This window comes from Ictalurus punctatus, chromosome 20 (assembly GCF_001660625.3).
Source record: "Ictalurus punctatus breed USDA103 chromosome 20, Coco_2.0, whole genome shotgun sequence".
NCBI classification, from domain to species: Eukaryota; Metazoa; Chordata; class Actinopteri; order Siluriformes; family Ictaluridae; genus Ictalurus; species Ictalurus punctatus.
The window spans coordinates 2,268,933-2,413,111 of NC_030435.2; the positions used below are offsets into that span (position 1 = coordinate 2,268,933).

A 144,179-nucleotide genomic window follows, 5' to 3' on the forward strand; every position below is an offset into this window, starting at 1 on the left:
ATTCACGCGTCTTCTTTTACTGTCCACCTCGAACGCGGATCCTCACAAATATTTTCGCGTCGTCTATTAAAAAAGATGCCGCGTTTTCACACGCCGTCCTCCGTGTCCACGTCTGCCGTCTCCCCCGACTGATTTAACTCTGCGTCCGTTACGCAGTAAAAACCCTTTAAAAGCTTTAAATTTGAAAACGTACCGATTGTAAACACACACTTAAATAAATAAATAAATGAATGAATATGAGTTTCAAGACAAATCCTCATCTGTAAACGCGTTTCTTTTTTTTTTCTACGTGAAATACGTCGGGTTCTGTGCGTGATAAAATCACAGGATAAGCAAAAGACCTGACGGTTTAAAAGAATTAGGCGATGTTAGCATCCGGTTCGACATATTTGTGAAATATTTAAAAAAATAAATATATATACCGTACCGTGCGATAGTCTTAAGCACATGCCAAGAAACGCTGTAGAGTGAAGATGCCCTAATACATAATGAAAGCACGAGTCGTGTCTTCTTAGAGAACACGCAGCGTGAAGGTTGGACGGAGGGGCGTTAGTCGTCCGCCATCTTGTTTGGTTTTGAGTCGAATGGGTCACGTGACTGGGTCACGTGACTGAAAACGCATCATTGTTTTCGAAAACGTCCGTTTTCTCGGTCCACGCTACAACGAAAAGGCCGTTTCCGAATTTAGAGAGCATTTACGGAGAGCCCCGGTGTTCGCCGGACAAAAACGCCGTTCCGGTGCGGCGAATGGTCGGGAAAAAGATGCGTTTACGAATTTATTCGGATCGATTTGCACGCAGCCTCTGAGTCAGCGACTCTGTCCGAAGGCTACATCGGTGATCTAGCTTGTACCTACACTGATTGGTCATTCTGTCCAATCAGGACAATTGCCATGAGAGAGCGAGAGAGAGAGAGAGAGAGAGAGAGAGAGAGAGAGAGAGAGAGAGAGAGATTATCTTATTCAAGCATTTCTGCCCATTCCCTGGAAGGGTGCCAATAATTCTGGAGTTGACTGTAAACCCACACGAAAGCACAATGCCAGAGAAACAAAATCAATAAGAGAGAAAATTGTGTTTCATCTTTATAAATGCGCGTGTGTGTTTGTGTGTGTGTGTGTGAGTGTCTGAGAACAGGGAGAAGGCTGTAATTACAGGGTGTGTGTGTGTGTGTGTGTGTGTGTGTGTGTGTGTGTGTGTGTTACCGCCTACACCATCCATGTTGTACAAAGGACAGAACAGATCTGGCAAACAGACCCACAGACCCAGACTGCCTTCTTCTGGCACCAGAACCAGAACAGGACAAGGAGCCAGTTTATAATTCGGTACTTTGATGAATCATTTCCGGCCAGATGACCGGTCCATGATACGACAGACATCCAAATCTGCAGCTTGTTCCATGTATTTCATATCTCTGCTGCTTCGTGACGGACAAAATGGCCGCTAACAAACCAGCCCCTCGTTCGGCCGGGACGAACCTCGGCATGTTGCAGCAGCAGCATCGCGCTTACGTGGCATTTAACTGGAATCTTGGTGCGTAGCCACGAATCCGCTGCACTCTGTTCGTCGTTCTTTCCCGTCGCTGCTCGTTCGTCTGCTCATTGTACAGCTGAGCTCCAGAAGGTCGTTGCTCAATCCGCAATCTGGGGTTCGCGCCCGGTGGCGTTCAGCGCACCTCCAGGGAGTGATTACTTTTCTCCTCCTAAACGCAACTCATGTTATCAAGTGTACACCGATGCCAAGAAAATGGACGCATCTAATTGAGTATTTTGTAAAAAAAAAACAAACAAAAAAACAACAACAACAAAACAACAACAACAACAAAAGAACGTCATTATTAATGAGATTGAGAAATGGAGTTTCTATTCATTATTATTGACTATGTATATATGGTGCATTTATTTAATGCACATTCATTTCCCCAAATTTCCCATGTTCCCAGATGAACCCGCTCCAAATAATAATAATAAAACACTCGTGTGTGTGTGTGTGTGTGTGTGTGTGTGTGTGGCCAGATGTGTTTCTCCAGTTCAGCAGTTTATTCAATCAGCGTTCATTTGATCAAATAGCCGGCTTTCATTATTCGAGTATTTTCCCTTCATAGCGAGACCTAAAGTTCGTGGTTTTTGCTCTCAGGGTCGCTGATTGCACGATAAAACCAAGAACGCGCTCGACAATCGGCTGTGATTTTCTTTTCCTTCATAAACGAGAAGAAGAATGATCTCCTGCTGTTCGGATAAGGAAATTAAAATAGCGAAGAAAAGGCTCGTTTCTCCAATAAAACGACTTACGCGGAGATAAATATCCCAACGTTTCGTCAGCTCGCTCCGAGGCCTGAAATAGCAGAAACTGTTTTATTTTACATTCCCTTAATAAAAGCACAGATGGGATGGAAACATGCTGCGTTTGATTTACTGTACGCTCGCGCGCGCTCGATGTACGTTACTGCGGAGTGATGGAGAAGGACCAGGAGGAAAGTAGATCGGACACGCTCTGATCTCAGACCTGATGTGGTTTATTCTCTCGAGTCAGAAGGTGAAGGGTGAATTACAGTGCTCCTGCAGCACACTTTTGGGTCGTCGTGCTGCTACAGAAGTATATTCTGTTCAAAGCTATCACAAAATGAATGCATTCTAGGTTTAGACACATTTAAATGAGCATTTTAACTTGACTTATTTGGGTCTTTCGTTGGTGCTGGAACTTGTATTTTATACGTGTTTTCACTATGTGACTCCACCTGTGATGAACAGGTTCTGGGAAAGTACGGTTCTGTAATCAATGGACGCATGTGGCACTAAGCAGCTTTAATATCATCCCATCACCCATCATTAAGCATCTTTCATATCACCCAAACACAAAGCATTAAACCCCTCCACCTTCAGAGCATTAAGCAGCTTTAACTTTATCCAATCACCGATCATTAAACTCCTTAAAAAATCTTCATCCATCCACTCCGGCTTCCGCATCATTCGGTCACGGTGGACTATATGCGCTCTACGTCATCCGATCAAAAGAACACCAAAAACGTTCACTTTGATCCGATCACACAGCACAACGTTTTCAACTTCATCCGATCCAATCACAGAGTAGAAAGTGGCTGTAATATTATCCGATCACAAAGGACTGCAAGGTTACAACTTTGTCCGATTACAGAGCACCACAATATTAGACTCCACCCAATCACACAGCACTAGGTGCCCTTAATATCATCCAATCACAGAGCACTAGGTGCCCTTAATATCATCTAATCTCAGAGCACTAGGTGCCCTTAATATCCTCCAATCACACAGCACTATGTGCCCTTAATATCATCCAATCACAGAGCACCACAATATTAGACTCCACCCAATCACACAGCACTAGGTGCCCTTAATATCATCCAATCACAGAGCACTAGGTGCCCTTAATATCATCCAATCACACAGCACTAGGTGCCCTTAATATCATCCAATCACAGAGCACCACAATATTAGACTCCACCCAATCACACAGCACTAGGTGCCCTTAATATCATCCAATCACAGAGCACCACAATATTAGACTCCACCCAATCACAGAGCACTAGGTGCCCTTAATATCATCCAATCACACAGCACTAGGTGCCCTTAATATCATCCAATCACAGAGCACCACAATATTAGACTCCACCCAATCACACAGCACTAGGTGCCCTTAATATCATCCAATCACAGAGCACTAGGTGCCCTTAATATCATCCAATCACAGAGCACCACAATATTAGACTCCACCCAATCACAGAGCACTAGGTGCCCTTAATATCATCCAATCACAGAGCACTAGGTGGCCTTAATATCATCCAATCACACAGCACTAGGTGCCCTTAATATCATCCAATCACAGAGCACTGCGCACATTTACATGATGTTCAGTAATGAAGCAAGCGAGGTGATTATTGGAAATGTTTATAAACATTGTTACGAACAAGTAGTTGGTAATGATTCTCTTTCATCACAATACACGCTTGGTGGTCTGAAGTTAGCTAGCTTGCTAACCCTGGCTTGGTGTTAATTAGAAATGTACATAGACGAACGTACTGTAGACTGTTTACTAGTCAAATACAGAGACGTCAGCTTGGCCTGTCCGGTTATGCTTACACACTGATTTGTGTGTTTGTAAATATCTGCGCTGAATGACCGATGCTGTTTTCACCTGGCTAAAAATAAACAATCCAATTAATAGATAAATAAAAGCAGAGCGCTGAATATTATATAGAAGGCATTGGGAGGAGACCGGATCAGACCCCATGGCTGTGAGCTTTATTTGCAGCAACGTCCTGAAAGTTTAATAAGCCTGTGCAAAGATCGAGACCACCTGCGATATTACACTAATAACTGAGATGCCACTGAGTCCATAAGCCGATCAATATTAACGCTGAAGTGTGCGCTCTCTCGTCCAGATCCACGTCCACGTCCAGATCACACGGACGTCAATAAAGGCCTTCTGGAAACATCCCGACGCGGGTTTATGAAAGATTCATCGCGCCGTTTGTAAGCGATGGGATGTTTAGTCACCTGTGGAATGACGACGTTTCCGTCCACGTCGAACGATCGTGAATAAATCATCATCCTGTCTAATTCAGATCACGGCAGTGTCGAGCGGATTCGGATTACTTCCGTTCTTTCGCCCGGCCTGAAGGGATCCTGAATAAGATATTAACATGTGTCGCATGGTGATGAGCAGGAATAATGAAATGTTTTTTTTTTTTATTATTATTAAGTTCAGAGGTGATACGTGGACGCCATTTCAACACGCTGTATCGGCATGCGCTGCATTTTTCAAATCCGATCACAATCTTTCCCACGAGTTACAGGATCGGATCCAATTCGTTGTTCTTTGGGGGGGTTTTCCGTCCGATATCCGAGCCATACGGACCCGATACCGAGCCTTTGTATCGGATCCGTGCCGTCTCTATGTTTCGTACGTAAAGATTACTGTAATAAAAGACTACAGTAGAACAAACATAAGAGTATTAAACCTATTTCTAGACATCTGCTTTACTAATTTCAAGCTTGAGTGGTTCTACTGACTGATAATTACAGTAGTACGCTTCTCACAAAGCAAAACGATCCGCCACTAGAATGAGACGCGTTACTAATCACGGGCTTGATATCAGTGAAGGTCTGGAAGTAGGTTTAAGAGCGGCAGTGTATGCGTTCTATTGTAATCTCGTAGTGAGAAATATTACATAACTTCCACTCTATTCGAGACCGTTTTTTTTTTTTTTTTGTAATGTAACTTATCTTTCAAGACATATGAGTCCGGCGAAGTTGCCATATCAAGGAAGCAAACGCTTCGAAGTTCTTTGCGAACACTTTGAAGTAGGTGGAAGCTTTCTCACAAAGCTAACGTGACACCTAATTCCTGCATCCTTCTATTAGATTTCAGCGCAGTTACACCATCCTGAACTTAACGAGGCTTTTTTGCATTTCAAAGCAATCGCCATGTGGCGAGATTAGCCTACGTGATTGTTTGCTAACCGGCTAATCGGGTTTGGCATCCGTCCACCTTCCCACCCGGCTCACGGCACAGACGTGCATGTGATGGAGGACAGGGCGGGGGTTTGATGTGGAGGGTGCTATACGATTAGCATCAGCAACATGGCCATCCTAACAAAATGCTTCATATTGGGCAGAATAACACGCTGAGCGTCTAGCGTGATCTTTAATTTTAGATGAATTTGGTAATTCCATCATCGAGCTGGGGATTGAACAGACTAGTCCAGTCGTGCACTTATTAGTCACGTTGTTGGGATTTCCGTCAGTCGGGGCAACGGATAAAAAAAAAACAGTGCGGCAGACGGTAAAGAAATCGACTAAATCTTCTTTTTCTTCTTTTATTAAACGTATTTCTATCATTCTTTCTTATTTCCCGCATTCATTTGTCTTGTTTTGTTTTTGTTTTTTTGCTTTATTGGACCGTTTACACTTCGATATCACTTTGAAGTACGCAAGTTATTTCATTCATCTCGGACACTCCCACAGGGATCGCTTCTGTACTTATTTTCGTCGTCTTTTAAAACGAAATAAAATCACTGCGGCGCAGCGAACTAGCGCTTTTCGGAGCCGCGGGTCGCACATCACTATCCGGTCCCGGTCCCACTCGGCTAGTTCGTAGTGGCCCGAAGAAGCTGGTTCCTTTAAAGCTAAATAAAACCCGAAGTGTACCAGAGTGAATGCGCTCGTGACCAGCGCCGAGTGACGGCGCGTTTTACCGAGCCGCGGGTTGCACATCGCAATCCCGATCCCACTCGGCTAGTTCAGAGACAACGGGAAGATCTAGATCTGTTTTGTTTTTCAGGATTCTACCGAGGCTGGAATTGAACATGGCGTTAAAATCTCTGAGACGCTCTACATTTTAAGAATCGCATTAAATCGTACGATTTAATTTGATCGTTTTACACATTTACCGCAACGATTTATTTACTTTTGTCACGAACGCTGTAGCCAAAAATAGCTAGAAATTGTGGTTGTTAATTAGCGGCGCAAATAAAACAGCCTAAAAATAGTCCTATCCCGAAACAGCCATGTCTTAAAACTATTTTAAAAAGACGACTAGTTTACTTTTTTTTTTTTTTTAATTCGCGTCCTACTAGTAAATTTGTCGAAATAATTGATTATTTGTCCTGATTTTGGTGCATTTCTCGCGCTAGCTTTTTTTCTTCTTCACATGGATAACAGATATAGGATAATATTGTTATCTACCATCTCTTTTGGTGTTGTTTTTGAAGTGTTTGGCTCTCGAAGGACGTTATACAGCTGATAAATGTGTCTTATCCGTTATTTCGAAAGCCCGAGACGTGTATCATGGTGTAGGTATCGCTGTAGATCACAGACTCCCGACTGACCGGAGGAATTCAGTCAGCGATGAGATCATCTGTCTGCAACTTTCACGCGAGTTTCAAAGCTTTAATTCGAGAGCTCCAGGGGACGACTTGTTAACCCGGGACACAATTTGATGTTTTCGCATCCCTCCGAGCGGCCCGGAGAATTTTTATTCCTCTGTAAATCTGATCAAAGATGGGATAATTTGCAGACAAGAGAGGAAACTTTACAACTTTCCATTCTGGTGGTGTCGCTCAAATGTTCAGGGGGTTCACGTCCCACAAGGAAGACGTGACAGTACTACAAAAACTGTACTGATATTCCATCCATCCATCCATCCATCTTCTATACCGCTTTATCCTTTTCAGGGTCACCGGGAACCTGGAGTCTATCCCAGGGAGCATCGGGCACAAGGCGGGGTGCACCCTGGACAGGGTGCCGATCCATTCACACACACACTCACACACCCGTTCATACACTACGGACAATTTGGACACGCCGATCATCCTACCCCGACCATGTTTTATTCCTTTTACAATGTTTCACCTATTAAAGAACCAGATGTCGTAGTCGTTATCCATTTCTAGTTACATTTAATGTTCTCGAACGTCCACGGAACAAGTTATCACTCACATCACAGCAGAACGACGTTCCTTCACCGGCCTCACTCGTTTTCTTTGACCTTTTCGTGCTGTTTGATTTTTTTTTCTTTTTCCTTTTAGCTGCCACAAAGAAACGTTAACCGACGAAATGCTCAGGCTGCTCGGTAGGTTCTAAATGCTACTTGTCTTCTGTGCATTTATGTGCTTCAAAATTAAATATCCATATAACTTGTCTGTTAAGATGAAAAAGCTATAAACACAAAGCGTCTTGTCACCGTTATCTCTGGTTATGGTTTACCTGCTGTGAAAACACAGCCAAAAACCATGTTTATTACGTCGTCCTGTAATATTTCTGTACTCTAAGCCAATCTCTGTTGGAAATGAGGTTCAAAGCGAGGAAGCAAGAAAGAAATATCGCTACGTGTTTTAAAGGTACGCTTTGTCTAACAGTGTAATGCACTTATGTGGATAACAATGGATGAAAGCCAGCGTGACACGGTTACAGTCATCTAATTTGCATAAACTTATTCGCCACTCTAAACTTCCATGCATTGTTCTCGGCGGAGGAAACTTTCAAACACGTGTGGAAAATAGTCTGAGAAGCCCGGGTGGAAACGGAACGTCGTGTAAGTTCAGACAGGAGCACGAGCGCGGAGCCGATCCTTCGGATCCGTCGCATACCACGGCGCTGTTAAATTCTCCGTTCTGATTGGTCAGGGAGCGTCGATTAACTTTCTAACAGGTTTACGTCCGCGCGTTCACTCAGAGACGTCGTTATGTCTAGAAAGTAGATGATTCTCCGGGTGGATACTCGTGTCTCAATATCCAGGCTTGTACTACCCCCCACCCCACACACACACACACCACCCTCCACCCCACCCCGAATCTAATATAGCCGCCGGATCAGTCGTCACGGTTCCAGACGAGGTTAATCTCGTCATTAGATCACCGTCATCGGCCAGCCGCCGTCCTTCAGAATGACAGGTGAAACATTAACACGTGGAAATTTATTCATCACGAGATAAAATCGCAGGTGAAACATTAACGCGTCACAACCAAACCGAAGCCAGACCCTTATTTAACGCAGATTCATACAGATGCTAGGTTTGGAAACACGTAGAACGAGCTAGCGCGATAAAAAAAAACGACGGATGTTTTTAAACGCATCGTGACGTCCGTACGATTAAAAAATACACGTTTAACATTCGTACGTTGTCTTCAGGGGTTCCAGTTTGACATTTTGATTAGGATAGAGAAAAGGCCGGTGAGGGATGAACCGTTTATAGCTGCTACGTGATAACAGGAACGACGTTAAATGTAGCTACAAATGGATAAAAAGTATGACATGGTGGGGTTTTTTTTTTTTTTTTAATAAACAAGACAAGGTAATATTTGTGCAATTGCTGTGATAGGAAAAGAATCCACGAACAGGTTGGAACAGGAAGTTTACTTCATCTCATCACCGTGAAGCTGATTCTCTTCCTCCTGTATAACGACACATTGAAGCGGAGTGTTTAACTCCTTACTGACCCGGGCCCTGAGGCGTGATCTTTACGCCTGCGCTTCCTCTAACCTCACGTCTTTTTCTCCTCAGCTTGTTTATTTTAATCACCGGCGTTTGAATGTTTAATACTCTGATTGCTTTGACGCTGAAGCTACTCGTGATTAAAGGAAGTCAGTCAGTTTTTGTTTCTCTTTACGGCGCGAATGGACACCCATCAGAAACACTTTCACGCCTTCGGTGGCACGCCGCTTTATACGCTCGCCTTTTACGTGTCATCGCAAACTGTTTATTTACTAATGAACGGCAAGTTCTGACAAGACGTTCTTCCTCGTCATACGCGGCCTGCTGTCGGGAGGAAAGCGCCGCCGCATCCAGACACTTCTGATGAGAGGAAATTAAACGTTGACGCAGCTTCACAGGTTCAACGGGGAGGGTAAACACAGAGAGAGTGGAAATAAGCAGATCTTTCATCTGGATAATTAATCTCTCGTTTATTTCTCAAAGCGTGCTTGAGTTTTACCTGGAAAATAAATAAATAAATAAATAAACACTTGACGTGTAAATTCTTGTTCCTCTGCAGTGTATTTTCCTTTCATAGATAACAGACCAAAAAAACATAACACCATCACATATGATCGCATGTGTAAAAAAAATATAATAATAAAAATCGTGCAAAGGTGCACACAGACGTGAAAATATATTGATCACGTGATAAAATCGCAGGTGAAACTTTAACACGTGAAAATATATTGATCACGTGATAAAATCACAGGTGAAACTTTAACACGTGGAAATATATTGATCACGTGATAAAATCACAGGTGAAACTTTAACACGTGAAAATATATTGATCACGTGATAAAATCACAGGTGAAACTTTAACACGTCAACATATATTGATCACGTGATAAAATCGCAGGTGAAACTAACACGTGAAAATATATTGATCACGTGATAAAATCACAGGTGAACCTTTAACACGTGAAAATACATTGGTCACGTGATAAAATCGCAGGTGAAGCATTAACACATGAAAATATATTGATCACGTGATAAAATCACAGGTGAAGCATTAACACGTGAAAATATATTGATCACGTGATAAAATCACAGGTGAAGCATTAACACGTGAAAATACATTGGTCACGTGATAAAATCGCAGGTGAAGCATTAACACATGAAAATATATTGATCACGTGATAAAATCACAGGTGAAGCATTAACACGTGAAAATATATTGATCACGTGATAAAATCACAGGTGAAGCATTAACACGTGAAAATATATTGGTCACGTGATAAAATCGCAGGTGAACCTTTAACACGTGAAAATACATTGGTCACGTGATAAAATCGCAGGTGAAGCATTAACACATGAAAATATATTGATCACGTGATAAAATCACAGGTGAAGCATTAACACGTGAAAATATATTGATCACGTGATAAAATCGCGGGTGAACCTTTAACACGTGAAAATATATTGATCACGTGATAAAATCGCAGGTGAAACTAACACGTGAAAATATATTGATCACGTGATAAAATCACAGGTGAACCTTTAACACGTGAAAATACATTGGTCACGTGATAAAATCGCAGGTGAAGCATTAACACATGAAAATATATTGATCACGTGATAAAATCGCAGGTGAAACTAACGTGAAAATATATTGCTCACGTGATAAAATCACAGGTTTTTCCCAACATGATCCGTTTTTTCCCAACATGATCCGTGACCCTAAGGCGTTAAGGTTAGGAAAACGTGAAAATCATGCGACACAATCACGTGTGAAAATTAAACGAATCATGTGATATCATCACATGTGGACTAAGACTAAAACAGACACGTGAATCATTCACGTGTGAACTTTTCTATAACAGTTACCGGTAACACACGACGATGGCGCACGTCCATTTTCAAAACGGAAACCAGCTTTCGCGCCACTAAACCCGTGTTAGCACGGGCACTCGATCTGGGTGTCAGCGTTCTCGTTATTATCGCTCCGAGTCGATCCGTCCTGTCGCCGCCAACCCAACGCTGTGACGTGTTTTCAAACACTATCTGTCGCTCGCCGGGCCGCACAGGCCATGTCTGTCAGCTGGCTGACACAGGACGTTTGTCAGAATAATAAGGATGACGTTTATTTGCCTTTCCCCAGGCAAGGTGAGGCGCAGAAAGATCATTAGAGCTCGGGCCACGTCTGGCAGCCTGCCGACGATCTCTGAATATTCCATGAGGAAAAAAGTCACGCTGATGCTGATCATGCTCACGGTGCGTCCTAGAAACCGGTGGTTTCTCTACTCGTCGTTTTTTCCCCACTACAACTGGAAAGAGAAACGTTTCCTGCTAGTTTTTGTTTTTACACCATCTAAAAATTCAAGCGCAGATGTGTTAATGGAGCTGGGGAAATGTCCGAAAAACGCATCTCGTTTGCGTAACCGTAATACATCATCACACCAAAGATCCGTCGAATACTCGGGTTCTGATTGGTCAGAAGGTGTTGCTTAATTTTCCAAAAGTAGCGTAGCTGCAAATCACAGGATTGTATTAATACGCCTGTTCTAATGTGTTAATGTTTCTATGGTAACGGCTCATTCACCGGGACTTACGTCCGACACGCTACGTAATCCAAGCCTAATAATAACATTTTTCATTCGTGTTTTTTGTTTTTTTTTTTCATGTTATTTAACAAAGAACAGTGTACATTTATGGAAGGAGTCTCCAGTGTCAGGGGTTTTTCCACCACAGGAAAGTCTTCAGGATAGAATAGTCTCTGCTTTTGTGGTAAATCTTACTCTTTTCTTTTTTTTTTTGGGCTAATCACCTCTTGAGAGTGAGGAAAAAAACAACTTAAAATGTAACTATAAATGTATAAAAACTATGTCATTCTTTACTGAATACATTTTTTTTAATCATGGACAAATTGCTGTGGTAATAGAGGAATACAACACACGCTGTTATTGGCAAAACAATCAACTTCAGTGTGATAACAGATGATTTTCCTACAACAGCATACACTGGGTGAGCGCCCTCTGCTGGCCGCACTAACTCCACTTCCAGGCGACCTTAGTTTTCCACCATCCGGGTACTAGCCAGGCTCAACCCTGCTTATCTTCAGTGGTCAATCTGTGGAAAAGTGAAATTGTTTTTAAAAATCCAGATTCGTTCATTCATGCCCAATTGACTCAGAGCTGACTCGATTGTTAGCATTCCAGCGTTTGGTTCATTATCCTGATCGGCCATCTCATTAGCGCTAATTGACTCCAAATGTGAGCTTGAGGTTCGCCAGTCTGCTACCAAACCTCCTGTTCATTTTTTTTTTTTCCCCAGGTCTTTTTCGTTCCTCAGGTTCCCCTTTTTGCCAACTTTCAACACGGAAAAAAAAAAAATAACCTCCTTTCAGCAAGAAATGAAGAAAAAAAATAAATCCCAACCCGAATTCAATACACCAATTAATACAAAAGGAAGGACGGAAAGGTGGTGATGTCCCGCGAGGTCCCGGGCGCTTCCGTGTCGGTTTCTCGAGCGAGGTCCACCGGTTCGAGCAAGTTCAGCTCATTTCCAATTAGCTGTGAAAGTTCCCCTGATTAAAACGAGCCCCTCAGTCCCCAAACCCCTCATTATCCCAGCCCTCATGTTTTTACACCTTCCTCACCAGCAATTAGCTCTCAGATATGTCGTTGACTTTTAATTACCGCGGTCACGACGGTGCGGATCAGTGATGAGTGTGAAGGGCATGAAGTGCCTTTGGGGTGAAAGGTCGCGTGAGCAAGTGGAAGGATGGACATCAGAGGAGATTTGGATGTCTGCGCTCACACTCGGCTGCTTTGTAGCGTTCCTGACCCGAAGGGGACGTTCAATAGAGTTACCTAAGGAAATGGGGCACATCGTGCACATTCTTACGAGATAAGGAGTCAAAATCCCATAACTTTTCCCGTGACTTTAATAGGAACCCCCGAGAACGAAGGACAAAGATAAGCAGACTTTGTAGCTGTTCGCACGATTCGGACGCATAACGCGAGCGCGCTGCGGTTCGACGTCACGAAAAACGTTCGAGAAACTGCCAATAAAATAAATGCCTCTTTACAGAAAAACGTCCCCATAGCAACCGTTATGTTGTAGGATTTTCTTTCAAATTAAATTGTTTGCAAACGCCGCGATATTCCGAGGACCGTGAAATTTTTTTAAATTACAGAGGATTTTCCGCAGATCCGGGCCGGGACACGTCACGTGACATCATCACGACGCGCGTTCAGCCGAAGCCGCCTTCGATTCACCTGCGTCGAACACGGGTACAGGTAAAAGGTCTCCTTTACCAACAAACACAGCTGCGAAAGGCCGTGCGAAACAACATCGTGCAATCGAAATTTCAACAATTCAAGTAGTTTTCTGCAAAAAAAAAAAAATTTGAATCCTTTCATTATTCAAACTTTAATGAGTCTTTATTGATCGCATATACATATGTACAGATCTTTCTCTAGGAAGTTGGGGTCAGAGCGCAGGGTCAGCCATGATACAGCGCCCCCTGGAGCAGAGAGGGTTCAGGGCCTTGCTCAAGGGCCCAGCAGTGGCAGCTTGGCAGTGCTGGGGCTTGAACCCCCGACCTTCTGATCAGTAACCCAGGGTTATTCAAATTTTATTAATATTCAAATTTTATGAATTTTCACGTCCGTACGAATCGTGGTAGAGGAAATCAGCGTTTATTCTTGTCCTGGTGAATTTGGACAGGCCCAAGGTCGCTCACTCATATTAGAAAATACCTGATTAAAAAAAAAAATCAAACTAAAAACATGAAAAAACATAAACGATGATGGAATTTAAAAGCAGGGTGTTTTGACGTTCAATTTTGGGGCGCATTTATTTGACCGTTATCAAGCAGATTTTCTTTAGTTGCCGGGACTCCGAGGCCAAACCCTCATTTCATTTTTAATAAAGCGGTTTTCTTGCCCGATACCACATTTCCACCAGGCCAGGAGAATCAAATAAAGCTGCGCTGTTGTGTGTGGGATCTCTTATTCCTGTGGATTATTTGAACAAACAGTGCCTACTTTCCGTCTACGGCCGAGTGTTCGGAAGAATCGTCTGATTTATTTATTGTCTGTCAACACGACCCTTGTGCTCCTGCTTGAGGTTTGCGTTTCCTGTCACGACAGAGGAGTCTAATTCAATAAAAGTCTGAAAATCACAAGAAGAAGATGCTGCATATTCCAGCCAGAGTCCACACACTTTATGGCAGTTAGGAGGTTGACAAGGCTGGAGGTGTCTTTGTGTGGGTTCGGGATTCGGTTCTGGCCTCTAGGTATCTACGGACCCTTCAGAAACTGTTAGGGAAGGAATTTTTTTTTATGCTATACACCAAAGACGTTTGAGTTTGAGATCAAAAGATGGATATGAGTTGAGAGAGTTTGAGGCAGTGGTTAAGATGTCGGGCTATTGACTGGCATGTCATGGGTTCAAACCCCAGAACCACCAAGCTGCCACTGTTGGGCCCTTGAGCAAGGCCCTTAACCCCCAACTACTCACATGAATTAAATGTGAATAAGGGCGTCTGCCAAAATGCTGTAAAAACGTAAAATTTTTAGATCTAGCTCGTGAGAAGATCCATTCTTTCCCCACACGCTGGCCTTTCCATCACATCTTGGCTCCAGAACATTTGTGGCTCTTCTGTGTATTCTTACTGTTGATGAATACTTTCCATCAAGTAGTTTGGCCTCTATATTTCTGCTCTCTTTTTCATCCTCTTTACTACTCCAGCTGTTCTATAAGGTACTTATGAAACGGATTGCAAGGCTACAGCATTAAACACGCAACATTTATTTAAAAGGACGCACTTGAAGACACCTTTTCCCTTGGGATTGTAGCTGTGACAACTACAGCAGGACCAAAAACGAAATAAAGTGAGCGTATTCTGTGAAGCGTCGTCACGCTCGTATATGGCGTGGTCCGTATTCTACAGCCACGGTGCAACTCAAGGTCCCGGGAGATGGCGTAACTTTTATATCACTGAAGTAAATTCTATATTTCGAAACGCGAGACCTTCAGGAGGACGAGGACGACGAGGAGGAGGATGAGGAAAGGATCGGGTTCTGTCATCGGCAGTAAGAAACTCTTTACCTGCTGTTCAACCTCCTACTCGAACCCCCCATGCAGGCAGACACAGAGACATAATCTGTATAAAATGTCATCAGATTGCGTCCTTGGCTGGCTCTGCGCTGCACCGAGCCCGTCTAATCACCGGCGTGTAAATTAGGAACGACAGCGTGTGCATATTGAAGTGGGATTAGCTTCCCTGGCTGTGTGGAAAGTGTGTTCCAGTGTGTGAAATGTCATCGTGATGACTGCGAGGCAGGATTTACGCGACCTCGGCAGGGTGGCATTTAAGCCTTTGTTGGGTTTTTTTTCGTCTTTTTCTGCACCGAATTATAACCGGCGGTGGGGTGGACGCTGAATCCAGGCTGATAACCTCGAGCTGGGTATCAGGACGGAGTCGAGGCAATAATATCCCTCTGCCTTATCTGTTCTGCAGGTGTCCTTGCTACACACACTCTTATCCCTACAAATACGATGTGCCATATAAGTGTGTGTGTGTGTGTGAAGATTGGCACATTTCTCTTGCGGTATAATTTGTAATTGTCTAGGGCATCTCGATCACCGGATCATGCCGGACAGCCTCGCACCTGGACATCGGGGTCTAATCTACCCGACTTAACATAAACCTGCGTTTGTTTAAAGATCGGGTTTGGTTTCGTTTTCTAAACAAGTCGTATGAATTCTGGATTCGGATTGGTCAGAAGGTATTGATTATTACCGTTGCTATAGGAACCGCTCGTTCACAGAGAGGAAATGTGTGTAATCGTTGAAACGTTGATGGAGATGTTTATTTAGCATTTATGGGAGGAGTCTCCGGTTGTCAGCGCCTCGAGGGATCGGCTTTGAATCGTTTTTCATATACGGATTACGTTGTCAAGTTCGGATCACTTTCAAGTAGCGAATCGGAAGAATCCGATCCAAAACAAATCCATAAATTGCGACAAATATAGTCTAGTCACTGAACCAGGATAAAAGTAACGGCACCCTATAAAAGGACTGCGAGGTTAGTTTGTATCTATGGTAGCTGGTGCGCTGCGGTGGCTGAGCTGCATTACTGGAAGATCTCACCTTTCCGCCATTTTGTTTCTTTTCATCTCTGTACATTTGGAGTTGTGTGGGCGTGGCTACATGTACATCGGCTTTGACGCGAACGTGAGCGGTAATTCAAGTGAAAATCAGCGTTATCGTATTATAGCATAATCAACAGTTAAATAAATATAGGGTTAAAGTTCATTGTAGTCCATGCTTTGTTTTCTTACACGGGGTGCCAATATTTCTAGCAGAGACAGTCCTGTTTGCTGTTTAATTCTCTGTGAGATTTACTGAGGAACTGGGTGTTAGCATATATCTATGTTGAGCAGATTTTGTGTGGGTTATTGTTAGCTACGTTAGCCCGTAAGCCACGTGTTCAACAGGACGTTGCATCATCCAAATTTCCTGAAGATGGCAGGAAGAAGAAAAGCATGCTCTCATTTCTTTTTTCGATCTTTTCATTTTCTTGATGAAGTGATATTAACTCATGTACAACCTTGCTAGAACATCGTTAGCCAAATTATAGATTAAAAGTACATTTATTCATTAGGAAAAAAAAAAATCCCTATTTTAACTAGAATGTCCTAAGCATTCTCATTCTGTTAGCATGGATGCTAGTTAACCCCATTTTTATGCATTTCCTAATTCTATGCTAAAAAAAAAAAAAAAAAACCTCAGCCCTGTTACTCATTAAACAACAAAATGCACTTGCAAATGAAATGAGATCGTTGCCCGAGATGGATTAACACATTTCCCCCCAGGTTTTCACAGATTCAATATTGATGATAAATGAGAGAAAATAAAGTTTAAGCGTTCCAAGAGCTAAATGGCAGCCCAAATTATAGAAGCACCATCTATGACTTTCCTACTCGAGATTCAGGTCTTTGCTCTTCTGCTAAGTACTCCATCTTCCCAAAGTATCTTTCCACAGATATTAGCCAGCCAGATTTATGGGCGACGTTTTTGCTAGCGGAATACAAAAGCCCAGATGCTAACATCGTTCATATTGCGGGGACAGATACACCCATTTTTGAGTGTGTGGGCCACAAAAACGCAGAAAGCCATCGTTCTGAAGCCGTCAACTTTTCAAGTGGAGAGTTTTCAAGGGCGGGTTTCCGAAGGAGACGTATACTTTTATACTCTCGGGGACTTTTATGGCTGCGAGCTGCTTTGTAAGGCGATAAGCAGGAAAATTAGTCCTACAGTTTCTCAGAATCTCAACAACATGCCAGCATGGCCTCACTGCCATGCCAGAGAATTCTTATTGAAGCTTCGCTGCGCTTTAAAAGAAGCAGTTTAGGGTGAGAAGTTTTGCTTGTTTGGTAGCTCAGAGATTAAGACGTCGGACTCTTCGTCGGAAGGTCCTGAGCTCGAATCCCAGTGGTAGCTTGGCCCCACCGCTGGGCCCTTGAGCAAGGCCCTTAACCCTCATATGCTCAGTTGTATAAATGAGATATAAGTCGGTCTGGATAAGGGCGTCTCTCATTTGCTGTAGAGGTAAATGTATACCAGTACACCAGTTTAACGTCCCATAAAAAAGTTTACAATTTTTCATGAAATCCTTTCATAAAATAGGATCCAGTCAATATTTTAAGTTTAAATATGCAAATCAATGTAAATCCCTCCTGTAAAACCCCACCTTCAAACCTTTGGCCACGCCCCTTTTATTGTTCTTAGTTTGGTGCAGAATAGTTTCAGGATCCGACGTCCTAACTCCGGGCTGCAGAGCGTCTGATGCACCTTTCTGGCCGCCAGCTTCAGAATCTTGTAAGCTCTGTGCACCGGCGTCTTGTAAGGAAAACATTTGCTCCAAGAAGTTCAAGATATAGTCGCTAAGCGAAACCAAAAGAATCAATCTTTAAGCTATTAAACTGCTATTTTGTCTGAAGTGATTAACAGAGAGTAAATGAGGAGATTCTTTTCGCAATACAGAGAAGAGAAGTCTACAGGAGGGAGGAGTTTACGCTTTATTATTATTATTATTATTATTATTATTATTATTATTATTATTATTATTTTACGTTTAACTTTGAGAGAGAAAAAAACAGAGACCGGTGAAGGAATTGATGGTTCTAGCTGCTATAATGTAAGTAACGAACTTGTTTCATGGACGTAACTATAAACAGATCAAATGTACAATGTGTTGCTCTTCAATAAATACATCAAAATTACTCCGTGGACAAAACAATAACTCTGCTCCATCGCGCCGCCCTGTCCTGCCATTTTTATTTCAGTTTGCTATAACAGAATGACCTTGAGTTTTTTATTCCTTACATGTTTTTCAATACATCGACTATATTCTGGATATTTCCTCTTGAAGTCTGTCTGATGTAGACGTTAGGAGGGAAAAGCTGTGGCATTATAGCGACAGTAGAATATTTCAGAAATGTTTATTCTTATACTTGGCTCTATATACCGTAATTGTGTGTTTGGATCAAATAAAATAAAATAAAAAATAAAAAAAAAAGTGGATTGCAATATCAATTGTTCCTCCTATGCGTGGGATCTGCAGCGGGCGCGGCTTTGTAGTAAAGGCTTCTATTACCGAGCGCTGAGATGTGCGAGTGCATTACAAGTGGGAATGAGAAATTGCTGACAAAAAAACTGGGGCGGCTCAGGAAAGCCTTTCATAAATAAAATGAAAAGGGGTTGTGAGGTGTTTGCAAGCTTATCTCTGTGTGTGCGCGTGTGTGTGTGGGGGTGTGTGGTGCCTTTGGAATTAGACAATCAGAAGTACAGAAAATCCTCAGTACCTAAACATCCACCTTTCAAAAAAAAAAAAACACACACACACACAAAAACACACTAATACACAATTACACACAGATATCTCTTTTTTTCCGCCGTCCGCATTCCCACACTGCGTTAAACACTTTAAACACGGAAGCTGGGCTTTCCTCATACAATCTTCAATTAAATATCTGAGAGGAAAGCCGGACAAAGCTAACATGCTATGCTAACACGCCTGTCCGGCACATTTCTAACACTCAGTGATCATTTGGGATGTTTTTTTTGTTTTGTTTTTTTGTTTTTTTCAGCACTGCACGTTCCTAGCCGTGATTCCCTTCATCCTTTTCATAACAATGACTCGATCTTTAAGTTCACGCGCATTACCGCGGTTGTTTATTTTCCTGCTGCGGTGTTTTTTTTTTCTTCGTTGGTTTTCATTAGCTCTGTTTACACTTCCTAGTTCTTGCTGCCTTACTAACTTCTCCTAGAACGACAAGAAGTCGAAGCGTGAGAGCCTTCGCAGCATTGATCATCGATATGTTGGTTTTCTTTGAGGAGATGATTATTTAGTATGGAATTTAAGGGAAGGAGTCTCCAGTTTCAGGAGTTGTTTTTTTTTTTTTTTTTTTGCTCTTATTAAGCTAAAAAAAAAGAGATGCTACGACTGAAAAGGTGTTATCGACTGTTTATACTGTAGGCGCGAGAACATAAGTAAATAACAGGAACTAACGTATTTACATTTAACATTAAACGTAGCCGGAAATGGTTAAAAAGTACGACCCGTTATTCTTTAATCGTTAAAAATACACAAGTGTCGACAAGTTGCTGGAGTATTAGCAGTAAAACACGTGCTGTGGTTGCAAAATAATCAACGTTTTGGGTAGTAACAGTTTATATTCCTTTTTTAATGGAAAGTGTTTTGATATGCAAATGACCGTGACAATCCAATGAATATGCAAATCAGCCCGTGATGTCATCTAGCTGCTTTTTGATCATGCATTAGCTACTTTCCCCTGAAAAGTATTTTAGCACTGGTCTGGTCACCTTTTTTTTTTTTTTTCCCCCCAACACACACACACACACACACACACACACATAGAGAGAAAGATAAAATACGATGTTGACTAACACACTGCCGGCTGTGGTGTAATCATAATAATTACAGAGCCACAAGAGGTTGTGCACTGTACCCTAGATAACATATGGTGTCGTTTCAACAGACCCTGCTACCTATCAAACACACCCTCACACGCACTCACACGCACTCGATCCGGGGCTCACACACACACACACACACGAACAGTTCTACATAATGGGTTTTTTCCCTCCTGTAGCTCGGCTGCAGTGCCGGAGCTCATGTTTGGCTGTAAACATAGACCGTGCATATGCAATAAAGTCATCTTATTACCCTCCGCACAAATCCATGACTTAATTAATTAAGTCACTCCTCTGTGTCCTCTCTCTCTCTCTCTCTCTCTCTCTCTCTCACACACACACACTCAATTCCTAGCTTAATTAATTGCAGCAACTCCCTCTTGGCGCACCTGCGGGCTCGACTGCATCATCTTCGTACGGAGAACTCGACTTCGCTCACGACTTCTCCGAGACGCCCAACAGTAGATCGAGTTCTGTCAGCTCTTCCCCGTTAAAATCGAGCGTACCGTGTATGAAAATCTCGTTTAACTGATATTCGACAGTCTATTTATCATTAAATAAAACATGCGTGCTGGTTTTCCTTAAGGAGATGTCGATTTATTTATGTATGATTTATGGAAGGAGTCTCCAGTTTCAGCGCTACAGTTTTGCAAACGGGAAAGTCTACGAGACAGACGAGTTTATCGTAACATGGCAAATGCTAAAAATATGTCATGCCGGTCAGGGTTCTGAGGTTCCTGTGGTTCTTAAAAACACATGTTCTTATACCCTTAGGGGAGGGTGCAGGAGAAAAGCGCTCGCCGTATTGGCGAGAGATCGCGAGATCGAATCCTGATGATGTCGCGGCTATCCCTGGCTGGAAGTCAAGAGGGTAAACTTGACCGTGTTGTCTGGGTGGGCGGGGCTTACTCTGTCTCTCCGGCCAATCACAGCGACACTGGGTGATTGTACTCGTCTGAGAGCTCGTGTATGCAGAAGAGGGTGGATAGCACGTTCCTCCTTCCTCTCTTTTAACCCCAGACAGTTGATAAATCTTTTCCACTAAGCGTGGAAATCTTGTAAATCTCGTGTTTACCCATTCTGAGTGCCAAACTAAAAACACAACATTGTTGTTGTTTTTCTTTCTTTCCTATGTCTCTTGAACAACAGGAGGATTTTTAACAAACGGTTTCAAGAAGCTCAGCATTGAACTCCAAGCCGACAGCCCTGTAAAAAAAAACAAAACCTTTTCATTACTTCTCAAGAAGACGGAGAGAAAAAAAAAAAAAAAAAAAGGACCTCGGATAAAACCTGGCACAGCAGCCCACAATTATTGGTGCGCTTGTTTGATTAGCCAATCCAGCACCCTGCAGCGATCTTGCAAATCTCTGATGCCTAAACATCCGAACGTGTTCGCACGGATTATTCTGACTGACGCTTTTTATATAAAAGTGTTGATTTCCCTGAAGTCTGCAGAGGCATCACGCGGAGCTTTAATTACCTCCGGCTGTATTTTATCAGTTTTATTTCCGATCAGTCTTGATCCAGGCGCTCTTTGGTTCGACGCTCGGCTGATTAGGAGAGCAGGCGAGGAGGACGGCAACACTTTTAATGAGCGGCCTTGAGCGCGAGAATGATTTAGCGGGTGTTAAATTTTTAAAAAAGTGAAACGCCGGCTAGCTTGAGCCTGTCATGCAACACGGTTGCTTCCCTTCATTTATTAATGTGTCTCGTTGTCGGACGGCTGCGATGAATTCTCGTCGAGGAGAGCCTTCGATACAGAATAGTCATTACCGAGCAGCACTACAACGTACTGCGTGGGAACCGTTTGCAGACTCCGGTGTTTCTTTTTCCCCCGTGCATTATCAGCTTCACGGTGTAATCTTGAGGCGAGTTTGGAAAGATCTGTGTGATATTTATCCAGGGGGAGAAACAAATCATAAAATACAGACACGGCCAAAAGAACAAACGGTAAATCTATATCTTGTATATGAGACACCATTCATCCATCCATCCATTTCCTGTACCGCTTATCCTACACAGGGTTGCGGCAAGCCTGGAGCCTTTCCCATGGGACTTGGGCATAAGGCAGGTCTTAATGGGCACTCCTTCGCTCCTCAAAAGTGGCCACTTGTAGCACAATCACAGAAATGTCTCGCAAAAAGAGAATTGTTCACCACCCAACACAGGCAGAAGGAACATCAAGCCTCATTTATCTTCGCTTAATCTTTTAGTAAAGTGGTGTGTGAATGTTTTCAGGCAAAAATTCGGCCATATTTTTATTATTATTTTTAAAAACAGCTGATCTAGTCACAGCTACTCCACAAAATGTAGGGCTCCCAGACAGCTGAAAACAACAAAACAGTGAAAGCACTACACTAATAATAATAATAATAAGGAGAAGAAGAAGAAGAATAGTAATCCAATAATGCGGCTCAGCCACTGCAGCGAGTCAGCTACAGTATACACACCGTTACTTACTCTTCCTCCTTTTATTTTGTCGTTATTTTTTTTTCCAGGGTGCCAATACTTTTATCCTAATTGAATGGCTAGTCTTATTTCTCCTACTCTACGGCTTTGTTTTGGACTCGCGTTCTTTCAGCTCATTAATAATGACTTCACGGAATGTTCAATAAGTCAGGGTGTGTAATGGGCATGCTGTAAAGACTGTAAGCAGTTTCGACTTTCATTTCATAAATAAATAACCGGCAAATTGAGGAATAAAACAACTCGGGACATGACGGCAGAGAAAGATAATCAACTCTAATTGATTAGTTTCCTTTAAAAGCACACCACGGAGCGTTTCATTCCTTACGTATGGTCTTTTAAATTGGGAACTGGTCTAAACTTTTGCCTATGCGTTCCATATACATATTATATATATATATATATTATATAATACGGAAATGAAACATGGAATATAGAAGTAAAAATCTGCTCCTTTCTCTCGTTCCACTTTATACCAAAGAGGAAGTTTATTGATTGAACGCTCAGATAAATGTGCCTCATCATCTAACACACAACTGCACTTTGCAGTAAGGGCTACCAGACTCATGATTGGAGGATTTTGAGTGAAGACTTGCCTGGAAAGCCTCGTGATCTCAGCCTGATTGCACTTTTGTGTGCCTGGGTCTGATTTACCCACACGCCATTTCATTCTGGACTATTTTTTTAGCTTTATTTCATCTACCCGGGCCCCTTGCTCCTCTCTTATTATGGCTGTTATTCATCTAGGAATTGATTTTCCTCCACGCTCACTGTAATACTTTATTGGCTAAACATTTAATGCTGTAGGATTCACATTCAATCGAGCTTGTAACAGCATGCTGATTGTAGTTTTAAGGATTGCATGCTGTATGTGGGCGATATTGATTCAGTTGCATGGGAGAAAAGACGGTGTCACGAATACGTGCTCGTAAGAAGAAGACGCCACAGAGGCACGTAGCCAGCTGAGCAGTAAAGTGAGTTAAATTGGGGGGGGGTAAAAACTTTAGATGTAAAAACTGGACTGTGATATTATTGGTATGTACGATACACACAGCAGTTAGCATAATGTTATCTCGCTTACTATCCAACACGGCTAATTTCAGTATGTACGGTACACACAGCAGTTAGCATAACGTTATCTCGCTTACTATAAAACACAGCTAATATTAGTATGTACGGTACACACAGCAGTTAGCATAACGTCGTCTGGCTTACTATAAAACACAGCTAATATTAGTATGTACGGTACACACAGCAGTTAGCATAACGTCGTCTGGCTTACTATAAAACACAGCTAATATTAGTATGTACGGTACACACAGCAGTTAGCATAACGTCGTCTCGCTTACTATAAAACACAGCTAATATTAGTATGTACGGTACACACAGCAGTTAGCATAACGTCGTCTCGCTTACTATAAAACACAGCTAATATTAGTATGTACGGTACACACAGCAGTTAGCATAACGTTGTCTCGCTTACTATAAAACACAGCTAATATTAGTATGTACGGTACACACAGCAGTTAGCATAACGTCGTCTCGCTTACTATAAAACACAGCTAATATTAGTATGTACGGTACACACAGCAGTTAGCATAACGTTATCTCGCTTACTATAAAACACAGCTAATTTCAGTATGTACGGTACACACAGCAGTTAGCATAACGTTGTCTCGCTTACTATAAAACACAGCTAATATTAGTATGTACGGTACACACAGCAGTTAGCATAACGTCGTCTCGCTTACTATAAAACACAGCTAATATTAGTATGTACGGTACACACAGCAGTTAGCATAACGTTATCTCGCTTACTATAAAACACAGCTAATATTAGTATGTACGGTACACACAGCAGTTAGCATAACGTTATCTCGCTTACTATAAAACACAGCTAATATTAGTATGTACGGTACACACAGCAGTTAGCATAACGTCGTCTCGCTTACTATAAAACACAGCTAATATTAGTATGTACGGTACACACAGCAGTTAGCATAACGTCGTCTCGCTTACTATAAAACACAGCTAATATTAGTATGTACGGTACACACAGCAGTTAGCATAACGTCGTCTCGCTTACTATAAAACACAGCTAATATTAGTATGTACGGTACACACAGCAGTTAGCATAACGTTATCTCGCTTACTATAAAACACAGCTAATATTAGTATGTACGGTACACACAGCAGTTAGCATAGCGTTAGCTTGCTTCGGGTGATTATAGTATTTACACACAGCGGTTAGCGTAATGTTTTTGTATAATGTAATTATAACATAATTATATAATTATGTAAATCCTGTGATTAAAACTGTAGTTATGTTCGAGGTTTGAATTTTGATCTGCGCAGCTACGTGTGCATAAGTCTGATAACGATTACATCCCTCTAATTTTTTTTCTAAATAACATTTTAGCTTGTCTTTTTAAATATCTGCAAAATGTGAAATATTTGGACAAGAAATGTCACTCCGAGGAGTGGGAGCGTCGCCTCGCTCTCACTCCATTCATCCTTTTGTTTTTGCTTCAGCTCCATTCGAGTGAAAAAGGACTTTTTGTTCATCAGCGGCGCTGATTGAATCACGTTCAGCTCCAATAAGCAGAGCGCGTGATGGAGGGACGGCTCGAGAGGAGCTAAGGAGAAATGGGTTAAGTGCTGTGGGTTTAATGGAAGACGTTGCGAGAGATATCCTCCACGGTGCTGCTTTGATGCTGTGTATTTTTCAGCAGCCTAAATTTTAGCTTTACAGTGCGCTGCCTTTGCCCGCGAACGCACGCTTCGATGCGAGCCCTCTCTCAGCGGCGCGCCCCATTTCTGGGCTTCTCTAATAAGCCGTCGTTTTTAAGAGGCCTTCGATCATTATTAGGTGCCTAAAAAAAGACCTGCACCCAATAGTGTCTCAGAGGAGGGTTTTTTCTCAAAATGAGTATTTGCTTTCAAGCCCCGAAAGCTTCGCATGCAAACCAAGGTCTCTATCTGGATAAAGGAGTCGAGCTGTCAGGCAGGTACAAGAAAGAGAGCAAGCTGTGTTCACCAAACCATTAAATTGCGAGGACTGCGGAATAGCGCCGGAGCCTCCTGGCATGATGGGCAACATTTTTTTGCGGGAACAAAGGCTGGCTTCTCGTCCCTTAACAGATACCTCGGACCAATCGAGCGGCGCATAAAGCGCACTCTACCGCAGACATATCAAATGTCGCAATTATAATAAGGACCATTCATCAAACCAACAGCGGCTTTCCAGAAATGCTAGGGACGCACCGTTCACCGTACAACTCGGTGACCTTCATTAGCATGGCAGCTCCCGTACTCCACACTGACAATAGAGAGGAGCTAATTGCGGCAAACTTCTCAAGAAACAACATGTTTCGGAATCAGGGACGTCTCTGACACTTTGGTAACTAAACTTTTTTAATGAACCCGACACAGCTGAATTCACCTGCACTTTGCATCTGATATTATGCAGTTATAATAACATGTTTATCCTGTAGCGCTGAAAGCATTTGTGATGCACGCGGTTCAAAGGCAAAATTTCCGCCGCTAATTCCCTGTCCTTTCAAACGTCTCTCTGTGTGTTAATGCTGTTCGCGTGGGCTCAAAACGTCAGCTCAGATGAAACGGCGGTACGTCCCCAGTGTGCTCTGCACACACCCACACGGCCTTACCTGCTCCTCCTCGGTGAGGATGGGAGGTCCACCTGTCATTTCCGTGTCGACACTCGATCCCCAGACTCCTCCTGCGGCTTCATTATGCTTCCTCCTCCCTGCCTCTTTTGCATATCTATCGTCTCTTTCGTTCTCGCTTCTGCTTTTTGTCGAACGGGATTGAGCGAGAGGTCAACATCGCATTTCCTTTTTGTTATTTCAGCTCTTCGTATTACACTGCCTACCATTCCGAAGCTGACGTTTGTCAAGCACGTGTATAATCTCTGGACATCTTTAAGAATCGAAGTGATCCGCCCTCTCAGATCGACCGTCAGTCGGTAATGATGCAGAAATCAGTAAATAAGACTTTTTTTAATCACTGGGACCGCTCGTGTAATAACCGGGGACGTTCATTCCACCCTATGGGCACAAGTAAAGAGACGAGTCTTGCTTGTCGTTGTGTCTTGAAGGGTTCCGGGTCAAGTACTGTAAGGTCCAGCTATACGGACCATCCTGCGATCCATCCATCCGACTATCTTCCATACTGAAGCTGTGGAATCTGTTTTAGCAGAGGGTACAGATGAGGAGGTGAGAGAGCTTCGAAGACTAAATATAAATGTATATATGGGATATAAATCCCACTGCACCACTGTCAGCAGGTGGAATAGCATTGTGGGTAATGGAAGAAACTGTCAACCAAAGACAATAGAGAGACATGAAAGCCCATGAAACTGAACTTTAAAACTCACAATTTATTATTATTATTATTATTTTTAAATAACATTAAATATAAAGATTACTGTAAGTGGGAATCTTTCCTTCAAGTCTCATGACGCGCATTTCCGAGAATATGTAGCAGCTCAGCTTTGTTCCGATTTAGCTTTAGGTCACGAGATGGTCTCCAGGATGAGATGTCTGGTAGACATGCTGAGATCTGAGCGACGTGAGTGTCTGATGGTGGAAAGCAGAAGATGATTTAGGTGCCGTGCACACAGCATCGGTAGGAGAAGTTGACCCGTTCATTAGAAAACGGGTTCAGAGAAAAAAAGAAGTGAAGAGGGCTGAACACTGAGCCTTGAGGGACATCGGTGGGTAATCTGCATGGAGCTGATGTGGAGGATGTACATGAGCATTTATTCAGGTATGAGGAAAAACTACTACCATGGTGAGCCAGTGATTCCAAGGATATGATGGTGTTGTATGGTATATTTCCTACAGTATATATATATAACGTTTATATTTGCATCTAAGTATAGGATATTAAATGAAACAAATATTCAGTTGAGAGGGGAACAAAGAGAGAGAGTGAGAGAGAGCGAGAGAGAGAGAGAGCTTTTAAATTTCCATTGCTTTAATCCCTGCCTCACAATAGCTCCGTGAGAGAGTGTGTATAAGACGAAGTGCATATCATGGTGTGATATTCATAAAACAGGGTTGAGCGGTCACACGCTCACTCAAACATAATCAAATACTAGTGTATCGTCATTTGAAACGATGCTCCGTTCCTTTCTCAGTTCATTTATCTCTTTCTGTTTTGATCCATCATGTCCCCGTATGCTTAATGCGGTAGACACTATTGAGACACTATTGAGAAAACCGGGAAGTGTGAACGTGACGCGTGAAAATGATGATAATAACGTGAATCGGCAGCGCAGAAAACCAAGCAAAGTGTGCAAAACCCGACTCCGAATACGAGGAACTTTCCCCGTGTACATATTTGCCATACGTGCCATACGAAACAAATCAAAAAGTGAAATCATTAGAAACCTGAGGGTTTTTTTTTTTTTTATTCAAGTACATAAAACGTTGCAAATATCATTTTACGTATTTATTTTTCCCACGTTTATTTATAGATAGGAATGATAGAAAGGAATGCTCGCACGGTAGCGTTGTATCATGTAAGCGTTAGCGTTTAGCATTAGTGATTATCTTAATGAGGGGGAAAAAAACAATAACGCAATATCTGAATTAAATTTAGTTTTGCATATCAATCCAGTCGGATGCAATTAACCCCTGACACCCATGTTCGTCTTATGTAACGCCGAGTGGGCGTGTAAGGAGAATCGGCTTTTCACTAAGATCAAAAAGCAAATGGAATGCATTAGTTTGGCGTCTACTTTTCACTCTATGAGATTCACCCTAATGGCTAATTAGAGGCCGCTATGCTTCCGTGCGTGCTGGGTTACCACAGTACCACAGGGACATTGGCGAGAATAGCAGGTTGGTGCTGCCCCCCGTGCTCCAGCTCCTCAGCAGGCTCACTTCTTTCCTCTGCAGCTGTGAGAACCAGAGGTGAGCTAACACACTCCTTCTACACCTCCTGCTAGTGCGAGGAGTTCGCGAACACGTGCCCGGTCCCTGACCGTGCACGACAGGAGGCTCGGAGGTAAAATATAGAACTCGAGTTGCACTCATGAAAAGGCTGTGAAAACTGACATGTGGCCTTGATCCTAATCAGACGTTAGTCGAGACGGTTTAGCTGGCAGTTTGTAAAGCATTGGTAATGTTTCGAATATACTTTTCTTCACTGTACGATGATTGTTCTTGTTCTTGTACAATGCGTTTTATCTGATAATAGTAACGAGATGAAGAACCTTTCAAGACGGAGGTTCTTTGGGGTAAAGTCTGGATTGAAAAGTCGCACCACATGAGGCTAGAGATGAACTATTAGCTTTGGTTGAATTATCCAAACTGAGACGGTAATATGGACACTTTTGTCATCATTCATTGTGACCTTCCTTTAACCTTTCTGACCCTCGAAAGATGTATCTCTTCGAAAACACCATCCTGACTGGGCTGAAAAGTGTTTCCCGTCATTTGGTAGACGCCTGATTTTCATATGATTCGCTCTCCAACATGGAAGCTGTTTGATTCAGATGTTTGTTGGTGCTATTTGTCTTTGGTCAGCTTCACAACTGAACAATGTCTTTGCAGAGCTTAGAAAAAAAAACACGATCATCAATATAAGCTTTCGTTTTCGGCATCCACGTTAGATTATTGTTCTAACAGTCGTGAGAAACAAACAGAGAATGGTATGAAGAAGCGAAAAGCCAGGCTGGGTGCTCATTTCTTTCTTGCCCAGACTATAGATTCATACAGCCAATCAGTGACAGTCGTGCCAGGTGATTACATAGACTCTGGTCTGAGCTCTGGCTAGGTCATTCAAAAACACTGATATTCTTTTAGCTAAGCTGTTCCTACGTTGATTTGGATGTATGCTTTGGGTGATTGTTTTTATCTTCAGCTTACCAGCTGAATGTGACTGGTATTTGTAGCTATGTTCATGATTCATGATCCCCTGCATCTTGATAAACGCACCAGTTCTGGCTGAAGAAAAGCAACCCTAAAGCATGACGCTTCCACCACCATGCTTCACCATGGGTATGGTGTTCTGTTGGTGTTCTTTTTTGTTGTTGTTGTTGTTGCATCAAACACACCTTTTGGAATTGGTCTCATCAGACCATGAGACGTTTTGCCACATGGATTAGGGGTGATTTAGTTGAGCTTGGATGTGTTTTTGTGAGAAAGCGCTTCCGCGTCTAGCCGCCCTACTCCATCGCCCGGACATGTGAAGAACACGAGAGATCGTTGTCACGTGCAGAGAGTAATCAGTTCTCTTGGCCGCCTCCCTGGTAAGTTTTTGTCTTGGCCTTTTTGTCAATTCTGGAGGGACGTCCTGTTCTCTGTGATGTCAACGTGGTGCTTCATTTTCTCCACTGATATATCTAACGTTTTGGAAATTCTTTTATCTTGATCAAGTCTCTTCAACAAGTGAGATACCGTACATGCTTTGTAAGCTCTCTGCGGACTTCAGGGGCCGGATGAAACTGGAGCGACGGAGTCTTATTGGATCCCCTTCCAAGCCCTTTGTCACCCCATCAAAGCCCTGACCAAGCGCGTGTTCGACTTTTGTTTATAAATGAAAACGGCATTAACGAACTCGATCGGAATTTTATTTCGCTTACGTTTTATAATGACCCTGTGAGCGCGTCGATCAAAACAAGAGACGCGAGAAGATAAAATGCTAACACGCCGCAGAAACTAATGGAACGATGCTAACAACGGTTGAAAGTGAGTAGATATCAATTAGCGTTAAGTGGTTGAGGTCCCTGCGAGCGGTCATTCATCATTAGCCAGATTAATTTCATTAGCACAAAACCTTCCAATCATAGCAGTCGACTTACAAGGATGAGGAAACTGTTATCATTTTAATCACCATGTTCCATTATCCTAGAGCAAATTAGCTGTAGTATTGCGTGCTCATGCCAGAGCTCATGCCTGACGGCTGGATGTGAACCCGCAGGAACGAGGTCCATCCCTGTTTGTGTTGCATCTCCACTGCCCTCTCTAGCCTTTTGAGGCTAATTAAAGTGAAAAGCAGATTTACGGGTGTGCTCACTCCTGTCGTTTTCACTCCGCAGCCTGACCTGCGACTTTCACCTTGAGGGATCGCTGCCTGTTAGTCACGGCTCTCGAGGCGATGAACTCCCGGGCTAACCTTCACTCCCACTCGCCTGCTTCTCTCCCAGGTAAAAAAGAAACTTTCCTCTTATACAGGTTGACCTGAAGAGCATGTGATCCAGTCGACAACACAAAGCGTGTTAAAAAAAGCCAATTAAAGCAGACACGGTGCTCCAGAAAAACATCAGAACGAGCCGGTTAACATAAACATGTGATTTGACTTACAGCCGGAACTACTTTCAGAGCCGCTGTCGTAGAAAATTAATCAACAGTGCTGTGGTATAATAAAGATAATATTCTGGACAAAAAAAAAATGTATGATCCGTTGCTTTTGTTTCTCTCTTCTTCTTCTCTTTAATTCTGTTCTTTGAGCTGTGATGGACCAGACTGAACTCCTCCTGCTGTGAACATGCTTCAGTGTCTCAGATCCAGCACGTGTTTGCATCTCTGTGTGTGTGTGTGTGTGTGTGTGTGTGCACGCATAATGACTCCATGGTGTGTTAACCTTAAAGAAGAATCTATGTGGGTGTAGGTGTGAAGGAACAGTTCTTCAACTCCGACGGTCTTTCACACTTTATCGCACATCTGCGTTTACATCTGCGTCCAGCGCCCTGACTTTAATAACTCACTGAAGCGAGAGAGAGAAGACAAAAAAAACCCTGCATGCTAAAGGCAGGGACAGTACAATTTTATCATCTTCTTTGGAAAAATTGCATCTATTTGTAGGACGTCGAGTCGAACAGATGCGTCACCTGCGGCCTGCCTCCGAAAGATCAGCGAACCGACCGCAATAACTGCGAAGATTAGCACAAGCTGCGTGCAAGCTGTAAACATCTCTGGAGACAAAAACGCGTTTCGGGCGATACAGACTCCTTTACACGCCTCGTTAATAATCTCTAAGTGTCATTTTGTTGGGGTTTTTTTTTTATTTTCTTTCTTTCTTTCTTTTCTTTTTTTATTTGTTTATTTGTTTGTTTTTAATTGTAGCGTTGCAGTGTAACCTGATGGACAATGAGAGGAATTCGTGTAAAAGTGAAAAAGAGTAGCAGAAATGTAAGAACTGAAACGACGACTGACCAACGAGGATCCGTTTTATTTATTTATTTATTTATTTATTTATTTATTTATTTCCCCAAATTCCATTTGAGGGCTCCCCGCCCAAAAAAAAAAAAAAAAAAAAACGTCTTTACAACTAACACATTATGTCATATCTATATTTATAACCTGTATTTTCGCTCTATTAGTGCATTTAATACTCTAATTAATAACCGAATGCTTTATTTTTGTCTAATTCCTCGACTCCTCGGTGTGCTTAACTCTTTTTATCTTTACGGCCTTTAAGAATTTGCTTACTCTCGTTTATTAAGAAGTATTGATCTATTTTTTGACTTACCACTAGCCTACTAGGTTGCGATGTTATAATGTTATTATGACAGTTGTACACTGTGCTTTACTATTTTAAATAACGCTTTCGCTGTGCCGTCTGTTTTCTTTCTGTATCAGTAGTGTTATTGTGGAGAACTCATGAATGGTTAGCCCAGCAGCAGGCTCAAACACCCCTCCTACAGAGTCACGATACTCCACACACAGAAACCCGACAGTGTCCCGAGTCACCTTAGAACGGTCTCGCGGCAATAAAACACTTCACTGATTGCAAATGTCTGATAAGTCGATTAGAACGTCGGTGTCCTAGACGGCGACGACGGGGGTCGCCCGAAGACGTGACGTCTCCGCGCTTTCGTGTTGACCGCCAAGACCGTCTCGTGCTCCGGTACTGCAGGTGGCGCTATTGAAATCTCACGGCTGTTCCGACGACTTCAGGTCGTGGATTGCTGCCCCTCAAAGTCGTCCATCTTGGTATTCACGCCTCACACCCGGTGTTCCCGGGATAGGCAGACCGTTCCCCGGATAAGCACTTACTGAACAGGAATGAATGATTAATGAATTATTTAAATAACTACATTCAAAGTGCAACCGATTCTTACTCGTAGAAATAACCTGGACAAATACTTGTGCTTTTCCAAGATGTAATCATTTATAACGAAGCCGGAAGCAGATTTAACCATGTTGATCCTGGACAGGTCTGTAAACGCAATCAATCCGTATAAAACCTTGAACTCTTTGAACAGACAGCGTTACCTTATGAATCAAGTACGTATGATTATTTTTATTCCATTACAAACAGAACCAGATCTCTTATAAATAAGTGTGAGCCGAATTTTGCGTCTATATTGTTGGATAATAGTGTTTTTGAACGATCTCAATGGCCTATCGTGTATCTAACAATGTTAGCGATGCTAATAACGCTAATACTGGAGCTTTTTAAAAGCTCGAAATCTCCTGAAAGAAAAACAGGACAGTGATGTCAGTCTTGTCACACATTTTGTGTGTTTATAGTGTTACAACTTGAGTTTTCAAGCAGCTGATTGGCCTGTTGTGTATGTTACGATGCTAACAATGCTAATAGCGGAGCTTAAAAGTCATAACTGTTCATTTTTTTTCCACAGGGAAAAAATAAATAAATAAAAACAGGACAGCGATGGCACTCTTGACCATTCTCATGAATCATCGCAAGCTTTTGTGTGAACGCGATGAGAGTCACGACAGTCCTTGCTAATGCTAAATTCTAGTTAGCATGCTAAGGAGTAAAAAAAAATCTTCATCGGTTTTAAAATCGGCTAGCCAGTCCTGCTCAGTATTGACAAATCTCACCTAATGCTCCTTTCATTTCTCCGTTAATCGGCTAGTCGACATCTGTAAAATAAGCTCTGGGTAGATTTTCATTTAAAGTCGACGGCGCTAAAGGCGAAGAAGCAGACGAGTCACTCCCTCTCCGAATCAATCCAAATTTGGCAGCTTTCATTATGAACTGCTCGATCGTGATGTTTTACTGCGACTACAAACACTGTAACAGATTGTCAGATTTAATGTAAGTACTTTATTGCGAAATTTGTCTTGGCAATTAGGCTTTCGACTCCGTGCCAAGCGGGATTATCTTTGCCAAGCGTAAATGGGAAATTATGTACAATATCGCTCGTTCATCATCATAAAACCATAACATGTCAAAGATGTTCTGAGAACGGGGCGGCTCGGTTCTGGAATCGACGAACTCCGTCGCTTGCTTTTATTCCTCCTCCGTCGGGAAAAAAAAAAAAAAAAAAAACGCCAAACGACCAACAAACAAGCAAACAAGAGTCACCGGAGATCGATTCGGTGAAAAGTTCGTCGAGTTACTCCGGGAGTCGTTCTCATGCATCGTCTGAAACTCGAGATTAAGGAAGAGAAAAAGAGATAAAGCCGTCCTGGCGTATTCATCACCGCCTTCAAACGGAGACGCCGCACTAATTAAACATCTGCGCGGGTCACGCAGCTCATCTGCCAGCAACAACACGAGCACGCGGTGACATTTGGATACGATATGAGGAGCCTATTTTAAGAAGGCTGCTTAAGAGAAACCAAAAAGCGTCTGGGTGACATCACACGATTCGAGTTAAAGCGAACAAAACGTAGATTTATTTCACTGATCTAATTTTAAACAATCATCATTCAGGCCGTTCCCGTTCCTTTATTATTCCTCTCCGCCCTTCATTTTTCTCCTCTGTCCGCTTTTCCCTTCAAGTAGAACAAAATGGGCCTAATCTTGAGCTTTAATCCGACTGCTTTTCAGACCCTCACTGAGCACCGAAATACTGAACACACGACATTATTATTTTTCGTTTTTTTTTTTTTTACAAACGATACTCTGTGTGTTTGGGTTATTTTTTCCCCCTCAGGAGAGGGTCTCCTCGTCACCTTTTCGTGCTCTTCTCGGGTGCACGCTTTTCTTCGGCGCCAGCATGTGATATTTCCGTACTGCTTAAACGCCTGCTGTGATCTCGGAGCGTGTCTTCTTTTCAAGTCGACGCCTCGAAGTGCTGCTACCGCTGCGTCGGAAATGGCAGGGTTCAAAAATATAACGTGGAATGCAAAACAAAAAAGCCAGTGGAGGATCTCACGAGGACGGCGAGTGCCTCCATCTTTTTTTTTTTTCCTTCTTCTTGAATTCTAATCTGTTTTAAAAAGACGCTCGATATTATATTGCGAAATCACATTACGAGCAAACGTGGCGTGTCGTACCGGTAGGATTCGGCTTTTCTTTTCCAGGTGCCCCGTTTCATTCCGTCCTTCTTGCCGGAGCCGTGCGGCGTGCCACTTATTTTCAGATGTTAATGTATGCATTATAAAGAGTCTCTGCGTGCGTTTGAAGCATGCAGGGGTTACACACACACACACACACTCGCACACACACCGACTGTTTGAAGTGAGCACACTCCTCCTCGTCTATATTCTATTTATACACAGGAATATATTAACAACATATCACAATATAGTCAATTTCCATACGGGTTACAACTATGAATTATGGATTACAGCATAAGGGATTCTTGTTTTCACTTCATTCCTTCACAGTATACCTGTGTTGGCCTGAAAATGAAAAGAAAATTGCAAAAACAAACAAACAAACAAACAAAAAAATCATTATAGTTGTGGGTATTTTGAAGGCTGGGGGCTTTCGGGGAGGTTCGAGAGGTCTCTTAAGGTGAAGCGGAGCTTAAATTCAGGTGAAAAGAATGAGCCGGATTTATCTCGATCTCTAATAATGCAGGATGTTACTCGATGTCACAACGAAAGAAAAAAGGCCAGAGAAAGGTATAACCCCGCCCCTAACATTTAACATTGTGCTTGTAATTTGACATTTTATTTGAATTTTTTTTTTTAAATCAGAATCGAGTCGTGCGAATTGTTTCCGAAACATTGTTTAAACACGCACACGTAAAAGGATCACTCAAAATGCATCTTCGATATTGCTATTAAGCTGCCCTCAGATTCAGGCTAACGGAAAAGCGTTAGCGGTATAGTGTGTGCGCTAGCTGTGCGCTAGCCGTAGTGCTAGACCTAGCTTCCCAATTAGGTTAAACACATTTGGTACGTCTTATGCTTCGACAGGCCAAGCTACTGCAGAGACAATTTTCTTACAATGATAACTTCTACTGAGAAAGCTAGCTGAATAGTTAGACGCTCTAAACTGAGCACCGCTAGCTAGAAAGACGATGTCGCGCTAACGTTGTGTTACTTTATGGCTTACTCGAGATTTGTCATCTGTATCTGTCATCTGTGTTGTCGTTCGATTGTTTCTAAACTGGTTTAAAGGAACCTTTGTGGGGGGGGGGGGGGATCAAACGTAAACGGGTGTAGCCGATTAGCCGTTAGCGTTTGGTGTTTGACAGGGGTTTGTACTGGTAGTAGCTACGTCACATCACTACAACTACATCGCCTAACTAATTAACATAAAAATATATGTTCATATTTTAATTCACTGAATTGCCGCAGCTAACATCTTAAAAATATCGTACACATATCTTAATTTAAAGTCCCCGTGAAGTGCCTTGAAACGCGCCGCGTTATTCGATGTGTTGACGTCATTTCCACTGAAACATATCGATCGACTCCGCCCCATTTTTTTTTTAATAGCCAATAGCGTTTAGCATACCTCACAGCCAGGAAACATACAACTATCGGGGGGCGGGACGCTTCAGATTCTAACAGAGCATTTGATTAGACAGAAAATCTGATGAGAAGAAGATGAAGTGCAGGACGATGTCATCGAAACTGTACATTGATCATCCAAATGCGAATTTTGTCATTGTTTTGGAGCGCACTCGCGTATAGGTGACCGTGAGGCGGACGTATATTCGTACGGAAAGCCACGAAACGCCCATTTTGAATTCATGGCGATTTTAAGGGGACGACTTTTCTACGTACAGCTGCTTTAATTTCGATTCGTGTTTATCGGAAAATGAATCCAAAGTGCACGTTGCGTTAGCTGATCACCATGTTGGCTTTCGTTTATCTTCTCTGTTAGGATTGGACTCTTTCTTGTTGTCTAGACGGCGAAAGAATAAACTTAAGTACCTCCACAGCTAAACCAGACAAGCGTGTATAAGGCTTGTATTGTGCACTGGGAGAAAGAAAGTGAGAGAGAGAGAGACAGAAAGAGAGAAATAAAAGCCAAACAAGCAAGTTGTTTGTTCAGTTCTTTATGCTGTACCTCTTTGTGATTTATGTTTCTGGATATATGGGGTGAGAAAAAAGAAAGAAAGAAAAAAAAGCTGCAGCTGCAGCCAGAGTGGCTCGGTGCCGGAGCTGAATTCGGCAATCAGGCACTGTCAGAGTCTTCATGCTCGGCAGGAGGTTTCGTCAGAGACAGGAAGAGCTGCTGCTTAACGTGTCTGCAGAGGAGCGACGAACCGCTTTCGCGCCCAAATCTCTGTCACAGGTTGTGCTGCTTCCTGTGAACAAATTGAGAAGTCACAGGGACAGAATTATAAAGACACTTCAGTCGTGGGAACGATACGCGATCTTCAGATCTAGCCCGAAAAAGCTAAGAGGCGAATATCCGGAGGGCATATTTTATCCGTATCGTCACCAAAATACGGCGGCGAGTTAGCGGTTGAGAAAGGCACGCTGACCTGCCGGTTCTGCCTTTGGGGTTTGGTTTTTGTCTTGCGGAAGAAACTGCAGACTTTCTGGTGTTTAGAGGACTTACCTACGCCGCTAAAAAGTCAAGCGAAACTTAAGGGGGGGAGAAAAAAACAACAAAAACAAAAAAAAAACATTTCTAATTTGACTCCAAAGGTTTTAAAGTGTAAAACTGCCGTCCAAATACTTATGGACCGGACGGTATGTTCACTACCGGAAACCTTTCAGGCATTCGTACAGATCACGCCGGTATACTGTAATACCTTACACTGCATGAAATAAGTGTGTAGTAATGCTCATGTAAGAACACTGTAGATTAGGGAGGACTTTTAAGTTTCTCCTTAAGGTCCAAATTAAAGTTCGCGAGAAAACATCGTCTTAGCTTAAAGTGGAAAATAGTGTTGTTTACCGTATGCTGGAAAGTTATTTTTATTACACATGTCTGAAAACCAAGCACTTTCCCGTTTGACAGGTAATCTAACCTCGATCTAAGTATATAAGATGTCACAGAGTTAAACAATGCATCCACCTACATTAATGATCAACATCAAGCCACCATATGTTTCCGGGGGTGGCGGGGGATCCTTTTTAGATCCTCGTTAGATGTTTATTTCGATGATTTAAATAAAACGTTTTTGCTTTCATGCTTAAGTGACTGACCGGATTTATAATTGTTGTAAGGAATGAAAAACAAAACTGTATGATTGTTGGGGGGGAAAAAAAAGTGCTGGGATTTGAAAAATCAAACGACAAATATATAATAAATAATCGGTACCGTGCGGTACGTTTATATATATCGGATATATTTTTAACCTGGCGTGTAATATCTAAAAATGTGTGAATTAGAGATAACGTGATGTTTTTGGAGGGCCGATTTATAACCCGTACAAAATAACAATATCAAAACAAAAGTAAAACCTGAGGTAGTGTGGAGGATATGATTTTCCGTGGTATTAGCGGCATCACAAAATGTTCCGCTAAACACGTAGGCTAGCTAGACGGACAGCTACCTCTCTACGGTGACGACCTGTGCGGATATCCGCCATTCGCATTTCAGATGATTAGCCTCATGTCGGTGGTTCTTAAGGTCAGCCACGTAGTAGAGTCTGAAGAAAGATGGAAAAATCGACAAAAAGTCCTTCATTCGCGGTTAGCTCGTTCTTGCTAACCTCTGTCAGAACCGCACTGTGCAGCTCATAAATATTTATTTGACCTCAGTGCAGTTCAGAGACTGAATTCAAAGCTCGACTTAAATACAAAATAAGCTAAATTTCAAAAAAAATGGCCGATTCATCACACGCCCGAGTAAATGCAGTGCCTGCAACCCCGTCTGCTAAAGAAATGCTAAGTCATCCCTCTGGATGGTGGAGAGAAATAAAAATGGAAACGTATTCATCTGAACTGCCTCGTGCTCTCGCGCACACTCCCATGCTCGGTGAGCTCTAAATCCGCTACACAGCGATACGGACTCCCCCATGCAGGGAGGAGAAGAGCGAGGCCTCGCCGAGTCTGCGGTGTGTTATTGAAACGCGGCCGGCGCTCGCTCAAAGTCACGAGGCCCTAAATCTCCTCAGCGCCAGGTCACGCAGGGCGAGAACACGGAGAGCGCGAGAGCACTCGACTGAGTCAGCACGGCCGGAGTGTGCAGGGGAGTCGCGGACAGATTTATTAAATTAATACAACACTCAGCAGATTACAACCCCAGGGAAGGAGGAGTTGATATTTATTTCATTCTTACATGTTTATTATTTGACGGAAAAGATGTAGGAGATTAGGAGGGCAGAACGGAGACAACATTTCGAAGGAATTGTTTGTTTGTTGTTGGGGTTTTTTTTTTGTTGAGAATTTACTCATTAGCATTCGTTATTAATTTTGCAGGAAGCAAATGAAATGAATCGCTACTGTTATTCCCGTGCAGATCTTTTAATACTAATAGGAGCGGGCGTGGCTATTGTACATGTCAGTCTCAACGAAGGAGACGTGGCCTCTGTGCCAGGCAGACTCAGAAATGAAATGGGCGTGGTCTGAATGAAGTAGGTGTGGCCTTTGTACTTTTCAGTCTAAGTGAAGAAGGTTTTTGTACAAGTCAGTCTCAGTGACAGAGGCGTGGCCTCTGTGTCTGTTAATGAAGGAGGTGTGGCCTTTGTACATGTCCATACCAGTGAAGGAGGTGTAGCCCTTTTATATATCAGTCTCGGTGAAGGAGGCGTGGCTTTTGTCAGTTTTAGTGAAGATGGAGTGGCCTTTGTACTTGCCAGTCTCAGTGACTTGAGGCGTGGCCTCTGTGGCAGTCAATCTGAGCGAAAAAGGTGTGGCCTCAGTGCATGTCAGTCACAGTGAAGGAGGTGTTGCCCTTGTACTCATCAGTCACGGTGTAGGAGGTGTGACCTTTGTACTTGTCTGTCTTATAGAAGGTGATGTAACCTCTGTGCCAGTCAGTCTCAGTGAAGTGGGTGTGGACTTTGCACTTCTAGTCTCAGTGAAGGACGAGTGGCCTTTGTAAATGCCAGTCTCAGTGACGTGGGTGTTGTCTTTGTACTTTTCAGTCCAGGTGAACTAGGTATGGTATTTATACAAGTCAGTCTCCATAGCCGAAGTGTGGCCTTTGTACTCGTCGGTCTCGGTAAAGAAGACCTGGCGTCTGTCCGTCAAACAGCTCTAAATTACATCACACCAAACTGTAGGTGACTTTAAATGTTTTAAATATCGTTGTATATGACATTGTATGGTTGACCGCGTATTGAAAGGTGCACCGTATCGTCGTGGGGAGAGACCTGTAGCGTAAAACACATGATAAAAGTAGTTTACAAAACTGCAGTCTCGCTAGAACATCACGAGGAACCACAGAAGCATTGTCACGATAAACAGGGCACCATTAATAACTGTTAACTGTACGAATTGCAATGTAGATCATCATAAGCACCATCATATGAAAGCATCTATAGTTTATTGCGCTCATATATTCTGCAGCATTACATCTAATGCATGTATAACTCAACATCATTAAACATGAAAAATATAAAGAAAGCAAGCGGCCCCGAGTACGAAACATGAAATAAGGCTTCTAATTCATTCCTGCCCCAGCCTCTACAGTCCACAGTCATTAATGATAATTGAAGGGAACGCTTTTTAGCTTCTCATTCCATTTGTAGGGGGGGAGAAAAAGCCACATGATACTGTATGAGGGCTGAGGAATTTACCAAACCAAAGCGTTTCATTTTTCCCCCAACACGTCAAGCTTAGAACTTTAAATACATCCTTATGCTCTCAGAAGTCAAATGTGTGACCTTGCGATCTCAGCCCTCCTCACACACGCTTTCTTTCTTGAGCTGTAAGTGCATCGACACACTCGGGAACTTGCGTTATGAAAATTACAGTTGGTTAAAATTAGGGTCGGGGGCAGGGTTAGTGGTGAGAACTGAGTGAAGTGAAGTGCATGAAAACCAACAAAATGTCTGTTGTTTCATTTAGACCGGGGGTTGTGGACCAACTAGTGGACCATGGTCCTGATAGCAAGTACTTAAAAAACTACTGTATCAGACCCGATTCATCCATCCATCCATTTTCTGTACCGCTTATCCTACACAGGGATGCGCTGAGCATGGAGGACTATCCCAGAGGACTTGGAGCACAAGGACGGGGTGCCAACACTCGCACGCATTCACACACTGCGGACAATTTGGAAATGCCGATAAGCTTACGATGAGCGTCTTTGGCATGTGGGAGGAAACCGGATAACCCAGAGGAAACCCCCGAAGCACGGGGAGAACATGCGAGCTCCGTGCACACAGGGCGGAGCCAGGAATACAACCCCCAAGACCGGAGGTGTGAATCAAACATTCTAACTACTAAACATTTATTTAGATGAGGGCAACTAATCAGACCATTTATGTTTACATTTATGGCACTGGGCAGACGACCTTATCGAGACCGACTTACGTTTATGTCATTTATACAACTGAGCATTTGAGGGTTAAGGGCCTTGCTCAAGGGCCCAACAGCAGTGGCTTGGCAGTGCTGGGGGATGACCTCCTGACCTTCTGGTCAGTAACACAGCGCCTATAACCACTGAGCCACAACTGCTCCTTTTCCTTTTTCCTTGCCTTTCCTGGTTTGTTTAGCAAGGCGACATGTTTCACATCTCATCTGTTCAGAGTCCATGGCGCTAGTCAAAAGCGGTAAGCGTCACTACGGCGCGAATCGTAACAACTTCGAATCGTCTTGAACAAATCCAGCCCGCTTTAGAAGGTCACTGTGTTGACCATTCGGCCATGACACATGCTTAAATAGAAGAAATTTTATGTAACTGAAACTTTCACAAACATCTCGAGTTTTGTGTGAGATCGCGTTGGTATGTCGGTTGGTATAAACGACGGTGGGGATATAAAGTTGAAGATCTGAAGATTTTCGGACCGCTCGGTCTTCGTTTGAACCCCCAAGTGTAAACGAGAACCCGAAGACCTCTCTGGACATGCTGACCAATTAGTATCTCCGATTATGAACTGAAAGCTCAGACCGTCCGAGTCCTAAAGACTCGGATCCTTCCGCCAACGGCGTTTAAGCATTCGCAGGATCTCTCTACGACACGAGCATATCTGATCCGTCCTCGTTCCGACTGATCTTGTCTAAACCACATCACAGGCTTGCGCATGTAAAACATCTGGATCTTTGTGGTGTACGTTTCCGTTCGTGTTTCTTTTTACGTCAGCCGTCGTAATACAGAGCGTGCTCTACAAGCTTACCGAATGTACACAGTTTTTCCTTTCTTTCTTTCTTCCTTTCTTTCTTTTTAAAAAGATACATGACTGGAGTTCCACCCAGAGTTTTCTAACACAAGAGAGGCAGCAACTCCGACTCAGTTTCTCTGATCCTTTCCAATCCTGGAGCGCTCTGATCACAGTGCGCTCTTTATATTAATAAAAATAGCTTTTCTTCTTCTTTTTGTGGTCTGTTTCATCCAAAAACAATCTTGGGATTTGTACTAATATCCTTCCAGTCACTAACACGCGACTTTGGCTACTGATCTTACATTTACATCGTCCACACCAATAATTGTACCTCTTTCATCAGATAACATTTCATCATACCATGAACTTTCGGTGCATTTTAACAGGGTTTAAGCTCAGCACTATTGTAGCACAGCTAATGATGTGCTGTACCCCCCCCCCCCACCCCCCCGGCTTAGTGTAACTCCGTGAATTTAAAGTGGTATTGTTGTTTTCAGCCATTAATCATAGCTAAGCGCTTGCATTACTTCTGTTCATACATATACATATATTTGACCTCGATACGCCAACTTAATGAATTCGCGATTGCATTCGAATCCAAGAACGGACGAACTCTTCTATTTTTTTCGCACGTTGCCCTGCATAACTTCTCTATCTTCGGTGCTCATCCCAAGACTATTATTATCGATATGCTCACCACTGTTTGTCTTTACTCTTCTACACCTGTACTGTAATGATTTATAATCCGACATTATTATCCAGTATCACCCCGAAGACGATGGGTTCCCTTTCGAGTCTGGTTCCTTTCAAAGTATCTTGTCTTGCCTCGTCTCGGAGAGTTTTCCCTCACCAATGTCTCCACCGGCTTGCTCATTAGGGATTTACGCCTCCATCTGAATTTCTATCGAGCCGATTATTCTACAAATGAATTGAATTCTAACACGACACACGTGATAAATTTGACAGCGGTTTCGGATTTACTTCTCGGCTTGTGAGGCACTTTTTTTTTTTCCTTCTTCTTCCCTTTACAAATGTCACCTTGCTATATGAAGCCATTTGTAAATGACTTGAAATGCATAAATAAATAAACGAATCAGTCGGGTTGCCCTTCATATCATACTGTGTGCCGGTTGATATTTGCCCGCGCAAATATTTTCCAACATACCGATGACCGCCTAGTTGTTTTAGCACTTGGATATAGGCCACTCGAAGCTGACCCGGGAGCAAGCAAATATACAAGATAAATCTGATTCTAAAAATGAGTGCTGAGCCTGCGCCATTACACCTCCAACAAATTATCCGACAAAATCAGACTTCCTGAAATATAATCGATAGCCTCCGCCGTGTGGCCTTCAGACCCCCAGCCTCTCTTACATCCATGACATTAAGCATTCAAAACACAACAGCGTGGTCCATATATCCGTCTGCTTAACCTTTTCCTTCTCGGCCTCTACGTGAAGAGGGGACGTGAAGATGGAGACACGGACGCAAAGCCTAAGGAGGTAAAGCGTCTCCAATTAAAATGGATCACAAAATCAATCCACCCTTCTCAGTCTGCACAAGGAGAATGGATTAAGTAGACCTATAGAGAGCTGAACCGAGGGGATTTCTGCCATGCAATAGACATGCAAAAACAATGAGGTGATAAAACGCTTAAATGCTTCCAATCGATGTCCATTATGGTTTTAGAATTTGTAGGCCATGGGGGAATTCATGAAGCGTAACCATTTTATTTGAAAGAAAGCCTTTTACGTCACTTTAAAGGTACGTAAAGCGCACGGTTGTTACAATGCATCTCGATGCTTTCAAAAAAAAAAACACAACGAGATCAAATATTGCGTTTTTTTGTTTTGTTTTGGTTGTTGTTGCAAACTTCAGTTTGTTAAACTGTTCCCGTCTCTCGCGTAAACATCTCACAGTTGGTCTGATGTCATTCATGCTGCATACGTCGCAAGGCGTGTTCTCTGCTTCCACTGACTCCGCCCTGTACACTATATCATCAATATCATCACTGTCAACAATGCTAAACATCTGTATTTTAATACACAAGCTTATTTATTTTTACTTACCTAATTGTTCGGAACAACATTCATACCTGATTGGTCGGAAGGTTTTTTTGGTTGTCGTTTTTTTTTTTTTTTGTTTTTTTTTGGAACGAGTCTCCAGTGACAGTGCTTTTCTGATCCTGAAAATTGCACTAGAAGAAATGTGACCCAGAAGGGTTTCTCATGGGATGTTTGTTTGGACGACAGTTCGAGTTTTCTAAACAGGAAATGGTTCTACAGGGCTCCGTTCAAAGCTTCCAACAGAGGAACAGATTAATATACAATATACAAGAGTGTAGGGGGAAAAGAAGATAGAAGATATAGAAGAGCTGGGAACTTGAGTAAACAGGAAGTAGGAGTACTATGAGTGCTAGAGGAAAAGAGGTATCAAGCTCCTGTCCTTGACAACCTTTTCACAAAACCCCACACAGTATAAAGCACTTACTGAAAAGAAACAAAAGAATAAACCGTTTATTTATCTGCCATTGCTTTCCTCTTGCCGCAGACTCCTTCGGGATGATGAGAAAGGATGTCAGCTTTGCACGCTAGTATCGCGAGCGTTCTCGCACTGCGACAGAATTGCACTCAATGTTCTACCTCAATTACCGCTCATTTATACTCGCTGGATAATTTGTGTCGGTGTCAATTTGATGTCTTGAATAGAAAATTCCCAAATTTGTTGGACCTCCGGAAACTAGAACTAGAGGAGAACTAGAGGAAGTCATTAACAAGAGTCATTAACCGGTCCGTGAGTACCATGAAATATGTACTTCGCAATACTCGAGACAAAGAAGGAGATATGTAGATGAGAGGTTTAAGGTATCAATGCAAATGGACATGCAAACATTGACCAGAGGACCAGAAAATAGGAAGTTAGAGTTAAGGAAACCAGGTCAAGTCAAAATGATGCCGTGCTGCAGGGTGTTATGCTAAAACGGTCTGCTTTCTGAGAAACGGTCGTGGAAGAGTTAATGCACGGCTGCAGATGGACTGCTGCTGAGGGCCTGATGCTAAATGCGCTGTGGCAGTCCGGAGTTTCACCAGGGCGTCTCCGCTCCTCCATCCACCCCATGGTGAAAGCAGCGAGCGCAGACCAGGGCTGCCCACCAGCTCTCATTACGAGACTGCAAATCATTATGGATCTCCTCTCGGTCCACGCGGTTCTTCTGAACCTCTGGCGGATCACGACTGTGCACAATCATTAGCAGATGACAAACCACATTACGCAGACCTCAGTGCTGGACTTGAGTGGATCTGACAAGTCCTCTTTTGGATCAAAGGCTCAATAAGGCACACTCTTGTTGGATAAACACACAAACGTGCACAGAGTCAGGCCTGGATGCACACACTTGAACTCCCTTCTCTGGACACAGGGTTTGATTTATTCGCTGTTTATTTCTAAACCCATGGTCCTTCAGAGAAAATCGGAGGAAACAATAAATATCGGGGTGAGTTCCCGGTTAAATATGCTTCATGCTGTCGGAATGAACATTCGGAATGATCGTTTTTCATGTGGCTCTCGTTTTTCTGCTCTTTATTAGTTCGCGTTGTCGTTCTTTTCCCCATCTGGTGAGCTCCGACATCATGGTTCTACCCTGACTGCCAAAAGCCCTCCACCCAATATCAGGTTTTAATTACATTCTTTGGTCGAGGCCATTAGCTTCACTTTGCACTTTAGTCTAAGACTTATGTTCCCACTAATTTAAAGGTCCATGGGACATTCATATCCTTTCAAACAGAGTGTGCATCACGCCTCGACTTTCATGTGGAGGAACGTGCATGTGTGTGTATTTGACAAAGGCACTTAGCTACTATTAATGTCTCCACCGCTAAGCCTCGCTGAGGTTTTTAAATGGGCTGTCAGGCAATGATGGTCGCTTTGAACTCGCCATCAGGGTTGTGCTGCCAGACCAAGAAGCAGCGTAGGATAAAGCCGCGGTGCCTCTCTGCGGTCTTAAAAACGCAGCTGGGGCGATTGCTCTCCATTTTTGTGAGGCTGATGATTCTGCACCGCCTCCAGAGTAAAGTGCACCAAGCGCCAGGGTAATGAAGTGTGCTTCTATTGTCTGGAAGTAGGGCAGTGGCACAATGTGCGCTAGACACACACTTGCACGCCATCGATAGAGTGAGCTATTATCCTCCAGCCAGGTAATGCACACTTCACACTAAGAGACTCCACAAAGCTTTCTTGCAGAAGAAACGGGGGGGAAAAAATCTAATAGCCCGGATTCAGACAACCCTGTTGTTGGAAAAAAGAGCTGCCTGAGATTCTGTAAAGTGTTTTTAAGTACTCAGTCAACATAGCGTAACAATTGCAAAAGAGCAGGAATAGAGGACGTGTATGAAGTCACAAACAGTTAAAGTTAGGGTGACAGGCAAGGTTGGCTTTTTTTAATGACTTTGTTTGTTGAAAAATAAAAAATGAAAATGGTCTTGATCGACTTTTGCGTTTCTTGATGGGGTCAGTGTCACTAACTTAGCAACTGACTTAGCAACTGACTTAGTGTCAATTAAAATTAGTGTCAGTGTCAAGTGAGAAATCTCGCCACTTTTGAGCAGATGTTTGTGACTGTCCTACACTCGATAAGGCTCTCTGGCTCACATCATAGCTGCTGGTTATATGAGTTGAGACAGCAATTGCCTCACCACCGGTGTGTAGTCTGATTTTCATCTACAATTGGTCAACATCCAATCACTGATCACCATTATTCCCAACATCCAATCACTGATCACCGTTGTTCCAAACATCCAATCACTGATCACCGTTGTTCCCAACATCCAATCACTGATCACCGTTGTTCCCAACATCCAATCACTGATCACCATTGTTCCCAACATCCAATCACTGATCACCATTGTTCCCAACATCCAATCACTGATCACACTATTGTTCCCAAGGACCAAGAACTGATCAGCATTGTTCCCAAACACCAATCACAGATCACCATTGTTCCCAAACACCAATCACTGATCACCATTGTTCCCAAACACCAATCACAGATCACCATTGTTCCCAAACACCAATCACAGATCACCATTGTTCCCAAACACCAATCACTGATCACCATTGTTCCCAAACACCAATCACTGATCACCATTGTTCCCAACATCCAATCACTGATCACACTATTGTTCCCAAGGACCAAGAACTGATCAGCATTGTTCCCAAACACCAATCACTGATCACCATTGTTCCCAAACACCAATCACTGATCACCATTGTTCCCAAACACCAATCACAGATCACCATTGTTCCCAAACACCAATCACAGATCACCATTGTTCCCAAACACCAATCACTGATCACCATTGTTCCCAAACACCAATCACTGATCACCATTGTTCCCAACATCCAATCACTGATCACACTATTGTTCCCAAGAACCAAGAACTGATCAGCATTGTTCCCAAACACCAAGAACTGATCACCATTGTTCCCAAACACCAATAACTGATCACCATTGTTCCTAAGGACCAAGAAATGATCACCACTGTTCCCAAACACCAATCACTGATCACTATTGTTCCCAAACGCCAAGAACTAATCACCATTGTTCCCAACAACCAATCAGTGATTACCATTGTTCCCAAACACCAATCACTGATCATCATTGTTCCCAAGGACCAAGAACAAGAACTAATCACCATTGTTCCCAATGACATATCACTAATCACCATTGTTCCCAACAACCAGTCACTGATCACAATTCTTACAGACTAGTCACTGTTTGCCATCGTTCCCAACAACCGATCACTGAAACACCACACATGCAGTTCTTTATTCTTCATTTGAGCGCTTTTCTTGGTAATATTTACAGTAATAAAAGAGAGTTACTCCACAAATAACCATTTTGTTCTATGACTTCATTTTGTTTGCGAACGATATTGTTGCTATTCGAAGCAAGAATAGAACGTTGTAGCGCGTAACCAAAACATTGACCAGTGACTTGGTGGCGTTTTGTCAAGGACGTGAGGACAATCAGACTACGGGACTTGAGGTAGTTTCCCTTAATGCACTTTATTAGCTAGCTAGCTCGCCATACATTATTATATATATCATGTTAGCCACCATGTTCTAGCCTAGTTTGTTCGATTCCGGGCCAGTCCAAACATAGGACTGGACTAGCTAATGAACTGATCATTTCTCCACCCCTTCACCCATTAACTGCACTCATCCCATGACTGTATGTGCGTATGCCCTTCAGTGTAAAATCCCTATGCGGTCTTATGAGTGATTAGACCTTCTCTTCACCGTGCAGTAGTATTTGTACTAGTATCTCCCTTCATTGACCGTATCGGCTCGGCAGATCCGTGTGTCATGTTTCTTTATTAAGTGTAGTGGGTGACTCAAACAGTTGTGCCCTTTCTTTTCTTTTCTGTTCTTGTGCTGCTCCCTCCAACCTCCACTGACCCAGCTTGTCTCTGTCTTGCAGCAAGACATCGACCCCATTGTTCGTTCTCCTATATATTTTGCCACAGTGCTCATATGTTGCGCTTTAATGACCTTAGCTTCTTCCTCGAAGATAGTTACCGGCAATTCAACCTCTGGCCTTTTGAGACATTGTTTCTCCTCCTTATCTGCCATTTCATTCCCTTCCACCCCCACATGAGCTGAAGCACACATGGAAAGGAAAGTATGTGCTCATGTTTCTAAGACTAAATAGACTCTGGCAACGTTCCAGCATGGGGTTTTGTCTAAATATTGATTGTCCTGACTGGGATGTAACCGAATATGAATACATTATCCAGATTGAACAGAATGTGTTTTAAACTGATACAAATACCATTCTCTGCTCTGTTCTTTTGCCAGAACATTTCAAATGCCATCGTGTTAAAACTAGATGTGCGCATCGGGACTGGGATCCCGTGAGATGCAACAAAACGCGGGTGAGACGAACAAAGACAAATGTCGTTCGATGCATTTACAGTGTTTATTTATTCAGCCTTAGTAACGGCCTGGTCAGGGTCGTGATGGATATAAAATATTTTGTTTATATTTGTTAGAAAGTATCCCACGTAGGCCACACCCACTCCATATTCATATTCAAAAACAGATACTTTTAATGACTTGGACCGCAGGGTCCATCTTCTATACCGCTTATCCTTTTCAGGGTCACGGGGAAACCTGGAGCCTATCCCACGGAGCATGGGGTACAAGGCGGGGTACACCCTGGACAGGGAGCCGATCCATCGCAGGGCACAATCACACACACACTCATTCATACACTATGGACACTTTAGACACGCTGATCCGCCTACTATGCACGTCTTTGGTTTGGGGGAGGAAACCGGAGTACCCGGAGGAAACCCCCGCAGCACGGGGAGAACATGCAAACTCCGCACACACAGGGCCACGGTGGGAATCGAACCCCCGACCCTGGAGGTGTGAGGCGAACGTGCTAACCACTAAGCCACCGTGTGTACCAGAGGAGACTCGGCTGCCCCTGCTGAGTTTCCCAACCTGCCAGGAGTATTTGTTTGTCAGTCTTGGCTTGTTAACAGCCAAGTGTTTGTTTTTTTTCTTCTTCTAAAGTGCGTTGTATTGAAAAGGCATTATTAAAGCTCCTGCTGGAAATGTCACGAGCGTTAACGTGGCGAGGTAGTTATCCGTATGACAAAACATGTAGTAATGTAGACTCGCCAGTCATCTGAGAGAAATAAGGAAAGCGAGAAGTCACCCAGGAAACAATAACTCAAGCTTTTCCTGCTACCTTTCTCTCACTTTTCTGCTTTCTTCTAGCATTTGAGCGGATCATAGAGCCTTCTCCTCTTGCTAACTCAAATCGATATCGAAATCGATTTCACTGCACTTCAGAGTCCTTTGTAACATTTGCCCGGGCATCTGTAAATGTCATCGACGTGTCTTTCGATTCTTGTGTTTGTTACAGCAAAAAATAATAAAATACATGTACGAGCGCCATTGTAGTGTTTCTGTTCAGTTGCATCATCTCGTCATTCTGAGTTCACCCTGATAGAAAGCGTGAAGCACCTTCGCAGCTCCAAAAAAGCTCCAGCGTCAATTCTAACGAATACAACATCGGGGAGGTTTAAGTCCAGCACATTCCTCTTGTGGTGGATCTACAGGAGTACACGCCGCAACGCCCGAGCCTCAACACGCTCAGAGGAGAACACTAAGCACGATAAGCCACGAGCAAGTCTAGCGTCCGTATCCGTGCCGCGACCTTAAGGGCCGCTCCGTTGCTTTATTAGCTGTACGAAACGTATTAAACGAGACCTCAGATGCCCAAGAGACCGAGCTAACACAAGTACAGACTTAAGGAATGGAACTTACCCTGAAGGCCTTGCAGTCTGATGCAATACACTTTTCAAAGCAGCAAGAGAATGATGGATGGGGTGTAAACATGAGAAGTAAAAATACTTCATTTAAAAAAACGCAGCACGGGATTTATGCGAGTGGATACAAGACATGACGACCGACATGTCGTCTAAACTTTATTACTTTGTTAAAAAGGAAGTACGGATGAGCCAAACCAGGACTTTCAGTGGTACCGGAACTACTCATACTGAAACACTAATGACAATACACGAAAAAGTGAGCTCCGGTTAGCGGAATGCGCCGGACATTTTCAACATCAGTCTCGTGATCAAACTATCACGCTTTCACACGTTTTTTCTCATTCTGGTTCTAGCGGCACAGCAGAACTGCCACCGTTTTCTTTTCTTTTCTCTTTTTTTTGGTCAAAGCATAGCTTTCATAACTTGTTTTTTTTTTGTTGTTGTTGTTGTTTTTTTTGTTTTTTTAAAGTGCTCCGTGACATCAAGAGCTTATTATTTATTTATTTTTAATCTCGAGTCGCAGGTTTGCCCGAAGGTGCGGGTTGTGCGAGCGAAGGAAAAGCGAACACGGAAGACAAAGTGCTGGTGAAAAAAAATAAAAAGTGGCTCGTTAGTAAACGTTTTTACGAAATGTAAAAAAAAAATATATATATATATATATATATATCTTGTTAGTGTGCGAAAAGAAGAGATTCACGAGACGTCTGATGGAAAATATTTTTGCTAACAATATTTCTAGCTAGGATCGATAGTTAGCTAATACTACCTAGCTAGGACTGTTTGGGTTTTTTTTTTTTATATAGCAAAATGCACTCTGGACAAAAAATAAAAAATAAAAACAACTGCCGAGTGTGTAAAAGCGACTTTGAAAAACGCATAAAAACGCCGAGGTTTACGAGGCTCAATGAGACGGGCTTTAATCGCTCAGTTGAACATATAAATCAGATAAATGATCATAACTACAATTAAAAGAAAAGCCACAATAAGCTCTCGGAGCTGCTGTCTGTCCATCCTGATGGATGACCGCTATGAGCCGAACCCCGGAATATAAACAGGAGCACTCTGACCAATCAGAGGACGGTTTACTCACATGTGACTCACATAAACACAATTTGGTACGCTTTAAAATGTTGCCTTGTGAAAGCGAACCGAGCTTTTAAGTTCAATTTAAGTCCTTGTTTGGGAACAAAGCACAGAGATAAAGGTCCTTAAGGAAAACGCCTTAAAGTTACACCATTACTTCAGAGGTGACACTGGAGACTCCTTCCACGTACGTTACATTTCGCAAATTAAGACGAAAGCTACAGTATCGAACTGTGAAACACCATCCATCCATCCATCCATCCATCTTCTATACCGCTTATCCTTTACAGGGTCACGGGGAACCTGGAGACTATCCCAGGGAGCTTGGGGTACAAGGCGGGGTACACCCTGGACAGGGTGCCGATCCATCACAGGGTACACTCACATACACACTCACACACCCGTTCATACGCTACGAACACTTTGGACACGCCGATCAGCCTACCGTGCATGTGTTTGGGCTGGAGGAGGAAATCCATCGTCATTGAATTCATCTAAAGGTGATTTAAAGACAACTCTGATACGTTTTCTTTACATCATCGCCATTCGGTAATTAACAACAGACCTACTCCAGATTCTGAATCAAGTAGGTCACGTATTGATTCGAAGCAGCTAAACTGAATCGTGTTGTACCGTTGCAGATTCAGCTGTATCGTGGAATATCGGATCATTTCCTTAAGAACCGTATCGTGTGGAACTAATTGTTCCCGTCTTCTAAAATGGATCTTTTTTTATTGCTTAGCGGTTCATATTTAATACCTCAGGAGACACGTGTTTCATTTAAGTATCAGATTTTGTGAAGGATGCCTTCGTTTAGATTAAAAAACAGACACACGATGAGATATAACTGTTGATGTAGAGCACTGAAATGATCGGGGTAATAATTATAACAGTAACTCATACCATCACTTAGAGTTATATCTCCGCTGCACGTCTTGCATGAGAAATGTTTAAGCCGATATTAAGAGCTCTGTCTTGTGCAGATAAACTTGAGAATCATTATCTTGGCAGCACACTGTGTCACTTCTCTCCTGATATCTCTGCAGAAACTCAAGAAGACCACACGTGTGAAAGATTACTCTGGATTTCGCTCCAGGATACTGGGTGGTGGTGGTTGGGGGTGGGGGGATGGGGGGGTCTCCTTTTCCTTTCTATCTGATCTTATTTGCACTGTAGAAGAAATTATATATATATATATATATATATATATATATATATATATATATATATATATATATATATATATATATATATATATATATATAAAAGACTTTAGCCCTTTTTTTCAATAAGGGCTTGGATCTTTTTCTTTCTGAGCCTCGGGCTTAGTTCGGGGTTGCCAGACTGAAAAGAGGAAATGCTTTGAATTATACACAAGGCGTGTACGTGTCTGATGGCCTCCATGCCACATTTAACCCCTATCAACTTTATGTCCCATCAACTATGCCAATAAAGTCCTGGTTGCCTCGGACCGCAGGGTAATAAACAGCAGAATGTTTGTAAGACCTATACTGCCCCCTGGTGTCTGTTTCTTTTACTGTAGTGTAAATATGTTTACCTCTGCAAAGAACAGAAGATATTTTAGACGCTTTAATTATATCCTATTGCATGTATCTTTTTCTCTGTCTGTTAATTAATATCCCATGTAATAAGAAGGAGGAGGAGGAGGAGCTTAACAGTTACTATATAATTATGTTATAACAACAACAACAACAATAATAATAACAATAACAAAACCAATAACAACAACAACAACAACAATAGTAATAATAATAATAATAATAATGAATATAGTTGTAATTATATAAATTTATTGTCTAAACATTTACATTAGCATTCTAAACATTATTATTATTATTATTATTATTATTATTATTATTATTATTATTAGAGGCTATGCCATTTGTTATCTTGGTCTCTGTCTTGTTATTAGCTTGTTGTGTAACAATAATAATAATAATAATAATAATAATAATAATAATAATAATAATAATAATGAAAGTAGTTGTCTTAATTTTATTAGTCTATAATGCTAAATTGCTTTAATTAGCATTTTATCAATGAGAGACATTATTATTATTATTATTATTATTATTATTATTATTATTATTATTATTATTATATTAGAGGCTCTGCCATTTTTTTCTTTGGCTCTGTCTTGTCATTGTTACTGTTGTGTAGTAATAAGAATAAGAATAAGAATAAGAATAATGAAAGTAGTTGTTTTAATTTTATTAATCTATATTTAATGCTTAAATGCATTTTATGGATGAGAGACATTATTAGTAGTAGTAGTATTGACGTTGTTTTGTTGTTGTTGTTATTGTTGTTATTATTCTTGTGATTATTATTATTATCCTCACCCAGCTCTCTCGTTACTCACTATCACTAATCTCACAGTATGTGTACCCGGAAGTTAAGCTGTACATCCTGCTCGAGTATTATTTGCAGATCTACTCCCTGCGTCCCTGTACGTAAAAACGCGTCAGAACGAGGCTACGCAGATACCCCGCATACTTCCGCACTAGTTTAGTGTGCATCAATAGTACGCACTGTCATGTCGTCGCGTACTACCTAGTACGCTAGTAATCGTTTTCCTTTACAGCTCCGGTGGCGAAAAGAAAAGCAACAGAAACTCTCGCTATCAACTTGGCACTGTGAGGGTTCTGGAAGTTGTGGATATGGAGTTGGACCCGGACAGAACCTGACAGCGGTGTAAACTTCTACACAGAGTTTAGGAAGATACTGAAGTGTCAGAATGACTCATGTGACTTCTGAGTTGGAGTTGCAAACGCTAGCAGCGGTAAAGTTACTGTTTCAACCTTATTTAGCCGGCTAGCTAGCTGCTTAGCTAACAAACATCCTACTTAGCAGCTTAGTCGTGTTTTATTAATTATTAAACAACAACCGCTGAATAATAAACATGCAGCAATAAGTTGTTTGGCGAAATAATTTTGCAGGAAGGTAATTTAGGCTCTGTTTGTGCAGATATGTGTAGGAGTGTATGTTTACTAAGAGTATGGCGTTGCAGGGGGCGTGGCCAAATGGGTGGCACGGGGTGGCAGCTGCCTCCCGCCCCCGCCCCCGAATTGATCAAATTATCCACTGAGATCAAATATGCAGATTATAATCGCGTGCAACCCATGTTTATTAAATAATCATTGTATTATTAGAGGCATTTTGATCGAATTGCATTAATGTCATAATGCAGTTATTTATTTTACACCAAGTGATAAGTAAGTGCAAAAGTTTACACCCCCTATGCTTTCCGGGTCGGGGGAAAAAGAAAGATGATGTACCTCCGCTCATTCAGTTATCGAATTGTAAAATGAGAAATGAAATGGGGACGTATCCCAAAACAAGACAATAAACCAACGTATAAGATCTAAAAAGTACAGAAAGAATGCCGTCCAACTGCCTGTTAGTCTAAAGACATGAGTCTGTGATGATGTTAGTAAGATAAACGATGGGCAAATATTTATATCACATTCAGAAAGGAAGATGGAAACTTTTTAATATCTGATATCGTTTTAGGGTTTGTTTGTTTGTTTTTGCTATTAATATAACATACACTATCTGACCATTTTGTTAATAACACCAAAGGAACATTTGTGACAATCAACACTCCAAATGTCACGTTGTTGATTGCATCGATGCATCTTTTGTAAACATGCCTACTCGCATCTCACAGCGGTGACGCACACGTTCCCAGAAGCAAGATTTTCCAGTTTGCGCACTGCTGATGAGTAATCCTGATCGAGCTGGAAGTAGATTTTTGAAGAATTATTACAGGGCTGTTAGATTATTTTTGTTTGGATAGATTGCTCTAACTCATTAGACTCCAAAGCTAGCAGGAAAGCACATAATACGTCCCGAAGAATGCCGATACAAACATACGATCATCTACATGGGTGACATGAACGTTATCAAATGCTAGATATATTAATGTTAGCTAGCACTATTTGCAAATTGTACAGTTACTAAGTATTATTCGCAGAAAGTTTACGATTGCTAAGCACTACTCGTAGAGTTTACAGTAGCTAGATTTATAGATGCTCAGCCCTATTTGTAAAGTTTTACACTCACTAAGCTCTTTGTAAAGTTTGCTGGTGCAGAATGTATTAGGTGATACGCATTATTCATAAAGTTTCCAGTCATTATAAGCATTATTTGTCAAATTTACTCACTAAGTTTTGTACTCAGTAAGTCTTATTCTAAAATTGTTAAATTGTTGTTAAACGTTATTCGTAAAGTTTACGGTCGCTAAATTTTGTAGTCAGTATTATTCACACAGTTTACAGTTGTTAAACACCGTAAAGTTTACGGTCGCAAAATTTTGTATTCAGTAAGTATTATTCACACAGTTTACGGTCAGTAAATTTTGTAGTCGGTAGGTATTATTCACACAGTTTACAGTTGTTAAACACTTTGTAAAGTTTACGGTCAGTAAATTTTGTAGTCGGTAGGTATTATTCACACAGTTTGCAGTTGTTAAACACTTTGTAAAGTTTACGGTCAGTAAATTTTGTAGTCGGTAAATATTATTCACACAGTTTACAGTTGTTAAACACTTTGTAAAGTTTACGGTCAGTAAATTTTGTAGTCGGTAAGTATTATTCACACAGTTTACTGTTGTTAAACACCGTAAAGTTTACGGTCAGTAAATTTTGTATTCAGTAAGTATTATTGGCAAAGTTTACAGTTGTTAAACACTTTGTAAAGTTTACGGTCAGTAAATTTTGTAGTCGGTAGGTATTATTCACACAGTTTACAGTTGTTAAACACTTTGTAAAGTTTACGGTCAGTAAATTTTGTAGTCGGTAGGTATTATTCACACAGTTTACTGTTGTTAAACACCGTAAAGTTTACGGTCAGTAAATTTTGTATTCAGTAAGTATTATTGGCAAAGTTTACAGTTGTTAAACACTTTGTAAAGTTTACGGTCACTAAATTTTGTATTCAGTAAGTATTATTGGCAAAGTTTACAGTTGTTAAACACTTTGTAAAGTTTACTGTCAGTAAATTTTGTATTCAGTAAGTATTATTGGCAAAGTTTACAGTTGTTAAACACTTTGTAAAGTTTACTGTCAGTAAATTTTGTATTCAGTAAGTATTATTGGCAAAGTTTACAGTTGTTAAACACTTTGTAAAGTTTACGGTCAGTAAATTTTGTATTCAGTAAGTATTATTGGCAAAGTTTACAGTTGTTAAACACTTTGTAAAGTTTACGGTCACTAAATTTTGTAGTCGGTAGGTATTATTCACACAGTTTACAGTTGTTAAACACTTTGTAAAGTTTACGGTCAGTAAATTTTGTAGTCGGTAGGTATTATTCACACAGTTTACTGTTGTTAAACACCGTAAAGTTTACGGTCAGTAAATTTTGTATTCAGTAAGTATTATTGGCAAAGTTTACAGTTGTTAAACACTTTGTAAAGTTTACGGTCACTAAATTTTGTATTCAGTAAGTATTATTGGCAAAGTTTACAGTTGTTAAACACTTTGTAAAGTTTACTGTCAGTAAATTTTGTATTCAGTAAGTATTATTGGCAAAGTTTACAGTTGTTAAACACTTTGTAAAGTTTACGGTCAGTAAATTTTGTATTCAGTAAGTATTATTCTCACAGTTTACAGTTGTTAAGCACTTTGTAAAGTTTACAGTCACTCAATGTTGTAGTCAGTATTTTATTCGGAAAGTTTGCGCTCACTGAGCACTATTCGTAAAGTTTACTGTTGCTGAATTTACGGTTGGTAAGCATTATTTCTTGCATCTGGACCTCAGACACCATCAAAGTTTGAAAACCGTGAGATTAAAGAATTACCTTTAGATGCAGACAATAAATTCTTAATTATTGATGAATAAATAAATAATCGTAAGTGTTTGTAATCAACTGGAGCTTTGTGTTTGTGGACAGTGTAACTACTGCTTCCCAGCTGAGGTCCTGGCAGAGGTCAGAGAGGTCACGTCAGCATTTCCTGACCTGCACTTGTACGTGGATTATTACTGTAAGTACTTTTTATTACACAACAAAGCCCCAAACTGTTTTTTTTTTTTAATTCTTCTTATACCATATATTTTATACTATTTTTTTAAACGTATCGAAGAACAACACCGGTTGCATTGTATGTGGCAATTATCCGATTATTACATGCTTGTACACATACTTAACATTTCTGATGTTTTATCACATGTATGCAAATTTTATTTATTTATTTATTTTATTTTATTTTTTTTTTTACAGATTACCCCAACAATGATAGGAAGAAGCTGGTCCACTTGCGTGGCACCATCCCCATGCTTTACGAAGGTAACCTCATAGTCCGTCACACCAATTATTCAGAGATTAAACACAAAGCAGTACAGAAATTCGTGTGTGTTGGCCCCTAAGGTGCACAGTACAACATCCCAGTGTGCGTCTGGATCCACGAGACACACCCCCAGAACCCGCCACGCTGCCTGGTGTGCCCGTTACGCAGCATGGTGATCAACAGCAGGAGCAGCAGCGTGGACGCCCAGGGTCACGTCCTCCTGCACTGCCTCAGCAACTGGAAGCAGGTGAGCCAGGCCTTTATTCTGACGCCTCGGGAGCAGAGGGGTTACGTTTACATTTTCAACATAACCAAATGAATACCGCTAAAAGTTCTTCTGAAAAAAGTGAAGCGGTCAAGCAGCATGAAAAGTAGATGGTGTGGAATTACTGTGTGAAGGACTGGATACTGTTGTAAGTCTGTGATTTGATTCACAGGGTTGGTCCAACCTGTCCATCGTCCTGGAGGAGATGGTCGCTGCGTTCCAGCGTGAGCCGCCTCTTTTCTCCAGATCTCCAAATCTCGCCTCTAGCGCCAAGCAGCGTTCGCTCGTGGAGCAGCGCGATCTTCACAGACCTGATCAGACCCCCGGGAGGTCAGTGGAACAAACACGAGCTCGAAAAGCAGATGTTTCTATTAATGTGTCTGTGGTTCATTCAGCGGTGTCTGTGGTATTATTAAAGTAATGATTTGGGTGAGGCGTCCATTCCATACACTACGATCGATCGCGCCGTACGCCCTTGCGGCCAGAAATGCTCGCTTTTGCTGCGGCTTTTTTGCGATTTGCGGCGAGTTTAGTGTTTTTGTTGTTGTTTTTTGCACAAAACTGGCACGGAATAGTTTCGCCCGCTCTTTCGCAGTGACGTTTGCTGGTATAAATGAGACCTTTCAGCCATACTCACGTGAATCGAAGAGGGTCTTGGCTGAATGTGCTTTGTGACAACGTCACATGACGCATCATGGCCCGAATCTGCAGAAATTTTGAGAATTTGCGTTCATTTCTGCGATCGTGAAATCCCCGGGACTGATTTGTTCTTCTTATCCGTTCACGAAACCCCAGAGCTCGACGTTACGACTGTAAAAACAGCATTTTGTCATGAATCTTAATTACCGAAAGTTCTCATATCATCTCATGTTTCTTTCCGCAGTGGGAACTCCGTACACAGGAAGTTCTCTCACCCTGAAATGTCCTCATCGGCTCTGACCCAGTCAGCAAACAGCTGTAAGATCTCACTATGCCGTATGGTCTCCTCTAGATTATACTTAATAACAGCTCTGTTCTCTGACTTGTGAGACGTTCTTTTATTGGTTTCCGGCATCCCGTATCCGTGTGGTGGCGTTCTCATTTTGTGTGTAATGTGATCCTAGCTCAGAGTGTGAAGGGGAGTCAGTCTCAGGACGGCGTAGGCGAGCTGAGCGGTGTGAAGAGGTCGTACACACAGGAGCTGCTGGATTTCGGGATTTCGTTCGGAACACCGAACCTCCGGAGAAACCCGACTAACCCATTCATCACTGGTAAAAAACAAAAACAAAACACAGCTCTATTTTCCAGCCTAGTAGACTATAAGCTTGCGTTAATGAGTAAGTGAATTTCAGAGTTAAATATAACGATTCTACAACGATTTACTCCTAAGGAGGAAGAACTAGGATCACGGCAGTAGCTTCTTATGATTTTTATTTTTTCTTCTCCTTCTGTGTAATTTCAGCCCCAAATATGAACGCCTCCGATCCAGATGACATCAGCAACCTGTTTAAAAGCCTTCAGCTGGAACGAATAAACACGCACCAACTTTACAAAGACAAGGGTACGAAGCGGATTCGGCTCTCTTTACACCGTTCCGTTTAAGTTACATTATCGGAGGAATTCATGGATAAACGAACAACCTCTTGTTCCCTTCCAGACATTCCGCAGGCGTGGAGGCGGAGTCAGGGGCACGAGGAGGGATCTTCGGCCCAGCCGAGGTCACTCGATGACGGACACAGAGTCTTAGTGAGCCACCTGCCCGTGGGCGTCTCTCCTCAGAGGATGAAGAACAAACTGACCATTTACTTTCAGAGGAAGCAGAACAGAGGCGGCGAGGTACTGGCTGTCACGTACCCTTCAGCTCAGCCGGACCAGGCGGTGATCACCTTCAGGAACTACAGAGGTAAAAACAAACGCACTGTTCCTGTGAGTTTTAGTGAGTCACTCAGAAGCGAACAATAGAGAACAATAGTAATAATAATAATAATAATAATAATAATAATAATAATCAGTAAAACTGCTTAGTCAATAAAAACCTCATTGTAATTAACATCAAAGAAATCATTAATAGAATAATAATAATAAGAAGAAGAAGAAGAAAAGGAAGTCTGTTCCATTTATTTAGCTCCTAGTTGTTGTTCAGTAAAATGTTTACAGATGTTGAAGACACAAACAGTTGCTGTTGTATGTAAATTTTCCCGAACGTCTGACGCAGACGCAGCGCATGTCCTGAAAGAGCCGAGCAGGATTATCACAGTGGACGAACATCAAATTCTGATCCAGCTCCAGAACTTCAGTAGCTCACGAGTAAGTGGAAGTAAAATGACATCAAACCTTCTCGAATTCTCCCCCGTGTTCCCTTCTAACCCCGAGCTCTTCCCCTGCAGGTCCCCGTCCCTAAGGGCATCCAGGGCGAGAAAGCCGAGATGTTCAGCATCATCCTGAGTCAGGAGGGCTGCTCTTTCACCCCCGCAGATGTGCTGGAGGCGGTTCAGGCGTGCCGAGACATCCCGTCTGCTCTCAAATACCTCTCTCACGACTGCCCCATCTGCCAGGAGCAGGTGTCCTTCAGCAAGGTCAGAGAACACTGCACCTTTTCTTCTCCACATCTGGTCTAAATCTGTTCTCGAAGGAAGCTCAGACTCAGCGCAGATCAGTCTTTCTCCTGCTTTAATCCACCTGATTCGACTTTATTCAGTTTCAAACAGTCGAGTGGTTTTGCTCATTCTCGGCACAGGCTATGATCATGATCGAACACCTCTCAGGAAGGTCGGCGCTTATGAAACCTGAGCGATCACTCACGCCCGCCGTCCGTCGTGACCGAGCGAGGCCTTTAAATAGATCGTTCCACACTCGTGGAACGTTATAGCTGGAAATCGGTCCATTTGAAAAGAAAAAAATAATAATAATGCACAAGACAAGTTTGCTTTTTATTATAGCTAAAAGGTAATAAATGTCTACCTGACCCAAATTATTTTCCATAATCAAACAGTGAAAAGGTACATCATATTAATTATTTTTAAATAAACAATTTTGCAGCTTTATATTACAAGTCCAGTCTCATTGTGTTCCCCAAAATGGCCGCCTATATAACGTTCCGATGCTCAGCTAGAGCCACACAGCACGAGTTTCATTAATGCTTATAGGTTACAGAAAGTCTCACTGGGTCCTAAACCACATCGGGAGTCTGTGATGTCACTGAAGAACGGGTGTGGTTCAACACAATTAACGCTAATTCCTAATCAGCTTTTGAATCGGATGAAGCTAAGGAGTGGGGAAACACCGAACCCGGTCATGTTAATACAGTAGCAAATGGTCTTCTCACAGTGAAACACAGTGGTTAAAATCCTCCATCACCATAAATCCTGAACGAAAGTGCCTTCCTCAGATGATCACCATGACGCACTGCTCGTGTACGTTCTGCGAAAGCTGCTTCAAGGCCTACTTCTCGTCCGTCATCAAAGAGAAGAGCATCGAGCACGCGGTGTGTCCGCTGTGTAACGAGCCGGACGTGCGCGCGGCAGGACGCAGGGAGGAGTCCATGGAGTACTTCAACCTTCTCGACACGCAGGTCAGACTCACGCCACGCCACGCCACGTCAGCGTCGTCGATAATCGCTCAGACTATCATTCACTGCTCATCACGTGCATCCGATAAACGATCTACTGTCATATTCATCATGGAGCAGTAAAGGGTTAATTTTTCACATTTTAAAAGAATTATTCTCAACACGCGTGTTTAATATCAGCACTTCCCGTTCTGCACACGTAGATCAGGCACTATCTGGACACGCAGACGCATGAGCTGTTTCAGAGGAAGCTGAGGGACCGGGCTCTGCAGGAGATGCCTAACTTCCGCTGGTGTGCTCATGTAAGACCTCACGTGTATTTCCTATACGTATATATATTCGACATATTTATCTAGAAGAGAGTACAATAAATCTAACGCGTACCGTCCTGGTTGTACCGCTTTATTAGTATTCTTGGCTGTTAGAAAGGATAGCCGTGTATTTTGGTGACGCGTGACTCTCTCCGTTCTCCGCAGTGTTCTTTCGGACTTCTTCACGAAGCGGACAGACTGAGGATGGACTGCCCCAGCTGCCAGAAGAGCACGTGCTTTAAGTGCAAAAGCCCTGTATGTAAAGTTAGTTCTTAAAAACAAAACAACAACGATCTTTTCGAAAGTCGAGTGAGTTGTTTTCTCTGCCGTCTCCTTTCTGTCGTCAGTGGGCTTCCCAGCACGAAGGACTTTCCTGCGAGAAGTTTAAGGAGTGGCTGCGGCTCAACAGCCCCGAGTTCCAAAACTCGCGTCTGGAGCTCCTCCTCAGCCGGAACAAGATAGGTCCGATACGCCGAAACCCCGATGACGTTCCAGTCACTCTGCATCACTCGGATCAACTATTTTATAACGTGTTAACGTGCCTTATCTATAAACACAGCGTATTTTCAGTAGTTTGTGTTTTTGTTTCTTGTTTTGCAGACTGCCCGAAATGCAAGTTCCGGTTCTTTCTGTCTAAAGGCGGCTGTTTACATTTTAAGTGCACTCAATGCCAGCACGAGTTCTGCGGAGGCTGCAGTCGGCCGTTCAGGATAGGCGCGGTGAGTCTCTCTCGCTCTCCGTCGTGTCCTGACTTTATTTCCGTACCCCGATGTTCCACTTCACCCCGACATTTCCTTAAAGCACACCTATTGTGGTTTTGATACCTGCCTAATTTTGTTTTGAAGCACTCGTACAATATATTTACACGCATCCGAGGTCAAAAAACACTCTAACGTGCCCCCTCTCTCTCTCTCTGGACCGTGCAGGCGTGTGATTTCTCCGCTGAATGTGCCGCTAAGGGTTTACACGCCCATCACCCCAGGGACTGTCTGTACCACCTCCGAGACTGGAGTGTAGCCAGACTGCGCAGTCTATTGCTGGTGAGACTCCTCTCTCTCAGAATCAGTGACGCGATACGTTCCGATAATTATGAACGATTAGCGATTTCACAGTAACCACAACGTGACGAACCTGTCGGTTGTTTCCATAAACGTCGCTTCGTGTTTTTGTTCTTTTGGGTTGTTGTTGTTTTTTTTTTTTGCACGCCTCCTGCCGACTTCCTCCGCTCGATTCGGCGGTTTCATTCCCCTCCATCTTTCTTTGCAGCACCACGGCGTGTCCCATCCGTTCGTGTCCAGACGGAAAGACGACGACGGGAAAAAGGCTTCGAAAGGTATCCCTGCTGAGTACTTCAAAGCTTCTATAAGATCAGAGGAGTGTTCAGGGGGAAAAAATATCAAATTGATACGAGAGATTATCTTATAGCTAAAACGAGGGTTATTTTAAAAAAAAGTTAAATATCAGAAACTAAACACATCGGAGCATTTGGCAAGAATTCTGATTGTATAAGTTGAGTTAGGATTAATTGTATACTAATATGATTATCCCTTTAGACTAGACTTTTTCCTTTTGCTCAGACTGTGTGGGACGGTCGAGCGACGCCGTCTTTGAGATCGGGCAGAGAGAGCGAGACGTTCATGCACGTTTTTACCCACGATTAGCCCCGCCTATTTTACACGAAAAAAGGGGCGGACAGATTCCGAAAGCGTTGTGTGTACGCCACGTGTGTGAACGTAGTTCTGTCTGCCGTAGGTGTGTGCGGAGTAATGGAGCACAAAGAGACCGGCAGCGCGAAAGAAGATCCGTGCGGGCGTCCGACTTTCCACGACTATAACGGCTACTGCACGTAAGACACACCTTCACTTCCTGTTCAAGTCCGTACTTCTTTATTCCGCTTCCCGATTTTAACCTACACTCAGGAAATCGTTCTCGTCGTTCGGCGTTCTGTTCCAATCGTGACCGACTGCCGCTTATACTACAGCGATTTGCCAAGAACGACACTTTTCTGTTGATTAATGTACACAAAGTCGTACTTTTTATCAGTTTATTGTTACATCACTGTAGCGGAACATCCACAGACGAGTTCGTTTTCCGTTATCGCTTACGTCGTGGCAGCTATAAACGCCCCTGTTACTATAGAAACGTACGTAGGCTGTGTTCTATATTACGTTCTAGAACTACTGTCAAACACTTTCTGACCAATCAGAATCGAGAATCCGACAGCACCGTGTGTATAAACTGTTATAAAAATCTACACCGCTAAAAGAATCGTCTCCTGTTTATGGCTCTTTGCTCAAGGCTTCATTATAAGGAGTGTCTGGTGGAGCTGATTAACCAGAACCGCCTCGATCCGGCGGTGCTGCTCGAGGGACCCGAACTGCGTGCCGAACTGGACCGCTGGAAGATCCCCGTCCCGGAGAAACAACCCCTGGAGTCAGACAAGACGTACAAGGAGCGCCTCAGACAGGTCAGACAGGGAGATACGGTGATGGACTCATAAATCCCAGTAAACACACAACAAAGGCAACCGAGGAACATTTCAAAGCTGATTCATGATTTTTGGCACCGAGTGTCGTTTGATCGTCTCTGGCAACCCGTGTGATTACAAAAATGATTAATTAGAGTTATTATTAAAGTATCTCTCGTTTTATCAGATGTTGATCCAGAGGGTGGGTTTGACCGCAAGCGTCGCTTCGATGTCAAACCCGGCTGCTCCACCCACACCTTCGCCTTCTCCAACCTCCCCGCCGCTCGCCGCCGCTCCCTGGTACTCGGTGCTGAACCCGGGCAGAACCAAAGCCGAAGACTCGCAACTGCTGCTGCTGCTCAACGATTGAGGAGAGACTTTAAAATCGTTCTCGCACGCCGAGGAAGATCCGATCGATCTCCGGCGTGTATCCACTGTGCCCTGAGGTTTTATCGCTACCAGAGTAGCACACCTGATCCATTCAGCAGGTACACTCCTGAACGTGGCTTATAGTTTCCAGCTTTTTATTCTTTTCTTTTTTTTTGGTTCTCAGTGCAGTTATGCAAAATGAAGTCTGTAAGTATTTACACTCATGTTGGGTTTTGGCGCTGTATCACAGCACAGTGTTCATTAAGCACTTTATACTCGAGGAGGAAGATCTCTCTCCCTCTCTCTCTCTCTCCATTCGCTCAAGCTTCACGTTCATCCGCGTGATCATTTTATACGGTACACACAATTTTTTTGGGAGCTAGTGGCTGCAACCTGTCCGTGTTTTATAATTTGTATTTAATTATTATTAATGTTTGAATAATTTATTGCGTTTTTAATGGTTTTGAATTGTAGTCACGTTTTTTTTTTTTTTTTCTAATAACAGGAACTAAGTCTACAAGACGAACCAATCGCTTTCGAACGTGTTTTTTTTTTTTTTTTTCTCACTACAGGTACAACAAAAAATTGACTCTGAAAAGTTAAATGATCTTCTTTTGGTTCATTCGAAGAAATAGTTGTTTTTTTTTCCCCCCGTTTATTTATTTCATTTGGAAGGAGTCTCCAGTGTCGGCGTACCTTTTCCGGTGTAATTAGGACAGAGGAGTTTACGCTTTTTCTCGTTGCCTTGTCAACTTCAAGAGAGAGAAAAAGAAAGAGGCCGGTGAACGAAACGACGGGTTTGTGACGCACGTTCCACGACGTTGAACGCGACTATAAACGGATCAAAAGTACGGCGCATCATTCGACGATAAAAATTGTCATCGTTGCTCTGAAAGCATAAAAGACTTTGTAACGTGCGCTTACACGAAAACGATGGACTTCAGGAAAAGGAAAAACCCGTAACCCCGCTCGATCACGTCGATTGTTTTCCTCCAACAGCACAGCACCGAGTTTTATGAAAATATTTCGCATGCATTAGTGTTAGCATACAGAGCCAAAACAAATGCTAACAGACTGCACTGAATTTTACCCGAGCTTACGTCCTCACGTGTGTGTTTTATTTACGTTTTTTTTAATATACATATTAGAAGTGTGAGACTCGTCTAAACTGTGCACACCGCACTAAAACACTGACCATGTCCCAGTGTCTCCTCGTTCTTCTGTTTCTCCTCTGTGCATTCATTTCAAAATAGTTCCATGTGAATAACCGTCACGTTTCTGATTTACAGAGCACAGGAATGCAGGTTTTATTGATCGTGACGTGAGCATTAAACACAGAGGGGACGTTGTGAATAACTGGGATAATAAAATATTTTTCTATCATGTCTTTGTTGGAGTTTTCAGTGTATAGTATACAGCATTTATAACATGGTAGAACAAACATATAATCATGTGAAAGGTCGAAAACACTAGGTTTTTAAGACTGAACGTAAAAACAGCATGAATACACGACACGGCATAAACTCGTCATTGTTTAGTCTCTAAAGGGGCGTCGTCCCGGACAGCAGGAAACGCCTGGAGCTCTTTAATGACTCTCTCGGCGATGGTCTGGTTATTCGCTGCGACGATTCTCCTGGACATCAGGTCCATGGGTCCACCTGCACGTTAAACACACGCCGGCATGAGCACCGCGGTCTGATTTATAGCGCAAGCATGAAACCATCAGGTTCGTCATCTTCTCTCACCCTCTAAGTCCAGGAGAACTCCTCCTGCCTCCTCCACGATGACCGCGGCGGCCGCCACGTCCCAGCAGTGAATCCCGATCTCGTAATACGCCTCCACGCGCCCGGCCGCCACCAGGCACATGTTCAACGCAGCAGAACCCAAACCACGCATCCTGTGAGCGGTGAGACAGATGAGAGTGGTGAGACAGAGTGGAGCGGTGAGACAGATGAGAGCGGTGAGACAGATGAGAGTGGTGAGACAGATGAGAGTGGTGAGACAGAGTGGAGCGGTGAGACAGATGAGAGCGGTGAGACAGATGAGAGTGGTGAGACAGAGTGGAGCGGTGAGACAGATGAGAGTGGTGAGACAGAGTGGAGCGGTGAGACAGATGAGAGTGGTGAGACAGAGTGGAGCGGTGAGACAGATGAGAGTGGTGAGACAGAGTGGAGCGGTGAGACAGATGAGAGTGGTGAGACAGAGTGGAGCGGTGAGACAGAGTGGAGCGGTGAGACAGAGTGGAGCGGTGAGACAGATGAGAGCGGTGAGACAGATGAGAGCGGTGAGACAGAGTGGAGCGGTGAGACAGATGAGAGTGGTGAGACAGAGTGGAGCGGTGAGACAGGGGAGCGGTGACACATGAGAGGTGAGACAGAGGGGAGCAGTGAGACAGATGAGAGTGGTGAGAGATTGGAGCGGTGAGACAGATGAGAGTGGTGAGACAGGGGAGCGGTGAGACATGAGAGTGGTGAGACAGAGGGGAGCAGTGAGACAGATGAGAGTGGTGAGACAGAGGGGAGCGGAGAGAGACAGATGAGAGTGGTGAGACAGATGAGAGTGGTGAGACAGATGAGAGTGGTGAGACAGATGAGAGCGGTGAGACACAGAGGGGAGTGGTGAGACAGATGAGAGTGGTGAGACACAGAGGGGAGTGGTGAGACAGATGAGAGTGGTGAGACCGTGGAGTGGTGAGACAGAGTGGAGCGGTGAGACAGATGAGAGTGGTGAGACAGATGAGAGCGGTGAGACAGGGGAGCGGAGAGAGACAGATGAGAGTGGTGAGACACAGAGGGGAGCAGTGAGACAGATGAGAGTGGTGAGACAGATGAGAGTGGTGAGACACAGAGGGGAGTGGTGAGACAGATGAGAGTGGTGAGACACAGAGGGGAGTGGTGAGACAGATGAGAGTGGTGAGACACAGAGGGGAGTGGTGAGACAGAGGGGAGCGGTGAGACAGATGAGACTGGCTCCTGTCTTTTCTTTTTCCAAAATTGTAACGTGGCCTTGGGTAAGACAAAGCTTACTAGTGAGGTCCTCTCTCTTTAGCTCTCGCTCTCTCTCTCTCTCTCTCTGTGTGTGTGTGTGAGAGCGTGTGTGTGTGTGTGAGAGCGTGTGTGTGTACGTACCCGTGCACCGGCAGACAGAGGATCTTCCTCATGTTGGAGAAGATCTTGTCGACGACGTCAGGGTCTCGGTCGGAGCCGAACTCCGTGGCGATCATGGACTGATTAATCTCTGAAACGGGATTTAGACAGATCGGGGTCAAAGTGTCCAAAACATCTGTTATGTTACACTGTGAAAATGAAAGGATGCTGCTGCTGATGATGATGATGAAGAACTGAAGCGTGGTGAAGTGTGGAACCTTTCTGATGGGAGACTTGTAGAGGTTCTCCGTTACAGAACGCTCCTTTCCCCCTGCGGGCCGTGTACATCTTATCCTCTATACAGCTGTACACCACGCCAAACTCTAACTGCAGCACACACACACGCACGCACGCACACACACACTGCGTTACAGCAGAAAGGAAGAAGAAGAAGAGTGTAGGCTAAAGGAAGTGGCGTGACGTCTCTCACCGTCTTCTCGACTGCAAACCCGATACACACCGCCACGAACGGATACCTGGATCAAAGCGTTTAAGAGCGAGAATTAACGCTGATCATTATCCTCTACAGATATCTACACACCCGCTGCGTGTGTTCCAGATCATTTACAATCCAGTCCTAACACTGAGCACCGCAACATCGCATCTTATCCTGTTTGTTTGTTTGTTTGTTTGTTTGTTAGCTGTTTTTAAGGCGTGTCCGGGATTTTAACCTCACTTAGATGACGAACTGACCCGTGTACGAAGTTAGTGGTGCCGTCCACAGGGTCGACGATCCAGGTGGGATTTTCAGACAGGACGCAGGGCTGACCATCAGCTACTGACTCCTCTCCGATAAAACTGACACACACACACACACACACACACACACACACGCGAAGAAAAAGGATTTAAAATGTGCCGTTTTTACCAAATTCTTCATTTTACAGTTATTTTCATTTTTTACTCTTTTTTTTTTATTATTATTATTATTTATTCTATCACTCTTTCTTTCAGCAGGCAACACGATCTCGAACAGGAAATCGATTTTATTCTAAATCATTATAAAATGATGAGTTTATTGCTAACTTCAGCAAAGGACAATACAAAAACCAGTAAAAAAAAAACGCTGCAAATGGACCGTAAAATAAACGGAATAAATAATAAATGACTGAAAAGAAATGTTTAATAATAATTCATTCAATAAGCGAGTAAATAAATGATTAGGCAAATACGTACGCATTTAAATGAACGAGTGAGGCAGTAAACGGACCGATAAAATGAGTATTTGTTTCGGTACAGAGTCGGTGTGAGACTGCTGCTGGGTGGGATTGGATTGGATTGGATTGGATTGGATTTGATATATTTATTTATTTATGATACCTGTGTGTAGGAAACTTCTCCTTGACTGAAGTGATAATGAGCTGCTCCACTTTCTGGTCGGTTTTAGTCACCAGGTCCACCGACGTGCTTTTACACATCACCTTCCGCTCAGTCTGCAGCGCCTCGCGTACCACCTGTAACACACACCGACACACCGTTACCGTGACGATGAGGAGGAGGAGGAGGAGGAGAAAGTGAGCAGATACTGTGAAGAAAAACATACCGAGAGAGAGAGAGAGAGAGAAAGCGAGAGAGGGTGAGGGAGAGAGAGAGAAAGCGAGAGAGGGTGAGGGAGAGAGAGAGAAAGCGAGAGAGGGTGAGGGAGAGAGAGAGAAAGCGAGAGAGGGTGAGGGAGAGAGAGAGAGAGGGTGAGGGAGAGAGAAAGCGAGAGAGGGTGAAGGAGAGAAAGCGAGAGAGGGTGAAGGGGAGAGAGAGAGAAAGCGAGAGAGGGTGAGAGAGCGAGAGAGGGTGAGGGAGAGAGAGAGAAAGCGAGAGGGTGAGGGAGAGAGAAAGCGAGAGAGGGTGAAGGAGAGAAAGCGAGAGAGTGAGTGTGAGAGAGTGAGCAAGAGTGTGAGAAAAAGAGAGAGTGAGTGAGCAAGAGAGTGAGCGAGTGTGTGTGAGAGAGAGAGAAAGAGACAGTGTGAGTGAGTGTGAGAGAGAGAAAGAGTGAGTGTGAGAGAGTGAGCAAGAGTGTGAGAAAAAGAAAGAGTGAGTGAGCAAGAGAGTGAGCGAGTGTGTGTGAGAGAGAGAAAGAGACAGTGTGAGTGAGTGTGAGAGAGAGAAAGAGTGAGTGTGAGAGAGTGAGCGAGAGTGTGTGAGAGAAAGAGTGTGAGCGAGTGTGAGAAGGAGAGAGAGTGAGTGTGAAAGAGAGAGTGTGAGAGTGAGCAAGAGAGTGTGTGAAAGAGAGAGAGAGAGAAAGAGAAAGAGAAGGACAGACCTCGCCTGCTTTTCTGGCCACAGCCACAGCGTGGTCCATGGCTTCCTGCCAGAGATCAGGCATCTCTCCTGGATGTAAATTCTCTGTGGGAGAGCGGCGCTGAAACACTCGGCAGAGCAGAAATAATAATCAACCTGCTGGAAAACAGAAACCTGTCTATCAGCAGCTGAAGAAATCACAGCGTCCGTAACGTCCTGACGGCCGCTTTAAAGAAAACACAAGATCGTAATCAGCTCTGAATCACTGGAGATTTCTGTAATCTCACATCACTGTATTTCTCTCTTCTCCACGACTCTCACCCGGCTCCGCAAACCTTCCACACGACATCCTGATCAAATAAAACCCCCCGTTCAGTGCCAGACTCCAACACAAAGCCTCGGCTTCATTTATTCATTTATTTATGTCAAACTTTTTGTGTTTGTTCGTTTTGGGTTTTTTTTTTTTCTTTTCCTTTTTCTATTTAAATAACCGAAGATTATTTTTAAAAAGCAAAATCATGCTTTTAACTGTTGACTTTCATTTTCCAGGTCAGGAATATTGCTATATTTTGTTTCAACAAATGAAACCTTCTATCTTGTTGATCTAGTTTGATCCTTTTCATAGTTTTATCATATTTCCACACATGGACAATCCATTTACTTATTATTATTATTATTATTATTATTATTATTATTATTTTATTTTAAGTCTAAATCCATATGACGTCATTGTAAGTAATAATAAAAAAAGAAAACCTAAAGAATAATTTATGCATGAAAGGATGAACAGACTTAAGTCACCTCTAATGAACCTTAATAACAGCTGAATTAATATTAATTAACACTTAAAGGCTCAGTTCTTTCATTTCCCCCCTCATAATGCACTTTTATACAGGAAGAAGGAAACTATTTCTCATTTTAGACATAAATGTTGAATATATTTACTCCAGAATGCTCAGGAAATCTGATCGGATATACAGAGGAACAAATGACACTCAAGCTACTGTTTATATTCATTTTCTATCCTGGAAATAGAATTAAACGATTAGTAATGCAGGTTGTCAGAGACTTCGGTAACACGACATGATAATACTGTCCAGAATGAACAAAAATATATATAATAATGATAATAATAATAATAATAATAATAATAATAATAATAACTAGAAAGACAAGACTGGAAAAAAACCAGCTAACCGACCAGGAAGTGATGCTCCGCGCTCTTCTTCGACGGTGAAATGAAAGCCCGCCCCGCAGCACGCCAGCGCTCACCGCTATCTAGCGGATAAGTGCGGTACTACAACACGTCATTTTTTTTCTTTCCATCCATCTTCTATACCTCTTATCCTTTTCAGGGTCACGGGGAAGCCTGGAGCCTATCCCAGGGAGCATCGGGCACATGGCGGGGTACACCCTGGACAGGGTGCCGATCCATCGCAGGGCACACAATCACATACACACTCACACACCCGTTCATACACTACGGACACTTTGGACACGCCAATCAGCCTACCATGCGTGTCTTTGGACTGGGGGAGGAAACCGGAGTACCCGGAGGAAACCCCCGCAGCACGGGGAGAAAGTGCTAACCACTAAGCCAGCATATTTTTACCCACATATTAAAAGCCCTCAGATTGAGGCTGAAACTCTGCACTTTGAGCTCATATTCATTTAATTTCATCTCCAATATAACGTAACAGACAGCTAAAAATAACACTAACTCTGTCAATGTCCAAATTTATATCCAATTACCAGTTTATGGATCTGAATGTATATGCAAAAGTCATGAAAGACACAAGGAAACATGATTGGGTTTTTTTAATATGGCTTTGATATTTTTATTTCCCTGTTATGTTCGCACCTGGAACCAACATTCTGCCCATTATTACGTGGTGAAAATGGCACCGCGGTGAACCGCACGTCCACTGGAAGTCAAACAGCCGAGCAACTGATGAAATGCTGCGACCTGGTAAACCGCTACATAAAAGCTTTAATCGGAAAATCAATCACCGTGATATGAACGTGTAATACTGGTACATGTTTACTTATAGGTTGGAACAGCGAGAGGAAATACTCCAAATACTGAATCTGGCACTAACACACTGTCGCACGTTAGTACTTCCTGGTCGTGTAATACTGCTACCTCGTTAGCGATATTAAATGTAACGAAATGTAAATGTGTATATCGTTGGATCTGCGTATGCGTCGTTAAACGAACAAACCGAACGGAGCGAGCGTCCGGCACAAACGTGTGTAAACAGCGCGCGACGTTAAACCGTTAAACGTTAGACTACCGGATCAGATTTATGAATTATCGCTTAAATTATCGCTCCCACGTCTCGAAGGGAAAACGTCACGCCGGATTGTCCGCTCCCTTCGAAACTCATTCCCTTTTCCGAAACAGAAAATACACTTCTGTACACGATCGCTGTGATATAATTAAACAAGTGTAGTGGGAAGGTATGAGAAAATACAGACGAAGCATAAATATGGGTTAAACACGTCAAAACGAGTCACAAACACAGTCCTATAAAACGTGTCGAGCGTAAAAAAAATAACAAACAAACATGAAAAATCGAATGAAACTGTACCCCTTTTCAGTTTCCTCCTCCTGTAAACGTAGTCGATGTGTAGCCAAGGTAAGTTCGGCGTTTATTTTACTGGAGCTATGAGGGTAATACGTCCAAGAGTACACGCGTGTCCGGATCTTCATACTTACTTTCTTTGAACGATGAGAGTGTACACCCGTCGGGAAGTTTTATCGTGCTAACGTCTAGACTTTCTGATGCAATTCTGTCCTCAAACTTTAAAAGGCGGAGCTTCGAGGAATGAACGATTACAAAATGGCCGCCGGTTTCCGGAATTCAGCTACACGGTGAATTTTTGCTTACGGATATATGTCACATCGTGCCCTAATAGCAACAGCAACTCTGTGCCATGACTCAGCATCTGGATAAGGTTTTTACGCAGAGATTGGGATCATTAGCTACATTAGCCTTTAGCCTTTACTTTAGCTAAATAGCATTTAGGTATTTAGTAAAACCACAAACCAAACATATCTTTGCTGACGGACTACATTTACGGCAAGGAGGAAACTTATATATATATAACTTGCATATCTCTTTCTTTAAGGTCTGGATACATTAAGCAATTTTTTTTCGTAGCAACAATGACACAAATTCATATTTAATCCGGAGAACTCGGAGATCTGTAGTAATAGTAATCTGTAAGATGATCGTAATTGGTCTTTGGCACTCAGTTGTGAAGATATTTTCGTGTGGATTGTCATGATGTCTTAGTGTATGCAGACCTTACTCACAACCCAAAAGTGCTAGAATTGCTAACAACGAATAGAAGCTTGTCAGCATGATGCGTATGAGATTGTCGTCGTAGCTGCAGCCGAACGGACACTTCAAAAACAAAAAGAACAATCAAACAAAACAACAACACAAGGACATGTTCTTGTGTATCAGACTGTCTAGTTCGTCGTAGCTTTCAGAAGAAGGCGGGGTTGGTGTGTTCGATGACGCAGCGCTTGCAGTGGCGCTTGACGAAGCGCAGCGCGTCGAGTGACACGTCGCAGTCCTGCACGTTAAGCAGCTGCAGGTCGAAACAGTTGGCCGCCACTACCTGCAGTCCACGGCCCGTGATGCTCTCGCACGCCTTCAGGCTCAGGCGCTTCAGATTGAAGCAGTTGAGCGCGAGTACCTCCAGCCCGGCGTCCGACACCAGCGGGCACTTGCCGATGTCCAGGCTCTTGAGCTTGGGACAGCTCTTAGCCAGGTGCTCGATGCCGTGGTCCGTAAGGCCTTCGCAGCCTCGGGCATTCAGATAACGTAGCCTGGAGCAGTACTTAGCGATGTAGCGCACGCCTACGTCGGTGATGCGGCCGCAGTGCGCTATGCTCAGGTAGCGCAGGTGAACGTCCAGCTTGGCGATCTCGCGCAGCCCGAAGTCGCTGATGAAGCGGCAGTCGCTAACGCTGAGCTCGCGCACCGCCGGGCAGTAGATGACGAGGAAGCGCAGACCCTCGTCGGTCAGGCGTACGCAGCGGCGAAGGTACAGGTGCGTGAGCTGCGTGCAGTGAGCCGCGATGATGTGCAGACCCTCGTCCTCCAGCGCAAAGCAATCGCTCATGTCCAGGTAGCGGATGGAGATCTGCTGGCCGTGCAGAGGAGAGAGTTTGATGGACGCTTCCCGCGTCAGACTGATGCACGTCACCTTCGAGCATCCTGCACATGAGGAACGAGACAGAAAAACGAACGGATCGTTAGCTCATGAGAGATTTAATTGGCCTCATGTTGGTGATTGCTGCTTTAACACGGACTGAATTGAAACAAAGCAGCGTATTAGACAGGTACAGGGGGAAAAGTTGTCCCTGGATGCCGTGGTTCCAAGTCTGGCTTGTCCGTGGTCTCTGTTTCGTCCATACGTGCCTTTTGTTTATGTTTTGCAGCTTTCTCTACCTCTTTCTTGTCACTAGCTTGTTACCCAACTGTGTTCACCTGTTCTGTGTTTATCCCTCAAATAGTCTGTCCACGCCTACCCTGCTGTTCCTGTTTCCTTGCAACGTCACATCCTGCGTTTTTATATTTTTACGTTCCAAGCCTTGTTTTCGTCTGGGTTTTTTTTTTTGTTTTTTGCTTTCCGACTTGGTTTTACGAATTCCAGTTTATTGTTGTCTACGAATGTGTTACGTATGTACTACAGCTATTGTTATCATCTTCGCCCCTAATAACGCGCGCGTTCCTAAATTGTACAAGGTACCAAATTTACCAAATCTACAAGGAGCGCTTCGGCGAAAACATTCTAATGACGCAAATAACCATTATAGATCGAGAGCATGCTGCTAGTACTATCTCATTATGATTCGTTGATAGTCGTCGTAACGGTTTATCGGAGCAGCTGAACGCAATACTTCACCCTGCTCACAGACGTCCTGTGTCAGACGAGGTTCGTTAGGAAGGACACGACGATAGATCCCACCTCTTTTGCAGTCTGGGTTCGTTCAGGGTTGAATTAGCTTTCACGGTCAGGTCAGAATATTCCAGATGTTTCTGTTTGAATCGCTCCTTACACAAATCACTGCAGGCTATTGTTGGAAAGCCACAATGGAATACGGGCGTTCGGAGACTGCAGCCACCTCTGCATGGTTTCAGTTGAGAACACCGTAAGAAATCTGTCTGCAGAGACAGGTTCAGTCAGGAATCGATTATACGGAGTCCACCAAAGGGTTAACTTAGTGTTAAAAAAATTTGCTGGAAACGTTGAAGAGAAACATCTGAAAGGAGTTATTTATTTATTTATTTATTTATTGGTAGGTTAGGATGGAGAAGGGTGAGGGAGGGGGCGCGGCTCTCAGAATGCATTATGCAGTTATTATTCAACAGGGGGCGCCATGCTCTATTAATTCTCTGAGAGAGCGTTAAATTGTGGAAATGACGCCACTTGTTCCTCACACTCAGACAGGAAGTGCAGGAAGTCTGAAATAAAACAAACACCAGGAAAGGGTTTGACCGTGGAGGAAGATTTTGTGAATTTCTGACTGGACAGGGATTATAAAATTCCATCTTTCGAGTCATCAGATATTGTTTCAAGATCTGCAAATGAAAGGATTTATCTGAACCGTGGCGGTAACAAAACATGATAAATAAGAAGAGATAAAGATGACAGTTGTTCTGCTGCATACTGCAGGAAAAAAAAAGCGGAAGCAACTCCGTCTAGATTTCATTTCTCCTCATCATTAAATCATTCATGTGAGAAACGTTATTTCACTTAATGAGCAGAGCAGACGATCCCAAAGCACCTCGAGGTCAGAGGTTTATTTTCCTCTCGGAGAATACAGCATGCTGGACAGAAAGCTATTAATATATTTCCCAGGTCCGAGAGGAAGTCACGGATATTTCAGAATAATCTATCAGTGAGGAAGACCGCTGCAACCATCGTACATGATGAGGAGTAAATGGAGCAGGAACAGTGATCCGTTTTAAACTCGAGTCAGATTCTGTTTGGGTTCTGAGTGCTTGGCTCGGGATGTGTTTGGGTCACGATGAATTTCGTAAAGTGTTTAGTTCGGAATCTGATAAAGTTTTTTTTTCGACCGGATAGTGTTTGATTTGGGCCATATTTGAGCCAGACAGCTTTTGATCTGTGCTGTGTATGGGCCAGGTTATATTTTAATCTGGTTATATTTGGGACAAGTAGTATTTGATTTGGACCAGACAATATTTGGTTCAGTCCAAATTTGGATCAGATTATATATTATTCCGACCATATTCGGGCCAGGTGATGTTTAATTCAACCCATATTTGGCCGGGTAGTATTTGCTTCAGGTCATATTTGGGTTCGATAGTATTTCAGTCAGACCATATTTGGGCCAGGTAGTATTTGATTTGGTGAATATTTGGCCAAGTACTATTTGGTTCAGGCCAAATTTGGGACAGATAGTATTTGATTCGAGCCGTATTTGGGCCAGGTAGTATTAGATTCGAGCCATATTTGGACCAGGTAGTATTTGATTCTAGCCGTATTTGGGCCAGGTAGTATTTGATTCTAGCCGTATTTGGACCAGGTAGTATTAGATTCGAGCCATATTTGGACCAGGTAGTATTTGATTCTAGCCGTATTTGGGCCAGGTAGTATTAGATTCGAGCCATATTTGGACCAGGTAGTATTTGATTCTAGCCGTATTTGGGCCAGGTAGTATTAGATTCTAGCCGTATTTGGACCAGGTAGTATTTGATTCTAGCCGTATTTGGACCAGGTAGTATTTGATTCAAGCCGTATTTGGGCCAGGCAGTATTAGATTCGAGCCGTATTTGGGCCAGGCAGTATTAGATTCGAGCCGTATTTGGGCCAGGCAGCATTACATTCGAGCCGTATTTGGGCCAGGCAGCATTACATTCGAGCCGTATTTGGGCCAGGCAGTATTAGATTCAAGCCGTATTTGGACCAGGTAGTATTTGATTCAAGCCGTATTTGGGCCAGGGAGTATTTGATTCTAGCCGTATTTGGGCCAGGTAGTATTTGATTCAAGCTGTATTTGGACCAGGTAGTATTTGATTCTAGCCGTATTTGGGCCAGGTAGTATTAGATTCTAGCCGTATTTGGACCAGGTAGTATTTGATTCTAGCCGTATTTGGGCCAGGTAGTATTTGATTCAAGCCGTATTTGGGCCACGTAGTATTAGATTCAAGCCATAATTGGTCCAGGTAGTATTTGATTCGAGCTATATTTGGGCCAGGTAGTATTTGATTCTAGCCGTATTTGGACCAGGTAGTATTAGATTCGAGCCGTATTTGGACCAGGTAGTATTAGATTCGAGCCATATTTGGACCAGGTAGTATTTGATTCTAGCCGTATTTGGACCAGGTAGTATTTGATTCAAGCCGTATTTGGACCAGGTAGTATTTGATTTGGTGAATATTTGGCCAAGTACTATTTGGTTCAGGCCAAATTTGGGACAGATAGTATTTGATTCGAGCCGTATTTGGGCCAGGTAGTATTAGATTCGAGCCGTATTTGGACCAGGTAGTATTTGATTCTAGCCGTATTTGGGCCAGGTAGTATTAGATTCGAGCCGTATTTGGACCAGGTAGTATTAGATTCGAGCCATATTTGGACCAGGTAGTATTTGATTCTAGCCGTATTTGGACCAGGTAGTATTTGATTCAAGCCGTATTTGGACCAGGTAGTATTTGATTCTAGCCGTATTTGGACCAGGTAGTATTTGATTCTAGCCGTATTTGGGCCAGGTAGTATTAGATTCTAGCCGTATTTGGACCAGGTAGTATTTGATTCTAGCCGTATTTGGACCAGGTAGTATTTGATTCAAGCCGTATTTGGGCCAGGCAGTATTAGATTCGAGCCGTATTTGGGCCAGGTAGTATTTGATTCAAGCCGTATTTGGACCAGGTAGTATTTGATTCAAGCCGTATTTGGACCAGGTAGTATTTGATTCAAGCCGTATTTGGACCAGGTAGTATTTGATTCAAGCCGTATTTGGGCCAGGGAGTATTTGATTCTAGCCGTATTTGGGCCAGGTAGTATTTGATTCAAGCCGTATTTGGACCAGGTAGTATTTGATTCTAGCCGTATTTGGGCCAGGTAGTATTAGATTCTAGCCGTATTTGGACCAGGTAGTATTTGATTCTAGCCGTATTTGGGCCAGGCAGCATTACATTCGAGCCTTATTTGGGCCAGGTAGTATTTGATTCTAGCCGTATTTGGGCCAGGCAGTATTAGATTCGAGCCGTATTTGGGCCAGGCAGCATTACATTCGAGCCTTATTTGGGCCAGGTAGTATTTGATTCAAGCCGTATTTGGACCAGGTAGTATTTGATTCAAGCCGTATTTGGACCAGGTAGTATTTGATTCAAGCCGTATTTGGACCAGGTAGTATTTGATTCAAGCCGTATTTGGGCCAGGGAGTATTTGATTCTAGCCGTATTTGGGCCAGGTAGTATTTGATTCAAGCCGTATTTGGACCAGGTAGTATTTGATTCTAGCCGTATTTGGGCCAGGTAGTATTAGATTCTAGCCGTATTTGGACCAGGTAGTATTTGATTCTAGCCGTATTTGGGCCAGGTAGTATTTGATTCAAGCCGTATTTGGGCCACGTAGTATTAGATTCAAGCCATAATTGGTCCAGGTAGTATTTGATTCGAGCTATATTTGGGCCAGGTAGTATTTGATTCTAGCCGTATTTGGGCCAGGTAGTATTAGATTCGAGCCGTATTTGGACCAGGTAGTATTAGATTCGAGCCATATTTGGACCAGGTAGTATTTGATTCGAGCCATATTTGGGCCAGGGAGTATTTGATGCAGTTAAAATTTGACTAAATTTTGAGGGAATTTTTCGTCAAAAGACAACCCCGTGTGAAGTATCTTGTGTTGAAACTGCATTTGAGTGAGGATATTATTATTACCATTATTCGGTCAGTGTTTAGGCCCGACTGTGTTTGGGCCTCTGTATTTGGGCCGGGTTATGCTTTCTGTTGAAGTATTATGTGCCTCTGACTCACACAGACATTCCAGTAAGTATATACACAGGGTTGTGCAGGTCAGTAAGTTTCTAAAATATTACAGATTTTTGCATTCCAGGCTTTTCAGCTTCAAGGAACTTGGAGAAAAAAATAAACCTGGTTAATAAATGTTATTCTCTTTAATTACATGAATTCATGTGAGGATTAAACTTACAAACATAGCCTTCTATCATTTCAGGCAGCTACAGCAGACATGTTTTGGTTGTTTTGTTCTGTCTCTGTGGGAAACTGATTATCCACATACCCTGCTTTTTCCTTGTGTAAGTAACTTTCCTTTAAGTTTTCACTCAAAGACATCTGTAAATCCCCAAACTCTTAGAACATGTAATTTCTTGCCACAGAAAGACATCAAGGACTATAGACACATTAAATGAGTCCCATGAGCGTGTGTGATGTGTTTTTGATGGATACAGTCACTCCTACAAATGCAGACACAGTGGTTAACATTAGCGAAGACTAAGAACCTAGCAGTTTATTTTCATTTCAAGGACCAAGGAAGCTTATTTCAAAAGTAATAAAAGGACAACAAAACAATTAAATATTGTATATGACACTAAGACACAAAAAATCAAGACGACAAACCTTATATCGTATTTACCTGAGACATCCAGGTGCTCCAGGTTAGGGCATCGTGAGACGACCTCGAACACAGCCTCATTGGACACGTTGTAGCAGCCAGCCAGATCGAGGCGCCGCAGCTCGGGACAGCACTGCGCCACCGTGTAAAGGCCGCGGTCGGTAAGTCTGCGACAGCCATTCAACACCACCATCTCCACGGTTAAACATACGTTGGGTGTGTCCTGACATAGACGGCGCGTAAGCACCCGCAACGCCCGGTCCACATGTGCCACATCACCCGTCAGACGCACTGTCCTCCAGAGCCGTGGGTCCCATGCCAGGTTATACCATCGGCGGCATACCCGGGCACAACGACACAGCTGGTTGGTGGGCAGATGGGCGAAGATCTGCAGAAAGGCGTGGTCAGGCAGCATGTCGATGGGTGCCCCCTGATGTTGCTCTTTGGACTGGCACATTCCACGCTGAGGGTAAGTGAGACCAACAGTCTCAGGAGCGAAGGACAATGAGGAGCCATTGAAGAGGGCAGGTGAAGAGCGAGGAAGGATGAGAGCAGGACTGGGTGTACTCAGAGTGCGCATGCTCACGTCCGAGTCTGAGGAGAGAGATAAAGGAAGGGGAAGAGGTTAATAGGGAGTAAGACAGATACAGTCTATTATGATCATGGAGACAGCTACTTGCTTGAAAGACTTGGATGCACCAAGGTGCATGCACCGCTCAAAACACTATGGGTGAAAAGGTAACCTTAAGGACATTAAGAACCAATGCACCTCAAGTACTCAGAAAGGCAAAGCAACCTGATCACTTCAGATTCTAAAGATAAATACCATATGTGGCAGGGTATCAGGCCATCACTGACTACAATACAACATGTGACTGTGACAGTAATGCTTTTGATGCTCTTTGATGAATGACTTCTGACATTGGGTTTCAAAGCACAGAACAAGAAGCCTGGAAGGAAGACCCCCTTCCCCTATTTCCAATGATCGGGGACTTCATGGCAGACATTAAAATAACTCTGGAGTTCTTGCAAAGGTAATGAGTCTTTATTGATCACATAAAGACTCAGCGAAATTCTTTTGTTCGCATATCCCAGCATGTCAGGAAGTTGGGGTCAGAGCACATGATGCAAGCACCCCTGGAGCAGAGAGGATCTTAACCCTTGCTCAAGGGCCCAACAGTGGCAGCTTGGCAGTAGCTGGGAAATCCCCAGATGCTGGGGCCTGAACCCCTGACCTTCTGATCAGTAACCCAGAGCCTGGAAGTGCTGGGGCCTGAACCCCTGACCTTCTGATCAGTAACCCAGAGCCTGGAAGTGCTGGGGTTTGAACCCTTGCCCTTCTGATCAGTAACCCAGAGCCTTAACCACCAAGCCACCACTGGATAACAGGTCTCAAAAAAAGCCAAATATTATCAAATATAATCTGTGGCACAAAAGAAAAGTATTCATCCTCTCATCCAGAGATCGCTAGTTTGAATCACGATGATGCCACAGCCATCCATGGTCGGGAACCCAAGAAAGCAAAATTGCCTGTGCTCTCGGGGAGGGCACACTCTCGCCCCCCATCGATCACGGCAACGCTAGCCAATCATGGGCGTCTGTGAGATCATGCATGCGGGTAGCGGGTTGATAGCGCTTTCCTGTGAGTGTGTTATGCTGCCCCCGAATGTCATCGATGCCCCCCAGTCGTCTGGCTTCACAGGAAGCACGCGATAGCCTTCGCCCTTCCTGATTGGTAGCTGTCATGTCATAGGGGACAGATGGGTGGGAATTTAGGGAGAAAATTAGCCAGCGTGACTGGCCATTTATTAAAACATGTTTCAATTACATCTACAAAAGGTTCCTTGCGGGTTGTCCGGACCTTCTGTTGACTGTTGTTTCTACATTTACTTTACTTTAAAGAACAGGTCAGACCACAAAATCGTGACATGGGTAATGACAACGGCTGAGAACATCATCCTGGCCTCTTTCCACTTCATCGATGACGTTCAGCACAGACACTGCAACCGTAAGGAGGTGTTTGTAGGACAGCAAACAGCGTTGAGGACGACCTTTTCCACACCTCTGACAGAAATTGTACTCTTCTGCCATTTGGCAGAAGGTCCTGGAGCATCTGGTGCATTTGTGTAACATCTTCTTCCTTCAGGCTGTCAGACTCCTCAACACCCAGTTACTCCCCAAAACACAAGGCTTAAATACCATCGTGATGGAGTAAAAGAGTAGGGTCATGAGTTCCAACCCTCTGAAATTCATTATGTACAAGAGACAAGTTGTTGAAATAATTCAAGCCAATGTTGGCTCTTGTCTTCTTGAGTCATTTCCTCAGTAAATCTATTAGCTGTCTTCGCCACCTACTTGCTGGTCTTTGTCGTGTACTAATGGCTTAGACTTCAGGAAATGCCGGCAGTTCACTGTGGGCTTTTACGGAAGCCATACACACCAACATTAATCTCCAAAGACAGGCGCTACATTTCCTGAGCCTGCCTGGCATGTCCACTCCATTCAAGTCTCCCAAGTTGGACACACTGACCCTGGCTTTACCTGCTTTTATTTTTTTTTTTAAACTCCCACAGTACACACTACTTTCCAGTGTATGGTGGGAATGAAAACTTTCGATACTTAAACTCTGTCATACACGCCATCTCAAGTCAAAAAGGGAAGGACCAAGGACTGTTTTTCTTAAATCTGCACGTAATCTGAGACTAACAATAGACACACTTGTTATTTACCAAAGGAAAACGATATGATATGTCGACATGATGAAGCTTTCTGTAAGGACATATTTATCTAACATTTATGGAAGGAGTCTCCAGTGCCAGTAAGATTGAATGAAGAAAAAAAATTGCGTAATCTTGGAGGGACTCATGAGTGATCACAGGACCTAACTTTTTTTTGTTCTGCGGACTGTGTTGAATTATAAACAGATAAATTGTCCTTCTTTAATCAAATAAATGCAATGGTTGGCAAATTGCTGTGGAATAAGAGGAGTAAAACGTGCTGTTTGAGGAAAATAACCCACTTTGTTGTGGTTTAAACCAGCTCGTTGTTGATTATTTTCTTAGAACAGCACGCAGTTTGTCCTATTTTCTCTCACTCTCTCTCTCTCTCTCTCTCTCTCTCTCTCTCTCTTGCTTATTTATTGCTTAATAAATTAAGTAAGCGGTGTGCGTGTAGAATTAAAAAAAATCCCAGTTCTAAAGAATGTAGTCTTGAATAGTTGATGACTAATGAATTAAAAACAGTTCTCGGTAGCGGACTCGGACTTTTCCCTGATACTTTACTTGTAGCTGGATCTTTCCATGCACATAGCCACAATATTGTTCTCTGCGGCAGATGTTTTTTTTTGTTTGTTTGGGTTTTTTTTTTTTTTTTTGTCCCCGACAGTCATAATAATAAAAGCGGAAAGCATTCGGATTTAGAGAGGAAGCTTGTTTTGTCCCAACAAGCAGTGTTTCCCATCATGTGGCACGCTGGCATGTTGGTGGCTGGGTTTCCAGTTCAGTGCCACCGAGCGTCCCCATATGGAAACCACATCGCCATAAAAACAGCAGTCATGCTAGGCAAGCCCACTCTGGTAGACTGTTTAATGCATTTTAAACAGGCCCAGAGATAAGAAACAAGACCCTCAAGTCTAAATGTAAAAGCCAGAACACGACAAGAAATGTTAAAGACATAAAGATATACACGCATAAAGCCTTAGTGGTCGTCAAAAAAAAAAAGGAATGAACCCATATAACATATCCAGTAGTTTCGAGTGTACGGCAGCACGGCGCGGTAATTCTACAAGGTGTGTATTGTAGTCAGTGTGTGGGACGACATGCTGTGAATACTGTCTGCGGCTGGCGGATGAAGCGTAACCCGGTCACGCTTTCGATGCCACCACTGCTGATGCTGGAGGAGAGTGGATGTGGTGGCCGTCGCTTCAGCCTCACACGCTACACGGTACCACTCTTTCTGTAAGCACGACCAGGCCGCAGCTTCTAAAGGAACTCCTGAAATGCAATTACTGGGAGGTTTTTTGACCCCAAGGGAGCGTGCAGTCGCCTTTATTTTCAGCATGCTAGTCCACCCTGGCGTCTTGGAAACAATAACAAGTTCAAAACAAAACAAGGCTGGAGAATCAAAGCGTAACATTATAGGGAATATATAGTCGGGAAGACATTGTGAAATTGTTGCCTGGAACCCCTCTTAGGGCAAAAAAAGCACCGTGTTGGGGGTACTCACTAAAGGACGACCTCGTTGAATAAATGCTGAGAAGAATAAAGAAGGACTGTCAATTAAGATTCTACTAATCCCCTTTTCGGTAGCCCAAACATCCTCAAGACTACTGTTGGGCCCCTAATGACCGTCAATACACGGAGAGTTCTGACCTGTTAACACAAGTTTCCTACCGAGAGCTTCGATTTACAGGAAATGACCAGCATGTCTCATTTGAGCATCTGGATAGCACTTGAAGTCATCTTAAACTTGTGGGGGGTTTTTTTATCAGGAGAAGCTGAACGACATGGTGGAAAATATGAGTTTGCGTTGAATATGTAACAGGCAAGTGTTACTGCATCATAAAGCCTACCGCGTTCCATATGTCTCAAATGCTGGTTACGCAACACCAGTGTGTATGGTTGGTGGTGTGGCTAATTTATAATTTGCATATGCAGTAGAATCTGGATTTATTTATTTATTTATAGAGGGTGGGGGGGGGGGTGTTTTTCTAATGTTCATGGTGCCATTGTAGCAGGTTTGTAGTCTGAAGGGATTCAGCTGACAAATAATAATAATTATAATTTTTTAAAAAAACAATCGGGAATGCCTGGTCTAAGAGAATGATCAAGGTTTAATGACTTTTACGAGCAAAGCCGGTAGCTGAGACGATTAAAGGTGCTTTCGCATCGTTTGTCTCACGATTAAACGAATAAAAGAACGAGCAATGTTGGCGTGTAGGGCTGAAAACGTCCTCGTAAACCTCGTGGAAAAAAAAATACAGTAGCGGAAAAAGATTAGCAGACCTTTACAAGGTTCTTGTAGAAATCACAAAAATGACCTGAGCCCAGAGAACACGGGAGGCGATGCTCAATAAATGACTAGAGAATTCCATAAATAGCTAGTTTCAAACATTCTGCGTGTTCAAACATGTTTTAAACATGTACATATAAACACGTACAGTTCTACGCCGCTGTCCTTCGGTTCCAGTTATCAGCTCGCCTCTACAAAAAAATAAATAAATAAATAAAAAATGCTACAATCCAGAATACAAATGTTTGATTCATTTCTCGTAGTTGAGTCGATTCAGAGTCAAATCACTTCATCACTCTGCTAGAGTCTGACTCTGGTCTCAGAAAGCAGCCTTAAAATAACTACTAGCTCAGCTCACTTTTGAGGTCACAACTGGATTCCTACAAGAACAACCTGAACTTTTTTTCAAAACTAAACTATACGTCTAACAAACACTGGTGATCTTAAACAGGAAAGAAAGAAAGAAAGAAAGAAAGAAAGAAAAAGAACAGTCCAGTCTAAAGACTTCTCATTAAGCTTCTGGTCCTCGTCTGAGTCTGTCTGCAGTTGCATTATGGGTTGTAAATTAGTATTCCAGACAGGTACGATGAAGAAATCAGACTCGCCACCCGTCTTCGGATCCCACTCGGCCCGAGCGTTAACCCTCTCCATCCGAGTGCAGGGTGGAGAAAGGAAACATTTTTGTTAAAAACTTCTCATCACCCGATCCTTTTCGAGGCGTAAACTTACGATAAGCTGTAGCGGCGCACTTAATCCATCGTGCACAAATGAAGTTTCACATTCCTAGCTCTACACAGCTCGGGCGAAATCCTGTGTGATGTCATTTTGGCTCGGCTCACTGGAGCGACCTCTTCGCTGTCTGGCTTTCAACAGAATAGCAGCACAGCGGGGGAAAATAAAGCTGAGTTATCCCTACTGCCGTGGTATTATTTATTACTACATTCTCCCAAAACTATCATTACAAGGTGTTCTTATAGATGTCATGCTATTTTTTCCTTCTCCATCTCGTGCTACCACCTCATGCAAACATCCATTAATGAATCGAACTGCTTCATGTATCCTGCAATTTTAAAATGGACTGCACCAGGCATTTGCCAATCGTTGGTTGTACAATATAGATCATGAAATTCAACGCACACAGTGTTCATAACGTGGACCGTGTATAATGTCGTTAAACCGGCAGTATTTCTTTTATTTCTTTTTATCCCGCAGCAATTTGCCTACATTTACATTTAATCATGTGCAACATCCTTTTAAACTTATGTTCTAGCAGCTATAAACTGTCACACCTTCTGTCCAATCAGATTTGAGAATTCAGCAGCGCTGTGGTATAAACATTAACAGTCCATAATTGTAGATTTGAAATAATACGAGGCGTCCATCAGGCGTCCATCACGAGCTCACGGTTCAGCTTCATAAAATCAGTAAAGACAGTTAAGCCTCTATGTCGGGGATTTCCCATCTCATATAAGAAAGAAGGATTTTGGGGTGTTATAGGATTTACCACACAGAAGATTGTTATCCTATTTAATACACTCTCCCATACATTCTTTGGGATTAAAACAATCCAGATCTAGAAAAAAAAAAATCACTGAGTTCAATTTCCTGAGTATGAACTAGTTCTACTGTATATCTTTAAGCTTTGCCTATTAGTGTGTATTTACTGCTATGATTAGTAGTACTAATGATTTTAGTGATTCTTGACTTCGTTTAACTCATCTAAATAAGAATTTACCATAAAATAGCGTAAATATTCAGTATTTATGAAACGAGAAACTTCAGGCTTCATTGCGTGTTCTTGGTCATTGCATGCTATTGTTCATTGTGTGTTCTTGGTCATTGTGTGCCCTTGGTCACTGTGTGTTCTTGGTCATTGCGTGTTCTTGGTCATCGGGTGTTCTTGGCCATTGCGTGTTCCTGGTCATTGTGTGTTCTTGGTCATTGCGTGTTCTTGGTCATTGCGTGTTCTTGGTCATTGCGTGTTCCTGGTCATTGTGTGTTCTTGGTCATCGCGTGTTCTTGATCATTGTGTGTTCTTGGTCATTGTGTGCCCTTGGTCATTGTGTGTTCTTGGTCATCGCATGTTCTTGGTCATCGCGTGTTCTTGGTCATTGTGTGTTCTTGGTCATTGCATGTTCTTGGTCATCGCCATCGCGTGTTCTTGGTCATCGGGTGTTCTTGGTCATTGCGTGTTCTTGGTCATCGCGTGTTCTTGGTCATCGCGTGTTCTTGGTCATTGTGTGTTCCTGGTCATCGCATGTTCTTGAGTATTGCGTGTTCTTGGTCATCGCATGTTCTTCGTCATCGCATGTTCTTGGTTATTGCGTGTTCTTGGTCATTGTGTGTTTTTGGTCATTGTGTGTTCTTGGTCATTGCGTGTTCCTGGTCATTGTGTGTTCTTGGTCATCGCATGTTCTTGAGTATTGTGTGTTCTTGGTCATTGCATGCTATTGTTCATTCCATGTTCTTGTTCATTGCATGTCCTTGGTCATCGCATGTTCTTGGTCATTGCATGTTCTAGGTCATCGCATGCTATTGTTCATTGCATGTTCTCGGTCATCGCATGTTCTCGGTCATTGCATGCTATTGTTCATTGTGTGTCCTTGTTTCTTGTTTCTCACCTTCCTGGTCACCTTCTTATGGTTCTCTCCAGTTTTTAAAGCCTTTGTGCATTTGTATCCATGTTTCTCCTACGTCTGTGTTGTGAGTTGTCACTACGAAACATGGACTTTAGACCCTTCAGAGTCAGTTGAGGAAAACTGCTCGCCTCTTCCAACATCTTCAGCACCTTCCATTTGAGATGGTTGAGGCGGCAGCAATCCTGCTAGTGTTGCTGCTTGCTAACTGACATCGCTGCAGCTGGAGCATAACCTGACTCAGCATTTTCTGTTCAACGATATGATTATGATTATAAATATTTATATCTTTTTAAACTCTAGGCCATTTAGTGGAAGATTACAGCACCTTAGTGGAAGACTACCGTCACAGTTTACTGAAATTTGTCTCGTCTGTGATTAGATGAATCATGCGCGATCTAATCAAGGCGGTGAGCTTACAATGTTCATAAAAGTCCGTTTTGATTTAAGGTTGTCTTGAAATACAGTTCAAATATATCTCGTAGTATATACTCAGCCTTTATATCGCTATATATGGTCTAGCTGATATTCAGTACAGGCCTAGCATGAATTGATGAAAATTAGAGTGAGCCATTCCAGCTCCTTTGTCATTAAGATAAGTGATGAAACCGAGGTCGTACTGATGACTCCTTCACATGGCAGGAGGGAATGCGTGGAATGCCATTTAGCCATTTAGCCTGTTTCATCCAGTGCTCCTCCAGCAGCTATGCAGACAAAGCCTGCAATTACCAAACCATCTCCTGCCAACGACATTGATGTAATGCAGATTCATCATCTTTACTACAGAAATACAGGAAAATGCACAGCACATTTTAAGTAGTTTCATCTCTGGAGAGTTTCTGGGATAATTGCTCTGAAATACGCACGTCGGTGCTTATCTTTAACTTGGACTCTTGAAGGCAATCTGAGCAGAAAATCACTCTTTTGAAGGACGCAAGTGAGAGCCCATAGTAAGTCTCCACGTTTTAGCCGACCACTGAATGCAGGTGAAATAGAGGTCGTAGCAATTAGCTTAGCAATTATAACTAAATTTTAGTTAAAACTTCTCAAGCAGTAGCTGTAAACTAAACTTAAATCAAGCAAGCTAGCAAAACTTTGCTAAACTCTTTGTGTAAATAAAACAGTAACCAAAATCACTAACAAGCTAGGTAATTTGAACACCAGTACCTACATTTGATAGCAAGCTAGCCAACACTATATCGAACTGCAAACTTGATGATGTCCCCACTAGCTGTTCTTTATTTGTACTTTGTCATCTTAATGTACCGCCTAGCAAAAAACACTGGTTTTATCCACATAATATAATAGTTTATCAACATTAGCAACTTATTTAACTTAACTCCTACATTAGCTGCTTCCAAGCTAGCTAAACATGGGCAAACTATTTACTGTGTAATTAGAAATTGTAGAGAACGTTGTTAGCAAGCTGGTTAAAGTTAACTGAAATGTATTATTATGTGATTAACACCAGTACCTACATTTGCTAGCAAGCTAACGATAGCTATCATTATCTATTATAATATGTAGTCTAAATTAGTACCAAGTTTGCTAGCAAGATGTGTAATGTTACCTGAATCATTCTATTGAGTGTTTAACACCAGTAGCCAAGTTTGCTAGCAAGCTAACTAAAATTATACATTCTATTGTGTAACCTATACTAGTACCCACGTTTGCTAGCAAGTTAGCTAGCATTATGTATTAACTTGTGTAATCCAATTTGTAGCCAGATTTGCTAGCAAACTAGCTAACATGACCTATTACAATGCGTAATCTAAACCAGTAGCTAAGTTTGCTAACATGTTAGCAAACATTATGTTCTACTGTGTAAGACTAATTAGTAGCCAAGTAGCAGCTAGCAAGTTGGCTAAACAGTACATTAATCCCATCATTAGCCCTTTTTTTTAAAATGTAAAAACACTAATAATGATGTTATATGATTAATTTTGTCATTATCAATTGATCAGAATTATTTGATGCGCCGTCCTGGTCGATTTTAAAGATGTCTGTCACTCGTTAAAATCAGGAAAGACGAAACGCTCCGATATCAATCATCCTTTTTTTTTTCAACTTAAATAAGCAGGATGCGTGTCATGAAGACACTCTCCCGTTCTGACCCCGGCTGTGACCTCTGGCGGTAGACAGAAACCCGATCTCCCTCTGAGACCTGAAGAACTTGTCACATTTCACTGCGAGGGGCCAAAGCACAAGACCTCTGCATTCTGATGAACTCAAATTCAATGTCGTGTCGCTGGGCAGTCGAGGAATTCAGTAGGAACCAAACGCTACCGTGCGTGGAAAAAGTAAAGCTGACACAAAAACGATGGACTCTGAGGTGAAAGTTTTGCATATGGAGCTGTTGACAGACCTGCTTGGGGCTGACAAACACGCTAGTCCTGCACTGTTTTGCCCCGTGTGGCTTCCAGAAGCGCATCTTGCTTTGATTAAAATACCTTCAGTGCTTCTCATGCAAAAGTCTTCGAGCTGGGCGGCTGCTCGCGTTAATGCGCTTGGGAGCAGCTGCGCTCGACCAGCCGTCAGCGGGACCACATGGACAAATCGCTCACAGACATCTTATGCTCTGACAACGCCAGCCATACAAACACTCGCTGTGTCAGATGTGTTTACGGCAGAGCTGTGTTAAGTACTCAAAAATGTAAAAGTCAATCATCATGCAAGGGAATGCATCAAAACAAATCAAGAGCTCTCTATATTCTCTAGCAACACAGCAGTAAATCTCTGGAGGTACAGTAGCTAGGTTGTTGTTCTCCAAGTGGAAAAAAAAAAAAAAACCCAGAAGGAATAGTTTGTATGAACATTGAACATACCGCTGCCGCTAACAGTAAATGAAACCAATTGTGGCTAGTTCACGTTGTGGAAAAGTCACGCTAACTTTTACCGTGTGTTGATCATTAGCTACGTTATCGTTTCTGGGTAAACAGAATGAATCGAACAAGGGAAAGTTTTGATTTAACGTTGTCATCAATTAGCTATCATTCGAACAAGCAAAGATAGCTAACAAATTCTTGCTAGCTAGCAAGTCACAAACACCAATTTTAACTAGCACCAACTTAAAAAATAGTGCTTGCGATTATCCTTAGCTTCAGTATCATCTCTGCTCAAACAGGATGAATCTAATCACAGACATCAGCTAACAAGGTCTTGATTTAAGGTTGTCTTCAAACAGTGGGAGCTCTTCCAGCAAGCTAACAAGCTAACTTAACAATTATCGTGTGCTAGCAAGTGACAAACACTTTTTTGACTAGCACCAAGACTCTAAACTTGACTAAACACATACTTCTCTGTCCAGTAGTCTTTAAATATGACATTTTTTACCACAGACATTTCTTCTTGCTTTAATTACCAGTACTATGACATAACTGATGTTTTGAAAAAGTCATGCTAACTTATAGCCTGTGACTATCATCCGCTCCAGTATCAATTCTGGTCAAACAAGATGAATCTAATCAGGGAACGTAAGCTAACGAGGATAAAGTTTTGATTTAAGGTTCTCTTCAAATAGTGTTAGCGCTTCTAACAAGGTAAGATAGCTTGCCAGCTAATTGTCGCTAGCTACTTTCTGATTAGCGCCATGGACTACTCAAGAAAAACACATACTTCTTTCTCTAGTCATCTTTAAACGTTCTGTTTTTAAAATCAACTTTGTATTTTAACTGAAAGCATTATAGCTAGTTCATGTTATGGAAACCCTTACCCTAACCCTAACCCTAACCCTAAGTCCTGCTAACTTAAAGCTTGCGACTAGTATTAGCTAGAGTATCGTTTCTGGTCAAACTCTGCATGACGTATCAGGTGTCAAAGCGATCAGGGCTACAAAGCAGAGTGGAACGGTATAGGAAGAAAAGCGAGTAGAAAAGCAAGCACTCGTTAGTTTGTTAGTTTTCTTTTCTATCGGAGTTTGCTCATTACAGCATACTCAAAGGTCTGAATTCCCTCCCCTGCCTAATCCTTGAAGTTTCCGTGTTCTAGCTAATTATGGCAACAAAAAAAAAAAGGTTAACAGTGGTGTCACTATAAATGTCAGAGTTCCCCTGACTCTTCAATGACTCATTCCTTCGAGACCAGGATTCGTTTTATTAAATCAAGAACATCATAAAGGAAATATTCAAACATCTGGTCCATAAACTAGGGCTTTGCCACAGTAAAGGAGGCAAAAGAAAGGGGTTTCCATGTCCCTACCCGGCCTGCTTTGCCCCTCTCTCTCTCTCTCTCTCTGTCTCTCTCTCTGTCTCTCTCTCTCCCCCCTCCGTCGGGTTCGGGGGAGCATCGCTGGTGATGTATAAAGCAGAAAGGATCTGGAGAAACAGTCTGAAGCCTGATCACTCAGCGTGTCCCGATCTGAGCCTCTGTGCACTCAAACTATTATTAATCTAACACATATTAAGAATTTTTTTTTTTGCTTTTAAAAATAAAAAAAAAATGGAAGGGAGAAAAAACGTGGAGCTCATGTGGTTTTAATATTCATTCCACCACTGGTAAGTATTGCAATAATAACACGAAGTCTCTCGACAAGTGTCTAATAAGTAAAACATCCAGGACATCGATGTTCAAGCTACTCTTGGGACTCAGCTATTAAGCTAAACACAAAGAGTTGATTTTTGTAGAAGTGTTACGCACTGACCCTATCTCCTATCTGCGTCTGTATTCAAAATGGGCGTGGATTCTTTTCTGGCTTTTACAGTTCCTCAGTCTCAGCTACATCGCTCCGGTTCATAATTGGTCTCAACTAGAGACGCGCATGGGACCTTTTATTTTTTTTTAATTACCATCAATCCAAATAATGTATTCGTATTCAGTTAGATTCACAATTTGCATGCTAATCTATCCACTTCTGTTAACTCTTCCCTAAACCAACCCGACCACGAAGCTCAATATTCAAAGCCCTGTAAAGAGCAAACTGGACAATGCTAGAGTGTCAGCCCAAAGACTGAGAGCTCTCAGGTTTCCTGTGATCTTAAATTCAACATGGTTAAAAGCTACGATTTACACGCTAACCGATCCCCCCCGCCCCTCTCTCTGGAACACATGGGTGTCTGTGAACTTAAATAGTCCTTCTCTGGTTTCATTGAATTCCATGGAAAGTCCACCAACTAGCTATGCCTTGTTGGTCACTCTTTAGCTGTGATTTCAATGATCGCTCGACTTGTAAAAAGTGATCCTCTGCTGCGTTTCATGTCACAACTGCGTAAATTAATCTGACAACAAAGATAACGAGCGGCTCGTGATGCAGCGCAGGGCAGCGGCGGCGTCCTCGAGGAACACGATTACGTCACAGGATCCGTTTGGGCACAATGGAACAAGCTGCCCACTGACTTCCTGTTCTGTCCTGTCTGTTCCACCGTACAGGAAACCGCCGCAGAGACAAAGGTGCTCATGTTGACCACAGGAGTGTCCACGTGTTCTGGGTTTTCTGTTCCAAGGGAACTCATACACTCTTGGAGAACCCCTTAAACGTTCCATGTAGATCCTGAACCATATACTGCTTTCAAAGAAGGTTCCAAATATCCTTCCGACATTGAAGGATACGCGGTATAGAAAATGGATGGTGTCTACCACCGACATGAGACTTGTTCGACTAGTGAAAATGTACTGTATGTTTTTACGCCCTATCGTTCCCATGACTACTCATTATTCCTCTGGTCTGGTTTCGGATTAGGTGTGTGGAACCGTTTCTTATAACTTCCTTTGACATTCGCATGGACTCTTACAAAATCCAGCTGTATCAACCTTGCCCGTTTGAATCCATCAGAATATTCAAGAGATCGGGCTGATATAAGTGGACACTTGTGCGGTCGGTTGCTTCTTTCGACAGCTGTGTGTTCCTGCATCCTTACTTCATCCGCAAGAACGCCGAACAAAATATCTGGAGTCGATTCCAGATGTGGCGTTTGCTTGCGTTTGCTGCTGAAGTCTGCTGCTGTCATCTGTCAACACAGGACCCTAAGAAGTGTAAATGGCAGCAAAAGGGTGCATTCTTCAGAAGTAGGAATGCGATGGTGAGATCATTGATTGCAAAACGACCACAGAAGCACACAGAAGACCACAGTAGTCGGATGACGGAAGAATAATTTCAATCAAGAACAAAAGAAAAATCGGGTGAACAAATCCGAAACACTCAGCAGGATGTGGCGTAGATGTACCAAAGAGAAAATACACCGGCATGACTTCAAGAGGGTTTACCACAAGCTAATAAGTTCAAGGCCAGTGACTTCGTTGGATACGGGTGTGGGATATGCGAACTAAACGTACCGCTCGGAGCTAATTTAAACACATCCCGTCTTTACGTCATACAAAAAGTTGTCCAGGGTCTAACAGCTGTGTTCTTATGGTAACGGTTGCTCACTATTTCGCTCAATTTGTGGAAAAAAAATCCTTACATCCTATCGTTTATGTCTGATAAACAAGAGAGTGAAGAAGGGAAACACTTTTTAAACTACCCCAGCTATGCTAGCTAAGTTAAAGAGTTTTAGCTTTTAGTTTATCAACGAAACATTTGCAACAGTTAAAAATCATTATCCGTTAAAGTCTCCAAATGGCGTTCGAGACGTGATTTGATTGTATTTATTTTAGAAGCTCGGTGTGTCTAGACTGATCTACGCAGCAGCCAATAGCATTCAAGATACGATACATAAGCGTGGAATCCCAAGGCTAAATATGTGGAGGATTTCTCACAACCTCCTTCATCACGCCTGCTGGAGATATTTTAAGCATTTTAAGCACTTGTTTTTAGCATTTTCCACGTAGCGTTTCCATTTCTAGCGTACATCCAGATACTTCTATGAAATTACATTCACGACACAAAGCTGATATATTCTTTGGAAGTTATACACCAGATCCAGTAAACTGCTCGAGGGTAGAGCTCATGTGGTGCGTCGGGCGCATCTGAAATCTGGCCGAGTTCTCGGACAAAGTCTTACAGACAGCTGAGATTAAGATTAACCACTACCAGAGTGATGGAAAGAGGAAAGTATGGATGGAAAAGAAGGAACCCGCTCACGATCCAAAGCAAACCACCTCATCTGTGGAACACGGACATGTAGCGCTGCCAGTGAAACCAGATCATTGGGTTTTATTGATGAGGTGACTAGAGATGACAGCAGCAGGATGAATTCTGAACTGAACAGAAGCACGTGAACGACTAAGATCCAAGGAAGCGCTTCAGAACTAGACGGCACATCGTCGTGGAACAGGGGAACGACTCAAACATAAAAGATAATCTGGAATTTCAGAACCAAAACATGACGAGCTCATTGCAGGAAGCAGATTAGAAATGTAGGGTTGTTGTCATTTTGCCAAGCTAGCATAACATCGATTAGTTAGCGGAGAGCATTCTTATCTAGCTAGCTAACGACTTACTGAAACTCTGCTATTTTACGATTGGATATTTTAGTATTACGTATTGTTTTTAGCGAGCTAATGCAACTATCATCAAAAAAAAATCGCATTTGTAGCATTTCAACTAACTTAGCATTTCAAATGTCATCTTCTAGCTATTAATGATTGTTGCATAAGCAATCGGAATCCTTTAAGCCTTGAGAAGAGGTTTGCGGAAGTCCCGATCATAAAAGAATTTCAGCAGAATTTGAGCAACTCTGCGATCAAAGATGGCCGAATGTGAGCGCTGCGACGACGGGCATCTAAAACGTCACCGATAGAAACGACTCGTCATCATCATCATCGTACGACTATCGTACCAGACTCTATCGTGAACTCCGTCTGATTTTCTGCACATTCCTTCGGCTTTCTTCTCATGCAGCGTGACGCTGAATGACCTTACTATTAAGACCGTACAGCGTAAAAGGAACGTAAATGCGATCCTAATGGACCGGTATTCCAAACAAGAACTATTCTTTTCCATTAAGAATCGCTTCATTGCTTGTAGTACCTGCTTTTGTAGCTCCAGAACCAAGTGCTAAATCATTGTCAACTTAAATAACAAGAATTGTTAGAAAAAAAAATGAATAAATGAAGGAAAAATGAAAGCACCAACCACACCAAGGACAGAATCCTGACCACACAGCTACTGTACTACACTTTCCAAACCCAAATACTCATGAGCCTCAGGGTCTGATAAATTCTTTAGAAAGCCCATGTTTAGGCTGAATGAATGAATGGATGGATGGATGGCTGGACGGATGGATGGATTCCAGAAGAAGTGCATGCTGGGAAATAGTTTCTCCATCCCCACTACATCCCTCATCCAGGCTGATTTGATCTAACTAGGCCTCTTTTTTTTCCAAAGCAGTTATATCATGTGGATTCTCTCGTTTGTTTTTTTTTGTTTTTGTTTAGTTTTTTTACAAGGTGTCACATCATATTAGGTGTGTTGACATTTAAATGATTTGGTATTCATCCGATACATTTTTGTTAAATAGGACTGAATGAGTCACTCCACTGAAAAGCTGTGATTATTTTCCGGCTCGGGATTCTCACACTCGCTCACTTTATGTAAAAGTGTTCCGAATCGTACTTTTCCATGGCAGATTTAACGATGACAGACTTCGGCCCTACACAAAAGGCAAAACTGCCAGAGAGGCCGCACTAAACAGCTCAAGAAAAATGACAAACTTATCAACTATAACCAAATATATATATATATATATATATATATATATATATATATATATATATATATATATATATATATATATATATATTGCTATGTTCCAAGATTCCACTGAGTCTTTTTCCTAAAAAGTTCCAGGAACAATATGTACTTCAGAACTTACTCATTGTACCGTGCGTCCCAAGTGTTTTGGTTTTTTTTTTTCTTTCCAAAAGCAAACGTTGCTTTCTGACTAAATCTGGCTTGCTATAGTAGTGCATCTTCACTATACACTTTTTTTTTTTGTAAAGGATTTATAATGGCTAGATTTTTTTAAAATAAATAAATAAATATCATTATACATTGGTATATGGGTATTATATACTGGTCTCTCTGGTAAGTGTATGTAGCTAGTACAGTTAATCTGCTTTCATAATCTACCAACAAAGAACCACAACAACAACAACAACAACAACAATAAAGGCTGTACATTTTGGCTAACATTGTTTAATGGGTCTAAGTAAAAAATTCTGGATAGTGCACATCCTCAAGCAACAACGGTACTGGTCCTTACACACCTACAAGTGACATACTACAAGCAACACAAAAGCGTTTTTGCTTGCCAGTGTGAACGTAGCGTAAGAATTAATGAAGGTAGCTAAAACTATTGCTAGGTGATCAAAGATGTTCTTGATCCAGCCAATCCAGAAGCCTTGAGGAATCCACATTCCAGTCCAGACATTATCTCGCACTCACTCACCTGCCTACAGAACTCACCTGTTTCCTGTTAACCCTCGTTTACTTCCATAGTATTTAAACCGGTTCACTCGTCGCTAATCTTTTTTTATTATTATTATTATTTCTGGGTGTAATTCTGGGCACTGGTTGTGCTTGATGTGCTTCCTGAGTTTTAAATTCTTCTTTAAGTGCTCTTTGTTTTGCATTTGATTGACCTGATTTGCCTGGTTTTTGTGTTGTTTTGGCATTTTAACGAATGCGCTCCCTGTCCAGGGTGTACCCCGCCTTGTGCCTGATGCCCCCTGGGATAGGCTCCAGGTTCCCCATGACCTTGAAAAGGATAAGCGGTATAGAAGATGGATGAATGCACTTGCACTTCGATCCATCTCTCTCCACCTCATTACACCAATATAGTTTTTACCATGCCCTCCCTGTTACCTTTTATTTCTTTTTCTTTTTTTTTGTCAGATGACCCCTTTAAAACCAGAGGCTTGAAGCAAATTTTTCTGAGATATTGTGGTTTCCTTTTCAAACCTACTAAACGTAGTGGGAGAGGGTGTTTATAAGCCGTTCGGGGTTTTTCGTACCCACGTGCACCATCTATACGTCACAGCTGTCATCACTGCTATGTAGACGCAAGTTAGGTACTTGATGGTGTTCTGGCTAGCTGAACAAACGAGAGTCTATACGTCGTTTAAAATAAACATCGTAGTCGTCTGCTTTTCGTCTCTACCGATCGGGCTGCAAGTGGCCACTTGTGTGACGTCGATGTTGCACGCTTCTCAGGGGTGAAGGGAATGTTTCAAAAATGAGAAACTTGGGTTACATCTCGTCAATATGTCTCGTGACGCAATGTGAGAGCGTTAATGTTAACAGGTGATTCGCTCCGCTGGTGTTTCAAGACCTTCTCACCCCCGCTGTAGCTATTTATCGGTCTCTTCCTTCCACCTGTTTCCTCCAGGAAGCATCAACAATTTGTTGGCATGTTACGCTAGGACAGGACTGCTTTTTACCTGAAACCACACCACTGGAGGGTGTCCAAAGTGTTTGGGTAAACAAGCCAATAGGGTTTGAAGTCACTGAAACACCAACACTTTAACGTTAAATGTTTCCCTTCGAAAATATCGTGGTTTCCTCCTGCGTCTGGACGGCGTCCAACACCCGTGGGACACGGACTGAACAGCAGTGCAAAGGAAATCTCCTCGTATGAGGGATAGCCGTCATACTTCTATCGTGAAACCCGTACGGCTCAGCTGTAATTGATAAAACACCGTAGCTCTCGGAAAACAAGACCCAGGAGACCCCAAAAAAGAAATCTCAAAAGAAAACATTAGCAGGAATTTGAGTACAGCTCGGTTTTATTCGTGGGGATCATTTAAGGGGTTTCAAATCTCACTCGGGTCAATCCAGTGCAGTTTGCGTGGACTTTCGTCATGAATATTGGCCTTCCATAGCATAGAGAGACGATCCATCGTAAAAGCATGAATCTTACTGCGTTTTGGTGGACAGTTAACCACCGTGACTACAATTTGAAACCCCTCTCTATCGCTTGTTCTCGGGAAAACACACAAATCCCAGGTCCGGAGTTCTGGCTCTGACCTTCTTCTGAACAAGTCATGGATGAGTTCACGATGCGGCGTTGTTCAAACGCACTACAGATGAGTTTTATTCAGCACACGGTGTCGAGCCAGTGTTCTGGGTGGGACCTCACAAAGCCTATCGAATTGCGCCGCATACCTCTTTACCCATGATTCTTTTCCAAAACAAACGGCACGTGGAGCCAAAGAAAATTCGCCCAGACCTGGCTTTCCAGAGCCCAGATAATATAAAACCGGTCCGGCCTTTTCGGAACCCGCAGAATATTGAAGTAGAGCCGGCATTCCCAAAGTCTGCCTGGATATTAGGCCAGCTTTTCCATATGCAGGAGAAAATAAAGCTAAATGTTTTATGCAGAGAGAGGACCGAGAAAAGCCGTGCACGATGGAGTTCTTCGTCCGGGTTTAAATGGGTGTGCAGCTCGTCCAGAGCACAGGCGGGGAATCGATTTCGGAACCACGGCAGTCTTTATACCTTGCGTGACGCTTGTGCTTTCGTAACTGTTAGTTCATAGATCTCTGTGTTTAGCGTTTACCATAAGGGGCATTCAGACTTCAGAAAAATCCCTGGCCAAAGTGCCTTTTGCGCTGATATTTCAGAAGTATATCGTACGTACGAGCGACGAGGGGGTTGTTCACACTGCAACGTCGGATGATCATATTTTCAAATGTCCTCATTGTTGCTCAGTAACAATACTCGGCACTCAGTCCTCCATGTTTGTTTTTCTTGCTTGACGTACGACTTGCAACCCAATTGGTTGAGAGGTTTAAAAAAAAAATGGCGCCTCATCTTTTTCTCAAAAGATATGCCAGTGACGGCTCTTTTTTTTTTAAAAAATGGCCGCTTCATGAAAATGTAAGAAGTGTGCTCGAGGGGGAAAAACAAAAACACTAAGTGTGAAAGCACCAGTTCAGCCCAGCACTGTATTGTTTTCCTTAAGCTGAGGTCTTCGCTCCACGCCTGCTGGAAAATACGTCAGTCTCATAGTTACCGCAAAAATAGAAGACCCTGCTATGATGACGGTCATTTCCTTTACCATGCCTAAAGGATTTTCCCTGTCATGTTGAGGTAATTCAATCAAACACTGCTTTGCTGCACAAGTTACATGACCTTCTACAGAGCAAGTCTCTCGGATGGGATTAAGAGCTGTTTGAGACGCATCCACGCAATGCCGCCTTCAAAATTCTCCGAACGTTCAAAGACGGCCGTCCTTTTGCGCCCCCGCCCCCACCCCTGGAGGTGTCTTTAACTAAATAAAAAATTTTTTTTTAAAAAACAGCCAGCGTGTGTTTGGGGTTTTTTTGTTTTGTTTTTTCGGCCTTTCTTCCGCAACGTTCCACTAATTTGTAACTACGTCCATGTTTATGTACAGTACAGAACAAGTCTGGTCATGAAAGCTAAAAACGACCCAAAGTGTCCATTTATTGCACAGAGTAAACAAAGCCAGGCTCTGCAGGGCAGTCGCGGTGTGGAACAAGCGTCGACATCGTAAATCTAGCAGAGCCGTAAAACATAAAGGAACGTATGAAGGAAACGCATCGCTTTCTACATGTTCTGTGCCCCTCTTGAGGAAGTTCATGGCTTTTTCCAAAAGTATTACAGCATGAATTGCGTAACCTCCAAAGCACACAAAAATGGGATTATACTCTGTGGAGGAGCGGGCTAGTTCTTCATAGGAATGAAATTATCTTTGCCGTATGACAAAATAATAAATTCTGCTCCTTTAATGGAACGAGCGTTTTTGGAAAAGGGAAAAAAAAAAAAACCCCTTTAAAATCCTCATCTGACTTCCGATAACGCTACGGGACGTTTGGGTAAACCGACCTCAAGTGATGAGTCAAATGAAAGGCTTCGTCCATAAATCCACAGCGTTAAACTTGACACGAGGAAGAAAGCGGGGAAGTCTAGCGAGATATCACGCTCGAAATGTTCTCATGGTGCTCCACATGTGGCGTTATGTTTAACTGATATTTTCCATATATGCTCTCCCAAATTCTTCCACTTCCCCAAATAAGAACAATGGAATAATATGCACTTGTGAAATCTATAATGCATTCATGAACTGTACGCGTGCGTGTGTGTGTGTGTGTGTGTAAAACCCCTTGCTGCCTCTCGCAGCATGCAAATGTGTGTGTTTGAGTGAACTGCAGTTCAACCCTGACTCCCCCTCTCCAGCAAGCTCCAGACGTAGAGCTCAGATTTCCATTAGGAAGCTCGGAGAGCAACACAACACAACACAACGCTCGATCGGGCCACTTCTAGACAAACGCACAACACACGGCTGGAAATACGCACAAACTGAACCGATGTTTGTGCTTGTGCTACAGAACAATCCGTACTGAGCCCTTCTCAAATCTAATAAAGGCCCGTAATGAGCGCTTCTCCTGTGGGGAGGCAGCGTTCTGCTCCCTTTAAGTCCGTTCGGATAGGGAGAGTGAATTCCACTCGCCTGACGCGCACGCACACGAGCTCGATCAGCGAGAGCCGACTGAGAGGCCCAGAAGCGTCGTACAGAGCCCTGCATACTGGAGTTCAATCCGGTTTTATCACGTGTACAACAGTATAGATGCATAAATATTTCTAGATCGGCGGTACCGTCGACATACCGCTGACAAGTGACGACCCAGATAACCAACCACGATGAGCCGACTTGCATACGATTGTGACGTATGTAATTATCGCAGCTAAAATTCATCTTCCCGGGTTATAAAAACTGTTTATGGACACGTCTAAACAAGTGTAATGAATGGTTCCACATTGCAAGTATGGTGCAGAAGAATGTTAAACCGGGGTCTTCTTTCTAATTAGTCTGATCTCAGGTGTATACTATTATATGATAATGTAATACAGGTTACAATGGTAGTAGGAAGTGCTAAAAAGAAGGTATTAGTCACCGCCACCTGTGGCCACGAGTCCAAGATGGCAAAATTTAGCCATTCTCTCTGGGGGAGTGACCTGTCAATCAAAAGCAACACTAGCCAATCGTGGGTGCCTGTAAGCTCTGCATGCAGAAGGGGGCGGATTCACCTCCCTTTATGGTAGTTGTCGTATGATGGAGGACTAACTAGTGGGTGGGATTTGGCCAAGACTAAATTAGGGTGAAAAACAAGTGTGTGTGTGTGTGTGTGTGTGTGTGTATGTATATATATATATATAATTTTTTTTTTTTTTTTTTTTTTTTTTAAATGTTAGTTTGGGAGTCGAGATTGACATAACCTTAACAGAATTGTGCTACCTAGTCGCTCACTATAACTTTCAATAGCAAAACATTGCAAAACCATGCGCACTAGGAACTAGTCTGATTACATCATGGGAAATAGGACAAAAAACGACTTTGTTTGGAAACAAATCGGTCTAACGACCCGTTTATCTGTACAAGTGAGATTAAAAAGAAAAAAGGCTCTGTATTTGAGGCTGGTTACAAACTGGAGTGATGTCGCTGAGGTTGAGGAACTCTCAGTCAGAATTCATAACCCACTGCTGACGTTTCAACCTCTGGGTTCCCTAGGCCACTCCCACTTCTTCAGGTCCTCGAATACAGACGTTCGGAACGGATCTAAACGGATACAGATGGTGCGTCAGCACATATATATCATTCCTCCTAGCCAACGACAAGCTTATCTGCTTATGCTAACAGAGACAGTCCTGGGTTGGCGTCTCCGTCACTTCACTATCTCGTTTATCGAGATCCAGAAACAAAACATCTGTGAGGATCCAGGCTCATTGTTTAAGAGTCTCATTTTACAGTTCCATATTGCTTAAAGATAGGGCTAGTATGGAGGTAATGATTGCTTCCAGCACTGAGCTAACTGCATCTGATAAAATCACACAGCTCGGCTATTACGTTTCAGTGCTCTCTTGAAAGAAGCCTGTCCGAGAACGTAAAAAAGACTGCGAACCCACCCTACACGGGCAAACGAGGACCTGCCATGGCTCTAAACGAGTGCGCTGAACAAACGCTCCGTACGTTTTAATTAGTCCGATCTTATCTGGACGCTCTCCGTGTAAAGTAGGCTGCTTTGCTATATCGGCGTTCTGTAGGGTTAGAACTCATTCGGATGTATTCACGGTTCATTAACAGAAACGCGGTTACACGTGTACACTGTGCGAAGTGTAAAAAAAAAAAACAATACAGACTGGATATACACCAGCCTGATGGTCGTGATGGAAAATTCCCACTTCCTTAGGATTTGGTTCGCCATTGTGTCTACTAGGCAAATCATCTGGACTGCGATGAAAAATATCATCACGATACTTCACAGGATATTTCTAGGATACACGACATGTATCAAGATACGTAGGCTTCCTGATGAATTTCCAGCTAAATAACCTTTCCAAATAATTCGATCGACGCTTATATTTAATGTACAGTGAAATGAACCGACGCTGAAAAGCTGTAAGAATCTATTATTTATTTATTTACTTATTTTTTAATTGTAAGCGACAGATGTAAAGATTGGAAACGTAATCAAATCTTCTTCCAGAGTTTCACATTCCAATAAAATAAACGAACGACACAATGTTTATAATAAAAATAAATAAATAAATAAATAAATAAATAAATCACGAGACCAGTGATATCTCAGAGAAGCGATTATATCGTGATATATTTTAATCCCGATATTTTGGTGCTCATCTAAAGGACTTCGGACCTTCTCGTCACTCGGTATTGTTATTCATTTGGGAGATTTAAAAACCTTTTAGAAAGTCTCGATGCTTCACAGAACCTCGTGGTGTAAACTCGCCCACCACATCAGAATGGCTTTCACAACATCCTCGGGAGGTTATCGCTAAGGAAATGGTGGGAAAGGCCTCAATCTTGGAACAATGCTATCTTCAAAAGCTGAATACTAAACTGTCCCACGCTCTCAGAAGGGCTATCAGATGGCACAACTGCCTGCTAGGCATAAAGTTTCACTTCAATCATTGCGTAAGCTTGATAATATTTTATTGGGGGGGGGGGGTAATAGGCGAAGTCTGGCGCGATTGTAACACATAGTACATGGTGTATAAGTAGAACAAGCCCTTGTTTGCCCTTCAGCGCTCTGTAACACGACGGACGTTGTTTTTGTTCGTTTTTGTCTTACTGTCTTTAAGAGGGAGACCGGTGAGGCGAGAGAACGACTGTTTATAGCTGCTATAGCGCAAGTGAAAACGGGAACTAACTCGTCCACGGACATTCCACAACGTTAAACGCAACTATTAAACGTATAAGGACTACGGTTTGTTATTCTACAATTAAGTGTTGGCAAATTGCTGTGGTTTAAGAAAGGGTGTGGTAAGAGTAAGTTTTTAAACCTTCGAAACGCTACCCTGTCGACGGTCACGTTCCTGTCGCAGAACGTCACGCGGTCTTTTTTCCCTCGCGTGTCGTATAACCGGACGTCGTCCCACAGTAGCGAGTTTTGCTCAGCATGCGTTTTTAGTACTGAGTAAGGCCAGATGAGTCATCTCCAAAGCGGACAACTTCTCCGATTTTTCCAGCAGCAGCAGACGCGCTCGAAACCGGCCCGACTCTCCGTACTAATAAACAGAAGGTTTCCTCGGTCTGTCTGCGCACACGCAAGCTCCACATTTTCCACGTTTATTGTTTATCCTTATTGCATTAAGCTGCATCCTTTTATTTACAACTCGTCGAGATATCTGGTTTCATCTGTCCGGAATGGAAGAAGCGGCTTTCGGGCGAGTGAGCACACCAACAAGTGTTTCTCATTTTACAGTCGTTGGCACCGAAGCTGTTTGGGTAGCAGTGTTGGTGCTTAAAAAGCAACATTTTTGCTCGCAGAGACCGAGGGTTTGGATGGGAATTGTACATGATTGAAGTCAGGAGTGGAGTGGAGCAGAAACAGATTGGTACTGACCAGCACGGCCGTGCAGCGGTAGCCGAACACGACGGGCTGACGGGTGTAAATTCACGTCTCCTGCAGGGATTTCTCTAAGCGAGGGTTGCCAGGTTTTAACAAAAGCTCCAGCTCAACTACATCTAAAAAAAAAAAACGCACAAGAAACACCCTTGTCACATTCTCTCAGTTTTTCTTTCCCAATCTCCGCGATACATCGTACAACAAAAATAGTTTTGCACATCGTATAAACACTGCCTGCACTTACACTTTCCCTTGGGTTTGCCGCCTTGTTTTTCTGTAAATTAATTCGATTTATTTCCGATTATTTCATTTAAAACAAGACCTGGCCTGGAAAATTTACCCCTCACCATTATTTCGATAACAGCAAAGACGTGATGGACAACAAGCATGACGGTGCATCTGTTGTCTATTGGAAAAGTTGACTGGAGTCTGACATGACGAGCTAATCAGAGACCGCTCGTGGTTTACGCTACGTGCAGCGATTTCCACCGATCCGAACGAATTCGCTCTGATTACAGATTCTAAATTAAACTGTTTATACATATCCTAAACCGGCCGGTCTGTACATGACGTCCGTTTATCAAGAAACGCGTTACCCATAATCCGACCCGATGAGTAGCGCACGAGTCCGGTCGGCTTTTTCAGGGTTTCATCTTTAATCTCAATGCTTGTGTTTTTAACAAGTCTTTATACCGCAACGAGTTGAAACCTGATTCATTAATCAGGTGGGGTTTTTTTGACGGTGGTAAACAGTCTCCCGTACGGAGGGTTTAATAATCTATTTATTGGATGAATTTTTTTGTCGCATTGCCTTCGGATTCCGCGGAACGGGAAAAAAAAGAGTGATGAACCGTTTACGGTATCTAATAACGTAAGGTTGTTTTGTGGGCATTCGACAAGAAAGAAAGGCCATTACCAGAATGAAGTTAAATAACGTTGAGCAAAAATGTCACCCAGATGTCGTTAGACAACAAGGAGAATCATTTTGCGTGGAGTTGCTCACTATTTGACGTTTCATCGCGATTCGGAAGCACGTCATTCCTCGTCAGGGCAGATGTAAACGTTTCAAACCGCCGGCTGGGAATAACTGCACAACTTCAGTGGTTTTATTTAGAAATGAAATGTGTAACATTTTACAAGCTAATCTCTTTTATTTAAATATTTTATCGACCGTCCTGATCGGGTTTCTCCGACCGTCCGTCCCCTCGGATTTAATCCTCTTTTTTTTTTTTTTTCTTCTGCTTCTCTGCACAAATGCGTGAGCAGCAAGCTGTCAAGCTGCATTTCAGTAAAGTCTCATGAGGAGAAACAGACTCTTTATTCATGTGTTTCATGAGACAGCAGAGTTTAAGTATTTGCCCCTCTGGCAGGTTGTGAATCCCACCAGGTCCAAGAAATTGGAATATGTAAACGTTGTGTGTTACTGATGGCGTGTGTGTGTGTGTGTGGGGGGGGGGGGGGGGGGGTCTGTGTGTGTGTACCTTGTGGAGACGTGAGCCATACAGGAAAACTGGGACCTTGAAAGCTTAGCATGACTAGGAATGTTAGCTGAGCTAATAATAATTTAGGTTGTATAACGTATTGAGTCGCCGAATAGGGTAGGTTCGGCGTCACAGTTTCACATATCGTCATGATGTATGCCCGATGAGTTTTTCCAAACGTTGTTGTTGTTGTTGTTGTTGTTGTTGTTGTTGTTGTTGTTGTTGTTTGTCTCAGTGTACTACTTTTCCTCCCAACAATACACTTTCATTTTAGAATTAATGGTGACGTTTATGAATGTCATCAAAAAGAGTCCTTTCTAGTGGGATTGGATGAGTTTTGCACGGGGAGATCAAACCACGAGGTCAAGAGGTCAAAACAAACCGAAACCAGGTATTGGAGTTCCAAATGCAAAACCATCGAATCTAGATGTCATGTGACCTACGCAGCCGAACGCAGCCGCGAATCGTACAGGAAGTGCTTACAAAAGAGGTCGATTTGTATCGCGAGTACCATCGTGAAGCCCCGCCCCTTTCTGTCAGTTATCCCGGGCGAATCGATCCTCTTACAGCATCACTTAACGGGATGTGATGCGTCTGGAAATCGCATCTCTCCGTTATGTTTCGGCTTCTGTTACACACCGAAGGATGTACAAACAGCCGTTTGGATGAAAAATTTTAAATATTTCCTTCTACAACCGGCTACGTTTTTTTTTTATATTACTTTGTTTTCCTTTATACCACGTTTTTAGACTACGGGGACAATTTCGCACAGTGAATCAATAAATATATGATTCCTGCTGTATTGTAGCTGATTCACTTCGCACTGGATCTTGTATGTTAATCCTTGACCTTTCATGACTGACGCATGGTGACTGTTTCGTGGCTACACCCCAGTGTATCCGGATCGCACAATGCCACAGGACGCAAGATAAAGTGTTTTCTCTTCCTTCACGCTGACGCGAGAACGCGCAGGGACGGGTCAGCGTCTCCGAGGCCGTAGCGCTACTCTGCCATTACTGCGGAGAGACTAGGACGGGCCCTGCAACCACACACACATAAACACACCGCAGCCTGGCTCCGAGCTGGGCCTCCCTGGAGAACAAACCTTCCACGGTCCTCACACACACACACACATACACACACACACGCACTCTCTCCACCCCCTGCAGGCTCTCTCAAGCCTCCCAGCGTCCTGGCCACATGCGCCAGCCTGCTGTTATTGTCTTCGAGAGAACAAAATAGAAGTCTCTAATGACAAACCCTTGAGTGTGGCTATACAGTGCCTCCAGTTGTCTTACCAGTCTCGCGTCGTGGACTCGTGTCCAAAATACTGATCCATCACAATTGGATTTGAGTCTACAGTTTCGACCAGATTCACTAAAGTCGAGCCGTTTTTCTGACTGGAAGGTTTCGAGAATCACAACAGCAAACGTAAAGCCATCCCATCGAGTTCCTAAAAAAAAACACTCTGACCAACCTTCGCTTTGTTCTCATCACAAAGCGGCTCGGAAAAAGGCCTTGGGTTTTTTTTTTTTTTTTTTTTTTCCAAAAATAGTCAATAAGACAAAAAAGGAGAGGTGGGTGAGTAAGAGGGGGGAGGAGGAGGAAAGGCAGGCCAGTGACAGCTAACGAGGACCAGATGCCCTACCTTCACTGGTAGCCACATTCTTCTGAGCTTTGGTCGACGTCTGATCCGTACTTGAACTCAGGTCGGAGGAAATGCTGGAACTGCCCTTCCCTGCAATCGGAGGAACACGTGAGGGCAGGAAAGCTCGAAAAATGGCACAACACGTGTTAAGTCATCATAATAAATGAGACAAAGAAAGAGACGTGTGTGTGTGTGTGTGTGTGAGAGAGAGAGAGAGAGAGAGAGAGAGAGAAGTTGGGGTTTGGACAAACAGTAGCCCAGCATGCTATCACTTCCCCCGATAACATTTACGAAACTTTACTAACAATCCTTCTGCGTACATTTTCAGAAATTTTGATAATAATCCAGATCTTTTTTTCTTTTTTTTTTCTTTCTACGTACAAAGTCTGACTCAAACTGGACTCCAAATCTGGAACCACCACGTGAGCTGGAACTCATTAATCGTCCTCCGTCGACGTGGTGCTTAAACGTACGCGGCTGTGAAACACGACCCCTGAGGTTACATGGCGTTCGGTATAACCGATGATTCTAAACGGCGTTCTTGAGAAATGCACAGATCGAGGAGTGTTTACAGCATTTCCTACAAGTGCAAACACGAGCAGAGCGGTTTATTTGACCATACAAGGTCACTCCGGCGTGCTGTGTTGTGTAAACCTGCTTGTTTTTCAGTAAATAGTTTTGCACTGATATCAAGTTGAGGAGGTCGTGTTTAGCGTGGAGCACAGTTTCGACATGGCCCCTTTAATCTAACGTCTGCTTGCATCGCCACTATTGTTTATTGTCTATTGTCTGGGAGGAATGTGGGCTTCACTGTAAGTGAGATTAATTGGCTAAACACATCGCGATGATGGATTCTGGACAGGTCCGAGTTCATTCCCATGGATGATCTACAAGCGGAGCTCATCGTTAGGTTCGGATTTAGGGCACGGCGCTAAAGGTTAAGAATGCACAGAGTCACAGATGAGATGATTCGAAATACAGCCTTATTACGCCAAGTGTGCGTTTATTATTTCATGCTCCGGTTCGGATCGTATTTGTTACAGTACAGTTGAGCTCTCGATTTTGATTGGTCAGAATGGGCCGATGAATTTTCTAGAACAGCGGCGCCTCCGTTCTGAAGACTTTCCCGACCGTTTCTGACCGTAACGAAGCTCTGACACTGGAGACTCCTTCTCGATCCACGTTATAAACGTCTCCATAATCGCACTTTTTTTTTTTTAAAACAACGGCATGTTTTTTAATCCGTTTATTATTAAATCACATGGAGTGTTGATTATACTACACCCTGTGAATGAGTTGTTGCTATGGAAACGATAAGGTATAAGAACTACTGTTACTGTTACACACTGCGTATTAGAACGAGGGCGAAATACTGGCCGGTGCACAAAGCTTGGTTGATTTTCAAAGCTTTTTTTGATCGATCTGGCGATGCGTTTCGATACCAGAGCTAAGCTGTAAGTACTTCTGGGGTTTGTGGGATGAAGGGGAAAAAAAAAAACTTTCGGAGCACTATTTTTTTTAAATTATTATTCTTTTTTTCCGTCTCCAGAATGTTCCGTTCATGGCCCGGGAAACTCTGTTCTCTCTTCAGCGTGGCACGTTTGGCAGAAGTAAAGAGAAGCGAGTCATCCTTACGGTCAGAGAGGTGAATTGCTTCGGTCTCCACCTGTCAGCAGGGAAATCAGCCGGAAGGCTCGCGTTCCTCTTAGCGGATTACGGAGATGCCGAAGCGCTTTGGATGCAGCTGCCGTTTCTAAAAAGGAAGCTGCAACCGAGAGGACTGATCGGATGGAGAAAAATCCACGCTACGCGGCTAAAGTTCCGAACAAACGACCAGACGGCTGTGGGTTCAAAGAGCAGGACTGCGCCTGAGCCAGTGACCTCGTTCTGTCTTTTGGATAAAAGTGTGATTAATCAAATGAAAAAAAAAATCCGCCGCGATCTCAATCGGCTTCTGCGATTTACCTTCGTAACGAGTCGACCTTTTTTTTTTTTTTTTAAGTCGAAGCTTCTTCCGTTGACATGTCGCGCTTTGTATTTTCGCTTCGGTCTACCTGCTTCATCACCATGTAGAGAGAACGATGCAGCGGCGCTTTAGTCTTTTCGTCCGGCTCTCTTGCCTCCACATCTGTCCACGCTGCTCGAATCTTCCAGAGCTTCAGCTTTTATCGTAAACATCACGTTAGTTACGCGGGGACTCTCAACTACATCGTATGAATGCACTGCATTCTGGGACTTTCTGGGAGTCCAGCATCTGCACCAACGTCTCCGCTGCTTCTGTGCCAGGTTATTATTCATTAATATGACCAACATCGCCGGGAAATCACCAACGAGAAAAGAATCTTTTTGTTTTTAGGAGCTAACGGCAAAACGTGACCGTTATCACTTAGTTTTATTTATTTATTTTTTCCTCCAATTAAACGCCATCGTGACGGCGCTAGCGATAATGATTATGTCTCCCCGCGACATCAGCACAGCACACGACCACTAACTTCTCCCTGGAATAATGGAAATGCAAAAGCAGCCAACAAATTAGCAGCAGAATCGCTAAACACAGAAGACGTATTTCAGTATAAACACAGTTTCCGGGTGGACTTCTCCTTTAAGGTTCTGAAATGAACTGAACCCTTGGATTGTGTCTCTCGATTCTAAATGGCTTGGGATCAAATCTGCCAGATGAATAAAAATGTAAAAGTAATCCCTCCCATCCAAACGTGTTTAAATCTTTAACGCTGCACATCTGCTCGAGCGCCGCAAATTGTGGAAAGATAGATGCGGACTTCGAAAATCCCTGAGCCGTGCTACCATCTCTGTGGAAATTTATTGGAGTGCCAGTTTTAAACGCGAGCCAACCCTTGAACCTTCCCAAGAATTATGGCGTGCTTGGGCACACCGCAAGTCTCTGACACGGCCAACATCTCATTCAGCGGACGAGAGGTCTCTGGCAGGAGCGCTGATGATTATGAAACGTTCCAAACGCCATCTCGGCCAAAACGCCAGTCATCGGTACGTTAGTATTTAATGAGTCAGGGTCTGGCTGTGCTTCCCGAACTAAACATGAGGACCGGTCGGATTTACGCGTGACCTAGTGATGAAGAGCACCGGGCCTGGATTTATTGGATTTCAGGTTCTAACACACCTGATCCAGGTAAATCAGTGCCCTACAGCACTCCTTAAGGGTTGTTCCTCTGGACGGTCCTTTAAAAGTTCTGCGTGTGTTCCAGTTTATTTTGGTTCGTTTTAAACCCGAGATGATATTTTGACGTTCCTGCTCCAGCGTTCCACATCCTCTCTTTTTAGTTTAACGACATTCTGTTCATTTCTGTTCTATTCGACTAACTATTTTGCGGTGTGAGATGCAGAATTGAAGGGAGAAAAAAAAATACTTTCCACAGATTTTCCCCCCACATTTCCCGTCTTCAGAAAGCCGGCTATAGCGGCTATCTGACGTCGGGTCTCCCCGTGGCGTCCTGTAGGACCGATTCGGGGCCAGATGACGCATCTCGATCTGTGGTCGTTTTGAAAAACCGCGAGCGTCTCCGAATATCGCGGCGTTTGTTTGATCTTGCGGTCATTCCTGCGATCGCAAAATCGTGGAATCCTGGAGGGGCTGACCAAAGCAAAAGATGTAGATAACTGTAAATGTCCATCTGTCCATGTCCCCAAGCCCCCCCCCGCCACCTTCAATGAGGACGATTAAACATACGCACGGCAAACCCGACAGAAAATATTTGCTGTGTTTAAATCGTAAGGCGTTGCCGGACAGTAAACACGTAACATAAGCTACGCGCGTGTCCGTATTTGTGCCGTGTGAGAATAGACCGGATTCGACACTAGTGTTCTGTCTCTTCAGGCTTTTCGTTGGACTTTTTGGAGAGCAGAGGAGTTGGACACGGGGTTCCTGTGGTAGAACAGCGCCAGAGTTTTGAGTCAAGCATGTAAACAAGTGATTCACTCGGCCTGCTTACCCAGCGCTTTGGGATCCGTCCTTTAATTCAGCAAGAAATGGGGAAATGTGCACATGCCAGCAACTAAAGGCTGAAATATGACCGAGCTTTGCGATGGTGTTAGTCTGAGTTTAGAGTTCTCTGAGGAAGAAAGCGTATTGGTAAGCGTCTAGAGCACGGTATAGGACAAAGCACGCATCTTTGTTTTTTTTTCTGATTTCAGATTTATCAGACTATCTCTTAATCAAGGTATTTTAGTGTCTTACTCTTATCTAGGATCTGAAATGAGAAGACTGTCTGACTGTCTAGACTGTCTGATATTACTACATTTCTCTCTACGTGCTGCATTTGCTATAAACAAAAATGCACATTTAGACACGAGATATGATGCTTATAATCTCCAATCTGTTCCGGCTCCTGACAAACTGAATCATCTCGATCGCTCTTGCAACAACAAAAGCGGTTCTCCGGCGGTTCTTTTAAGGCAGAGGTTCTCGACCATTCCGCAGCGCTCTCATATATTGTTTCATTATTTAAAACAATGTTTTGGCTGTTCACTACAGCCTGATATCCTGGTCAGGATCACGGCGGATCCGGAATCTGTCCGGGGAACATCAGGTGTGAGGTGGGAATACACCCTGGATGGGGGATGCCAGTCCATCACAGGGTACCACACACACCTGACCTTCACACCTAGAGGGGATTTAGATTTGCCGAACAACTTACCGGCATGTTCGTAGGAGGAAACCGGAGAACCCGGAGGTTTTCTCCGAGCGGACACGCGGAGAACATGCGATCAGACAGTCACCTGAAGTCACGTCAGAACCCTGGAGCTGTGAAGCGCCAACGTTCTCCACTTCAACACAATCTAATGACTAAACGAACTCAAATATAAGAAAAAATCTCGGACATCTTTTTGAGAACCAGTGCTTTAAGGGTTTATTATTATTATTATTATCATAAAATTATTGATCATATTATTAATGATGCACTCTTGATGGTATCACACGACCCTCAAGTGACAACCAAATGTAGGGTACAGTTTAGTACCCCTTTTGTTGTTTTGACTCTGAAATCCTCTCACTGGGATCATATTTCATCAGCACGAGCCTGTCTGTGGTGAGATCCACACCTTTTGTGGAACCTTGTAGGTTGCATAAGTTTCGGGTTCTGGTGCTGTTGGAATGCAGATGTGAAGGAAAATCCATCTCGTGCGCGGTGATGAGCAATGCGTTTGAGTACGCACACTGCAGCTCACGTGCGAAGTTTGCACATACGGGGTTAGTAGGAGTTTATTTTCTGATCACTGAGAGTGATGATGCATGCGTAACAGAGAGGACACGTTGCGTTAAACAAAAAAAAAAAAAAAATGGAGTGCAGAACGCACGCGCGCGAGAGAATAAACAGGAATAATAGGAGGCTGACCCGAGCATGGCCGCGGCGCGCGCCTGGGTTAAAAGGAAAAAAAAAAGAAGAAGAAGATGAACACCGGCGCCGAGGCGCTCGCGCTGCCGCCGCCACTCACCTTCACTCCCGCTCTGCTTCCCCTGGCTCGCTCCCATCCCGCGGAGCGCGCGATCCTACCGACGACCCATGCACACCAAAGGATGGACAAAAAGAGAGAACCGAAGGATACCGAGAAGAAGAAATAAACTCCAAAGTTCTCTTCGGCTCGCGCGTTAATAAATCTCCTAACGGGACATAACGGTCCTCCAAAACTCGGCGTTTCTTTTCCTTTCTCTCTCTCTCTTTCTTTTGCGCTTTTATTCTCCAACTTTTCACTTTAACGCTTAACGTCTTCGCTTGTTCTCCATGTTGGAACGATTTTCGTAACTCCTTACCGACCAAACACGCGCGTGATCGTGCAAAAAAACAAAACACACACACACACACACACACACAAGAAAGAACGAGAGAAAGAAAAGAAGAACTGTAGATGGAAGATACTTGGTGATCCGGGAGCGCGCACTCGCTCCTCGTCTAAGCTGAGGCGCGCGCGTGCACGAAAGGGAACGCGCATTCGCCCTAAATTGAATATGCACCTCTCTCTCTCTCTCTCTCTCTCTCTCTCATCCGCCATATTTGTTATTTTAGCTTTAATAACGCGCACAAATGGCGCTGGTGTAAATCTGGGACGTGTAACCAGTCGTACACTCTATACACAAACACACACACACACACACACACACACCAACACACACACACACACACACGCACGCACACAAAACCAAGTACTACACTCTACCTTTCCTTGTGGTACCCTTAATAGGCCTGGGTGGTACCTTTAAGTGCACATTTTACATGTTTTTACCTGTAGTAAACGTCTGAAGTACATCATTGCACTTTAAGGACCACTTGTAGAGCTGTCAGGGTAATCGCTTAAAGGTGTACTCAGTTTATGCACCTTTCCAGGTTAAAATAATAAAAAACACACACACACACACACACACACACACACACACACTAAAAGTTCAAAAGATCCCAGTGACAAGGACAGGTACACTTTAGTACACTTTCATTATTATTATTATTATTATTATTATTATTATTATTATTATTATTATTATTCTGAGAGGGTATGGATTTATGGAGCACAGAAATGTATAATCTTGCAAGTGCTGGCAGCGTCACAAGTCACTTCTAGATCATTGTGTGTGTGTGTGTGTGTGTGTGTGTGTGTTAAAATTCGAGACTGTTCTCAATTGGGCCCTCTGTTGACATGTTTTACTCAGTGCATCACCGCAGGTTTTCATTTTTCAAAATTCAATCCATTTTTCAAAATGAAAACCGACTGATCTCCAGGTCAGAGGCAACAAGACCATCATCCACCGCTACCTCTTACATATGTATTTAAGTATTGTATGCGATTTTTTTTGTGCCTTTTTTTTTTAAAGGAAAAAAAAACAACTTGATTTGGTTGCTGTAGGTCTACTCACGCCTCTCGACAGTCCTTTCGTATGGTTTCTGATGGAGACTACAAAGCGATTGTGGACCAGGATGTGTAAAGAGCTTGTAAATCTAAAACGTATCTCAGAAATGTAAAACAGAACAAATGTTGCCCTTTCATAGAGCTGGAGAAGAGGACAAGAAACCAATAAAGTGTCTAATGGAGACCGTATGGAGAAATGAAAGAAAGACACAAAGAATGAAAGGAAAAATAACAGCAACAAAAAAAAGAAAATCCTCAAAAGCAGGTAGAATGAAAGTTCAACTTTATACCACATTCAGAAATACAATAATATAATAAAATAAACGTATCGTTTCATTATTAACATACGTAAAAATGACTACATTTTTGTTACTGCACTGTAGGTAGTTATAGGTTCGCTGTGCAATTCCCAGTCAAGCTTTTACATTATTAAAGAAAGAAAGGAAAGAATTTTAAAAAGTAATCAATAAAAAGATTAGATTGAAATATATGAAATTACAACTATGACATGTATGTTCTCCCTGTGCTTCAGGGGTTTCCTCTGGGTACTCCGGTTTCCTCCCCCAGTCAAAAAGACATGTGTTGTAGGCTGATTTGGCATTTCTAAATTGTCCATAACGTGTGTGTGTGTGTGTGTGTGTGTGTGTGCGATTGTGCCCTGTGATGGGTTGGCACCCCGTCCAGGGTGTCCACTACCTCGTACCCCGAGCCCACTGGGGCAGGCTCCAGGCTCATCCCGTTACCCTTTGTAGGATTAGCGGCGCAGAAAATGGATGGATGGATGTATGAACAGATAAATATTACAATATAATTGTGTGCGAATTATATAGTGCAATATATTATTCATATACTGACAGAACTGCCTCGCCATCCCCCCCACCACCCTTAACCCCTGGGTTTAAGGTTAGAGTTAGCTTTGTGTGTAGCATAGAATTATTTAAATGAATTAAACCAGTTATGTTAACGGAAGGGCCTCATAATTATGGTAGGAAAAAAAAATGATTGGACTTGACCTGAGAGGATAAACTGGTTCAGAACACTCTCATGTTCACACTGTTCACTTTTGACCACTTTTTTTTATTTTAAAATTCAGTTCATTCATTCTGGGGGGGGGGGGAAAGTACATCTGTAATATAAAATAAACTCGGATATTCTATTTTATATTCGAATGTTCTAGTTATTTTATAAAGTAAGGGTGTGAAAACTTGCTTTCGATTGCAAATAAAACTCTCTTTGTTGCTGTTCCGTTGTGTTGTAATGTCCGTTCTCAAACACAGGGGGCAGTAAACGCTCAATATCACTAACAAAGCAAAGAAGACGAAGAAGAAATCACACCGACGTAAGCGGCTGCTAAACCAGCGTAGAAGAAGTCGACTGTCGCTAATAACTACGGAGCGGTGCCGAACTTGTTTGCTGTAAGTGTTTCATATGGAAATAAATCGTTTTGTTTATTATTCTCTTCAAACTCTAACAATTTAATGTCTGTCTTTATGACTGTGACGTTTTATAAATAATCGGTAGTAAAGGTTTTATTTAGCGAATTTTGCTCACGTGGCTAACTGACGTCTTATTACAGTTATTTTCAGTAATGGCCTGTTCTGTAATCACTCATTCTGTTTAAACTCGAACGTTTTTTTTAATTTTTATTTAATTACTTAATTAATTACACATGGCCCTGGAGTGGAACTAATGCAACAATGGAAGAAAGAAGGCTATGATAATTAAGGAATAAAACCCTGCATGTCGTGCTGCTCTGGGAAAATAAACAGTGATGGGTTGTGTAATGAAGAGGAAGCACTCTGGATTGTTCTCTTAGCACACCATGAAGTGTTTTTATTTCTCTTGTACCACAGCAATTTTTCCAACACTAACATTATTTTTAGGGATGCACCGGATGTCCGGCAAAAGAACCCAATAAAATTTGACCGAACAATGACGTGATTGATGACGCGACCAAGTAGCCTAGCAACCAGAGTGAGACGCTTTAATTGCAGCAAACATGTCGGCAGTGTGGAAGAATTTTAAAGTGTTGGAGAAAGATGGAAGAATGGCCGTTAAAGCTGTAGGCATATGTCTAGGATAATTATTCATTTGTTGTGGGTCCATCCACTTTTTAGTTGTAGGCTACAGAGTGTTAAATTCTTTCAGCAGTCAGTTATAGGCCTAACATAGGCTATTCAAGGGGGGCTCAAAGATGACCACATCAAAATATTTATATTTTACCCATTTATTTATTTAAAGTTATATTGTGCCTTGTTGGTCACCTATGCCTGCTGGAATGAAAAAAAAAAAAACGTTCAGTGTTAAATAAATATTTCGAAATTGTAGTTTTTGTAATTGACTTTTTCTTTGAAAAGGAAGACAAAATAGTAAAAAGCACATTTTGACTATTTAATTTATGCAACGGTGGAAAAAAATGGAAAAAATGTGTTCGTTCTTCGGCCGAGTTTTTCATTATATTCGGCTTCGGCCAAGAATTTTCATTTCGGTGCATTCCTAAAAAAATTTTATGTATTAAATGATAGAGTGTGTGTATATATATATATATATATATATATATATATATATATATATATATATATATATATATATATATATCCGTTTAGAGTTGCATTTAATGTTGTGGTGCATGGCATCATCAGCTTCTGTGTTTCACAAAAAAAGGAGATAAAATGAATCTATCTTAAAGACATTACAGATAATTACAATAAAACTATGGCTGATTTATTTTCCTATAACAGAACACGTTGCTGTGTTTTATTTACTGTTTACTATCACAAGTATAAAAATTTCCGCTTATCGATTATCATCACACAGGCACTTTTTCTTTTTTTCTTTTAAACGTGGTCAACATTTCTATTATCTAACATTATCACTCATAATATAAGTTCTAACAATATTAAAGTAATAGTAAAATGCTCTGAATGCTTTAAGTGTGTTTACAAAGTGTGTGAAAATAAATACATGCATATGTACTAACTTGTAACTAACTTGAAACGTTATTGTTGTGTAATGGAGAGTTGAGGCAAGAGGCGTCATGGAGAAAGAAAGGAAGTGATGGCGAGTTGTGTCTAAATCAAGAATCTTGTCGGGTTTGTCAAGAAAAATGGTTATTTAAAATAAAAAACTAGCACCAACATTAGTGGCAAGTCTTATTGTGGTTATGGAGCTCTCATTGGTTAATGTTATTGTTGACTGTGTTTGGAGGCAAAAAACAAATATATATTTCATACACGAAAAAGAAAGATACCGTTTGGTTTGCATCATGTTTTAACTTACAAAAAAACAAAACATAGACAGCAGGTAAAACTTTTTTTTTTTTTTTTTAAACCAATTGTATTAATCAAATATAGGCACACAGTGATCTGCGGGGTCCAAGCACCCTTCACATTCAGCATCCTGATCTGTTTTAGCAGAGAACAAAAAATATCGAAAACAAGTGGGTTCCAAGCACTCGTGTCCTTGGCCCCCTAATTATACCACTTCTGTGGATTTAACTTTTTATTTATTTATAAAGACATTATAGATTTTTTTTAACCTTGATTCTACAGTATTTTCATTTGCACTGCACTTGCAATTTTTCTAATAAAAAAAAAAAGTCACATTTGCAAAACGATGCATCGATATGATGCGTATATAGTCATGCTGACGGAGATCTGGTGGTGCGAATAATGACCTTAATATTTTCTTTTTGGTTCGTTTTGTTTCCCCTCCTTGTTCTAGGAGTAAAGTCGCAGCGATGGCCACCAGCCCGATGCTCCAAGAATGCATCAAAACAGCCGACGACCTGCTGAAGCGAGTGGATCTACTGTGCAGCCACCAGAACCAGGAAGTGGAGGGTCGTGCCAAGCTGTGCAGCAAACTCCGGGCCGAGCTCAAGTTCCTGCAGAAAGTGAAAGCCGGACAAGTTGCCATCAAAGAGTCTCACCTGCAGAGCACCAACCTGACGCACCTGAAAGCCGTCGTGGAGTCGGCCGAGAGCCTCGAGAAGGTAATCAGCGTTTTGCACGTGTTCGCGTACGAGGGTCCGGACGGACGGAAGCAGACGTTGGTGGTGGACGTGGTGGCAAACGGAGGGCACACGTGGGTGAAGGCGATCGGGCGCAAAGCGGAGGCGTTACATAACATATGGCAGGGCCGAGGGCAGTACGGCGACAAAAGCGTGATCCGGCAGGCGGAAGATTACCTGGAGGCCAGTCGCCAGCAGCCCATTCAGTACAGCAACCCACACATCATCTTCGCCTTCTATAACGGCGTCTCCAGTCCGATGGCCGACACGCTCAAGTTGATGGGAATCTCCGTTAAAGGTGACATCGTCGCCGTGAACTCGGTGGTCGGGTCAGACGAGGACGAGGACGACGAGGAGGAAGAGGACGAAGATTTCGCACAGGACGAGCAGGACCTCGAGGACAACGTCGAACAGGATGACGACGGCGAAGCGCACCTTATGCACACCCGTGTGGACCGAGACACTGTCGTAGCGAGCCTGGCGTTCCCCACTGACGTCAAGGTAGCCGAGTGCGCACGCGTAAACCTCGACATCACCACGCTCATCACGTACGTGTCGTCTCTGAGTCACGGGAATTGCCACTTCACCTTCAGGGAGTACGTGCTGACCGAGCAGGCCGCTCAGGAGCGCCAGGACAAGGTGCTACCCAAGCTCGACGCCTTCATGGAAGGGAAGGAGCTTTTTGCGTGCCACTCGGCCGTGCAGGACTTCCGCACCATCCTCGACACGCTGGGCGGCCCTGGCGAACGCGAACGAGCCGAGAAGCTCCTCGCCAGGCTCACCGTAGTTCCCGATCAGCCTTCTGAACGCACGCAGCGCCTCGTAGCCAGCTCCAAGGTCAACCATAGGTCGCTTATGATCTTCGGTACAGGCGATACCCTCCGTGCTGTTACTATGACCGCTAACAGTGGGTTTGTTCGTGCTGCTGCTAACCAAGGTGTGCGCTATAGCGTGTTCATCCATCAACCTCGAGCGCTGACGGAAGGCAAAGAATGGAGAGCCACGCCCATATGATGGACCCAAAAGTACAGAGAGACATCCTAACACGAACTCAAACGACCGTACGCGTCAGAAGATACAATAGCACTTTAAATGATGCCCGATATACTCAAAACACTCGCAAGAGGCGTTTTTTATTTTCATGTTGGGCTGCTAATACAGAAAGCATCAACAGTACAGTATGCTGCATTTCAATTTTTTTTTTTATTATTATTTTTTTTTATCTCTTACAGCATGATTTTTTTTTTCTGAACTCAGTGCCTCGATCTCAGCCTGCAAAGACTGCAGACGAACCAAATGACACGGCTGTGGTGTGAATATATAACGTTTGTATCCTGTCTGAGAAAAAAAATAACGAGACGTTATGTTCGAATATTTGTTTTGCAATCTGTATGCTTGGATATGCATCATCAAAGTCACGATGCGTATTGTTTTGTTCCGCACAAAGTTCAAATAAACACCCATAAAGATGTCTGTGTTTTATTTTAAATGAAGTAAATATTCACAAGAAGTGTGTGTGTGTGGGGGGGGGAGTTCGTCACAAACCTACAAACATTCCACTACCTCTTTATCATGCGAGTATATTGGGGATATTTGTACATTGAATTGCTTGACGTACGGTTCAGGTCATTTAAAAATAAATTATACACTACGTAAGAGCTCCTTTCCCTCCAGCAGATGCCTTAGATCAACGTGTCTCAGAACAACTGACCGCTGGAAAATCTTTTCATGAGCGCAAACATCATGACTGTATCACCGCCAGCACTGTGTCTTCACAGCGACGGTCTTGTACTACCAGTGCTGTCTGTGTCCTTGTCTTTATACCTTTACTGTAACGTGTAATGCCTATAAACATCATCAGAGCTCAGCAACCGAGTCCTTGTACACTCTAATAAAGCATGTGCAACAAATATCAACTAAAATAAACAAGTAAATATGATTGGGGGGGGGGGGGGGCAATAGACAAGTATTAAGAGATATGAAGAAGGTACAATGTGTGGATAAAATTTTGCAGTCCTGTTTTAGTGTCCTAGAGGATTTATTTTTAGTGCTTTATTTGAACATTCAGTTTACAGTGTGGTACAACCAAAATAGATCATAACAATAAGATATTAAGAAATATAAGTAATAGTTAAAGAAAACACAAACACGACCATAGCTCAAAACAGAAGTAGAATTAGACAGTAACTTAAAGAAAGAAAGAGGGTATTACCCAAGTTTAAAAGAAAATTACACATCATAGTGTCCTAGAGGAAGCATCTACGTGTGCAGCGCTTGTGACGTCACTGGGTCTGAATGCATGTATGTTGGAGTCGACTCCGATTCGGATTCAATAGTCTTAGAATCGATGCACGGTTCAAGAGGAAATGTTTTGTAATATCAATTATGATGCACCTAATGCGCTGTTGATGTTGTTATTGACGTCATTATGCATGACACTGCCTGATAGATCTATCTTTTGATAAATCTGACCGCTTTGGAATTTGTCACTTTTGTACATATGATGTGCGTTTATTTCTTTTATATATTTATTTATTTTTTTATGTCGTACGTGTTTACATTGTATGTTTCCAAAGAAAATACGAGCACACTGCTCCTATTTATGATATACGTATTTACATTATGCTTACCAGCGAGACTTACCATTCGACTCACTTTGGGCTGAATCGATTCCAAAATTCTAGAATCGACTCCCTCCACCCCGAATCGACTCGCAGTCCTGTACGTCACGCAAGAAGGTACAAAACAAAGATGTCAAACTTGTCTCTAAGCGAAGGGGCAGGAAAATCAGTAAATATTATCCTTTGGAATATGTGTACACGTTCTAGATCGTGTATACGTTTTCTGTAAATATTATTTACACGGTTGTATTTAGTATGTACTTGGCATATTCAGCCCTCGAGCTAAGTTTATACGAGAATCGTTAGGACTCGGCGGTTACTTTGGCGTTATTTTAAAAACACGTTTATTTACCGTGTTAGCGCCTGGTACGAACAGGGGCGGGTTTTGGTGAGAAATGAAACACTAAACGATGTGAGTAAGCAGCTCTGGACTTTACTGAGTCATCTTTTCTTTTCTGGTGATAAAGAAGAAAATTACCGGCACGAGCTGCGGTTCTGACCCGACACCATCAGCGCGTGACGCTCGGTATGTAAGCTAACGCTGGTGCTAACTAACTATTTACTTTTTCCTCGTACACGACAAAAAAAACAAAACAATATAAAACCCCACTAACTGCATTTGCTAGCTATCTTAATTTAGTTTTAGTGTATTCAGATGGATTTAAACTTTATATTTGGGTGCGTGTAAGTTAATTTATGCCTTGTATACGTGATAACTAACCGACTAGCCGTGTAGAGCAGTAATACGGTGGTTATTGTGGTACAGTTCGTGCGTTTAGCGTCCTGTTTTCAATGCGCCAGTGCTAATAAGCTAATAGTTAGCTGATGGTCTGGTAAACACAGCGAAACATAATAAACAGAATGCTTCCGTTTTTAGGAAGGAATTTCCTTTAGGTTGCTTCTGTAGCTGAATATAAATATACTGTAAAAACAGTCCTGTGTGTCATGAGCTTTAGGTTTAGACCAGAAAAGCAGTGCATACAATACAATACAATATCAGCACCACACCCAAGACACACACACACACACACACACTCTTCATTCCGAGCCGAACTGTACACACAAGCTGTTATAATAATATCATCACTTGCTGTTTGGTTTGTCTGACGCCATTTTATACATGCTGTGATCTCAGATTTGATTCAGGGTCACAGAAACCCAGTTGTAGGACTTTTCTACACAGGACTCTGATGGTTTCCTTTATTTCTAGCATCAGTCTGGGTCATCATTTACACTCCAGGCCTTACTACATTCTGGATGCATGAGGAAGTCTTTTAAGTATTGTTGGATGTCTGTAATGATTGTCTGATCTGCACACACAAGTGCTTTTGTATGTTACCCAGATGATTAACACACGTGCCGAGGCTCACACCTGCGATGAGGACTCGATAACTTATCCGAAATCCTCCGACATGTCTTATATTGTTCTCGTTTTAGGCGGGGGGTTTAGTTTCCTGAAGTGTCTTTACAGTGACGAATTACTGACATGACGAATTACTGACATGACCGATTCGGACAGGACTAAGATCCCAGACTTACAGACAATACACTACCAGTCAGAAGTTTAGACACACTCGATCTTTATTTATTTATTTTCCTACGTTTTAGAATAATAATAATAGTCATCAGAACCTCGGAGTAACACAAACGGAACGTGCGGAATTTCCAGAAATGTATTCTTGGCGTTTTCTTGAGCGATTTCTTGAAGTTTCCCTGAGATGCTTTTTAAACCGTATGAAAGGAGTTCACACCGACGCCGGACATGTATCGGATGCTTCTCGGAATATTTAGCTCCGAGTCGTCCGTTTTTAAAAAAAATTAGTGTTTTTTTTGGGGGGGGGAATAAAATGTTAGTTTTAGTCCGATGACAGAAACGAACACGTCGGCACAATTATATTTTTTGTCACCGACGCCGATTTCGAACATTTTAAATCGTACACCTTCAGATCAAAAGATTTTTACGATCATGAGAAACCGTTCGGTCGAGCGTCCACAAACTTTTGACCGGTGGTGTACTCCGGTAATATTTACGTTACATTACCGCCCCTCCGCTCCATGTGTAAAACTAACCCAGGGCCTCACGAGATCTCAACGATGCCGGGAGGAAGCCGGGAGTCCGTCTCGATCGGCTCCCTAGTTCAGTAGTTGGGGAATTATAAGGGGCCTTTCTCAATCTCAAAATCGTTCCATTACGCACCGCAAAAACCAGGGAGCATCGACGCTCACTACGTTCCCCTCAGCACGGAGAAAGAGAGGGGGGGGGGGGACGGCGGACGAGCTACCGTCATCGTAGCTCTCAAATAATTACTTACGTTAGCGTTAGTATTTTTAACATTATTTGACGTTCTATATACGGTTTAAGTGTTTAACGGGTTTTTTTGTTTTTTACTCCACTAGCTAGCGTATGATCCTGCATGAAGCTAGCAATTTTATGACATGTCAATAAGGATATTGGTCCTGCCTGTTAAATAAAATAAAATAAATAAATGCCAAAGGAAATTGAATCATCGGTGTCCTCAGATGCGTCGTGGCAGGGCAAAATTCAGCCGTGCTGTCAGAGTGGGAGGGGCATTAGTCTATCCCCACTGTCAATCATAGTGACACTAGCCAATCGCTGTGAGCTCATGTATGTGGAAGAGGGCAGAAAGCACGTGTGCCTACATTTAAAGTACAAGCTCCTTAAAGTTCCTCTAAGCAAGTCTAACCCTTTTCTAATCAAATCAATCAAACTTATTTTTTTTTCTTTGTTTGGCCAATGCAGCATTCAGACTCTAAATATGACAACGTGAGACTGGGTTGTACGTGCGGTCATATCGTGAATTTTTAGTGCGTGTCTTCTGGCTCGAAACGAAAGGTGAGATCAGCTGGTTGGCGTTTCGGACGCCGTTCAGTCGAGATGTAAATTCAGGAACTGAAAGGATGTGGTTCAGGAAGTATTATAACTATTGAGTTGTGTTTTAGTTCTCCTCCGGTTACCTTGTGTTGATTACAGTATCCGGCGCCACATCGGCGTGATGCCGGGATCGAGAACTCAAAGTACAGAATTTCAGCTGTTCGGGAACGGGAAATAGTTTCTGCAGACGCTGCAAAACACCGGAGACGTGCAGGTTGAGCTGCTGAATTTTCAAAAACACTCAAACGGAACCTTCTAATGAAACAGACACAAGTTTTCCGGGTGGATTTACCTTTCACAACACCCATAACCAGCATCCGGCAGCTGGATAGAATGACGAGCGATGGAACAGCTGGAATAAACATCATCCCTAATTATCTTGTTTTATTTATTTATTTATTTTTACCCCCGAAGGCAGATGGAGTATTTTGGGGAATTGGGAAATGTTTCTCAAAGCACTGGCTCATGAATATCGAGCACATTTTATTAAATATGAACTCGACAGCAGGTTTGCGCCAATAATCCAGCCACACACGTCTAAACGAGACGAGACGAAACGTAACGGCTGCAGGTAAATAAACCACGACAGCATGTTTAAACGGTTACGGTCACTCTTCTGCGACTCTGTCACGCGTGTGTTTTGCATATAGACAGCGTGCTGGGTTTAATGTTTAGACAAGCCGCCTTCGCCCGCTCTGGAGCGTGTCCTCTGACCTTGGCGTGTTTGAGTCTCTAAAGTTTTCAGTCTGTGATTTTGGTCCTGAAGGGTGTGTTTATCTGCCCTGCTGTGGATCAGTGAAAGAAATATGCAAGAAGTTGTTGTGGCGTAACGACGACAATAATAAGGGGGTATTTATAAATTGTGACACTATCTGTACAGGACGCTGCAGTTGATGTGTATGCAGCTGTAATTATGCACTTTGTGGCGTTAATTGCAATTTTTCTGTAGAATTTTGGGCAGTCACGTCATTGCTCATAATTTTCTATTTATTTATTTATTTATTTAAAATGACTAGTACATATGGACTGTAATGTAGTGCATGACAATACAAGGGTGAGTCAAATGGGGGGGGACAAATTAGAGATAAAAAAATGTATTATAATTCATTTTTAAATGATTTAATATTTTCCATTACATTGAAAAATATTTTTAACATTTGTGTTTAAAATACCAACTCTGGAAGTATGTGCTTTTATTTATTATTTTCAAAATAGTCAACCTTTTTTCGAATATAATCGTATCATTTTTTTTTTTATCTCCTTTTGTCAACTTTTCCTTTTTTGCTTTTATTTAACAGTTAACAGTTTAACACGGTATTGAAAATATGTGTAGAGTTTTTATATCATTAAAAATTAACTAAAAATCTGAAGTCGTTTTTTTTATATATAATTTAAAGCATTTTAACCCCACGACATAAATTCTAGAGTGAAAGAATATCCTGTGTTTATATGAAGACGGTAATCAAAAATAAAATAAATAACACAACACTAGTGCCTAGGGTTTTCTTTCATTATCATCCATTAGCGTTAACGAGTGCAGTGTTTTCCTCCCGGATCTGCCACGTGTCTCGGTTTTACTGCATGATGTCAGAGTCGGCAAGTGAATAAGAAGTGCTATTGTTTAGTGCCTGACACATCGGGAGCGGCACGTCATGGCGTTCCCACAATGCATTGTAACGGCTGTGACCGTCCCAGTGCACTAGTAAACTGGTGTTTTTCTTTCTTTCCTCAGATCTCCTTCGCTAGGCTGAGTAAGCTGAGTAAACCCCGCCTCCTGACTACCTCCATTGGCTCGTTTTTTGGAAAAATGACGGCTAATAAACCCAAAGCGCCGAACTCTCTGGCCCTCCACAAAGTGATAATGGTGGGCAGCGGCGGAGTGGGCAAATCCGCGCTCACGCTCCAGTTCATGTACGACGAGGTAGGACTTCGGTCCGGAAGACGCGTGGCGTCGTTTAACCGTCCAATAATTGCTAAAGATAATCCAAACGCGCTGGATTGTCACCGCAGATGTTTTTGAATTAGCGCGTCTTGGCAATAAAGCGTAAAAAGTGAAATGAACAGCGAGTTAAAAAAATAAACAACCTTACTCACTGTATAAAGTGAGTCGCTATATATAAAAGGATTTTTCATTAATCTAGTCAAATACAGTCGCGTCATGATGTCACGAATCATCTCAAGTTTTGTGGGGTTTAGGACAATTACGTGAAGTTCTTTAAATCTGTGAAGCATAGCCGAGATATTTTTGTTTTGTTACAGTGGTGGAAATCAAAGTCCACCATCGTCATTGCCATTAAGTTTTATATATACAAGTTATTATATTTAGGGGTCCAAGCACCTGGAAAGCACTATGGAAAGTTTAAAGGGGGGAGGGACCCAAGAAGTTATGACCATGTCGACATCTGAACATCACACCCGCATGCATATGTGGTTCTTCCCCCAAACTGTTACCACAAAGTTGGAAGCGCACAATTGTACAGAATGTCTTTGTGTGCTGGAGCGTTACAGTTTCCCTTCACCGGAATTAAGAGGAACAAACCTGTTCCAGCAGGAAACTGACCCTGTGCACAAGAAGAAGCCTTTATTTGTCACGTATAGATTACAGCACAGTGAAATTCTTTACTTTGCATATCCCAGTTTGTTAGGGTCAGAGCGCAAGGTCAGCTATGGTGCGGTCCCCCTGGAGCAGAGAGGGTTGAGGGAATTGCTCAACAGTGGCAGCTTGGCAGTGCTGGGGCTTGAACCCTCGACCTTCTGATCGGTAATCGAGAGTCTTAACCGTCGAGCCAACACTTCCACCGAAGCGAGCTCCGTGAAGACACGGTGCGTTTAAGGTTCGAAGTAGGTGGAAGAACTCGAGTGTCCTGCACAGAGCGCTGACCTCAACCCCACTGAACACCTTTGGGATGAACTGGAGCCTCCTCGACATCCCAACACGAACACAAATCCACGCGGCCACGCCCCAAAATCTAGCATAAAAATAGTTTTTCCACCGGGTGCACATACTTTTAGCTGTCGAACATTTCTCTTATTTTTTTCTGAAATAGAAGTGAATTGTTTTGCTAGTTTGCTCACGGTGTGTGGTTCTGTCTCTCTCTCAGTTTGTGGAAGACTACGAGCCCACTAAAGCTGACAGCTACAGGAAGAAAGTGGTGCTGGATGGAGAGGAGGTGCAGATCGATATTCTGGACACGGCAGGGCAGGAAGACTACGCTGCCATTCGGGATAACTACTTCCGCAGCGGAGAGGGCTTCCTCTGCGTGTTCTCCATCACCGAATCGGAGTCTTTCGCCGCCACTGCTGACTTCCGGTTAGAAAACTACCTCGGAGTTTAGAAACCGTTATGATAAATTCGCTTGGTCTCTCTCTTTTTTCTTTTCTTCTTCTATCAGGCCACGTAATGCTTTTATGATCGAACGATCCTTTTTGTGACTAATCAGTATTGCGTAATGAATATCAGTGTGTCCGTGTTGTAGAGAGCAGATCCTCCGAGTGAAGGAGGACGAGAACGTGCCCTTCCTGCTGGTCGGAAATAAGTCGGACCTGGAGGACCGGAGGCAGGTGGGAGCGGAGGAAGCCAAAGCCCGAGCCGACCAGTGGGGCGTCAGCTACGTAGAGACGTCCGCCAAAACCCGGGCCAACGTGGACAAGGTCCGCAGATCTCTTTTCGCTCGTCGTCCACGTCGCGCCGTAGATCCCGTCCGGCTATTAATCGTCTGTTAACGCTTCCTTTCAGGTGTTTTTCGACCTCATGCGAGGAATCCGCGCCAGGAAAATGGAGGAGGGCAAGGAGAACGGGAAAAACACCAGGAAGAGCTTTATGAAGAGGATTCGGGAGAGATGTTGTATTTTATAATGACTGAGTGTTTGTTTGGTTTAGTTTTTTTTGCGCTGTGATGTCACTTCCTACCATTTTCAAATGTCTTGTCTAATTACAGCTTGTTTAATTTGACTTCTTTTTTTGAAGGGTAACAAGGGACAGAAAATCAGGTATGTGCACGTGTACTTGGAACAAGTCTTGATGATCATGAGACTGATACGAAGCTATTACTTTTCATTATTTAAATGTACATAGGTCGAGTCATATGACACTAATGTGTTTTTGTGTGTGCGCGCGCGTGTGTGTGTGTGGTTTTTCAAGCACACTAAGGGCCCAGTACTACCGCTTCACACTTGGCATTTTTTCCCTAACGTCAGCACACACTTAACATTTACTCCTACAGGAAGTTGACGCAAGGCAATGTTTCTTGGTCATCTTCCATAAAAGCGCAAAGAGGCTTTTTTTTTTTTTTTTTTTTAAACTTCAAGGAGGATAAAGTGCAGGAGGATGGGGAAAAAAAAAAGCAATCTTGTTGTCGAGTGAATGTAAAGAATAGAATGGAAAATATTTCCTTTCTAATTTTCCAGTGTGTCGATTTCACCGGTACATTTCACAGTTCTCCGCCTCCAAAGCTACAACAAAATCAAACAACTTCCTCAGCACCAGCGTTACACTAGTCTTTATTTCATCTTTATTTCTCTAACCCTATTTCATTTTCACAAAATGTAATCAGTTCATCAGGAGGTAGCAAGTATACAGATCCTGTATTTAACCACTTATTTCTTTAGGTAATACACTAGAATTTCTTTACGGCTAAAATCCCAGCTAGCCAGAAACCAGGCCTCGAGGTCTCGAACGCATACTTAACGTCTCTGTATGACGAACAGGAAGGACGCTATTCGGGGAAAAAAAGCCAAGTGTGAACACAGCCTTAGTCTGCTGCACGGGTTTGGGTTCTGCGTGCGCTTTAGAGAAACGTAAGGAGGATGCTCTATACCTAAGCTTTTAAAAAGGCCGGAAGCTTTCTAGCTGGAAAACCTATTCTCCAAACGCAAGTTCGAGCCGTCACGAGGTCAAGGTTACAGGTGACGTGCGAACTCGATAAAGATCAGCCAACTAAAACGAGTGCCTTGGCTTAAGAAATCACTAAACCACTAAAAGGAACTTTAAGATGTGACACAAATGAACGTTTCAGGCAGATCACCTATTACAAGTTTCTCCTCGCTCGCACACGCTAGATTGGACAGTCGTGGATCGCCACATCGCCGCGTCCAGAGCCGAGCTTTTCAAAAGCGTACTTACCTCAGATCACTGAACGAGGTTAACAACCTTAACACTACATACGTACTGTACATAAAACTTCATTCAATGAAATAGATCCTCTGGAAACAGTACACACTTGCTGGGTCTCAAAGGGGTTAGTGGTGGAGATCGCAAGCAAGCCTGATCAACGCTATTAAGCGCTATTGGTCCGTTTGACCGAATCGTTTTAATCCGAACCTCAACGACTGAAAAACAAACAGAATATCTGTCCCTACACTAGGCCAATGCCAATTTATTCATAAGTTATTATATATATGTGTGCGCAATCTGAGGCACATGCAAAGAAATGCTGTAAAGCAAAGTTCCCTTCAAAAATAACACATTCCTACATAAAAAAAAATCTACTAAAGTAATCAACTAAAAGTCGATATTCCATGTGACGTTTGAAAAATGCGACAGCAGTCCCCGGTAGAATTTGTGCAGTTTCATGAGGAAATTATCTGGCGAGTTTTACCGAGCGTCTTCACGGTTCTTCCGGAGACTCCGTCTGTCCGTCTAGATAACGCCTGAAAGCGTCCGTTGTTCTTTTATCTGAAAAGTGGTGTTTTTATGTAACGTTACTTTCTTCACTCACGTACAAAAAAAAAAGAGATACTTCTGTAGTATGCAATATTCTGTTGGAAACCTTTAAAAAATTTGGAAACTAACATCAGTGTGACGTGACTTACAGAAATGTACATAATACCGACGCTAGCTAAAAGAGTAAACACGTACCGACTGATATTTTTAATCATTCACTCTCATCATTAGCCGCTTTAACCAAATCTTATTCTTTAAAGTGTACTTGATGGTTTTTTTTTGTTTTTTTGGTCGTCTTCTTTTATTTATGCAATGGGGGGAAAAAGCTGTTTCTTTTCTCCGGTTCCATAATTATTGTGTGCAGACTTTCAAAGCTGCATCAGATGAGCTTCTAATGAATTAGAAAGAAAGACCTCAAAACATCCTCATTTCATGACCTCAACAGACTGATCTGGATTTGAATGAACTTCTAATCTATATCTATATATCTATATCTATATATATAGCTACGTATGTCATGTGGGTCCGTTGTAATGCTGTCTTCATTTGAATGATTTGAACGGTCGTTTCCTGCTAACTGCAATTCATTAACGGTCCTGTATCGCCAGCCACGATGGCACGCGCGCGTGTATTGTTCCTGTAACCCGCGGATTGAACGTTTTCTAGCGTAATAACCAACTTCGCCCTGTGATTACCGCTACATGGGGTCATGACGCCGAAACACAACGTGCTCTGCTGAAGCCCTGGGGTACTTTTTTTTGTTCTCAAAATAATTGTTAATTAACGCATCTGTCAAACCCAGAGTCAAAATAATGAAATACAAGAGATTTTATTACAGTGTTGTCGCTGGTGTCATTCTTGTGTAGTTTGAATATTCCGCTCAGTGTTAGTTATTATTATTATTGTTATTATTATTATTAACAAGTTGGATTGTGGATTGTTTGGGTGTTGATTAATTATCTATGACAGATCTGGTACTAATGCTGCAGTTTAACAAAGACTCAGACATTTACATTACTGAAATATTAATGGATTATATTTGACTGGTGAAAGAAATTACAGAAGGAAATCACGTCTCACAAAAAAAAAAACATTTAAAGATAAAACTTAATGAGACGATAGACAAGAAGATAGACACCTCCATGTTTACCTATTCAGTAAATCATTTCAGAGGGAAACATCCAACAAAAGGGTTCAATACAGTCCCCCCCCCCCAATAAACTTCTTTCTTCTTTTCTTCAAATCAACTGATTTTCAAAGCAAAGTTAGGAGTAACTCGATCGATTGAGGTACTTATGCATTTAGAAAATCCTGAGAATGTTTAAAAAAAAACTGTACATCTTTCTTTTTAATAAAACAAAACAAATGACAGGTCTGAAATAAAATGAAAGACAAATTGAAATATTTTACAGAATGTACAAAATTAGAATAAAATGCTTAGAAAAAGTTCTGCTGGTGGAGTTTAACAGCACGGGGTCAGAGGTAGATTAAACCTCTTAATGCTGTTTACACACACGTACAGCAATATGTCAATCAGCAACTCCAGCTAGGCGTCACTCATAACTGCTGCGACTTATTTATCCTGGATAATAATTATTATTAATAGTTATATCCAGAATAATTCCCTCATGAGGAAGCTCAGACGGGATCCAGTTTGCACCGCGAGTCTTTTTCCTGATTTAGTGTGCAGTGAAAACACTACACTGGGAAATTAATTAAATCCGGGGGGGTATTTGTGTGTGTGTGTGTGTGTGCGCGAGCGAGCGTCTGTCCGGATCCTGCACTCAAAATGAACACGTCCAGAATATTAAAAATATTTGGATATACATATCCAGAATATAAAATCTAAAAGAAAATGCTGTAAACAGTGAGCATTGGAGGTGTTATTGCTGCTGGTGTGTCCAAGTCCAAGGGTTTTTGTGTCCAAACTCTGAGCAACTGCAGAGTTGGCCGACAAAATATAATTACAAAAAATAAAAGGAGAAGAAAAAGAAAAAGAAAAAAGTCTGTTTTAAGCGGTTGAGTTTTTGTAGTAGTACCTCCCTGTCCTGCCTGTGTGTGTGGCCTGCTGGGAGCTGCATTTGGACTGGGTCTGGGTCACTGAAACGGGCTGGAGGTTAGCCCACGGGTCCTGAAGCATGGACGCTTTGTAATACTTATCCATATCGTTCGCGCCTCTCTCCCTGCCGTACGGCGTGGATGTCCGTGGAGAACCCTTTAGGAGACAATTTAAATTTTTCGTGTGAAAATACGACAAGAGAGAAATCTACTGCGCCTGCGGCACATTATGGTGTTGGAAATGATCGAGCACATTTTATACGGATAATTATTATATGTACTTATGCTGGTTTGATTCTGGCTCAACTCTGAGTTACTAAGAGTTAATAAAAACAAGTTTGATTTATTTAACAAACAGCTACACTCGTGTGTCGTTTAAAATGAAGCCAATTCACTGTGGCGTTTTTGACGCGAGGCCGAAGAAACCCACACTACCAGTCAAAAGTTTGTGGACACTCGACTGAGATGTTTCTCGTGATGTTAAAAAAAACTTTTGATCTGAAGGTGTGTGATTAAACGCGTGAAACCGGTGTCGTAGACAAAAAAAATACAAGCGTGCCGACGCGTTCATTTCTTCCGTTAGAAAACTGACATTTTATTTACAATAAAAATAGTTTTTAAACGGACGACTCGGAGAAATATTCCGAAAAGCGGCCGATAAGAATCCGGCGTCGGTGTGAACTCCTGTAATACTGTTTAAAAAGCATCTCGGGGAAATCCCTCAAGAAATCGGTCGAGAAAACGCCACAAATACATTTCTGGAAATTCTACACAAAAAAAGGTGTCTATGTTGACGATTCTAACATTTAATTATTTGTGGGGTTTTTTTTTTTTTATTACAACATAATTCCCATAGTTTTACTAGTCCGTTACATAGTGTTACTCCAGAGTTTTGATGACTATTATTCTAAAGTGTAGAAAAATAAAGAATGTGTGTCTTAAGCTTTTGACCGGTAGTGTACAAGGAATAATAATGATTATTAAATAAGCGCTTCTTGTACTGTGTGTTCCTTAAATACGGAGTCGATTCACTGTCATTTTTAAAGAAATATGAAAGTAAACTTTAAGGGTGGGTGGGGCTCTTTAAAAAAAAAAAAAGCGCTATTCTGTAAACCAAACGCTCAGTAAAAATTAGGAGACCATAACCGATTTTTCTTCATTTATCAGAAACTGGTGTAGTACTGATGTATATTACTCTAAACACGAATTAAAATATATAATAGGTCAAATTATTTACTTTAAATTATTCTACCTTCACTCAGTCCATAATCTGATGTCATAAATATATACACAGAATAAAAAGTGCCAGAGGTGTACCCTTAAGAGTACCCAGGCCAGAAGGTACAGTTGAGTACCCTTTTCTCGGTGTGAGTGTATACTGGCCTTTGTGAGGCTCTGGGTCTCTACCTGATATCCGCTGTGTGCTCCGGGACTCTGATAAGGCGAGTGTCTGTAAGTAGGACTACCGTTCGATCTGCGCGGTGTTTGTCCCGCGGATTTGCAGTCATACATCCCGCTACCACCGCCTCTATTACCGCTAAACTGTCTGGACTGGGTGTGTGTCCCCGGAGAGCCGCCGTACGACCCGAATCTGGGTCCATACGGCCCGTTTGGGAAAGCCCAGGGCGGCGAGGGAAACCTGCCACCCCCTGGCCTGTCCAAAGCGTGCGGAGGGGTCCGAAATCCTCCGCCTCTCGGCCCAGCTGCTGGATGCGGAGGTCGGAAATGTTGTCGCTGCATTTTGGCTATCGGAACAGCTTCAAATTTCAGAAAAGGTTTATCAGATAGCTTCACAAACCCGGTAAATAATCACACGCTGTTTTAGCATAGAAACCAAAATACCCGAGCTGCACTGACCCGGAACAGGAAGTTGAAATTAGCTGATCTATCTGCGACGGTAAATCGTAAATTTCTTTACTCAGGACTCTTTTCTAAAATGTTCTTAAATTAAGTTCTGAATGAAATACTCGTTTCGGACTCAAATTTAGTATTTAATATATTTTAACTTGCTTCCTAATTAGCCCTTTTCAGACTTCCGGGTTTGTCGCGAACTCTACGAAGAGTACAACTTAAAAAAGAATCCGACCTAAACACAACCCAAGTGCAAATCAGTTCCGCACATCAACCGCCGTAATCCGCTTCTTAAATTGTTTTGTTTGTTTGTTTGTTCGTTTCGGCGATTATTTAACTCTTCAAGCGATCCCAGTGGCTCCGCATAATATTAAATGTACATTTCTAGAATGAAATTTCCATGCTGTTTTCCATACGAAGCTGTCCTTCAGTCCAGATTCCTGTCGTGAACGCACAAACAAACGCAAATCATCTACGCAGCTCGCGCGGCACTTCCGCTGTTTAAAAGACCACAAGGAAAACGCGCGGCATTGTGGGTAATGGAGGAGTTGCTTTACATTCAGATTGTCCAACTCTATCATGTAACTGGGGATTTTTTTTTAAAACCATGCACCAACAGATTACTCTGTAACGTTAAAACTGTTCCTGTATTTATATTTAATATTTTATTGAACATCTGACAGATTAAGCCAACCAACTAAATGTTCGAGAAAAGGTCAACAGTCAATAAAAGCACTTAAATAACAAACAAATTTACCTTCATCGATCTCTATAATCTAACTTTGATATCAAATGAAAAGAATGATAGTTTGCTTTTAATGCAAGCAATAAATAACTAAATGAGAAATGTTTCAGCGGTTAAGAAAACTGAGAACAAGACAGTTTCTGTACCACAAATAAAATCCAAATTCATTGTTTAAAGAAAGCTATCAGTGAATTTTAACAGGCCCATTAACAGCTCATAGGCACAGACTAAAGAGGACCACCACACCTATACTCCTACCCTAACCTCAACTCATTCACACCTTAGTGTTTCACTGAAACAATGCAATCAAACTGAATTCCGTCCATGCACCAAGATTTAATTAGGCAAAATACATACCAGGCTTTTATATATTAAAAAATAATAATAATGACAATAATAATACTTATAAACAAGACGAAAACTTTACTAAAATACAAAAAAGGCAGTTCGTGCAGGTTAATGTAATACTACACACTCACCACTAGGGGCCGCTGCTGCCTGTTCAGCGTTTCTGACTCTTTTCAGTGAGTTAAAACATTTGATTCAGCTCCCCAATAAGAGTCGACTCGTTCGTTTCACAAACGCTTCATTGCTATTTTTTCTGCTAAATTATATTGTTGTCCTTTGCTTAAATGCGCTTGATGTCATTTCATGAAGTCGTTATCTACCTTCAAATTGACAAAAATCACATACGAAAATCACCTTCACGTCATTAGCACATGGATGCTAGTTAGCCACTTTTTTTTTTCTAATTCAGTTCTAAACTAAACTCTGTTACTTATTTGAGAGCAAAATATGGCCAAGAAACCTCATGAAAATGAGACACATACCATATAGTGATGTTTTAAAACTTTTAAAGAACATAACATACATTTTTAAATAGTTACCAAGGCTACACAACTGTGGAATCATCCATTTATTGTTTACTGTTTACAGCCTCTTCAGGCTAGCTAGCACCATGCTAGTCCATTGCAGAGCCTCATACACACACTATTACACAATTTAGAGTCGCCAATCCACCTACTGTCGTTTTTTGGGAGGTTGGAGGAAACTGGAGAACATGGAGGAAACCCACACAGATATGATAAGAACACGTAAAACTCCATACCGACAGAAACGTGAGGCCATGATAGAACCCCAGACCCTGGAGCTTTGAGTTTTATATACTGTATGTGTACCTTTCTTTTTATACTGTGAATAAGTTCTTTTAGTATTCTCAAAGCCACACCCTATTCAGGACACAATGCATTATTTGGGAATTTTTCTCTAAGGGGAAAACATAGAATCCACATGAATTCCGATCACAACAATCCAAATCTACCATATCTAGTACTGAATACCCATGATGACCCATATTCCATTTGTTTTTATGTAGTTTGTAAATCCCACACCAAAAAGATTGCTCTAATCTCACAGCAATGTGAGCAACTCTCTCTCCAAGTGACCCAATTAAATTTCGTTCTTACTCATATGAAGGTCAGCAGTTCTCATTAACAGAGAACGGCTTAATCACGACCGTGACCGATGCCACAAAGGCTAAAGTAAGTACACCCAAAAACAAAGCCATGACACAGTTGAGTCTGGATTTGTGCTTCGTCATGGCCTTGTTGTGGATGTGACCACGGGTTTATGGGACAAAAAAATAGCAGTAAAGTCACGGACTGATTGTCTGACCAATGGACAACACGGACAAGCTGTACTCTCATCGATGTTCTGCACAGTGACCTCTTTCCTGTTTCCCTTGGATTTCAGACAACCAGAACACAAGAATGACACCAAATACACCTACTCTCACTTCAAAATCTCCCAGTTGGGTTGAGATCTGGTGAGTCTGAAGGTCATAGCATATGATAGACATCATTTCCATCCTAATCAAACCATTCAGTGAGATCTTGTGCCCAGTGGATGAGGGTGGGGTCATCCTAGAAGAGACCACACCCCATCAGGATGGAAATATTTCATCATGGGGTAAAGGTGATTAGTCAGAAGAACTTCCCTTCATTGTACACAGACAAGTTCAACCAAAGCATGCCTCCATAAGCATAACAGAGCCACTTAATTTAGTGGTATAAAGCTGTCAGTTCAGTGCTGATTGGTTCTTAGCTGTAAATATTAAAATGATTATTGACTATTGCTTCATTTTGAATAGTTTCAATGCTGTCTGTGTCGGTTTCCTCCGGGTTGAACTCTAAATTGTCTCTAGGTGTGAATAGGTGCCTGTGTGATCCCCTGCAATGAAATGGCGTGTGATGATCCAGGGTGTATTCCCACGTCGCGCCCAATGTTCCTGGGATAGGCCCCGGCTCAACCGTGACCTTGACCAGGATGAAACACTTCCTTACGAGTGAATCACTACAGTGAATGAATGTAGCCAATGTTCCAGATTACTCTACTAAAACCCATGTAAAGAAGTTATATTTTACACTGTTGTCGGGACTTCATATACCGAACCCGGGTGTGAAAACGGTCCGGACTTTTCATGTAGAAATTCCAGTGTGTAGGTTTTTCCTAGTTAAAGGTTGGACGTTCTGAATTTTTTCAGAAGTTTGACTTGAACGCAGCTTAACGAGTCAGTAAATGAGAGACCCGGGTCTGAGACTCGTGTCCCAAATCAGATCCTGAAAACGTAAAGTTTTCTGTAATTTATGCATTTTATCAGAACATCTAGTAGTGTTTCTCTCTCTGTTCCTCGCTCGCTGCTATTCACACTACGCTTTTGTCACTTCTTTTTAATAGAACACAAATCTCCAATGAACTTGAGCCAGTGTCTCATCAGTAAAACAATGTGTGTGTGTGTGTGTGTGTGTGTGTGTGTGCACAGAGACCTGAGTCTGGGTACAGTCATGCTCTAATAAATAATCAGATCTTGTGACCAGGCTTCATGCTTCGCTGCTCTCATGCTATTCACACTCAGCGCTGTGGTGTTTCACACTTTTCTCTTTTGGGCAGTTTGAAGTGAGAATTAGTCATTCCTCGTTGCGAACACACTTTTATTGATTTCTTAAATTAAAACATGCAGTGCTGATATTTCACGATATGAAATGAAGGATTCTGTAAGAAAACATTTATAGCATTGTTGGAAGGAGTCTCCAGTGTGAGCAGCTCTTTGAAACAGTCAGAGGGTAAAGGTAAAGCTGTAACTTTGAAGTTTTCAGACATTAGAAAGCATGAGCACTGAACACAAAGACAAATTCCTGCCGTGTAAGTACAATAAAACACCCAAAGCATGCTGATCTATGAAAATAATGAACTTCAGGGTGGTAACAGTGACTCTGCTTCATCGCACCACTCTATCGTTAGTTATTTTCCTATAACGGAACACCCCCTATGTGTTTTATTCCTTACTTAAGGCGTAATAATCGTGCGACTGTTCAGTAATGATATCATCAAGGACACAAACGGCTCTGTGCTGGACTTCTCAAGCTGCGCAGAGAAAAGTGATTAAGGAAACTTCGCTTTCACTCCCTTAATGCTCCAAAGGTGTGTATCTCTTCTCCATATGTCTGGCACAGGGAAGAACCATCTGTTTGGGGATCAGACGCAGGAATTTCCTAATCTCATTTTAACGAAATATCCATCTTAATCAGACAGATGCAGACGACAATCCAGCCGAGGGCCTCAGGTGTTCGTCTGGCACACCTCATCCTGAGACGGTTCCCCGATGGACGAGACGGACGGAAAGTGAGTTGATGGATACGGCTATTATGCAAAACCGCTCGCAAACGTGTGAAGCAAACGTGAGACAGCTCTGGATTTAAATCCTCTCAAGGTGCTAAATATTTCTCCTCCACGCATCGTTTAGCCAAGCCGAGCAGGAAGTCGAACGTTCGCACTTCAGCCGAGGTTGAACTACAGCTCTGTTGCGATTCAGATCGCCGCCTGGGGAACGCAAAGACTTGGAGCTTCTTTTTTTTTTCTTTTTTTCACGGTGGAAAAGGAAAACAGAAAACTGACCGTGCGATCCAAATGACCTTAAAGATGAGTCGGTTAAACTTGGTTCAACTCTTCAACTCAGGAAAACAGTACGGCATGTCATAACATGAATATCCATCTTAGATCTGCCTCATCAATGAACTTTTCTGAAGATTTCTGCTTTTATAGGTCACGGTGTAAAGCTACACAACACAGAAACGTGTCAAAATCATTGTCGCTTTGTACTGCACGTCCAGTACGGGTTGTATGGGTTGGACTGGATGTTTTAAGTGAGGAATAAATCACTCGGTGTCATGCTGTTATAGGAAACGAATCAACCAAACCGATGGGTGGTGTGATGACGCGGTGACCTAAACCACCGCATGGTCTTGATGCATATTCGCATCGCAGAGAAGGGGATCATGGGTAAACATGATGCACAGAGAAATGCTAGCACGCGGTCCCTCCTACAAGATTTCTACACATAGTGAGTATCTTCAGTATCTCCCTCATCCAGTACGTTCCATCTTCTATAGACGAGCTCATGCTCTGAAACTGCTTTGTGTCGTCCATTAAAGACATTAATAAAAGAGCTCGTGACAGAAACGGACGAAAAACGCTACCGAAATTGACACCGAGCGCCCGTACTGCTGAATACAGACGAGTTAGAACGCCTCGTAAATGATTTCAGCGAGAATTCACTTGGTGTAAAATTCATCATGTGAGGTTTCTTTTTTCCCCTCAGCACTTTTCAAAACAAGATTATGCCAGTGTTTTCTTCTCTTTATTATTCCTACAGTGAAATACAAAACTCGCATCATATTTCAGGCTTGGGGAGTAGCGGGATACATGTAACGGCGTGACGTAATCAGGATCCAAAAAAACTGGTAACTGTAATCCGTGCGAATTCGCGGAGGGTATTTTTGCTGAGATCGCCACTGGCGACGATATAAATGTACACGTTATGATTTAAAAATTGGATCACGTTGCATTTCTCTGGATTTTATTTACATACGTGACCTTGAAGTAATACGAAATGAATCAGATTGCATTACTTTCTTATCGGGATACTTGGATCACGTTACTGATTTACATTTTTTACGAAGTCATTTGTAACTGTAACGGAATACATTTTCAACGTAACCCTCACATATAACAATAACATATTATAACTGCTGTAATAGAAAACATTCTCTGACCAATCAGAATCCAGAATTCAGCAGCACTGTGGTATAAGTCACTACCAGTTATTGTTTTGACTGTCGCCCATTTTTGAGGATATATAGTCAACGAATATTTAAACCTCAAAGGCCTGTCTCACCTCAAAGTATTAGGAAAGAATTCGAATAATGGACAAATAAAGACATCACAATCTCTTAAACTCGTAAACAGAATAATAAAACAAAGAAATGTATGTCTATGCGAGACAAATGGATGTATCTATTAACTTTGACACATCTTTCGTCTTCAGTGTACGCACCAAGGGATGAGTTTTTGCCAAAAAAAAGGGGAAAATAATAATAATATAAGGAGCATTTTTGGTTCTTAATATGACTGTCATTCTTTCATATAATTATAGTCTATAATAACTCACTGGTATTATATTATTCCCAACATTTCATGTTTCACCCATCAAGCAACAGCAGCTCATATTTTAGTTAATCACATGCTGATGACAACAAAACAAAGGACACTCTGTGTTTTACACACAGAAATCCCTGTGGGTTTGTAATTGTTTTTTATTGCTCTTGAGTAAGTCGGGCGCTTTTGCACGGTGCATGTGGACGGATGATTAATGCGTCGGTGCACTAAAATACGAAAAGGCCTTTCCAAAAATAAACCTCATTCTTGCTTAAAAACGGAGGAAAAGCTGTTTTTGTAACCCTTTATGTTCTCAGAACTCACCAGCTGGTCAGAAGTACACTCCTCATACTAGTAACTAGCACCCTACATGTCCTATGGTTCCCTTTAAAGCCGATCAATCAAACCTTCCAATTAAACCTGCAAAACCAAGCTGTTATAGTGTACCAGACACGAAGTTTGACACTCTTCTATACAGAAGAATAGAGAATTTATTCATTCTTAATCAGTAAGTGCTTGACCCTTGTCAGAGTCGAGCATTTATGTGCATCTGGGGGAATCAAAGCAGCGTTCGCTAGACCACATTTCAGAGCCAAAACATCTCCGTCCATCAGGTTTCCATAGAGAACTGTAAAATGTTTAGTAATTTCATGCACGGGAATGTTGAGAAGTCTGAAAAGGTTCCACTGTTGTCGTGATTGTTGTCATGAGCCAAAATGTCTCAAAAAAAACCAAAAAAACTACAAGTTTACTTTCGAAAGTATTTATTAATCTAGAAGAGGCAGGAGGCTGGTACACAAAATAGATCTCTGAAGGCTACATGAGAGGTTTTTAAAATTCACATAATAATAATAATAATAATAATAATAATAATAATAATAATAATAATAATAATAATAATAGGAAAACCAGTTCATGTTAGTACTCAATAACTGTCTAGGATCGTACATAAATATGCCATTTGAGACACAATGCTAGTTTGTTTAGTCAGTTGTGAACACTGGTGCAATACTGCCCCCACTGGTTACTTTGGTATTACACCACACAGACGTTTAGCGTTTCTGTCGACGTGCAAGAGTGATGCTTAAAATGACCGTCGAGGATACGTACAGCAGCTGTCTTGTGTGTGCATACATAAAAAAATCCAACCAGGGAACGCGATGAAAACTCCGGAAGTTAATCAGGAAGGTCTTCTCAACTCCGAGTCGCGTCCGTCAAATCAAAAGGGTTGCTCACGGGATCAACAGTAAAGAAAGTAGCGCTTCTTACATCGTCGTTACGAGTCCTATAGGATATAATATCATAACTGACAACTTTCCGGTTAAATCGAACTCAGCGTTTTTTCTTGTCTGTGAAGGCTTCGATCATCCAATTCAAAAAGGTCAACCCAAGCTCTCATCGGAGAAGGTTCATCAGTTCTTCGAGTTCCAAAACGATTTTTAGAGCATAAATCTAGTTATCAGTCTTCAATCAAACATTATAACTACCACTGTGTAGAATTTGCACTTGTAAAAGCTCCTGATGCCTAGCTGGGTTGGAAAAGTTTAGCATGTTGGGTAAGGTTTGGAACTAAACACAGGAGGGTGGATCTCCAGGAACCCAGTTCATCACCACTCCTGTAACATCTGGAATCACTCCAGTCCTTAATCTAACTCCGATTTGATGACCCGTCGAAACGTGGATCATAATAATACATAACCATCTGTGTGAAGCATTCGAGATAGTACGTGATTAAGCGAAGGTTTCCTTCTCCTTCCTCCATCGGTGTCCTGGACCTAATCTTCACGTCGTATTAAACAGGATGGAGATTACGTCAGCTTTACAGACTCTAAGCTTATCCTGCTTGTACATTTTCACCCTCCTCATTACCCGCTCTGTCAGTCCGAGGCTGTTTCTGTTGGACGGTAATTAGAGGGGTTTTGTCGAGTACATGACAGAAACACACCTCTTGTGGAAGCGTGTACTCACACACACCCTGTTTACCTTGGACATGTCTTGTGGGAGTTATCTCACAGACGACTGGGGCGTCCCCTTTTCCTGCATCGGTACTGACAGGAGTGTGCAAAAGGGGCATGAGAAACACATCAGCAACAGAATACGACCCATAATGCTTTGCACAAATGAATACAACATATAAATGATGCATAGTTAGTAACACTGAAATGAAAGCTGGAAGACAGACTCTCTCACCAAATGTCCTAGCGATCAGCTAACAGCTACCTAGCCTAGCTTGCACGTTAGATATGATTTATTATTATCAGTAATGCAGAGGAAATAAATAAGTCTTGTTTATGATCAAGCTGCATGAGAAGAGCCCTGATGTTCAGATGATTAATGGGGTTACTGATCAGCACATGAGCAGGGAGAACAACATTCCCAAAGCGTCCGCTTTTCCAATTTTCCTTGATTTGCTGCGGCAGTTCGATTCCGTCTGACCGTGAGTGCAACCTGACCTCATGAAGAACTCGCAGTGATTGTAATGAGTGACGGCGGGTTTATTGGCCCTACGAGATGCTCTGACATGCTGTCCTCAACCATTTGTAACTTTTTTTCAAAAACAATTTGCTCGTACAATTTGTTTCCTCACACAGCAGTTGTAGGGTCATTTCGTGGGAAGACGGGAATCATAACAGGAAAAAAACGGGCCGGTAAACATTCCAGCTGTGCTGATGCAGAAATAAAGAGACGTGTCAAACAAGCGTCACGTGAAGAAAAGTAGTCGGATAGTGACGAGACAGCGAGGCGGTATGGAGAGTAAAAACAAGACGGAAAAGTCACACTGTTAAACGGCTTGAGGTAAATTGAATGGGAATGAAGTTTGGGTTTTACTAATTATAGCAGTTTAAGTCCTAATTTAAGTCCCTGAAGACATCGCTGAGAGAATATCGCTCACATTTATGTATGTTATGAATAGTTATAGTATTTAGTCAGGGAGAAATGGTCATTTCCCACCCTTAGCACTTCCTGTAGTGATTTATTCCTCTTATACCACAGCAATTTGCCAGCGATGACGTTTTTTTTAATGAATTAAATAATGATCCTAGTGAAGACTTTCTCATAGCACAAAACATACGTTTACAGCTTTACCTCCGGCTGACGCGAAGCGCCGACACTGGAGACTCCTTCCAAAAATGTTATAAATAATAAACCTCTCCACATTCTAAAACCTCAGATGGTATTTAGTAATTATTCTCGTAATGATAGTAATTTGTCTTATATATCAGGATAGGACAATAGAGCATTTCTATTATAAATCCTAAATTGGATATATAATATACTATATTTATAATATACTAGGATTTATAATATACTATGATATACTGTGAGGACCGTGAGTCATCGTGAGTTGCATTTATATTTTGTAGTCTGTAGTAATCGTTTTAAATACAGTACTACAGTTGCAATGCATTATTATTTATAACTATAATTTAACTGTAAATTATAGTCATCGAAGAGTTGCGCTTTAGTTTGGGCATTTTGTCTCATTCGAGTTCCTGGATCGGCCGGCGCTGCTTATATAAACCTCTATAAATACACACAATCAAGTGCTTCCATGCAAAACCACACACAAATCTATAGACTCATTCACACACACACACAAAACAGCAATTAAAGAAAGAATTTAGAGCACAACAATAAGCTCTGGGCCGCTCAGACCGTTCCAGCTCTAATTGACCGAGTCATAACGGCCCAATTCTGCCACATCTCCACTGTGTGAGCTCGGGTCAGAGTGTGTGAACCCAGATTTTTCCGGATGCTCCTTTGTTTGTATGTTCAAAGGCTAAGCGTTCACTTTTTTTTTTATATCTCACAGTGGATAAAATAAAACAAACCCAGAAGCGAAGCAGGTCACAAACTGGCACAGAAGACAACATGGTCCTGTTATGGAACTTCAGACCCCAGACCCTTCACCATATCTGCTTCTCCTCCGTTCTCACCGTTATCCTGCCTATTTATACCATACCTACGGTGAGAACGAAGGGGTAAACGAGGGTCGTCTGAGTTGGAGCGCTTCCATTTTGGGAGCTTTCCTTTCAGAGGAAGATCGATGGAACTGTCTCTAAGAACAAAGAGCGTGTTCTGAGAAGGTGGAAGTTTAGGAGAGGGAGGTATCATGGGTAGAATGTTGTTTGTCTTATTAACTGTAAGAATTTTTTAAAAATTTTAAAACGCGAGGCTAGTGAGGGAACGACCTAGCTTTGTAGCCGCTATAACGTAATAATAGCGGAAAACTTGTTTGAAAAGGCTTTCCACGAAATGAAATGTAACTATAATTGGATAAAAAAAAATTTTTTAAAAAGTGGCATGTGATTCTTTCATATATCAAAAAGTTGTTGGAATGTTGGCAAACTAATGTGGTGTAAGAGGAATAAAACACTTTGGGAGGTGCTGTTATACGGGTAGAATAAATAAATAAATAAATAAATAAATAAATAAATAAAAGTAACTCCACTTTATTTTCCTGTGACAATTTTATTCCTTGAGTTACTGCTCGGATATTCTGATCTTATTCTGACTGTTAATGCTTCTATCAAAAAGTACAGCTAGTCTGCTCGATAGGAGACGTTTTAAAGGTTCGACATTTCGGTGTTCCCTCTGTTGCATTTATCTGGCTTATTTCTAGTCATTTTTTATGCTAAAAGGTAATATTCACCCCAAACTTACCTCTACACTACGCCCGACTTTAGCACCCGCTGTTATCCAGAGCAAGACGTTTATCCTGAAAGTATGAACCTGCAGTAAATCTAAAGAGAACGTTCCAAATGTAGCGGAACCCATACATACAGCCGTGTTCTTATATTATACCAGATCTCTGCCTGTCCCCTGATGGTTATAATATCAAGTTTTCCTTTTTAGCGTTTCTATGGATGAGGACTTTTGAACAACACAAGACCTTTTGTAGAGAAACCACACGGAAACGAATCCAAGCTGCCGTACCTGCACCTTTGAACCAGAGAAGTCAGGA

The 144,179-nt window shown here is 42.4% G+C and overlaps 6 protein-coding genes across 12 annotated transcripts; 3 read left to right on the forward strand and 3 right to left on the reverse strand.

Annotated features, from left to right (window-relative positions):
- The first annotated feature begins 53,732 nt into the window (after positions 1-53,732).
- On the forward strand, positions 53,733-65,850 carry si:dkey-181m9.8 (uncharacterized). 2 transcript variants are annotated; one of them, XM_053688663.1, is made up of 21 exons: positions 53,734-54,002; positions 57,115-57,205; positions 57,442-57,507; positions 57,589-57,755; positions 57,946-58,103; positions 58,657-58,730; positions 58,877-59,023; positions 59,215-59,313; positions 59,410-59,655; positions 59,968-60,059; positions 60,140-60,328; positions 61,141-61,323; positions 61,524-61,622; positions 61,797-61,886; positions 61,979-62,093; positions 62,232-62,350; positions 62,558-62,671; positions 62,898-62,964; positions 63,384-63,477; positions 63,930-64,098; positions 64,286-65,850. In XM_053688663.1, exons 1-21 carry the CDS (start codon positions 53,958-53,960, stop codon positions 64,466-64,468), a joined length of 2,607 nt encoding a protein of 868 aa, XP_053544638.1. In that variant the 5' UTR covers positions 53,734-53,957; the 3' UTR covers positions 64,469-65,850. The 2 variants fall into 2 exon arrangements, with proteins under 2 accessions (XP_047018502.1, XP_053544638.1); XM_047162546.2 differs by having other exon boundaries at positions 53,733-54,002; positions 61,979-62,350.
- impa1 (inositol monophosphatase 1) lies at positions 65,838-71,111 on the reverse strand. Of its 4 annotated transcripts, none has more exons than XM_017496162.3 (9): positions 71,050-71,111; positions 69,871-70,007; positions 68,934-69,067; positions 68,307-68,411; positions 68,044-68,089; positions 67,832-67,940; positions 67,596-67,704; positions 66,213-66,364; positions 65,838-66,125 (listed from the first exon to the last, which is right to left on the reverse strand). In XM_017496162.3, the coding sequence occupies exons 2-9, from the start codon at positions 69,931-69,933 to the stop codon at positions 65,995-65,997; spliced, it is 849 nt and encodes a 282-aa protein (XP_017351651.1). In that variant the 5' UTR covers positions 69,934-70,007; positions 71,050-71,111; the 3' UTR covers positions 65,838-65,994. The 4 variants fall into 4 exon arrangements, with proteins under 4 accessions (XP_017351651.1, XP_017351653.1, XP_017351654.1 ...); XM_017496164.3 differs by having other exon boundaries at positions 69,871-70,004; positions 71,050-71,079; XM_017496165.3 differs by lacking the exon at positions 71,050-71,111 and adding an exon at positions 70,136-70,972 and having other exon boundaries at positions 69,871-70,004.
- A 550-nt stretch (positions 71,112-71,661) lies between these two features.
- On the reverse strand, positions 71,662-113,014 carry fbxl7 (F-box and leucine-rich repeat protein 7). Of its 2 annotated transcripts, XM_017495715.3 has the most exons (4): positions 112,478-113,014; positions 107,006-107,095; positions 79,491-80,063; positions 71,662-74,080 (listed from the first exon to the last, which is right to left on the reverse strand). In XM_017495715.3, the coding sequence occupies exons 1-4, from the start codon at positions 112,512-112,514 to the stop codon at positions 73,344-73,346; spliced, it is 1,437 nt and encodes a 478-aa protein (XP_017351204.1). In that variant the 5' UTR covers positions 112,515-113,014; the 3' UTR covers positions 71,662-73,343. The 2 variants fall into 2 exon arrangements, with proteins under 2 accessions (XP_017351204.1, XP_053544639.1); XM_053688664.1 differs by lacking the exons at positions 107,006-107,095; positions 112,478-113,014 and adding an exon at positions 106,656-106,930.
- Positions 113,015-115,141: 2,127 nt separating this feature from the next.
- c20h7orf25 (chromosome 20 C7orf25 homolog) lies at positions 115,142-119,361 on the forward strand. The gene is made up of 2 exons (XM_017495717.3): positions 115,142-115,296; positions 117,605-119,361. Exon 2 carries the CDS (start codon positions 117,621-117,623, stop codon positions 118,902-118,904), a length of 1,284 nt encoding a protein of 427 aa, XP_017351206.1. The 5' UTR covers positions 115,142-115,296; positions 117,605-117,620; the 3' UTR covers positions 118,905-119,361.
- A 558-nt stretch (positions 119,362-119,919) lies between these two features.
- Positions 119,920-129,901, forward strand: ralab (v-ral simian leukemia viral oncogene homolog Ab (ras related)). Of its 2 annotated transcripts, none has more exons than XM_017495718.3 (5): positions 119,920-121,037; positions 125,137-125,325; positions 126,506-126,714; positions 126,881-127,055; positions 127,141-129,901. In XM_017495718.3, exons 2-5 carry the CDS (start codon positions 125,212-125,214, stop codon positions 127,258-127,260), a joined length of 618 nt encoding a protein of 205 aa, XP_017351207.1. In that variant the 5' UTR covers positions 119,920-121,037; positions 125,137-125,211; the 3' UTR covers positions 127,261-129,901. The 2 variants fall into 2 exon arrangements, with proteins under 2 accessions (XP_017351207.1, XP_017351208.1); XM_017495719.3 differs by having other exon boundaries at positions 120,613-120,628.
- Positions 129,902-130,084: 183 nt separating this feature from the next.
- mplkip (M-phase specific PLK1 interacting protein) lies at positions 130,085-133,481 on the reverse strand. Its single transcript, XM_017495720.3, has 2 exons — positions 132,532-133,481; positions 130,085-131,281 (listed from the first exon to the last, which is right to left on the reverse strand). The coding sequence occupies exons 1-2, from the start codon at positions 132,862-132,864 to the stop codon at positions 131,078-131,080; spliced, it is 537 nt and encodes a 178-aa protein (XP_017351209.1). The 5' UTR covers positions 132,865-133,481; the 3' UTR covers positions 130,085-131,077.
- Positions 133,482-144,179: the final 10,698 nt, after the last annotated feature.

Coding starts and splice junctions, on each gene's coding strand:
- si:dkey-181m9.8 (XM_047162546.2), top strand. CDS start 53,958: ATGACTCATGTGACTTCTGAGTTGGAGTTGCAAACGCTAGCAGCG. Junction 57,508..57,588: donor CATCCCCATGCTTTACGAAG/GTAACCTCATAG, acceptor TTGGCCCCTAAG/GTGCACAGTACAACATCCCA. Junction 62,351..62,557: donor GGCCGTTCAGGATAGGCGCG/GTGAGTCTCTCT, acceptor TGGACCGTGCAG/GCGTGTGATTTCTCCGCTGA.
- impa1 (XM_017496162.3), bottom strand. CDS start 69,933: ATGCCTGATCTCTGGCAGGAAGCCATGGACCACGCTGTGGCTGTGGCC. Junction 69,068..69,870: donor TGGCCAGAAAAGCAGGCGAG/GTCTGTCCTTCT, acceptor TGTGTGTTACAG/GTGGTACGCGAGGCGCTGCA. Junction 68,412..68,933: donor GAGAAGTTTCCTACACACAG/GTATCATAAATA, acceptor TGTGTGTGTCAG/TTTTATCGGAGAGGAGTCAG.
- fbxl7 (XM_017495715.3), bottom strand. CDS start 112,514: ATGGGAGCGAGCCAGGGGAAGCAGAGCGGGAGTGAAG. Junction 107,096..112,477: donor GAAGCAGAGCGGGAGTGAAG/GTGAGTGGCGGC, acceptor CTCCGATTGCAG/GGAAGGGCAGTTCCAGCATT. Junction 74,081..79,490: donor GGAGCACCTGGATGTCTCAG/GTAAATACGATA, acceptor CCTCATGTGCAG/GATGCTCGAAGGTGACGTGC.
- c20h7orf25 (XM_017495717.3), top strand. CDS start 117,621: ATGGCCACCAGCCCGATGCTCCAAGAATGCATCAAAACAGCCGACGAC.
- ralab (XM_017495718.3), top strand. CDS start 125,212: ATGACGGCTAATAAACCCAAAGCGCCGAACTCTCTGGCCCTCCACAAA. Junction 125,326..126,505: donor TCCAGTTCATGTACGACGAG/GTAGGACTTCGG, acceptor TCTCTCTCTCAG/TTTGTGGAAGACTACGAGCC. Junction 127,056..127,140: donor CCCGGGCCAACGTGGACAAG/GTCCGCAGATCT, acceptor GCTTCCTTTCAG/GTGTTTTTCGACCTCATGCG.
- mplkip (XM_017495720.3), bottom strand. CDS start 132,864: ATGCAGCGACAACATTTCCGACCTCCGCATCCAGCAGCTGGGCCGAGA. Junction 131,282..132,531: donor GAGCACACAGCGGATATCAG/GTAGAGACCCAG, acceptor TGTCTCCTAAAG/GGTTCTCCACGGACATCCAC.